Below are 125118 nucleotides of genomic sequence, written 5' to 3'. Positions count from 1 at the left end.
CCAATGTAAGGAACATTCTTCTCACTGATCACCAATGTAAGGAACATTCTTCCTACTAATCATCAATGTAAGGAGCATTCTTCTCACTGATCACCAATGTAAGGAACATTCTTCCCACTGGTTTCACCAATGTAAGGGACATTCTTCTCACTGATCACCAATGTAAGGAACATTCTTCCCACTGATCACCAATGTAAGGAACATTATTCCCACTGATCACCAATGTAAGGAACATTCTTCTCACTGATCACCAATGTAAGGAACATTCTTCTCACTGATCACCAATGTAAGGAGCATTCTTCCCACTGATCACTGGGGCGGTGTGGGCACGCCGGCGGTAAAGCAGTGCTATTGTTAGCGCCACTGCACCGTCGTTTTAGCGGCCGAAAAGGTTAAAACCACCACAAAGCGATGCTGCTGCAGCAGCGCTATGCTGGCGGTATAGCTGTGCTGCCCCATTCATTTCAATGGGCAGGAGCGGTGGTGGAGCGGCACATACACTGCTCCTTCACCGCGCCAAAGATGCTGCTAGCAGGACTTTTTTTAGTGTCCTGCCAGTGCACTGCTCCAGTGTGAAAGGGGGCTTCACACTGGAGTGTGAGGAGCGGCTCTTTCAGGGCACTTTGCACTATTTTTAGTGTTATCGCTCCTGCAGAGCACACCAGTGTGAAAGGGGTCTTAGGGATAAGCACCCAGTGTATACATTTCAGTGATATATATATATATATATATATATATATATATATATATATATATATATATATGGAATAACACTCACTTAGCCCAATTTCAGTTAGGGGTTAGGGGTTAGGGTTAGGGGTTAGGGTTAGGGGTTAGGGTTAAGGTTAGGGTGTTAGGGTTAGAAGGTTAGGGTTAGAGGGTTAGGGTTAGGGGTAGGGTTAGGGGTTAGGGTTAGGGTTAGGGGTTAGGGTTAGGGTTTCCCCGAGAAGAACAAGGTTAGGACTCAGGGATTAGAATAGGGACCTCCTCCAAAGGTCAGGAGGCGTGTCCCCAGAGGTCAAAGGTCAAGTGTCGGGCTGACCCACCCCCAGCAAAGTGTTCCGCCTACCCCAACTAAGTCGGGGCATGAAAAAGTCGGGGCTTGAAACAGTCGGGGTAAGTGCTCAGACCCGCATGTCAGTATGAGTTTGTCAGCGATTTCAAAGACATCTGTGCATGTTGCTGTACAGATGTCTATGGAAATCGCACCCAGAAGTCGCCAAAAGTAGTACAGAAACTACTTTTAGGAATCAGTGTGACGCTGCAAATGCAGCGTCACACTGATTCAGGTAGTGCCATTGCCGGCAATTTGCCATGCAATTTCACATGTTAAATCGCATGCCAAATTGCTACAATGTGAACCAAGGCTAAGTGCTATTCCCTATATATAACACTGATATCTATACACTGAGTGGCATTCAATGTAACAGATATCAGTGTGCACTAATGAATAGCACCTGGTAAATAGGCACATGGCAAGAGGAAAGGAAAAAGAACACACATTCATACACTAACAGCTGTGCTGTCATTATCACACTGACCTGCTGCTGTGCACAAGGCAGGTCAGTGTGGGTGGCTAATTCCACGATGACTCTGTGGGCTCTGTGTGCACTCTGCAGGCTCCAGCTCCATTTCGACTGTCCCGTGTGGCAATCATGTGTGGCCCCGCCCCCTCTGCTGAATTCCTTGGGGGGAGAGGTGGCTAGAGCGCCTGTCTGTGCAATCATCCCCGCAGGGCTGACGGGGCTCCATGATTGCACTAAGATCTATCCCGGCCAGATCGCTCCTCTCCTCTCCTATAGCTGCACGAGCAACTGCCAGCAAGGATTTGTTCACTACTTCCTCGGGGGTATAGTCTCCAATTCTGCATGTTAAGATGCGGGCACCTCAAGGGGCAGACTGAGCCGCCCCCCCCCACCTCGGGGCCCTTGGTCAGCGACCGAGTGACCGAATGGTCAGTCCGCCCCTGGTACTTTTTTTTATGCAGCAGCTGGGGCAAAGAAATTTGCCTGCTATACTATACAGCTGGTGGTGTGCTGCTGGCAGTCGTGTTGCAAGAACTTGTGACATCCTTGCTATATCACCAGCCCTGTCACTGGAGGCTGCTGAGCAGTCATGAGATTTAGCGGGGTAGACATGAAAGGTGAGGAGTGAGGAGGAGAAGAATTGTGTCCCTTTTGTGTAGCTTTCAGGTGCTCTTGCCAATGGGCTGAGTGTTGGGAGGTTAAATGCCTTTGCAAGCATGTGGTACCCAAATGACTGGTGTTTTTGCCACGCTTGATCTGCTTGTGGCAGTGATTGCAAATTGCAACAGTGCGATTAGTTGTACATGTGCTAAAAAAGGCCCATACAGCTGAGCTGTGGGAAGTGGGCTGGGAGATAACAGCTCCACAAACTGATGAAATAGGGTGGCTGCTCTCAACTGTTCCACAATGGCTACCTCTGGAGGACATCCTGCCTCGTTGGTGTTGTGCCTCACCTCACTTTCCTCCTCTTCTCTATCCGGCATTCAAGTTGCATCAGTGACCTTATCATCATTATCCCCTCCATCCTCATCATCACTGGAGCCAACTTGATAATACACTGCGGCTGGGGGACCATGACTGCCAATTTGTTATCAGTATTCTCCCCTTTCTGTAGGCTCATGTTACTCCCTCCCTCAACCTCGGAACCAACATCAGTATCAAGAAATGCCTCTGCATTTTCAAGAAGCAAGTGACTGATGTCACGTTCAAATAATTCAGCTGACTCCTTCATGCATGATGCTAGGGCTGTGGCAGGAGCAGCTGTGGTGCATTATGCTAGGGCTATGTCAGGAGTAGCTGTGGACAAAGAAACAGAATTAGCTGCTCTGGCAGCTGCGGTGGACTGCATAGTAGTCTCAGCTTGGGTGATAGAGGATGAGGAGTATAAGGATGGTCAGACTGGAACAGATTGTGGCGTGCCTGAAGGGCCTGTTAAGAGAGAACATGACAGTCCCTGAGTTGAGGCAGAGGTTCTTTGTCTGGAAACAGCAGGAGGACAAAAGCTTCACTCACTTTGGGGAAGCACTCCAGAATCTCTTGAAACGCATGGAGAAGAGGGATGTGCATGGCTGAGCCGACATTACTGTCTCAGACCATCTACCGAGGGACCAGTTTGTGGTAGGAATACAGGCTGGCCCAGTCAGGAGGACCCTACAGGAGTGAATCAGAGTGCAACCCACCATTTCTTTCCATGATACGGTAGTGAATGCGGATGCACAGAAACAGGAAGATGCAGAAGCAAATGTGGCAGTGGCAAGAAAGTATGACCCATTGCACCTGAAATAGGAGGCCTTGGCTCCTTCACCTATGTCAGCCATACATACAGTGTTAAAGGGTACTTGCCCAGGAAGTGGCCTCCCAGAAACAAGTAATTACCTTGTTCAAATGGGATTCGGCCCCTCCCTTTAAGAGCAAGAATCTGTTACGGACCCTGGAGGAGGACCGGAAGTGCTGGTGGTGTGGCCACTTTGGACATGTAGCAAAGAACTGTGGCCAGCCTGAATTCAAAAGCGTGCACAGGCTGCTGTTAAACCAGTGGCTCCCAGGGCAGAGGGATGACCACAGCTAGCACAAGATCCCAGGAAACCAGAGTCTATGGTCATGCCAAACCCAATAGTGAATGCCCTCATTAATGGACATGAGGTTCCATGCCTGATTGACAAAGGTTCTGAGGTCACTGCCATGGAGTATGACTTCTACGCCCAGCGGTTTGGGTTGCAAGACCACCTGGGTCCCTCTTGGCTATCTCTCAAGGAGGCCATAACTTGCCTATCTTGGTAGAAGGTGTCACCTGGTTGAAGATTCAGATAGACAACCAGGTGAGGGAACAAGTAGTTATAGTGGTGACTTGCGGCCCAATATGTTCAGCGGTACTTATTGTTCTGGTCATGAAAGTGCTGAAGGACTTGGAGTTACTCCATTTGCTGGCCAAATCCGAGCATTTCAGCTGGCATTCATGGGGCTGAAAGCTGTGTGGCTCAACATGATACTGGCCTATGAGGCTCACCAGAGGGTGCCAGTTGTCTGCATGCCTCCCAAACAAAAATTACTGCTGGCACCCCTCCAAGAGGTAGTCTGGTCTCTACCTCTCAGGTCTCACAGGAAGCTTCAAGGGGTCATGTAATGGTGGAACCCCACACGGATTTAGTGGTGCCAGGTTAGTAGCTATTTGCTTGCAGATTATCCAAGGTCCACAAAGAGAAGGTCTTGGTGCAGCTCATCAACCTGAGGACAACCCGATTTCACTCCCAAACCATGCCACCATAGCAGATCTTTACATTGTGTCCCCTCACTGTATCTTGGTGGCCCAACCCGGGGTAAAAGCTGTGTGTGTCATGGCCTGGTTAGACAAGTCACAATACAAGCTACTGCTGGAACAGCAGGGCATCCCCTTCCAGGACTATCCTCTATCACAGCAATGGCTGCTTCACCAACTGCTAGAGAAACATTCACCACCAGCCCGGAAGACTAAGACTACACAGAAGTAATTGACCATCTGATCCATACAAGGGATGCTCCACCCATCCAAGAGCAGTACATCCTCCCAGCTCTATGCGAGGAGTTTAAGGACTTGTTCAGCAACATGCTACAAAAGTCTGCGATTCTGTGTGGACTACCACAAGCTAAATGCCTGTACACACCAGAATGCTTACCTATTACCCCGGGTGGAGGAGTCACTTATGGCACTGGGCCAAGCCAAGTATTTCTCCACCCTTGACTTGGCGGGCAGCTACTGGCAAGTCCCAGTGAGAGACCAAGATCATGAAAAGACTTCCTTTATCACACCCCTGGGACTATTTGAGTTTAACTGCTTTGCCCTTTGGGCTAAGTATTGCCCCCAGCATGCTCCAACACTTAGAGAGATGCCTGGGAGACTTCAACTTTGAGTACTGTCTACTTAGATGATCTCACCATTTTCTCCAAAACTTTCGAGGACCATGTTAAGCTACTGTGTGTTGGTGAAAAATACCAAAAATGAAATGCACAGTAAACTGGAGCCCAAGTGGGAGGGCATACCTTATCAGGTTGAGAAACAGTCCTTTCCTTCCACTGCAGTATACAACATAATCTCAGAGGGACCCATTCCCATCAAGAGATGTCTCCACCAAAATGGTGAGACCCTGTGTGCTAAGTGGCCAATGCTCCTCCAAGCCAGCTAGAGACAGAGAGGTACTCGATCCTTTGCCTATACCACCAGTGCAGGAGGTTCCCAATGAATGGTGCCTGCCGCCTCTTATGCTCGAGCCTCCAGCCTCTACAGACTCAGAAGCAGGAAGTCCCAGTATAGTGTCTGAGAACAGTCCAGCAGCCCCAATGAACATAACAGACTGTCCATACTTGTCTGAATAATCATTCTGAAGAGGGTATGGAGGACCCAGTGGACCGTCATCCATCTGCATCTCTGGACCACAACCAGACTGGTGCACCATGCTGCACCTCCCCACATACACGGTGCCAGAAAGCCCTGGACTTTCCAAATAAGACACATTTGGGAGCTATGAATCAGATCACTTGATCAAAGGATGCATAGAGAAACATCCTCAAACTCTGCATGCTCTGCTTAGTGTAAGAACACAGTGGGGCAATAAAGGAGGATATGAGCCAACCTTATGCTCCCCAGTCACAACTATAACACTGATTCCTATGCCACTGATTTTTACAAGAGGGAAATTGGAGAATTAACTTCTTTACAGCTTAAGTTTAGTGATTTTTTTTTAATTCAGCACCAAGGATAGTATTTACATGAATGACAAGTGTCCCTTGTGCTGGTGGCTGCTATTTTCTTTGAAATCTTTCATCCTCTGCCCCCCAGGAACACGCCTTTGCTGAATAAAGAAGGCGGACCTTTCATCTATCCCTCCGTCCTTCCTTTATACAGCATTTACCATTGTGGGAAGCGATAGTACAGCAGTTATGAATGGAGGAGGGCTCAGAAAGGGCAGGCGAAGTCAGTACTTTTTACTGAGTGTCTGTCACAGGTGAAGGGGTGATTTTAAGGTGCTGCCGGGGTCAATATCGGTGGGGAGGGGGGGATTTCAAAGGAAAGAGCATCTACCAGCACATGAGACCCTGATTATTTATGTATAGTACTGTTTCTGTTGCTGAGAAAATTTTTATTTTTTTTAAAAAAAGCTGCATTTCAATTTCATCCCGTTTTTGCCATTTATTTCTCCTACTTTCCAATTTTTTTTTTATTCCACATCAGTATTACAGTTTTCATAAACAGGATAACAATTTAGAAGCGTAAGGCTGGGTTCACACATGTGCGGCCACGGGTTCATGCCTGGGGTTCGGTGCGTTCCTGTACACTGGTTGAGGTGCGATTTAGGTCTGAATTTTAGCCTGAATTTGTACGTGAACCGGACCCAAAGATGCACCTGACCCTTTTTCAATCCGGACTGCGGCCACCCTGCATATGTGTGAACTGGCTCCATTGAGAGCCAGTCATACTTGTCGGTCATGTGACGGCATCCAATTCGCATATGTGTGATTAAAAAAAAGGGACATACTAATATGAAAATCAGTTATTTACAGTAGGTAATCCCCCCCAAAATAAATACCTGCATGTGCCTACCTTACATTTCCTTCATATATAATTTATTATTATTTCTTTCATAGTAAGGGTGCCCACCCATTACAAATCTAATACCCTCTGCCCTTCTGGTGCCAGTTTAGAGTTGCATTATCAGAGCAAATTAACATGCAGTTTCAGGGTGCGTTACTGCCCCCTACTGCTCCTTCACAAAAAAATACAAGACTTACCTAACAGGAGCATTTGCTATATCTAAGATCTTGTTCAACTTCACATTCTGTCATGTTCTCTTCCAGCAAAGACATGGTTACTAGTTCTTTTTTTTTTCTTCTTTTTTCCTCCTAGCCACTCTCCTCTGTAGTGAAATCTTACAATGGAGCTTATTATGAAAGCAAGCCGGTGTTAGTGTAACAGGAAATCTTTGAGCAGTATGAGGGAAAGAGCATGTTATGAATAGAGGAATATCTGTCTGCTCCCAACAACAGCCTATTCACTGCTCTGTGACTCCTGCTGAGGATGACCACTTGAAACTTGTGCAAAGTCATTTTACATGTCCTGCATTAAACTTTAATTTGTGCGTGTAATAAAAAAATAAAAAAAATAAAATAATGATAAAAAACAGGGAACATTACTTGCTAAGATAATGTTGTCTAACCATTATTATTTTGATGTCTATGATTTACTTGTGTATTTATAAATAAAGATTGATAATGTTAAATAGGCATATACTTTTGTTACAGAAAAGGGGGCCCCTATGTAAATGCCATTGTACAGTACATTTTTTCTTCCTGTCTCTCAAATTATGAATTCATTTTATATTAGGAAGTCAGGAAAGGGCTGTGGGAATTAAATTGTCATACCTGGAATGTTCATTTAAATAGTCAGAAGGAGGTTGGCTCCTGTCTATCCCATCAGCCAATAACATAGACTCTGCGAATGGCAGGTAATTACATATTCATGGCCTCCCCTCCCTTCTCCAACCTTAGCTCAGTCTCAGTGTGTCAGGGAGCTGCATCCCACATCATCCTATATTTGGGGTCTGGTAACACAGGGCTAGCTGGAGCTCTTGCCTTGCTAGCAGGATTTTTGCACAAGCCCTGTGCAGCTTCCCCCTCCCCTCCCTGTAGGTCCTCTGGCAACCAGGACCTGGCACCATGGTCAGCCTGCAGCTCTCTGTGATTCTACAGCTCATCTGCTTGTCCCTGGCACAGTTTGTAAGTCTCTTTTTACTTTCTCGCTTCATTGTTATGTGACTGTATCCAAGGTGTCAAAAGTAAACTTTCAGCAGATGTGTTTTGATGTGTAAATCATTTTCCTGTTGATGTAGTTTTTTTTTTGTGTGTGATGGTTTTGTTTAAAGTGATCTTTTTTTGTTTAACAGGTTGATGTGCTTTTGGATTTATTTAAGGTGTCTATTTTATTAACACTAGGTTTGGTAAAAAGTTTTGTATCCAAGCACTAGAGTGACCCAGGGATAGACTGTTTGTCTTTCAGGAACCACAGGACAGAACTGTGGCCCAGGGTTGTGTACAACATCTTAGGTACAGCTAGTAGATGTGCTGTAGGTAAAAAAACTGTGTGACCCATAGAAACCAGTCTGGCATCTGGGTTACATGGTATATTTCACACCATTCCATTTAATGAATTTAATACGCTTCAGGATCTATCTATCTATCTATCTATCTATCTATCTATCTATCTATCTGTCTGTCTGTCTGTCTGTCTGTCTGTCTGTCTGTCTGTCTGTCTGTCTGTCTATCTGTCTGTCTGTCTGTCTGGATATATATAGATAGATGAGAGATAGAAAGATAGATAGATAGATAGATAGATAGATAGATAGATAGATAGATAGATAGATAGATAGATAGATAGATCTATATAGATAATATACTGTTAATGTGTTCCTAGAATTTAGATAAATATGGTGTGACATGCCGTAATTCATATGTACATATGTATACATAATTAATTTGCTACATTTTATAGGCTTATATATAAAAACTGTGCTAACAAAAAAAATGCTATGTTGCCCATTGCCACCAATCAGAAACCCTTTTTCCCTTTTTAACTCTGCAGTGTAGGAATGACAGTTGGAAGCTGACTATTTGCTATGGGCAACTAGCCTTTTTTCTTTCTTTTTTTTTTTGCTACTATACTATTCAGGCATAAAGCTCACAGTCTTTCCAAAACAAATTCTTTTGGTTCAATTATATGGCTCAAATTTCAACGCACTATGATTCACAAGGTACTATTTTATTTCCAAAATTTGTATCATAAAAAAAAATGGCCTAAATGCCTGGAATTTTATTTCTTTAACACAGGGTAAAACATTTAGCTCCTTTCCATCTTCTATAAATAAAATACTGAATCTATAATACCAAAATAAAAATAGACGAATGAAGCACTAAAGAAGAGATAAACGAATAAGCAAAATGAGTTCTTGTCTTTAGTCAGGATGCAGTAGACATTTTTGGAGTGGAGAGGGAAGGTGTCTGTAGGTGAGGAGGCTGGAGGAATGCAGCGTCCTGAGACATTTGGCATTCATATGTGAGAACAAAGTTTGCCATTCAGGAGTCAGGAGTCTGATCCTGTTCCCCACACACTCACAGAGCCCCCGAACACAAACAAATGAAAGGACACCATGCCTGCGGCTTGTTTAGGCATTTTTTTTTAAAACAATCCTCCAGAGGAGGCCCCATACCATTAATTGTTAGCTTTTCAGACAAACATTGGCTTGTTTATACATTTTTGCTAGTGTTCAAACAACAAACACTGCAAAGAATTTCACTGCATATATTCAATTGGCTAAATTTCAATGCTTCATGTAGCAATCATTTTCTTTAAAAACATATTTAAAGCTGTTTTTGTAAACATTGGACTGCTCACTTTCATTGCACAACTTTCCATTTTCACACAGTGGGATCTATCCACAGTATAATAATATTAATTGTTGCAATATACTGTAAAAACATGGAATATCAGCGATTACCCCTATATACAATGTGACATGCATTTGGGCAGTAATAATGAATATTGTCAATGGCCTAGTCATCAGAGGTCCATGCCCACCCATTGCACAAGGCCTTGGCTATGAATATTCTGCCAAAACAAAGCATGACTATTTGCAACTTGGTAATTATACCATTGTACAATGTGTCATTATTATTACTATTCCCTTTAAATAATATTGGCATATTCAACAGAGGGCACTAAATCATTATTTGGTCACCCTTGCCCCAAAGAAGATGGCAATCTTCCATCATAGAATGATCACCTTATAACAAGCTCCCCTTAGGGCCTACGTTCTCAGAAACAAATCTGTCTATCTTTTGCAAAGAGTATGGTGTGTGAGAGGAAACCAGAACTCCCTGGATTGTAAATACTTTACAAACATGGACAGACTGTGCCAATAGAGTTGCCACCTCATCCTTTTAAACCCGAACACATATGAATTATACAGGTTCTGAGGCTAATTTAAAGATAAGGCACCAAGTGAGTTTAATTACCATCTTAATCAGCCACAGAACCTGTATAATTAATATGTGTTTGGTTTTAAAGGGACGAGGTGGCAACCCTATGTGCCAAGTCTGTGGTATTACCAGAAAACAGGACCAACCAAGGGGCTTTCAGTCTGTAGTATGCACTGATTTCATTCTTTTTGAGTTGCCCTTTGTCTTTATTTTTCCGTACATATTGAATATTATTTAGTGCAATCTTTGGGTCCAGAGAGCAGTGCTTTATCCCTTGCTCTAGGTTAAATAACGTGGGGCCTGTTATGTTCTGCTATGTTCCATGCAGAAACATAGTGGCAATATTGAATAGATATCCAAACAATGTCCATTTATCAAGATTCAATTTAGTAGATGGAAATTGAATATTTGCAAAAGCACATTGTTAGTATATTGACCTACTTTTATAGAGGAGGTCAAGGGGACCCTTTTTGCATGGCTTTGCCTGAACAAGGCCTTAACCTGTGCTGTTTTTTTTACTACAACACAGTGGAGCTTGATTAAAAGAGGTGGAAACTGGTATCTGTATCAATTCTGATAAATTTGTTTCTTATTATTTTTTTATCATAAATGGACTTGCACTTATTTTTTACCATAAATTGACAAAGATGAAAATAAGATGGCAATATCTAGTTTGCTAGTAGATTTCTGCAATCCATAAAGACTATATCAGCCGTTAAATGACCCAATATAGTCCTTGTATGCTGTAGGAGGCTGTTCAAGGTGGTGTTTCTATTTAGTTATTACAGGCATTTATAGAGTGCCAACAATGTATGCATCGCTTTATATACAGTACATTTACATCAGTTTCTGCCCTCAAAGAGCTAAGAATCTAAGGTCGCTATCTCACATGCATACATACACATACTAGGGCCAATTTTGAAAGAAGATGTTTCAGATGTTTTACAATGTTTTAACACCTCCCTTAGAAACCACTTTCCATGCCCAGACAGTCACACGTTGAAGTGTTTTAGCAGAGAAATAGGATCAAGTGCAACAAATATAATATCCATAATTTAGACTACCTTCTTTAGTAGGCTCCATTCCTTTTGTAAGGAAGCCATTGCAAAGTATGCTGTACATGGAGTGCATTGCAAAGCAGCCAATCAAATTTTACCTTTCTGTGTACCCTAAGTTGAATTATGATTGGAAGGCATTGATTACTGTATCATGTATACTGTTCTTTGACATATTATAAACTGGTATTTTTTCTGTCATCTGCTAAATGATAGACTTTTCCAGCAGAGGGAAACCATTTCAGTTAAATGTAAAATGTATTAACAGCCAAATAGTGTTTTGAACACAAAATATTTAAAAACATAAAAAAGATTTTTATTTATAAAGAATTAAGATGACACATACTGTATTACTATAACATGTTACTACATTTTCTATATGGATAAACATTTACTACAAGGCAGGTCTTATTGGTATCAGCCACTTGTGGCATTAGAAGTTTTATTGCAACAACAGCTGCTTCCACCTAGGTTTCCACATGCCACTGTCATGAGAGGGAAGATTATGTATTCATTACATTTTCACTCTGTTTTTCATCTTTGGAAGATGACAGAAACATTATTAAACACCCTAATAAGCTTATGCTGCTACCTATATCTAGCCATTGATTAATATGTTATTTATAAAGTATGTTAATTTAATCAGATTTTCTTTATTTTTTTTTAGAGAGGTCCTCCGGGTCCACCAGGGCCTCCCGGTCCAGCAGGCACACCAGGGATCCCAGGATCAGATGGCATAGATGTGAGTACACAATCCAGAAACAAAGAGGCTCTGTGTGTACCAGACCGAGAGGTTGAGCACTTTTGCTAAAAAAACACTAGATGGCGACCTAATGCAGTATTATAGCATACCTTCTCGCTGTTGCTCACCGCATAGTCTACTTTTTACAAAAAAAGGTTCAGTCTTACAACTTTTTTTTTTTTACAAAAAGTCATATAGCATAAAAGGTCATTATACGACTTACATTTACTCTTTCATTGCATAAGCCATACCTCTTTGGATTTGTTTTAACCACAACTGTACTAGAAATAGCTTATCTTCCTCATGTATAAATACAGTATATTAAGATCTTAACATTTTACACAATATATACTTCCAAAAATGTTCAATTCAACCTAAATCAGGTAGTCAGGTGTTTGAAATTATACATTTAACAGGATATTTTTTTTTTTAGTGCAGTGAACTCTCGAAACAATAAACTTGCAAAAAATTAATTATCATAATTTTTTTCTAAATTAACAGGTATAATTAACATATACACTTAACTATAAGCTAACCAATGACCCTAAAGCCAACCCAATACATAACATCTAAAACATCATTAAGCCACTCTTAAAGTGACACTACCCTTATTCTGCAAAAATAATCCATACACATATATACTACTTAAAGCGGGAGTTCCGCCGTTTTTTTTTTTTTTTTAAAGCCAGCAGCTACAAATACTGCAGCTGCTGACTTTTAAAATAAGGGCATTTACCCGCCCAGCGCGCCCGCGATGTCGGCACCCGAAGCCGATCTCTCGATCGTCTCTCGGGTGCTGCCGCCGCCATCTTGGGTATGGGAATCAGGAAGTGGAGCCTTGCGGCTTCATTTCCCGGTTCCCTACTGCGCATGCGCGAGTCGCGCTGCGCAATAAGGATGGTCCCCGCTGTCTCTGGGATCCGTGTGTTTCCCAGCAGACAGCGGGGGACCTGCGGAAAGGGGTGTAGATTCTGCGGAAAGGGGCGTAGATTCTGCAGATATCTATGCCGAGAGTGGGTGCAGATACCTGTACTGTACAGGTACCTGCACCCCTCCCCCTGAAAGGTGCCAATTGTGGCGCCGGAGGGGGGGAGGGTTCCAATGAGCGGAAGCTCCACTTTAGAGTGGAGCTCCGCTTTAATGGTCCTGTATTCTATTTTTCATGGGATTGTTTCTTACTGTGTTTTTCTACCTCATTGTAACGTTTTCTGTGAGCTCTCCTTTAACCCCTTAACATACTTTTCCATTCACATCAGTCCCTCCCCTAAATGAGCTTACAATCTTAGGTCCCTATCTCACATACACACATATTAGGACCAATTGACCTTTCAGCATGTCTTTGTGGTGTGGGAGGAAACCCATACAAGCACAGGGAGAACATGGAGACACTATACAGATAGTGTTTTGGCTGAGATTTGAACCTAAGAACCCAGTGCTAGCCACTAGGCCACTGTGACAAGTTAAAGTAATATCAAAAATCATTTTCAATATTATTTTAAATCTGCTGCTTTTATTAAAATACTATCCGGTAATCCTGCCATGGAGGTTCTTGTCCAGGCCAGTTGCAATCTGTCCCTGTCTCAAAAATTGTGGTCCTGCACTGTTATTCTGTCATGTGACCTCTTTCAGGTCAGTGGCTAGCATGTCAACAATATGTCTCTGCTTCCTAATTGTGGTCCTGCACTGTCACTCTGTTATACAGCCTTGCAATGGAGGCTTCAACTGGCTGTTTCAACACTTTGCACAACCACGGACCTTGCTGGTCTTGCCATCAGAAAATTTGTTTTCAGAAATGCCATGCAACCAGTGCTACAGTGCATGCATGTAGAGAGATACAGATACTTCTAAGGTTCTACTTTAACCTTAACCTTTTCAGTGCAAGAATTATCACAATGAAAAAAAACGTGGAGAGGAAGGGTGGGGGTGCAAGCCTCTCTACCTTGTCCAATCAGAGAACACTTTGCATTCATTCAGAAAATATAAAACATTCTCTAAATGTTGCCCTTGCTGAGCAGCTGACCACCTGTGTTTACAATACATCAGCCTAGCCATTTAGCATGGGACGTGGAGGCAAGTGTAGATTCCTGGAGTGGTGATGTCTAGTTCAATGATTTCCAGCTTCCAGGAACACTAACCAGGTATAGTATATGCATAATTACTGTACATTTATCCAAGCTAGCCCAATGTACCTATACATTTAATATACCTTGCCTGGAATTTTTAAGGTGAACCCACTGGCAACAAACTAAACTTGCTGAAAATGCCCTTAATCATTCCCCCTCACCACAGCCCACTGACAGAGTACCTTGCTGTCCTGTGTTTTGCCTTAGTTGAATCTTACCCAGGCTAAGCATATTCACCCTATTCCCATGTGATAGCGATTGGGCACTGTGATTGCCTGGGGAGTGGCAAAAACAGGTGACTGGGCTGTGATTCTAGCTGCCCACCGTACTGCTAACATCACAGCCTGACTGGGGGTACAAATGCCATTGCTTTTTTTAACTCAGTCTGTAAAATTTGACAGGTACCATTGAGTTTAGTGGGAATGCACCACAACCACAAGTTCAGCTCACAGTTGTGGTTCAGTTGTTTTTACTAAAAACTCCTCCTTTGGGGATTGAAAAAAAGAAGTTCAGCAGGCAGCAGAATCACCTCCTGAACACCTGCCAACTTCAGCCATATTCTTGTGAGGCAGGATAGATGTCTTGTATTTTCTCGTACCTAGACACCCTGTCCAGTCTCTAGGCGTAGGTCAGTGTGACAGAAAGGCAAGTGAATGGTAAATCTTGAAGATGAATTCCAGGCATGGCTATATTTTACATACACGTATATACACTGTTCCAGCTTAGATGAATGTAACTATGTATATGCCATATATGCCCGATGTCCCTGGAAGCTGGAAATCACTAGAGTAGACACCGCTACGCCAGTAATCTCCTCTTGCTGCCAGGTCCATTGCTGAGTGGCTGGCCTGATGCATTGTAAATACAGGAAGTTGGCTGCTTAGCAGCGGCGCCATTCAAAGAATGCTTTGCATTTTCTGAATGAATGCTATGCATTCTTTTTATTGGATGAGGTGGAGAGCATGATGTCACCTCCCTGCCTCTTCACCTTGTCCAATCAGAGTATGCTTTGCATTTATTCAGAAAATACAAACCATTCTCTGAATGGTGGCGGTGCTGAGCAGCCGATCTCATGTTTTTACAATGCAGTAGGACTGCCGCTAGTCTTAAGATCCAGAAGCAAGTGGAGATCACTGGAGTAGCGGTGTCTACTCCAGTGATTTCCAGCTTCCAGGGACATTGGCCAAGTATGGTATAAACATAATTACATTGGTCAAAGCTAGACCAATGTAACTATGTAAACTGATACCATGACTATAATTCCTCCTACATGTATATTTACCTTCTCCAAAAGAAGGTAAACCCCCTCTTAGATAGCTTTAACTGGAGAAAATCTCCTTCTTAACAGATTTGGTGAAATTAATTTTTAAATTTGAGAGCGTCACGTACGTTTCAAATTCCCGCATCAAATTTGGAAGGGATACCACTGGGTTGGAGATTGAGAACAACAGGTCGTCCGCGTAGGCCGATACTTTGTGATGGGTGTGTTTACTTCTTAACAGATTTACCCTCTAGCGCTGTTCTGGTGGAAACTTACAATTTTAGATTTTTCCCTTATTTTCAGTCCCTGTTGCAGTGGTCATCAGGAATTTACCAAGGATAAATCTCCTCAGTGGCAGCAAAAAAAAATATGACAACCTCCTCAACTTCATCCATAATTGAAAAAAGTTTAATTTGGATACATTTTAATTGTCTCTATATTAAATAAGTAAATTGAACCTTTTAGAGTCCTTTCACATGGGCAATCCAATCAAGTCTGCCTCTCAGTTATCCAGGCGGACCTGATCAAAAGCTCTATGCATTTATATGGACAGATGAGTGTAAATGGACTCCTGCCTACCTCAGGGTCTAAAGCGGTCCTTTGAAAAACACGAAAGTGATCCATTTTCTTCCATTGAGGTGGAATCAGATTGGAGGGGTAGTCTGGTGAAAACAGACAGTGGAGTCCATTTACTCCTGGCTCACCATATAGCTGAGTGGGCTCTGTCCATGTGTAGGCAGACACTGTTTATTTTCTCCACTGCAGGTGGCAATCAGCAGCAGCTTCTCTGCAACTAGAGGGCGAGTCAGGAGGAACCAGGTTCCACTATGGTTTCCTGGGTCACTAGGGAAGTGATCCAGTTGGATGCTGTTGCCCTATGTGACATTGGCAGTCATCTTGGGTCAGCTTGAGCCTATTTAAGGCCCTGACTCCCAGGTTTGCGGCACTTTCATGCAAGTGAAAAGTGCAGGAAAATGAACCCGTCTGTTAGGGACAATGCCAGTGATAGGGAAAGGTTCCTGACAGGGAGAAAAAGCATAGGGGTGCATCATTTTGGACCTCTTCCCTATTGGGCACAAAACAGCCAGGCCTATTCTGTCTTCTTAACAGACACTCTCATTCTGGCTGGAACCCTTTCTGTCCAAGTTGTTGTAACCATGAGTGCACCTGGTTGGGCGGTCTTCCCACCGGGATTGTTGTGAACTGTTGCTGCATTACATTAATACAAGTTTACCACCGCACCTGACTGTGTAAATTATTGTCACCCATCCCCGCTGCACCACACCTACAGGTGTCCACTCTGCAATTGCATCCTCCTGCTCTGCTCCAATCAGCAGGGGATCTGTGAGCTGTTCTGCAGGAATCTGCCCCATGTGAATGGGACCTTATTTTCCCAATCTAGGTGCCACCCCATCACCTATGCATACCCTGTGTTCATTGCAACTCCTACTCCTGACCAGAACAAATGAATGGTACTTTCAAAATACAGTGGTGTGAAAAAGTGTTTGCTCATTTCTCATTTCCTGTTCCTTTGCATGTTTGTCACACTTAAGTGTTTCGGAACATCAAACCAATTTAATCAATAGTCAAGGACAACACAAGTAAACACAAAATGCAATTTGTAAATGAAGGTGTTTATTATTAAAGGTGAAAAAAAATCCAAACCATCATGGCCCTGTGTGAAAAAGTGATTGCCCCCCTTGTTAAAACATACTATAACTGTGGTTGTCCACACCTGAGTTCAGTTTCTCTAGCCACACCCAGACCTGATTATTGCCACACCTGTTCACAATCAAGGCATCACTTAAATAGGAGCTGCTTGACACAGTAAGGTCCACCAGAAGATCCTTAAAAGCTACACATCATGCCGAGACCCAAAGAAATTCAGGAACAATTGAGAAAGAAAGTAATTGAGATCTATCAGTCTGGAAAGGGTTATAAAGTCATTTCCAAAGCTTTGGGAATCCAGCGAACCACAGTGAGAGCCATTATCCACAAATGGCGAAGACATGGAACAGTGGTGAACCTTCCCAGGAGTGGCCGGCCGCCCAAAATTACCCCAAGAGCGCAGCGACGACTCATCCAAGAGGTCACAAAAGACCCCACAACAATGTCCAAGGAACTGCAGGCCTCACTTGCCTCAGTTAAGGTCAGCGTTCATGCCTCCACCATCAGGAAAAGACTGGGCAAAAATGGCCTGCATGGCAGAGTTCCAAGGAGAAAACCACTGCTGAGCAAAAAGAACATCAAAGCTCGTCTCAATTTCTCCACAACACATCTTGATGATCCCCAAGACTTTTGGGACAACATTCTGTGGACCGATGAGACAAAAGTGGAACTCTTTGGAAGGTGTTTGTCTAAGTATATCTGGCGTAGAAGGAACACTGCATTTCATAAAAAGAACATTATACCAACAGTAAAATATGGTGGTGGTAGTGTGATGGTCTGGGGCTGTTTTGCTGCTTCAGGACCTGGAAGACTTGCCGTGATAAAAGGAACTATGAATTCTGCTGTCTACCAAGAGATCCTGAAGGAGAATGTCCGACCATCTGTTCGTGTACTCAAGCTGAAACGAACTTGGGTTCTGCAGCAGGACAATGATCCTAAACACACCAGCAAGTCCACCACCGAATGGCTGAAGAAAAACAAAATGAAGACTTTGGAGTGGCCTAGCCAAAGTCCTGACCTGAATCCTATTGAGATGTTGTGGTATGACCTTAAAAAGGCCGTTCATGCTCGAAAACCCTCTAATGTAACTGAATTAGGACAATTCTGCAAAGATGAGTGGGCCAAAATTCCTCCAGGACGCTGTAAAAGCCTCATTGCACGTTATTGCAAACGCTTGGTTGCAGTTGTTGCTGCTAAGGGTGGCCCAACCAGTTATTAGGTTTAGGGGGCAATCACTTTTTCACACAGGGCCATGATGGTTTGGATTTTTTTTCACCTTTAATAATAAACACCTTCATTTACAAATTGCATTTTGTGTTTACTTGTGTTGTCCTTGACTATTGTTTAAATTGGTTTGATGTTCCGAAACACTTAAGTGCGACAAACATGCAAAGGAACAGGAAATGAGGAAGGGGGCAAACACTTTTTCACACCACTGTAGAATGAAAATAATTTAGATTTAGTTGCTCAAGTAAAGAAGAAAATAATAAGCTGCATTACAAAAAATCACTAACATAATCTCTATTGTCCCAAAGCACATTTTCCGTGATTAACCACATGTGGGTTATTACCCACATGGGGTAAAGTATTTACTATTTGCTACTTTTGTAATCTAAGTTAGTGTTCAACAAAAGCCGAATCCTGTAAGGTCAGCCTTCTAGAGTGGACTTTTATTGTTTTTCGGTACTAGAAACACAGTACTAGAAATACAGATAAAGGTACAGATTTCTTATGAAATCATTGTGTAAAAGATGTTTGCCTTTGGCGAGATCTTGTTGCAAAATACAATTACAATGTAACATAAAGTCACTGAAAAACAATTGCCTCCAGATGGCTAACATGGCCAGGCTTGATACCTAAAATTGCCAAGTCCTCAACTACATACCTAAGAGTGTCAATTCACAAAGACACACCACATGCAGAAATCACGCTACTAAAATTACTAGCAAAAACTCTGTTATTTGCTAGTTTGGCAATCATGTTTTTTTTTGTATTGCACAGCATTCATGTTATATTGTGGTTTTCTGCATTAAAGCTAAACTTAAGGGGTGATATGTTTTGCATACTTATATTGGGCCGGCTTGGCACAATACAAGTATACATATATGATGCCTGATCGGCATCTGTGGAAGCCATAAATCACTGTGGCAACTCAAGTTTCTACTGTAGTAGACTGAGGTCTTCCGGGTGAGTGGCTGCCCTTCAGCATAGTAACCACAGGGGTTAGCTCGCTTGGCATAGTCCTCATTGAGAGAACGCTTTGCATTTTTCTCAATGAATGGAAAGTGAATGGACAAGGTTGAGATCTTGACATCACCATCCCTCCTCTCCTTCTTGACCAATCAGAGAACGCTTTGCATTCATTGAGAAAAATGCAAGGTGTTTTCTGAATGGTAGCCACTCTGAGTAAGTGACCCCCTGAGGTTACTATGGCCGAAGCTGGCCTAATGTAAGAAGGTAAATTTTACTATCCCTGGAGTTCAGCTTTAATCAGTATTTAAAAAGTAAATTCACTTAAATGATTGCACTTGTTTTCTCTGTGTAAAAAATAGCACTGAATTTTGGGGATTGGCAAGAACAAGGTGGGTGATGGTAAGCATGAGGTTCTATGAGGTGTTTAGTGAGCCTGTGGGGAGGTGTAGCGTGGGGTGGTGGTAGTAAACACTCAGAGTCCGGTTGCAGAGTAGGGAACTTGTATTAATGCAGAATCCAGTAGTTAACAACAAACCTGGTGGGAAGACACCAAACAAACACTCACAGCATATAACAGCAGTGGGTAGCAGAACATGTCTCAGATGTGCTGACAGCGCCTGTCTTAAGGGGCAGAATGTGGTCTGGCTGGTCTGTACCCCAATGGGGAAGTTTCTTACAAGGATAGCATGTCCCTATTCTTTCCCTACTCACCTGAAAGCGCTCCCTGCCGCTAATCACTGACCCAGTCAGACAGATGACCTGTCCCTATATTACTTGCATGCAAAATGCACACCAAGTCTGGAAGCTTAAAGAGGATCGCTCGTCTCGCTGCAGCCACCCCCGCCATCCTCTGTCAGGGAATCGGGAAGTGAAGCATGAGGGCTTCACTGCCCGGTTCCCTACTGCGCATGCGCGAGTTGCGCTGCGCTTCTCTTATGGTCCCCCGCTGTGTCTCTGGGAACTGTGTGTTTCCCAGAACACAACGGGGGGGGGGGGCGGAGCCATGCGGGGGTGGGCGGAGCCATGCGGTGGTCTGGACGGAAGTGGGTGCAGATACCTGGATTATACAGGTAATTGCACCCCCCTCCCCCCCGAAAGGTGCCGATTGTGGCACCGGAGGGGGGGAGGGATAATACTAGCGGAACTTCCCCTTTAGGGTGAAGAACCGCTTTAAATAGACTGACCCAAGATGGCTGCCAGAGTCACTTGGGGCAGCAGAATCTAACTGGATAGCCTCCCCAGTGACCCTTTTGGCTTCCTCTCCCCTACAATGCTGCTGCGCTTTAGCGCCATCTGCAGTTGAGAAATAGACTGCACTTGCCTACAAGCCATTCCAGGGGACTATATCCTATCTCAGCAGTTGTTAAAGAGGAACTTTACTCCCTGTTTTTTTTTTCTATTCACCTCTAACCTGGTTTGCAGGTTTAGACTCAGTAATCATACACTCTTAGTGATTTAAGTGGCATTATGTAATGATCTGCTGCTGTCACCCTATCCATATGTATTTCCTGCCTATTTTGCTCTTTAACACCACTGAGAGCTGGCTGTGCATTCCCTGTTCTCACAGCCAGCCCTCTGTTGAGGTTCGTGTCCCACGGCTTATCATTAGAGGGTTGGCCGCAACAACCAGGAAGAGACAGCTAGCCCCAAGCAACAGCAGATGCACACCTTCGATTGCTTACCCGAAGCCCATGGAGATGCATGACATGGGTATCCCAGGTAGCTACATGACCTCAGGGACTACATCCTTCTCACTTCAGCAACAAATGCTGAAGTGTGTTGGCAGCATGGAAAAAAAAGGTATTTAAATCTTTTTTTTTATTTTTTGTTTTGTGAAAGGATTGGGGAAGGATTCATATTAGGGAAAGCAGATGTGGACAGTGAAGGCCTGCTATAACCAAAAAAACAGAGCTATCAAAGTGAAAGACAGAAGTACGGGAATTCTAGAACTTGTGTCAGTTTTTTAGTGTCTGTGTCCCTGTTGCAGATTTTTCTCCACTTCCTGCCTCATAAGAGACTGTCCCCAGAACAGGAAGTGAGGAGGAATCAGATAGCAGTAGAACCAGACATGGATTCTAAACTTTTTAAAGTTAAAGTTTTTATCACTGTCTGTGTGCTTCAGGCCCTGTATTTTTACATTTCTTAGTGTACTCTGACACATCATACATTTTTTGGGGGGCAAATTTTGACACTTAGATTTTTATTTTCTATGTTTTTGTTTTTAGGAAGAAATAGTGAAATATTTGGAAAAAAATGTTTTCCTATAATTCTCAAGTGATTAGCGTAATTCCAGATATGTACCACAAAACATAACCACCAGTCTGCTGATTCAGAATATCTCATGAGTGTGATATTTGTGTAACAGTTATATAAGTTATATATCTTTATTTAATCAATTTTTTCATACTTTTATTTTTGGAGTCATGTTCTAGCCTCCCCATGCAGCTGTGCAGCAACACATCACTTCTAATCACTAGGTCACAATTGGAGTGATGTGATGCTGTGGGGAGGAGCAGGTAAAGAGTGCTTCAGCTCTCCCCCAGCCTTCGTACAAAAGAAAGTTCCATGATGCGTAGGTGGGTGCAATCTACTTTCTCTACTGCAAGTGGTGCTTTCCATAGCACTAGCGATAGGGACATTTTCCTGATGAGGAGGGAAAGTGTAGGGTCACAGCTTTTCTGGATACCTTCAAGATTGTTCACAAGATGGCCTGGCCGCATTCTGCCCCTTTCAATAGATGCTGCCAGTCTGGCCGAATTCTGCTCAGAAAACATAGCTGGAAAAACCGTGAGTGCACCCGGTTGAGTTTTCTGCCCACTGGGTTTGTTGTGAACTGTTGCTGCATTTCTTCAATATCAGTTTTATACTGCACCTGACTGAATGAGCTATTACCGCGGAACCATGCTGCACCCGCCTACAGACGCCATTTTAAATTTTACCTCACTTCAAATGTAAGCACAATGTGTGAACATTGTGCTTACAATGATCTGCCACAAGTGCGCAGCATTATTAATAGTCCAAGAGCTGTTCATTTAATCTCCCAGGCTTAGTGCTGATGGCTGGCTATCACTGATAGCCAGCAGCTTTAGCCTACAGGCTAGCCAGGACCTGTCAGAGCTGCTGAATCCCAATTCTGTTTTAACAGAGCACCTGGGACTCAAGTGGCTAAAGTGTTACTAAACCCACAACAGTAAAATCAGTCTGTATATGCAGTAAAACATGCTTGTTATACTCAATGTGGAACCTAAGGGGTTAATCCTCTGCATTTTCTAAAAAGGCTGTTTGACCCTGTCTTCTCTGAATCTCTCCTTCTTCCACAGTCCCCAAACCATTTCCTGATAAAACAGAGCCTTGGGGGCAAGCTGCACATGCTCAGTTTGGTGTGTATTGCTTTTTTTTTCTTGGGAGAGTGCATATAATCGGCACAGGGTCCGGACAGAGGGTCAGGGGTCCTGCAGCCTTATAAGACAATCATGAGAGAATGAAAACTCCTATAAGCTTTAACCAGACACAGATAGAAGTCACAAGACTGCTCTAACTGCTGATGAGAAAGGGTATTTAGTAGTTTATATTTACTAAAACTATTACATTTCCATGTTCTATGTACTGTGGGAGAAAATGTATAGTGAATGCAGGGTCCTGGGTTTAGTAACACTTTAAGTGATCTTTGCCAGTGAAACATTTCAGTTTGGACAAATGCTCTGGTGACTGCTGTCTAAGAGGGTATTTCCTCCTAATTTTCTTTCACTAGCTGAAAACAGGAAAGTCTGACAGCAGTTTTAGGTTACATTCACACTAGTGATTAAAGCCGGTGCGAAATGTAGCAGCCGTAATCTTATGATTTCTGCAGCAACTCTGAGCACCTAGGTGTCGACTCCACTCACTATAATGATGGGTCGCTAGTGGCCGCAGAAAATCTTGGCTCTCTGCGTAGCCAAGGATTACCTGTGTTGATTGCTGCTGGATGCACTCTAGCTGTGGGGATAGGCGCGAGTACCTGCGGCCTCTAGTGACCCATCATTATAGTGAATAGGAGCGGTGACTGCACTTAGGCACTCAGAGCCGCAGCAGGAATCAGCAGATTCTGCCTCCACAATTAGCACCGGCCTTAATCGCCAGTGTGAATGTAGTCTTAACCATTCCCTACATTGCCCAAAAGGAAAGCAAAAAGTTCATACAGTAACTTGTCTGTATTAGCTTTCACCATTGTAAGCCTGGATGTAAAACAATCTTTCATCCAAGATTTTTCCCACATGTATGCAGTTAGTGAGTTGTGCCTTGTATATCTGCAGCGGACTGCCTTTCTGCAGAATGTCTGCATTTGAAAGACTGACACAGAATGCAGTGGTTTCTCGGGTGGCTAAGAGCTATTGCTTTAACTTTAAAGTGGTATTAAACCCAAAAACATTTATTATATTGCTGCTTACCATTTCTTATATTTCTTCTGGTGATCTGGCCAGAAAGTCTGTTTCTTTTCAAAAGATCAAGACAAACCATTTAACACCATGACAGGGATGCTTACAATCATCAGATGTAATTATTTATGTGCGGCCCCAAGCATAAGTTCAAGCCAAATTTTGGTTGTTCAGATGCTTGGCGAACACCAAAAAATAGCTGCTGGAACACCGTTAAAGTCTATGGGACACTAGCAAGAAAAATCATTTCCTGTGTTTGGAACAATACCACAGCAATATTACATTTCTAAAGGAAAAATTGTCATTTAAAACTCATCACGGCTGTCGGGTCTCGGCAATATAGATAAAACTAATTGAAAAAAATAGCATGGGTCCCCCCCAATCCATTACCAGGTCCTTTGAGTCTGGTATGAATATTAAGGGGAACCCCAAACAAAAGGAAAAATTGCGTGGGGGGTCCCCCAATCCATTACCAGGCTCTTCAGGTCTAGTATGGAAATTAAGGGAAACCCTGCGCCAAATAAAAAAAAATGGTATAGGGACCCCCCCCCAAAATTCATACAAGACCCTCCAGGTCTGATATGCATTTTAAGGGGAACCCTGCACCAAAAATTTAAAGAAAATGGCATGGGGCCCCCCAAAATCCATACCAGACCCTTATCCGAGCACACAACCTGGCAGGCTGCAGGAAAAGAGGGGGGACAAGAGAGCACCTCCCCTGAAACATACCAGGCCACATGCCCTCAACATGGGGAGGGTGATTTGGGGTCTGACCCCAAAGCACCTTGTCCCCATGTTGATAGGGACAAGGGCCTCATCCCCACAACCCTTGCCCGGTTTAAAAAAGGGGACCCCCAGATCCTTGCCCCCCCATGTGCATTGGTAAAAGATAAAATAAAAAAAAATGTCCCCCAATGTAAATCCATGCCACCCGACGGACCGAAAAAAAAAAAAATAATAATATGTGTTGGAGCTGACAGGAGCTTTTCGCTGCACCGCACATGCAGACATGGATACCTGACACAAGTCAGCAGCAGCTTGTTGTATACTTACATTCTTTACCTCCTTTTTTGTTTTGTTTTAAGTGAACTTATCCTTTAAAAGAGTTTGTATTTCGTTTTCAGTGTAATATATTCAGTTTTGTACTTTCGCGGAGTGGAATGTGGCCGATACATCTTTTCATACTTTTGGTGGAGATGGATTATAGTGGCAAGCACCTGGATTTCCATGTATAGGAGGGATGAGTCTTAGGTGGAGCTTTGTGTATGTTTGTGAACTTGTGTCCATCACAAATATCCAATTATATGAAGTGCCTTTAGTTTTACATATTCTCGGCCAGGGGTCAAGTCCTGGGGAAAAAAGTATGGGAACTCCCACCCAAGATCCACTCCCCCACCAAAAAATAAAAAATGATACGCTCATATGCACGAACGCTTCAAAAGTGGTATTTTTCATCCAATTTTCATATTGTGTGTATGAAGCTTAACTGTTAGTACATAAAAAAATAAACAATCCTAAATAAACATAAATACGGTAATTCTCTGAATAATCAGCATTCATTCAATTGTGCTTCCATGCAAATGTGAACATCATGTTCGTATCTTTATTGGGGAATTTTATTTTGTATATAGAGTTTTTATGTGGTGAGTTTACACTTTTCATTGAACAGAGTTTGGATAACACAGGGTTAAACGGAAAGGTCATAAATTAACTGCACATTATCTGGACAGAATGCTTGGGGAGATAGTGATGTGTTCCTGCTTAGGAGATGTATGTTAGCTTGGGGGGCTGCAAACTCTGCAGGGCTGCAACACACACTTGCTGCTATTCCAACCCTTCACATATTTCCACATAATCTTCCCTCCTGGCATTAAACTTTGCCAGGTATTGTGCTCAGCTTACCACCCCAAACTGATGTTCCTCCCTCAGCTCACCTCTCTCCCTGCATGCCCTGTGAGCAGAATAGCTGATCTACCCATCAGCTAGACCTAGACCTGATCTACCCGCCAGCTAGCTTTGATTGACAGGTAGATAGAAGTGGAATCTGTCATGGGGCCCCCTCTTGGCAATGCCTGAATGGTCAGGTGTGTGGCACTTACTATTGCGAGCTGTGTTGGCAGCTGCTGGTGTAGCACCTGCCACACAGCTCACATACTTCAAAGTGTTGCAGGACACGGCTGTTAACGGGAACTTAGTTCCTTTTGTGGAGAAAGTACAGGAACTCCGTTCCCATGCGTTCCCACAGGACTTGAGCCCTGTTCTCTGCACATTATTGGATGTTTAAAATGAATAACAGGTTCATCATTTATACATTTTCTTCAGTTCACTTCCCTTCATATTGACACTACCATCAAAACTGAAAAGTTCAATACATACTGGAGGAATCATCTGTTCAGTACTTGGCATTGCTACGTTTTATAAATCCATTGCAAAACAATGTAAAAAATAATTTCACTATCAATTTGATTCAACCCAATCTCAGACATTTAAGTTTGATGGGTGATATAAAAGCAGGCCAAAGGCAGGGAGAGTATACATAGTACAGGTTTCAGAAAATACACTCCTAGAGACACTGTGCATTTCTCTGTGGTTCTGAGAGCACAGAGAGAACTGAATTGACCTTTAGTACAGGGCTACATTTGCTGGATACCTAATTTAATTGATGTTTGAAAAATGTTCTATAAGTAAATGAGATCCATTGTTTTTAACTAAATCAAAGTGTAGCTGTACAGAGTATGTCTGGAAGCTAGGCACTAAGTTCTGATACCTTTTAAAGCTTGAGTGTATGTCTATCGATTGCAGTGGTGTGCAGAGGGTAGGGCCAAGGGTGCGATGGCCCCGGGCATCCAAAGGGGGGGGGGGGGGGCGGCATCTAGTGTCGGGACAGACACAGCCTGCCACCAGGCAGCCTCTTAGCCACTCTGCCACTCACACAATATACAAGGTTTATAAGTTTTGCCATTACTAATTCTACAAATAACAGTCCTGTTCTCTATATGTTGATGTCAGTCAGACTCAGACCTGATACAGTTTATGGCTACAATTTTATTTCTAACCAACACTGCCAGGTGTCTATGATTTTACCAGGTTTATAGGTTTTGCCCTTAGGCCCCTTTCACACATGCGGACATTATGTCCGTATTTCATCCATCCGTTTGCGGATGAAATACGAACATACATGCATCCGTATGGGATAGCGGGTGTCTGTGGATGGACCCGCTATTGTCCGCCTCCGCAATTCTGCAGACGGAGGAAAATCCTATTTTTCGATCCATCTGCAGAGCGGATCGGATGAACACGGACAGACGGTCCGTGCTCATCCGATCCCCCATAGAGGAAAACGGAGAGCTGACAGGGCGGTCCCTGCACACTGTGCCGGGACCGCCCTGCCCGCCGCCAGCTCAGCGGGGACAATGGAGCGATCCCCGCTGAGCGAGCGGATCATCATGGGGCGGATCATTACTGATCCGTCCCGTGTGAAAGGGGCCTTACTCATTGTGTGGAAATGATGGTCCTGTTCTCTAAATGTTGATGTTTGTCTGACAGTTTGACTTGCATTATCATATGGAGAACAGCACCATAATTTCCACACAATGAGTAAGGGCAAAACTTATAAACCTGGTAAATCCTCTGCCTGGAAATTATAGACCAGGGATCTGCAATTAGCGGACCTCCAGCTGTTGCAAAACTACAAGTCCCATCATGCCTCTGCCTCTGGGTGTCATGCTTGTGGCTGTCAGAGTCTTGCTATGCCTCATGGGACCTGTAGTTCTGCAAAAGCTGGTGGTCCCCTAATTGCATATCCCTGTTATAGACATTGGAACCACACAGGTTAGAAATAAAACTGCATGAACTACTGTAGCTTCCAATACAATTTCTATGCCGATGACACCCAAATCTATCTTTCTACCTCTCAGCTCATCCCATCAGTCACCTCATGTATCACCAATTTAATACGGACATCTCAGTTTAGAGATCACACCACTTCCTTAATCTCAATATGTCCACAACTGAGCTCATAATATTTCCCTCCACACGTGCCCTTTCCCATGACTTCTCTTTTGAGGTTGATCGCACACCTATCAATTCGTCCTCACATGCCACAGTGATAGGTGTAACCCTGGACTCTGAACTCTCCTTTTATCTCCACATCCAATTGCTAATCAAATCTTGCCTCCAGAACCAGCATTTTCAAACTACGCCCCTTCTTAACTAACATCACCACACATCTTCTAAGTCACTCACTGGTTATTTCTCACCTCGACTCCTACAACTCCCTCCTCATTGGCTTTCCTTTACAATCAAGGAGTTTTTCCCTCGGCATCACCAAACTTCTGCATACCACTGGTCGATTCTTACTTCAGCTTGGACCAATGTAAGTATATATGTACCTGTTGAATCCCAATAAAAGCTGGAAATTACTGTAGTAGGCACCACTACTAGCTTCTGATCCCCTTGCCAAATGGTTGTCCTGCCTTGTAAACACAGGAGGTTGCTTGCTCAGCACTTCTATCAATGAATGCAAAACATTCTCTGATTGGACAATGTGGAAAGCCAGAGTGATGATGTCATGATCTACACCTCATCCAGTCAGAGAACACATTGCATTCACAAAAAAAAAAAATACAAAGTGTTCTCTGAATAGTGTCAATGCTGAGTAAATGGTCTCCTTCAATAAGCAGCAGGGCAGCCACAGGGCACAGGACCTGGAAGCTAGCAGCAATCTGCCATGTAGCAATCAATATAGTATTAGTTAGACTTAAAAATGATGCACTTGGTTGCTGTGTTAAAAAGACTGCTGCACCATAAACTTCCTGTTGGGATACTAAAGAATAAAAAAAGTACATAAATTGCGCTGTCAATAAACTTGAGTGCAAAACCTCATGAAGTGAATGTTTGAATACCCTATGTATATAAACAAATGCATACAAAGTGACAAAAAATGTAAACTAACCAGTTGAACAGAGTAATAAATAAAAAACGTTTGATGTAAAAATGTATTATCAAATAAGTTCAAAGGTGTTAGAAAACAAAAGCTATGTGAATAAAATATGTTAGTCCATCCATGAATCAACAGCAGTGAAAAATGACAGTGTCCATCCAAAACTGAAAGGAACAGTGAAATTCCAGGCAACCTTATCCAGCCTTCCTTCACCACCGTGTTTAAAGTAATATATGGCAGCTTCCCCGGATCCTAGGATCTAAATACGTGTGTCTCCACAAAGGGAAAGCAGCAGTAAAGGATTCCTCTCTGACAGTCAAGCTGGACTCCACCCGCAGCTACAGACATCTCAACCAAGTGAACAGACGCGTGTCCCCACCAAGACAAATAGGTTCCTGGTCATCAGTCACTGAGATATAGATAGAGCACCGACTTCATGTGCTCAGTTGATACTGTGTGGAGGAGGTAAAAAAAAAACATAGTACATTAACTCTTTAAAAACAAATTATGTTTTAATATATATTTGCACTTTAATATATATTTGCACTTACAAAAATTGGGTAAAAAAAAGCAAAACAGTATGAGCGCAGCCGCCAGCAGTGCAGTCCATGCTCCAAATGCCACAGTACTAGCTCCTTATCCAACGCGTTTCCCCTGAATAGGCATTGACTGGGAATGGACATTCACTTCATGAGGTTTTAACCTTAAGTTGACTGACAGTGCACTTTATGTATTTTTTTTTATTTATAGTATTAGTGCCTAATACAATGATTTCCAGTTTCCTTGGGGGGGGGGGGGGGGGGGCTACAGGTATAGCACATAAATACTTCTATTAGTCCAAGCTTAAACAACACCATACCTAAACTTCAGCTTTAATGGAGACATTTGCTGAGAAAGATATGCAGATTTCCTGAAATTTCTAGATACCTGGATGTCATGCAGATCCATCAGCATCAAAACTTTTTTAGGCATTAAACAACAAGTATGTTCTGACGTTATTGTGACTTAACTTACTTCATTCATGTTCTGAGTCATTGAATCAAGAAGTAATGAAGACAGACACACAGGCAACCATTTCTTCCTGGACAGGTTTCCTTTAAAACTATTTTGCAATCAGATTGCATTTTGCAGCACATTCTGCACCCCTCACACCATTTTAGAGCCAGTGGGAAATTTTGGGCATCCAAAGAACATATCTTTTTTTAGAAAATAGGAGGCACACAATGCAGCTTAACTTTTTTTTTTTTTTTAATACAGCAACAGTTACTGCTATTGAGTATTCCCGCTAACCCAGATCTTGATGTTCAAATATAATATTTATTCACTGTTAACATGTCACTGTACTATAATATAGATCAGAACTCAGCAAAGAGTTTGAGGCTCTTCAGTTGTGCAAACATGGCTTTTGAAAATAAGTATTGAGCAATCCTGCTGTAAAACACAGTATGGGAGTTTATAATTACACAGTGTGCCAAATTAGTTTAATAGAAAAATTGCACATGCTAATATGACTTAATGATATCCTTAGAACTGTATACAAAATGTATTAGTTACATACCAGTAGTTCTGAAAATCTGTCATAACATAAAGGGCAGTGCATTCAATTCTGAAATAGAAACAATTGCATACAATAATTGTATGGTCTGTTATGATTTCCCAGTCTGTTCAATTGCTTTCAATTGATTTTTTTCTTTGAAAATCAGCAGTACTTTATCTTAATTCCCAATTTTTGGTGACTTGTGCACACTTGTCTACTTTTGGCCCATGTAAAAACACCTACGTGTTTTTAAAATCAATGGAAACATTTCAAAGCGCATATCATGTGTTGTGATGGAAAAGCATCAAAATGCACTTATAACACGTGTCGGCAAGCATGATTTCTCGATCAATGCGTGTTTCAATTGACATGTTCAAAAGTGAAATACAGCTGCCAAAATCAGACAAGTATGAATAGGCCCTAAAGCAAACCTGTGATTTGTCTATTAGCGGTAAAGCAATTGGTTTGCTTGAATACCCCTCCCCACCATATACCTCCTTTTTTTATCCCCTGCACATAAATTCCATAGCCCTGTGTAAGCTACACCAGTGTCTTGCTTAAACAGGGATTTCCTTTGCGCCTCAATGGAGCAGCGTAGGAACAAAATAAATACAAGTACTGTATATGCTGCTATATGGGGAGGGCTAAATTAAGTATACCCATTCATGGGCAAAGCACATGTTCAGTTCAAAATGAACTGCAAGAAACAGTACATGTCAGTGACCTGTCCACAGTGCTGAAAGCAGGATAGACAGGGATAAAACATGTCTTTTGTCCATTACACTCACTATATTAGGTATTATACATAATGTTCTTGCACTCAGTGATGTATGAAGGCAACACATTTTATTTTTAATACATTTTTAAATCTTTAAAATGTTTCTTTCCATACAAACATTATTTGCCAAGTTGGACTATCCAGACTGACTATACTCTAAAATCATCCCATTAGATCCTACTTAGCCTCATTCACTGAGTGTGATTGTGTACAGTTAGAATCACATTATGGAGCCTAATGATGGCACAAGGACACTTGTGCTTCATCAAATATGACATTTTTTTGAGTTCAGCACCATAATTAAAAGTAACCTTAATTTTAAAACAGCCAAACAAATAGTTGTTATTACAGCTTGCTACCATAAACGCATTTCTTGATTAGAGCATCCTTTGCTTTCCAAGGCCCCCTACAGTGTAACAATTGCAATACGTAGGACAGAAATATAAGCACTGATTGGACAGATGGTTCTTCTTTATTAGCTAATGAGATGTAGAATTCTTTGATGTATTTCCTTTAATCTTAGAGTCATAGGGTATACTGTTTATTTCCTTGTTTATATATGCCACCAACCTGACACATGGTGTGTGGACACACAGACATGAAGTATAAACAGAAATCATTCATTCTAATGGCATTCATACTAAGGCCTCGTACACGCAATATGAAAATCAGAAGGGAAAATTTGTAAGACGAGCTGTCTGTGGATTTTCGGATCGTTAGTACGGTTCTTTCGACAGCCGATTTGACTTTTTCATCAGACAAAATCTGGATGTGCAGGCTATAAAATTTTTATTTTATGTGAACTCAACGTCTGATTTTCAGATGGTCAGTACAGAAATCGTCACAAAAAAGTCGAAAGTACTGTCACGCATGCTCGGAATCAAGGAACGACTGGGAAGAGTTTGTAATCTAGAATTAACATTCGTGATGCGGCAATTGATGAAATGTCGAAATGCAGCGCACCTTCTCATCTTCTTTAATGGGATAATAATGAAGCTGCTTTGTCGGCGATACTGATGTAGTTATGCCAAACGTATTTTAAAAGGCATTTGTTTTGTACATTCTGAAAATCGCGAATCAAAGTTCACCAAAATTCAACACGAAATGAGCAGAAGGGGCCCAAAGGGTGGCGCTTGAGAAATTAACTTCCTGTTTATACTCTCATAGTATGTCACTGCGCTCGTGTTTGTCAAACGACAATTTTCAGACAGTTAGTATACTAGACAAAATCCTGCACACGCGCTTTTGACAAAAATCAGACGCTCGGTCGTACAACAATCAAACTGTGTGTACGAGGCCTTAACAAACTGGCAATCCCAAAATCCCAAGGGTAAACCAATCTTTCACTGTATCATCAAGTTGAGAGAACTTTCTAACGATGACAATAATTTACAACAGCTGTCGAAAAATGAAAATGTGTTGCCCTTGAAAATATTGTTTTGATAGACTAAAATAACCCTTTAGGGATATTACAATTGGTTTAAACATCAATCATTATAAAATGTAAATATGACTTTTTTTCGTACAATTTCAAGTTTTGAAATTACTGTTACAATTTGCTACATTTTCTTTATAATTCATAATTTCACAGCAGAAAATATTCATCCCTTTTGGATAAGTAATGATTTTTTTTTTTTCTAACGTGAGAACCATCAGGATGAATTAGTAGATCATTTGTTAATTGAACTCTATTTCTGTTTCTGCAGGGTGACAGAGGGCCTCCAGGAATTGGTCCTGCGGTGAGTACCAATTAAGGGTCTAATCCTTTACTACATAGAAAGGAAATCCATTCATTAAATCCTGTCTGTTCATAAACATTGTCATACCTGAGAATTATTTTATTTTTAACTTTTAATTATTTGCTTAATAGGTAGTCTAGCTAAAATACAAGATACTTTTCAGATCTTGTATTAATAGGAAACCATAATAGATTTAAATCAAATTAAAATAAACATGTTTGCATTGATAGACTTTTTAAATGATGTGTATATGTGTGTGTGTGTGTGTATATATATATATATATATATATATATATATATATATATATATATATATATATATATATATACCCCCCAGACAGATATAACCCCAGACAGATCCATAAAGATGGAGGAGGAGAAGGGATTGAGTGGAGTCATTGCACTGATTCATTAACTTGTATGTGCAAATTGTGGTTTCAACTACTGAGCCATGGAAACAGATATTTTACAAAAGGAGGTATGGAGAGACTAGAAAACATGAACAAGAGTCTGAAGCTCCACCTGCTGGCTGGGTATAAGAATGCATAATATTCATATGTAGTATTTCATACTTACCTGACTACAGTAAAAAAAGGCATTAATAAAAATATTTTGTAGTCCTGACCAAAATAAATGAAAAAAAATGTTTTTAAAATCCAGTGGGGCCCGTCCATTAGGGGAGCAGGGGTGCCACCCCCTAATCTATGCGCCCGGCCCCTAATCTACATGCAGGACGCCAGACGCATGGATTCCAATGGGTTTTATTTTTTGAAGCACATGATTAGAGCCTGAGGCTCTAATTGGCTTCAAAAAAGGGTGGGCTCGGGGCTCAGAACACTGTGCCAGAGTCAACCCAGTTGTCTGACATTAGTGAATTAATATTCGCTAATGTCTTCCTGATTCTCCTCCCGGCCAATCAGGAAGCAGTTCCTGAGACCCGATTGGCCAGGGAGTCTTAGGACAGGTTTCAGTATCCGCCTCCTGTTCAGTCGGAAGGAGAAGCAAAGACTGTAATGGGAGGGAAGAGATGGAGTGATTCAGAGAGCCTGATCAGACGAGCGGGAGCCAGTGCAGAGAGCGGAGAGCTTGAATGGACGAGCAAGAGCCAGTGCGGAGAGCGGGGGAGCAGAGTGAGTACCTACCTGAGCCACCCATTTTGTTTCTGTCATTTTGGATATGACACAATTTGTTTTCTGGATTCAGGAGTGGCGGCAGAATGTCTTGTTTGCCGCCGCCCAAAAATATACAGCACCACCCGCCACTGGTAACAACACTATAGGGTTGATTTACTAAAACTGAAGAGTGCAAAATATGGCACAGCTCTGCAGAGAAACCAATCAGCTTCCAGTTTTTTTTTGTCAAAGCTTAACTGAACAAGCTGGAGTTAGAAATGAAATGGCCACTATGCACAGCTGCACAAGATTTTGCACTCTCCAGTTTTAGTAAATCAACCCCTATATATTCTCTTTAAGGCTGTAGTTGTATCAATTTGAAACAACGGAAGTGCAAAGTTTTGCTTATATATTAGTATAGTTCTACAGTTATGTTTTGAATAATTAGGTAATATAATTACCAGTGAAATTTAGCAACTGAACTACTACAGTACCAGCCACTATGGGACTGATGGGAGTCAAGTGAGGATCCCCAAGCAGATAAACTGACAGTACAGAATATACTGATTACACTGCCTGTTGCATGTTGACTTATATGTGAATCTTGTGTATTTTCTTTACTATGGGTGTGTATTGGTAGTTCAGACCAACACATGTCCATACCTTCATGCCTTCATGACTGCTCCTTTTTTATTGTTTGAGATGAAAGTATAGCGCCAAGGGCTCCGGAAGCTTACAAATATCATAGCAACGCATTTTACCTTAACTAGAGTGTTGCTTTTGTAATAGTTATGTATTTTTTTTTCCTTTAAGAGGCATGTTTTCTGTCCATCTTTTGGATGTTTTGGATATCTTTAAATTGGTATTAAACCCCAAAACAAAAATGTAAAATCTTACAACTTACTAAGTTTTAGATGGATTGGTAAAGAGCTATCTTCAACTTCATTAGTTATTTCTTCTAAGCTTTTTCCCCCTTTACTTTCACCTGGTGATCTGGCCAGTTATGCACTTCCTGTTTTAGGGTGGCTTTACTCTATGAAGTAGCAACAAAATCACTCTTGGAGAGCAGCATTGTCAGTCTAGTGAGAGGGCAGAGTTAGAAATACTAGCTGATTGAAATGGAGTTGTGTTTTTAAGCAGTTTTAGCTACATTTTTCATCTTTTGGGATAACATTTTTACATAAATGAATAAAAGCAAATCATTTTATGCACCCCTGTTAGTGTTAAATGATTTGCCTTAACACTATAACTGCACTTCTGCTGGGCAGCTTGGTCTGTTAAAGGAAGTTAACCACTTCTGGACTGACGCATGCCAATATACGTCCTTATTTTGAACGGGAATATTGTTATGGCAGTAGGTAGCTGCCATAACCCCAGTATTCTTTTCTTCGGCCAGCGGTCCAGTTTCCGAAAAGAGTGGTCTCTTTTATTGGTGGTAGGAGGGCGGCACCCCTCCCACCGCGCTCCAGTGCTCTCTGCAGCTTACCGGAACTGTCGGCAGCGGCAGAGGCGATTAAATGTTTCTCCTTCCTTGGTATGGAGATGAGTGAGGGGAAAATGTCATAACGTCACTTCTGCCCATAGCTCTCAAAGGGCCATTTAAAAAAAATTTTTTAAATGAAAATTTTTTTTTTTTTTTTGCATTGAAGTGTAAATATAAGATCTGAGGTCTTTTTGACCCCAGATCTCATATTTAAGAGGTCCTGTCATGCCATGATGTTTACATTCCTTGCAATAGGAATAAAAGTGACACAATTCTTTTTTTAAAAACAGTGTAAAAATAAAAGGTAAAATAAATACATATTTTTTTAAACGTGCCCCGTCCCGCTGAGCTCACATGCAGAAGCAGTGAAAACAGTGTTCAAAACACACATGCGAGGTATCGCCTTAATACCACTTTAATATTACCTTACTATATAGTACTCATACTTTATTTTTAATTTTTTTGATTTATGTTCCTGGTCTTAACCACTTGCCGACCGCCGCACGCCGATGTACGTCGGCAGAATGGCACGGGCAGGCATAAGCACATACATGTACGTGATTTGCCTCCCGCGGGTCGGGGGCCCGATCGGGCCCCCGCCCGGTGCCTGCGGCGGTCGGTTTTCGTTCGGGAGCGATCCCGGACGAGGGGACGGCCATTCATTCATGGCCACCCCCTCGCGATCGCTCCCGACGAATGGAAATCCCCGGTGACATCACTTCCTCTCCTGTAATGTAAACACAGGAGAGGAAGTGATGTATTCTCTCCTCCGTGTCGGTATTTTTCGTTCCGACACGGAGGAGAGCGGATCAGTGAGTTGCACCAACACATCCCACACACAGTAGAACATGCCAGGCACACTCACACCCCCCCTTTACCCCCCGATCACCCCCCCAATTACCCCTGCCCCCCAGTCACAGTGACACCAATGTCATTTTTTTTTTTTTTTTTTTTTTTTTTGCATTGGTGTCATTTGTGACTGTAATAACTGTTAGGGCAGTTAGGGTTAGCCCCCTTTAGTTCTAATGTACCCCCCTAACCCCCCCAATAAAGGTTTAACCCCGTGATCACCCCCCGTCGCCAGTGTCACTAAGGCTGGGTTCACATTGCAGCGGTTTATGAGAACGAATGTGATTCGCACCGCACTGCAGTGCAAATCACATCCGATCTCTGTGCGATTCGAGTTCAGCCATTCGCCGCACCCGCCGCACCCGCCACACCCGCCGCACCCGCCGCAAATTCGCACGGGACCCTTTTTTTGGCCCGCAGCAGAATCGGATCGCATGGGTGTTCACACCATGCGATCCGAGTTTGCAGATCGCACTGCGATATGCGAACTGATCTGGGGGTGTCAGTAACATTTCACTGACACTCCCAGCAGTTCGCATAGGGCAGTGTGAACTGCCGCCGGGAGGCATGCGATGCGGGAACCCGCCGCGGATTCGCGGCGTTTCCGCATCGCTCCAGTGTGAACCCAGCCTAATAAGCGATCATTTTTCTGATCGCCGTATTAGTGTCACAGGTGACGCTAGTTAGGCAGGTAGGTATTTAGGTTCGCCGCAGCTTTTTATAGCGCTAGGGACCCCCATATACTACCGCATAAAGCCCCCTGATTGCCCCCTAGTTAACCCTTTCACCAGTGATCACCATATAACTGTTACAGGTGACGCTGGTTGGTTAGTTATTTTTTTATAGTTTCAGGGCACCCGCCATTTATTACCTAATAAAGGTTTAACCCCCTGATCACCCGGCAGGTGTCATTTGTGACTAATAACTGTTAGGGCAGTTAGGGTTAGCCCCCTTTAGTTCTAAGGTACCCCCCTAACCCCCCCAATAAAGGTTTAACCCCGTGATCACCCCCCGTCGCCAGTGTCACTAAGGCTGGGTTCACATTGCAGCGGTTTATGAGAACGGATGTGATTCGCACCGCACTGCAGTGCAAATCACATCCGATCTCTGTGCGATTCGAGTTCAGCTATACAGATAGTATGGCTGAATTCGTGTCGCACCCGCCGCACCCGCCGCAAACTCGCACGGGACCCTTTTTTTGGTCCGCAGCAGAATCGGATCGCATGGGTGTTCACACCATGCGATCCAAGTTTGCAGATCGCACTGCGATATGCGAACTGATCTGGGGGTGTCATTAACATTTCACTGACACTCCCAGCAGTTCGCATAGGGCAGTGTGAACTGCCGCCGGGAGGCATGCGATGCGGGAACCCGCCGCGCATTCGTGGCGTTCCCGCATCGCTCCAGTGTGAACCCAGCCTAATAAGCGATCGTTTTTCTGATCGCTGTATTAGTGTCACAGGTGACGCTAGTTAGGCAGGTAGGTATTTAGGTTCGCCGCAGCTTTTTATAGCGCCAGGGACCCCCATATACTACCGCATAAAGCCCCCTGATTGCCCCCTAGTTAACCCTTTCACCAGTGATCACCATATAACTGTTACAGGTGACGCTGGTTGGTTAGTTATTTTTTTATAGTTTCAGGGCACCCGCCATTTATTACCTAGTCTCACTAGTGTACCCCTAAATTTAGGGGTGTCTACTTTCTAAAATGGGGTCATTTGGGGGGGGGGGTTTGTGCCATCTTGGCATTTTATGGCCTTCAAAACTGTAACGCCCTTAGAAAGCCTGAAGGCGGTGCTTGGTTTTTGGGGCCCCGTACGCGGCTAGGCTCCCAAAAAGTCCCACATATGTGGTATCCCCGTACTCAGGAGAAGCAGCAGAATTTATTTTGGGGTGTCATTTCACATATGCCCATGGCATGTGTGAGCAATATATCATTTAGTGACAACTTTGTGAAAAAAAAAAAAAGTTTGTAATTTTCCCGCAACTTGTGGCAAAATATAAAATATTCCATGGACTCAACATGCCTCTCAGCAAATAGCTTGGGGTGTCTACTTTCTAAAATGGGGTCATTTGTGGGGGTTTTGTGCCATCTTGGCATTTTATGGCCTTCAAAACTGTAATAGGTAGTGAGAAGTGAACTCAAAAAATTACGCCCTTAGAAAGCCTGAAGGCGGTGCTTGGTTTTCGGGGCCCCGTACGCGGCTAGGCTCCCAAAAAGTCCCACATATGTGGTATCCCCGTACTCAGGAGAAGCAGCAGAATTTATTTTGGGGTGTCATTTCACATATGCCCATGGCATGCATGAGCAATATATCATTTAGTGACAACTTTGTGAAAAAAAAAAAAAAAAAAAAAAAGTTTGTAATTTTCCCGCAACTTGTGGCAAAATATAAAATATTCCATGGACTCAACATGCCTCTCAGCAAATAGCTTGGGGTGTCTACTTTCTAAAATGGGGTCATTTGTGGGGGTTTTGTGCCATCTTGGCATTTTATGGCCTTCAAAACTGTAATAGGTAGTGAGGCGTGAAATCAAAAATTTACGCCCTTAGAAAGCCTGAAGGCGGTGCTTGGTTTTCGGGGCCCTGTACGCGGCTAGGCTCCCAAAAAGTGTGGTATCCCCGTACTCAGGAGAAGCAGCAGAATTTATTTTGGGGTGTCATTTCACATACGCCCATAGCATGTGTGAGCAATATATCATTTAGTGACAACTTTGTGTAAAAAAAAAAAAAAAATTTTTTTTTTGTCATTATTCAATCGCTTGAGGCAAAAAAATAAAATATTCAATGGGCTCAACATGCCTCTTATCAATTTCCTTAGGGGGTCTACTTTCCAAAATGGGGTCATTTGGGGGGGTTTTGTACTGCCCTGTCATTTTAGCACCTCAAGAAATGAGATAGGCAGTCGTAAACTAAAAGCTGCGTAAATTCCAGAAAACGTACCTTAGTTTGTAGATGTGACAACTTTTGCGCAAACCAATAAATATACAATTATTGACTTTTTTTTTACCAAAGACATGTGGCTGAATACATTTTGGCCTAAATGTATGACTAAAATTGAGTTTATTGGATTTTTCTAATAACAAAAAGTAGAAAATATCATTTTTTTTCAAAATTTGCGGTCTTTTTACGTTTATATCGCAAAAAATAAAAATCGCAGAGGCAATCAAATACCATCAAAAGAAAGCTCTATTTGTGGGAAGAAAAGGACGCAAATTTTGTTTGGGTACAACATTGCATGACCGCGCAATTACCAGTTAAAGCAGCGCAGTGCCAAAGTGTAAAAAGACCTCTGGTCATTTACCAGCAAAATGGTCCGGTCTGAAAGTGGTTAAGTTAATAAATATTTTTATACTTCCCAAGACATTATTCAACTTTTTATCTCCCATATAGACAATACTCTCATGTGAAATTTTCTCAACCTCAATTTCTGCTCTTGTAGTAAATACTACAATGGCAGATTTTTGTGTTATAAATATCAGACTTTAAGATCTATTAAATACTAGTGCATTGTTTTAATATCATGCTGCATATTTGATCATTGTCTTATTCTTTCAGGGTGCAAAAGGAGAACCAGGGCCTCCTGGACCTGATGGTCCTCCTGGTGAATCTGGAATTGATGTGAGTAGATAAAGCTAGGTGATGTCCAAAGCATTTCTAATTATAGAGTTGCCTTTCTCAGTGCAGTATTTATGAATATCTGCTATACAAAGGTAGAGCACTGTTATACAGAAAAAGTAAAACGTGAGAAAAAAAGAACATTCCTTTGTCACTTGTTAATTATATGTAGCGCTGTAGACCCTAAGGCCCCTTTCACATGGGGCAGATCCATCCAAGTGGAATCCGCCTGCTCAGCGGGGGATCTCTCCACTGATGCCCGCTGAGGAGGCCGATGACAAGTCTTGTCCCCGCCACTAGGCAGAGCAGACAAGGACCAAGCCCAATTCCTCCATAGGGCAGTCAGGTGGAAACGGACTGCATGTCCATTTTCATCCGATTGTCATGCGAACTGACCCGCTGGATGGATGGCGAACGTCATACGTCAGTTTTCATTGGATTTTGTCAGATCAGATGCCAGGCGGTCAGCAGACACATGTCCGCTGACATCCGCTTCCCCATAGATGACAATGGGGGACTTGATTGGGTCTGATCATGTATAAGGGCCTAAGGGGTAGATTTTCTATGGCTGGTGTTGATCTGGGTAAAAGATTACTTTTTTTTTTATTTTGCCTTGAAGACAATAAATAAAGAAATAAAATAGAAAACACCATACATTTTCTTTAAATCACTCAGGTGATTTTTTTTAAGTGTAGAAAGGGTCTGTTCTTTGCCTTCACCCCTTTCTGCCCCTAAGGTAAGCTAATCGGATTTAAACACTCCTTTTCTTTTAAGACTTACTATAATGTATGTCTCCTTCTTCACCCTTCAAATTTTGTTGTTTTCAAGGGGGTGGAAACACAGCTCCCGCTATACTCACTAGACTCTAATGCTACAGTTGCATCGCTTCCTCCCTCTCCTCCTTTCCCTTCACAAAACACATACCCCTGGCTTTATTTTGTGAATGGCCAGAAGGATAGGGAAATTGAGATGTGACCATAGCATGGATTTTCTAGAGCAGGCATGGGTGTACATTGGAAGCTCTACTACCACCCACACATAAACAAGAACATTTAAGGGTAAAGAAGGAAATGTATTTTTTTTCAAAGGTGGCTTTAGAGCAGGGGTCAATAGATCACTGATAGGTGACTGGTAGATCGCGGTCTGGGTTTGCTGACCCCACCCCCCCCATTCCGGAGCATTAAACAAAGTGCAATGCAGAGAGACTACTTTTAGAGTTGGAGCTGTAGTAGGCATAAGCCACATAAGCCGATGCCTCTTCTGTAGTGCTGGCTTCTGTCCCATGTGGAGTGATATTCCAGCTAGCGGTCTCCTGAGTGGTGCCAGCAGCAGGAAATAAAAGATCTTCAGGTCAGTGTGAAGCAACACACTGGACATAATAGTATAGGGCTGCTTTCACACTGATGTGCTGTGTTTTACCCACACCGCAGGTGCAATGCAATGTACCAGTATCTTTCCTGTAGGTTTTCTGCGCTTAGCCATAGACATCTATTATATTGTATTTTGCGGGTTAGGTGCACTTTCTGAAAGTGCATTAAAACGACTGAATGCAGAAGTTTTGATACATTTTCAGAACTTGCACAGCATTCACAGGGTATAATAGAAGTCTATGGCAAAGTGCAGCTAACCCAGGAAAGTGGCAGATGCACTGCACTGCACCACATCAGTGTGAAAGCAACCTTATAGTGGGCTCAGAACAGGAAGGGTTCATTTACATTTTCAGTTTGGGGGGTGGTAAATCCCCATAGTTAAGTTGTGTTTTTATTACCCCTACCCTAACCGCACCCCCTTTAGTTGCAGTGTCCAGGGGTATAGACATGTTGCAGCAGAAGTTATACTCCCTGTCATGATATAGTACCTGGCAAGCATGACCCATTCGAGTGAATGGAACCACTCTGCAAGTGCCCTGCAACCTTGTGCAGTACAGCAAACAAGGGGTTAAAGCAGGCAGCGTTGTTTTGCTTTCTCACCACCTGCTTTAATCCCTTGAACCCTGCAGAATCATGCAGATGTGGGGCGCTTGCATAGTGGCCCCATTTACTTGAATGGGTGGCAATTGGCAGGTGGTAGCACACACCAGAAGCAACAGTGGGTTTAATTCCTGCTGTGGCATGTGTACACCTTTAGCTGCTGCCTCGGCAGCTAAACGAGCTTGGGATTGGGGGCAGTAAAAGCACAGCACAACTGCAGGGGTTTCCCCTACCCCCAACTTTACATGTGAAGTGCAGCAAGTACTCTGAAAAGGGATCCCAGTGTTTTTGACAGGTGGTAAAGAGGCGATATGATTGCCGTGCAATGCACATGGTTGGGATGCGGTTGCTGCAATTAGAAGCGACACAGGATGACTTCTCCCATGTTGTTCAGTTAGATCTCTACCTCTTTAAGGTTACCTACCCATGTTTTAGAGGAAACAGAGGATTCAACTAATTCAAAATCATTAGGCTTTCTGTATTGTGCCTGGAATTGGGCTTTAATTATACACAAAATCTAGGCTAACTACCCAATTAAAATCTTAATTATGTACATATTAGAAAATGTGTAACAGTGATTGTAAACTTTAATTGCTATATAAAGTGCAAAGTGTGGGATAATGAAAAGTACTGATTAATGTTTATAAATGTTTTACTGCATAAATATATGTGTGTAAAGGGAAATGCCTGCAGTAGCGTAAGGTCTATTACCCAGTGCATGTAATGACAGAAAAAAACACCCTCTGCCAACCCTTTTAAGCCAGCCATTGAACGATTTTTCCACAGTCAGTGTTGATGGGGAAATGCCTACCATGGAGCAATTGTGTTCTGCCAGGGGGGGGAAAGGTCCATTGCGGGAGAACACAGCTATTACTGCTAGTGGCTATAATAGCTGCTAGCAATAAACACATCTAAAATCCAACAGACTGGTTGTACCCAAGTTGATCGATCAATCAACTTGGATACATTCAGCCTGCCTATACATGGTTAAAATCTTGGACAGTCCCTGCTAAACCAGTGGAGATTTGAACCATCTATGGCTAGCTTTAGCCTGGAGAAACCCCTCCAATGTTCACATGCCAGGAAACAGTCGTTAACATTGTTGATTATTACAGTTCACTAAACAATGAGTTTCAGAAAGTTTTGAATAAAAGGAAACAAATATGGCAAACCTAATAGGTTTTCCACCCACAGCAGATTATTTTACAACACTAATATGTTCTATATGACAGTAATAATCATAACATGACAAATAAAAATAATGCCCAGAAAAAGAAGTGCAGACTGTGTAAATCATAGTGTCCTATACACTGACCACCAATATAAAAGGATATTTTTCCACTTACAACTTATGTTGGGGGGCACTTCTCCAATAATCACCAAGGTTAGGGGGCATTACACTGGCCAGTCCACCAATGTAGAACATTTCTCCATCGAACATCAAAGCAGGGGGCATTTTCAATATATTTATAGTGAAAAAATGTAAAGCACAAAACATAGGCAACTACTAATGTAAAGTGAAGAAACAGTTTTCACTGCCTATATGACTTTTGTGCCCATTATTATTATCATTATTATATGTTTCATGATTTGCATTGACAATAATTTTGTTCTTTAGACCAGAAGGGAGTTGAAAAACGATTCACCCTGGCTGTCAAATTCTTTTTTATTCTACTTATTATTATATCTACAATTTACTTATGATAATGTACTGTAAGTTATGGATAGAATCATTTATAGAAGGCGTTTCCTGAGACCTGAAAATTATTTCATGGACTCCTCCATGGTAAAAATGCTTGAGAAAGGTTGCTTTCGAGACTTGATGTTGAATCACAAACCCAGCAACACGGATGTATGTAAAGAACAAATGTCATCACTTATATGCAATGGTATGTAGAGATTAGAACCCAATTAGTTATCCTGATCAAAGGTCCTAGCATCAGGCTAAACATTTTATATGGAGATGGTACTTTAGTCTCCCTTACAAGAAAGCAAAGCTGGTCACAGCTGTAATCACTGTGACATCACCTCTGACTATGCCACTGAACTCTGACTTATTTAAATATAATTCACCTGTGTCGCTCAGGCATAAAGGAAAAGAAAGATTTAATAAAAACATGATTCAGAAATATACTGTATGTGGGAAGAAACATTGATGCTTAAAATATTTTCTGTAATTACATTTTATGAACTTTAGTTACACAAGCTGGGTGAAAGTAATTTTATTTTGTTCTCTGCTTTCCCAGTCTTGGATGACTGCTTGCTGTGTCCTTTAATAGCCTTGCATTGTTCTGTGTAACAGAAAATCAGGAGTGTGCTGGAATATTGCTTACCTCGCTGAACAAATTCAACTTCAATTATCTTTAGCTCTGGCAAAATCTGGAAATGTTACAAACCAATTTTAGACATAGTTCCATTGCAAGTCTTAACTCAAAATTTCACATTAACAAAAAAAAAGTATACAGTTTAAATGGTTACATATAGTATACATGTATTGAAAAAAGGCTCTTCCAAATAAAAACAATATGGTCCAAAACCATTTAACTATTCAATGTAGGGAGTATGCTTATTTGGAAATTAATTATCATACATTCAATGATTTGCTAATTACCCAACATGCATACAGGCATACCCCACTTTTAAGTACACAATGGGGTGTATGTTTATTTACTAAAGCTGGAAAGTGCATAATCAGGCTCACTTCCACATAGAAACCAATGAGCTTCTAACCTCAGATTGTTCAATTAAGCTTTGGTAATAAAACCTGGAAGCTCATTGGTTTCTATGCAGAAGTGACCCTGATTTTGCCTTTTCCAGCTTTAGTAAATAAACCCCATTGTGTACTTAAAAGTGGGGTATGCCTGTATACACCATTCAGCGCATGTCAAGCTGTCTATAAAGCAATAACTCACAATGCTGGCTTGCCTTTATCACACTCAATGAGACTGATATGAGATTGAATGACAGTGTTTTCTTTGTATGGCCTTCTCTACCCTCCAGGTATTACATTAAGCTGATGTTTAGGCTCCATGCACGCTGGCTTAAAAATTGCTGCTCCTACAGGAGTTTGGTGTTTTTTGCAGAAGCGGCCTAATGTTATCTTATATGTCTATGCAGATTAGAACAATTAGAGGCATAATTTGAGCCCAGCAATTAGAGGCAGGAAAAAAAAGATCCTTCTGGTTTGCGTTTCTGATTGGAGCTTTCTGGAAGAAAAAAAATCTTAACTCTCCTAAACTGTGTACAAAACACTCTATATGAGGTTTTTTTTTCTGCCAAGGGAACTGACGTTTTTTTTTTGCCCAGTGTGCATAGTAATTTTCACTACAAAGCCGTAACATCACCAAAAATTCTCTGTGCTGCTGCTTTGTTAATTGAAGGTAGAGTTGGCTAAACACATTATTAATGAGCAAGTAGTAAAATGCAATGCTTTTCTCCATGTGCCTGGCAGACCCCTGTCTACATTCTCATTTCAGCCCAATCATTAACCTGGCAATACTTCCAAAAACAATTATTTCTAAAAGCAATTTAGGATACTGCAAGCAGCTCTTTTCCAGTTTTTTCTCCCACTTATCCTTATTAAATATTTTCAAAATGGGAGTGGCTGAGCCATAGCCTTAGTCTACATAGGCAGTCATTCAAAAGCTGACAGTGAGCACTTACTCCATCTTTGAAAAATTCAATATTTCACAACATATAAGATAGCTGCCCACATTATCAAAAGGTGCTTTTAGTGGTAAGCCGCTTTTGAAAAGATTTTTTTCAGGTTGGGGATGAGAGCATCTAGTCATAGAGGGAAATCTTTTTTATGACTACTCCAGTCGCAAGGTACAGGTATGATGTGGGGGGGGGGGGGAGGGGGTAATCTCTATTCTAGTGCTAAGCCCATTCCTGCATGGTCTTAAAATGCATCTGTCAGTTTTAAAAGTGAGAAATTTTAAAAGGCAAGTACAAGAGTTGCACTCTTAAGAAGACAGCAAACGAAAAAGAAAAGTATTGTGTACTGACCATAAATTGTCATCTCTTTCCAGGGATTAGAAGGAGCCAAGGGAGATCCTGGACCTCCAGGACGACCAGGTGCCAAAGTAAGTGTCATTAAATTATTTAAATGCTATGTGTTCTCTTTCTTAATGGTACTACTTTACCTCTTACCATCATGCTATGCTAAATATCTTGTTCATCGGGCATTGGACACACAGGGGTAAACTGGATTTCCTATTTTATAGTCATGCCAGTTTCTATACAAGTAGCCCATCCACTATATACTGTATGACATGACAGGATAGGTTTCTGTAGTTGCTATCTATAAAAAGCAAGGATTTAGTAGGATGGGTGAGTTTTTTTTTACTACTGACAGACATTTCAAATACAGGCAGTCCCCAGGTTACGGACAAGGTTCTGTAGGTTTGTTCTTACAGTGGTTGTAAGTCAGAAGATGCATTAAGATAAAAAAAAACCCTCTGTGTGCTGCAGCCCCCCTAATACTTACCCGAGCCCCCTCTCAATCCAGCAATGTTGCACTAAACACTTGGCTGTCCAGGACTCACCTCCTCATTGACTGAGACAGCAGCACGGTGCCATTGGCTCCTGCTGGTGTAAATCAAAATCAGTGAGCCAAAGAGGAGTGGAGGGGGCGGGGCCAGGGCACGGCTCTGTGTTTGAATGAACACAGGGAGCTGCGACTCGGCCCGGATGCCCCCATAGCAAGCTGCTTGCTGTGAGGGCTCTCAACGGGAGGGAGGAGCCAGGAGCACCAAAGAGGGACCCTAGAAGAGGAGGATATGGGCTGTTCTGTGCTAAACCACTGAACAGAGCAGGTAAGTGTGAGATGTTTGTTATTTTTCATAAAAACAAAATGACTTTAGTATCACTTTATGTTGAATTTGCATGGAAGTTGGAACAGGCACATTTTTTAAGTGTAAATCCAGCCAAAAAATATTTTTACGTTTTGGATAAGATAGGGAAGGGTTAACTGGCCATTCAGTGTTCTGTCTTAAGTGTGAGTCAGATGTTTGTAACTCGGGGACTGCTTTTATGCTAAGTAGTGAAGCTCTTTTACGAAAGACTAATGCCATGTAATGCCATGTACACATGGCCGGACTGTTCGAAAGCAAAGGTCCGACGGAACAAATACATTGGACAATTCGACTGTGTGTGGGCTTCATCAGACCTTTCTGATGGACTCGAGTCCAGTCGAAAAATCCGTTCGACTGTATGCTAGTCCGACGGACGAAAACTGGCGCTAGGGCAGCTATTGGCTACTGCCTATGAACTTCCTTATTCTAGTCCAGTCGTAAGTCATCATGGTCGAATCCGTCAGACTTTGGTGTGATTGTGTGTAGACAAGTCCAATTCGACGGAAATCCGTCAAAAGTCCGTTGAAAAGTCAGTTGAAAAGTCCAAGGGAATTCAGTCCATTGAAAAGTCCGGTCGTGTGTGCACGGCATTAGTCATGAAAGTCTAGATCACAAGGCATGGAACAATTATACAGCAGGGATTGGTATTACATTTTTGGCACTGATACAATTCGTGCATCTCTACTTCTATTTTTTCCAAATGCCATATTTCACTTTTCATTAACTGTTAACCATTTCAGCCCCGGAAAAATTTACCCCTTTCCTGACCAGCACTTTTTGCGATTCGGCACTGCGCGGTCGTGTGACGTGGCTCCCAAACAAAATTTCCTTTTTGTCCCACAAATAGAGCTTTTTTTGGTGGTATTTGATCACCTCTGCAGTTTTTATTTTTTGTGCTATAAACAAAAAAATAGCGTAAATTTTGGAAAAAAAAACGCATTATTTTTTAACTTTTTGCTATAATAAATATCCCCCAAAAATATATATAAAAAACATTTTTTTCCTCAGTTTAGGCTGATATGTACTCTTCTACATATTTTTGTTAAAAAATCGAAATAAGCATTTATTAATTGGTTTGCACAAAAGTTATAGCGTCTACAAAATAGAGGATAGTTTTATGGCATTTTTATTGATAATTTTTTTTTACTTGTAATGGCGGCGATCAGCGATTTTTATCATGACTGCGACATTATGATGGACACATCGGACCATTTTGACACATTTTTGGGACCATTGGCATTAATACAGCAATCAAATCTAAAAAATTGGATTGATTACTGTAAAAATGTCACTGGCGGTGAAGGGGTTAACCACTAAGTGGCACTGTGTGTCCTAGAGAGTGATTCTAACTGTGGGGGGGAAGGGCTGTGTGTGACATGTCACTGATCACCACTCCCGATTGCAGGGAGCGCTGATCAGTGACAGTGTCACTAGGCAGAACGGGGAGATGCTTGTTTACATCTGCCCGTTCTTCTTCATCTTGAGACAATCACGGGTATGCCCACGGACATCGAGTCCGTGGGACCCGCGATCCTGGTCACGGAGCCCCGGGCACAAGCCGCCTCTTAAAGGGCAACGTACAGGTACGTTATTCTACTTATACGTGCCCTTCTGCCGCAGTATATCTGCGTGAGGAGGTCGGGAAGCAGTTAAAGACATATTCTACCTTTTGCAAATATTTAATAAATGCACTCAAATACACCCTAAGGGTCCATTCACACATTTGAGACTCAAAGTTGCACAATTTCCAATGCGACTTTGATCCGACTTTACACTCTGTGGCACTAAGTTGCATTAAAGTCACTTTAAAGTAGCACAGGCACCTTTTCAAAGTCTTTGCAACTTTAAGAATTGGTGCAATTTCAATGGACTGTGACTTGGCATGTGTCTTTATGTGTCCAAAGTCACATGACAAGTCAGGCAAATGTGAATGGAGCCTCAATATGGGTATAACATGAAACATGGTCAAAAAGGTGGACTTAGCTTGTAAATAAAGCTTTAAATTACCTAAGTAGAAAACAGAGTGAAGAAATGAGAACAGATGTGCATCAGGCAGCTTTTTTTTTCGTTGGGTCTGCAAGCGTGGGGCATTGTAATCGATGTAGGTCTACATCGCTGGATTGTGTGATTGGTGGTGGATATACATACATCTTGGGGCTCCTTTTGGTTTTTTTTAATAAGGAATTTGTCAAAAAACATTCTTATTGCACTTTTTGTTAATGGTTACAGTATATACCCCTTAATCATTCACATAGGGAAGGGTCAGTATCTGGAAGCCACCTCATTGTTTAAGGGGAATTCCAGATTCCAATATGCACTTGTCTACAGACCACTGGGACAGGGTTGTGAGGAACAAGCTCTTGACCTTGGCCTCCCTGGCAAGGTACCCTCCATGTTGAGGGCATATGACCTGGTATGGTTTGGGGGGGGGGGGGGCGCTAGTTTCTTTCTTTCCTGGTCTGCTAGACTTTATGCTCAAATAAGGGTCTGGTATGAATTCTTCAGGGGGACCTTGTTTTTTTTTCTCTTGATTTTTGCATGGGGGGGGGGGGAGCATTACAATTCATACCAGACCAAAAGGGAAAATGGCCAGAAATATCACTACTCACTTTCTTTCTTAGGGACAAGTTACCAGATGCAATAAAGAGGGTGAATCTCTCTGTCAGGGACACAGACATAAATTTAAATTCTGAGCGGAGTCTTACCTTTTCTTATTTTATCCAAAACTGTGGTGTAGGGTCAGCAATGCAAATTAAAAAGAGATTATCCTGGGACTTTTAATTCATGTTTTATAGAGTTGAACTCTTCAGCCCACCTACTGTAATAAATATGTCTGTTTAGAAAAAGTTTGTTTTGATTTTTTGTATTAATATATAACTGGTTTTATTGTTTTATAGGGTCAGCTGGGGCTGCCAGGGCCTCCAGGAAAGCCAGTGAGTATTATTGGTTTGCATCACTCATCTTTTGTCTGCTTTTTAGTATTATTATAAACATTTGTTTCTTTTTCCTAATAGGGTCCTGGTATTGCTGGACTTCCTGTAAGTGGATTATTGCTTTAACCATATGTGTTCTTCTGTATTTATCTATTATTTGTATATTACAAAATACATAATAAATAAAAAAAATATCTAATTTTCATGCAGGGAAACGCAGGACCAGTTGGACTTCCTGGAGAAATTGGCGCCACAGGAGCAAAGGTAGGGAATTATATGTGGACATTGTTACTTGCACATGCATATGATAATAATTATAACCCCTTTAAAAGGTTAATGCTCGTGGATGCCTATCAGGGAGTGCCCAAGCCCCATTAGAATTGTTCTAGGTATGGATCAGAAAAGTTACCTCCATACAGCAGGACCACAGACTTTCTCCAAAGCTGATCGTAACCTGTTTGAGAATTCTTAAAGTGGTGTGTCTTACTAAGACTGCCAGTCTCGTTAGTTGTATAACCATTCTAACTGTAATGACCTGGGCTAGAGTAGAAAACTTAGAAAGTGATATTAAAGGATTTTTTTTTTTATTTCTGTGCAACATTATTGCACAGAAAGTTCCCTTACCTCCTCTTGTTGAAGTTTCTTGTCAGCACTGTTCACTTCACCCTCCTCCTTAGCAAGCTGGGTGCATGCACTTCCGAGCTGTGCTGTGTGCATCCATAGACACACAGCACCAGTAAGCCAGGCCCCCACTCCTGCCACACAGGAGTTAGTCTGAGTGCCTTATGGCTCCTGCTGTCCTCAGTGTCTCCTGTGAGACCAGGAAGTGAAGGGAGTTGTGTTGCAACAAACACATCGCTGGAGCTGTGACAAAAGTCAAGTAAGTCAAGTGTTTAGAGGTGGGTTTGGATAGGAGAGATGTTAGGATTTTTATTTATTTTTTTACCTTAATGCAAAGAATGCATTAAGGTAAAAGAAAAAAAAAGGTAATTATAGTCAGGTTTTGCTAAATCAGAAGAACATTTTTATTACACCATAGAAAGAGGTTTGACTGGCAAACATGCATTTCAGGACAAACTTGTTATGACCTAATTACATTGGTATATCGGTATGGTGTTTCCCATGCATTATGAATGCTTGAAGGCCACATTATAATTTACCATACATGGAAGCAAATAGTGTAACAGAACATTATTAGTGCAGAGGGGCTTACCACAAAAAGTGAAAAACTTTTTGAAACCTTGTTTAATGAAAACAGCATTCCTATTATATCCCTATCTGTTTCCTAAAGTATAACTAAAGGCAAAACATTTTTTTTTGTATAGAGTGGAGAGGGATTGGAATGCTTGTTCATTTTCATTGTTGTCTATGCCCCCATTAGGGAGATTTACCCTCTTCATCTGTCCTGTTTACCATTATTATTAAAAGTGAAAGTAAAAGAAAACCCCCAAATTTTAGGTTGTCCCCAGAAAAGTAATAGAGCGGAACTTCAATGGGGATACCAGTTCTGGTGATATGGGGGTCCCCAAATAATTCCCTTAATTTGCAGGTATATCTTCTCACTTCCTATTTGGCTATGAGACACAAAGTGAAGGGTCATGGGGTCCCCAAAGAATTCCCTTAATTTGCAGGTATTTCTTCTCACTTCCTGTTTGGCTATGGGACACAAAGTGAAGGGAAATCTCTGCAATGGGATAGAGATGGTGAAAAAAATCTGACAGGGGCTGTAGCCCCCCTCTCCCCGCTCTATCCAAAAGGAAAAGAAACATTTTTGCCTATAATTCTACTTTAACTGCCACCCCAATCTTCATGACATACTCATGAACAGCTCCAAGCAAAATAATATAATGCACTTGGGGACATGGCCATTATTATACAATTGGAGAAAGGAAACTTAATGTATCTTATTCTGTGTTGTAATTTAGTACAGCCACATTTAGCAGGATTTCTGAAAGGATTATGGGGTAGACTTGCAGACTCTCTCACACAATTCTGTGCATGTAACCTCCCTCGTAATCCAATGTAGGGGCACGGTCACAAAGATAGACTATTGTTTAAAAAATAAAACAGACTGTCACATTATAGTGTTGTGATTTCAGAAAACATGGCTAACTAAACGGAATTAACTAACTAGGCAATAGACATGAGCAGAACGAAAAAAATTGTTTTGTTATAGATTTGTTATTTACATAAATTTGTTTAGAGCCGGTTCACACAGGGACGACTCGTCAGACGACTTAGCCGCCTGACAAGTCGCGTCCCGTTCTGTGCAACGGAACCGTTCTAATTGGAGTGACTCAAGTTGCTCCGACTTAGAAAAAGGTTCCTGTACGTTTTGGGGCGACTTGCATTGACTTCTATACAGAAGTCATTTTGCAAGCCGCCGCTAAAGTCGGATCCCGGTCGCCTGAGGCAGTCGTGCTGCAAGTTGTGCCGCCTCAGTGTGAACCGGGTCTTAGTTAAAGTTGTTTAATTTGTTTTTGGATTTGTTTAGTTTATTCATATTTGAATCAATTCAAAGTTTTCGAATCAATTTAGAATAGTTTTCAAATTTGAAACATTTTCGAATTCGAATAGTTTTCAAATTCAAATAGTTTTCCAATTTCTAAAAAGAATAAAACAGAATAGAAAATAAAGGAATAGAATATATATTTTTTTTCTTTCTATTCCTTTATTTTCTATTCTATTTTATTGTCTTTGGAAATTGGAAAACTATTTGAATTTGAATTTTAAAACTATTCGCGTTTGAGAACTATTCGAATTTGAAAACTATTTGAATTCAAATTTTGTCTGAATTTGTATTCATTATTTCGGATTCGTTTAAATTTGTTACTATTCTAATTTAGAAATTCGGATACATCCGAATTTCAGAATAATGAAAATTCATCCGAATTTTAATCCGGAACGTAACGAACCGTACATGTCTACTAGGCAACCTGTTACAGTAGGGGACATGCCAGCATGTAAATGACAACTAGCTAATGGCTCCTTTTAAATGCAGCATTTTTCTGTTTGACTGAAGTAGTAAGTATAATTAAAAATAAGCACATGATCTATAAGCACAGTTGAGCCATTTTAATAGCAATAGTGACCCTTCTGTTTTGCTTTTTTGATAGTTCTTTGTTTGCTGTACAGAGTATTTTGTATTTAATGGCAATGTGCCACTAGAACCTTCTACTGGTTATTGCATAGCATCTCTTCCCACAATTACAATTAACACAGCACAATCCCAGACTAATTAAATTAATGTCATGCACTATATCCCTTACTTTTTTTGTATATGTGAGCAGTGCAACTGTATCCTGATGAGTTAGTCAGTAGGTATTGTAATAATGTGCGACTATGATAACAGTATGGTTTGAAAATACTAACTTGTACCTTGATCTTGGTGCCTAATGTCAACTTTGTTTCCTTTTTTGTTAAGGGTGAGAAAGGACCTGTTGGGCCCTCTGGACCACCAGGACCACCTGGAAAACCTGTATGTATCTTTATCATTTTTTAAATATTTCTGATTAAAAATGATTGTGTATTTACATTCCACAAAAAAACACAGACAATCAGAATGGGAAGTCCTGTAGTTGCATTAACATGATCTTCCCTCTTATGGGTGTTGCTAATTTAACATTTCAACAAATTACTGAGGAGCCCAGATTCAATTTGGGCACATTGTTGAAATTGTACTGCATAACTGTGGTTTTTAAAAAGACTACACAGCACAGTAACTTACCTTGTAGCTCCCTTTGTCTAATAGACATTACACTGGGCTTCTTTCAGCACAGCTGAAAACGAATCATACCAATGATGTTAAAGGAAAGACTATGGCTCCACCTGATGACTAGATGGGAAAACTGCACAAAGTCAATATGCAACATTTTATATTTATCTGGTTTAAAAATAAAATAAAAACATTTGTTAAACTTATTCATGACCATTATAGACAATAAATAAATTTAACCTTATTTATTAAAAAAGTATTTTCACTTTGAAAGCTGATTACTTTGCAGAGTGAAATTTGACTTATCTTGATGAATGGGGTGAAGTAAAGTAAAAATCCACTATGCATTAAAAAAATACTCTATAACATGCAAGGGAAATAAAAAACAAACAAACAAAAACTATTTTTTTCTTGTATATGATTGGATTTTTGAAGTCACTTCATTAACTAAGCTAAGTGCAATGAATGAGGTGAAGTTGTGCTGACTTCAATCATCCCATCCTGCATTTTCTTGCAAATGACTGAGTATTTTTGGTAAAGTGAATTCTCACTTTGTTTTTCTGTAGTCACTAAAGTGTGTGAATATTTGCCTTAAAAATAAATTTTATTTTTTATTGTTAAGACCCTGGATCCGCTACAAATAAAAGAGTGTGTCAAATGTATTATTTGCTCCTGGTGACTTTTGTATAATATTATCTCTTAAGCAGCTGAATCAGGTGGAATTGTTTCCTACTGGTGTATTATGTTTGAATACTGTAGACTTGCACAGATCAGTCCATTATTAAAGATGGAAAAGATACAATATACAGGAGCCTTTGAACATACATCTATACACGTGCCCATTTCAGTACTGACGTGCATTTTTTCTTAAATATGTATTGAGTAAGAATTGTTCCATTTCTTTTGGACCACGGTATCTATTGTAAAGACCCGTGCCAAACACATGCACCTTTATGCCAATGATTAGTGCATTTATGTGCATAGGCAGGCATGGAAGGACTACCATTTGCCTTTTAGGTTGCATTGATGTTGTCAAATAAAAACAGCGTATCTCTGCAATTCTATACACTTTGACAACCACAAAGGCATACCTTTGTCAAGCTTGGAAGCTGTTCTATAATTGTCAGGACACATCACAGCAGAAAGTCTGTACCATTGCATCAAGCTGAATGTATTTGATGATCCTCTATTTGATGCCATTCAAATATTTACAAGTATGATAGAAGAACTCTCCAACCAAAGCTGCAGTCACATGTGGAATAAACTTTTTACTGTCTCCTAAACAGTAGAACTATAATGGTGCTGCGTTTGTAAAATTAAAAATATGGGATTGTTTTGTATATTTTCCACTATCATTTGCAAATAAGCATGGGCTAGCATAAATGTATATTAGTAATAAGGAAATATCGAATATCAGATCATTTTCACAAATATTTATTTATTTTGGCAATTTAACCACTTCAATACCAGTCACTTAGACACCTTCCTGCCCAAGCCAATTTTCAGTGCTGTTGCAATTTGAATGACAATTGCGCGGTCATACTACACTGCACCCAAACACATTTTTTTATAATTTTGTTCCCACAAATAGAGCTTTCTTTTGTTTTTATTGATCACTTCTGTGATTTTTTTATTTTTTGCGCAACAAATAAAAAAGACTGAACATTTCGGGAAAAAAAACAAGTTTTTCTTTGTTTCTGTTAATTTTTTTGTAAATAAGTAAGTTTTCATCTTCGATGATGGGCACTAATATGGCTGCACTGATGGGCACTGATAAAGCAGCATTGATGGGCACTGATGAGTTGGCACCAATGAGGTGGCACTGTTGAGGTGGCACTGGTATGCGGCACTGATGGGCACTCATAGGTGGCACTGATGGGCACTGATAGGTGGCACGGATGGGCACTGATGGGCACAGGTGGGCACTGATAGGTGGCACTGATGGACACTGATGGGTGGCACTTATGACACTGATGGGTGGCATTGCTGGGCATCACTTAATTATTATGTTACATAATTTGCCAGTCAGTGCCCATATGTGGGCACAGATTTGGCATTCATTTGCACATGGGAATGGCCATGGGGGATGTATCTGGTCATCCACATGTGTGCCTCCCCGGTGGTCCTGGTGGCTTCCCTGGTAGTCCAGTGTGGGCATCCGATGGGGGGTTGCGCTGATAAACAATCAGCACAGACCCCCCCTGTCAGGAGAGCCGTCGATCGGCTCTCCTCTACTCGCGTCTGTCAAACGCGAGTGAGGAAAAGCTGATCACCGGCTCTTCCTGTTTACATCATGATCAGCCATGATTGGACATGGCTGATCACGTGGTAAAGAGCCTCTGGATCGCTTCGTAGGAGGCTCTTTACCGAGATCGGTATAGCGGTGTGTCACACTGACACACCACACCACCGATCAAAACCGCGATGCGCGCCCCCACGTGTGTCATCCTGCAGGACATCATATGATGCCCAGTCAGGATAACTCAACCACCGCCCGTCCATCATTCTGCTATAGGCTGGGCGGGAAGTGGTTAAACAGTGGCCACAGTGTTATCCAAAGGATAACCTGATAATAACTCAAATTTAAATGAAATATGAAGCCATCCTGGCTAAAATACATGAATCAAAAATTACACGGTGACATAAATGGGCGACCCCGCCTTCCTCTGATGTCATGTGGCCTCAGAGGGGGGCAGGTCACCCGTTTACGTCACCAGGCGGCCAAGCCTTCCGCTATATAACAGCTGTCACTGTGAATGGGCATCACTCGACGGGAGCCTCCCATGGAGGCTGAGCTTTTGCAGCTTTTTTTTTCTTTTTCGGTTCGTTGGGCAGCGTGAGATGGATCGACATTGTGGGACATTTTAATTTTTTTAATTTTTTTAAAGGTCCCAAAGTGTCTCCTGTATTTTTTACTATTTTTGCCACTTTTTTTGTAAAATGGTAGGGGTACAATTCACATAAAAGGGGAGGCCGGGATCTGGGGGTCCCTTTGTTAAAGGGGGCTTCCAGATTCCGATAAGTCCCCCACCCACAGACCCCCACAACCACCGGGTAAGGGTTGTGGGATAAGGCCCTTGTCCCCATCAACATGGAGACAAGATGCTTTGGGGGGCTACTCCAAAGCAGCCTCCCCATGTTGAAGGCATGTGGCCTGGTATGTTTTTTTGCATTGATACATGTCCCTTGGGGCAGGACCCGGGTCCCCAAACACTTTTTATGACAATAACTTGCACATAAGCCTTTAAAATTAGCACTTTTGATTTTTCATGTTTGTGTCCCATAGATTTTAATGATGTTCGTGTGTTCGTCCAAATTTTTTGCCTGTTCGCAAGTTCTGGTGTGAACCGAACCGGGGGGGTGTTCGGCTCATCCTTAATAGTCATTGCCACATTGTTGAACCATTAAAATTACATAAACAGGCATCTCAAACTTTCAGGTCTTCCTTAATGCTCTTGGAGATACAAATGTGAGACTATGGACTCTTAAGACCCCTGGTTGCCAAAGCAAACCTCCGGGAAAATATCCTAGCTATTGGAATGACCCTGGCTGCGAAAGGAAATAGACCCAATAGAGATTGGGCTTCCTTCAGTAACACCTTTCTTTTCAACAGAAAGACTGAGATCATTGATCTCATCTTTTGCAATTTGTCCAAGGGCAATCTGAATTCCATTAACAAGGATTCGATTGTAATCCCCAAAAATTAGATGGTGGTAGAAGGGAAAACCGTCTTTTCTTGTGCAAGCTGAATCCCAAAGTATTTACATATGCTAAAAAATTGTTGTAAGGATTCAAGACAAGCAGGGGAGCCTGCAGGGCCAACAAATAAAAAGCCATCCAAATAATGCAAAAAACCCCAAAAAAGATATGATACTGACAAAACCCAATGCAAAAACATAGAAAAGGTTTCAAAATAAAAATATGACAAAGAAAACCCTATGGGCATACATTTGTCGAAATACTGTAAAATTGGCCCTGGAATTGAAAACCTAGTGAATCAAAACCCTGTGAGTAACCTGGAAGCAGACAGAAGGCAGATTTGATGTCCGCTTTAGCAAACAACGCACCACATCCATGCTGCCTTAAAATAACAAGAGCTTCATCGAAGGAAGAATAGGATACTGGGGCTTGAAAACTGCCTCGCTCTTTCTTGGGACCGATACCCAAAGGAGAGAGCCTAAAATTTGGAAACAGATAAAGAGAAAAGGGACCAGCTATCCTACCTTCAATAATTTCTTTGGAGATTTTTTCTTGAACCATGGCCGAATGTATATAAGCAGATTTTAAATTCTTACCCATGTTACAGTCTATCCCAATGAAAGAAGGAACCAAAGACCCATCTCTGAAACCATTAATTAGCAGAACTGCCATTCTTCGATCAGGATAGCGATCTAACCAGGGAAGCATTCTTGTTAGGCTCACTGGGGTCAAGGCTTTTCCCACCAGCGTCCCTGGGAAGTAATGTAAAAGAGGTTGCTGCAGATCTATGAAAGCACCTGCTGGCAGAATGGTTACAGCAGGAGCACTAATGCCTATACCTGCAGTTAGAGAGAAACTTGCATTGCCCTTCATTGAAGACAAAACAAAATCCCTTGCAAAATGAAGTTTGCGGATTAGACACTACCCTCAAGGTGAATTGAGGCTTTTGCGCCAACATGATATTTAACCATAAGCCTATGTCTTTAGACTTCCAATACAAAGAGGGGTGAACTGCCAATTTGTCTCGTCATGAGTGTACCAGGCAGTACCACTGAAATAGCGAAAAGCTTCAGCAATTATGTCTAAATGCTGGAATAAACCCGAACATTTCTCAGGGAAGCGTTCTACCATTACAGCCGCATAAATGCAAAAAGCCTGTAACCAGTTCTGGAAAGTTTTGGGAATGGCTCTCCTCCTATGCTCTTCTGTACGTTCCCCTGCCTGCTTGTCAGATTTGGACAGAAATTCCTTGGAAGTTTTAGCTAAATGAAAGCCCAAAGGCGATATTTCCCGTGCACATGCGCCGAATGACAGCGGCGGAGCTGCGAGACCCCACCAACTAGATGGATGCGGCGGACTACAGGGGACAGCGGCGACTTCGCTGGCTCCTGTGTCAGGTAAGTGACACATAATGGGCTACTATGCGATGCATAGTAGTCCATTATGCTTTGCCTTTGCAGGGAATGAAAGAGGAAGTAAACTCATCAGGGTTTATTTCCTCTTTAAAATGTAGGTTTGCACCTTGAGAATGTGCCCCTGTAACATCAGTGTCACTATTAGCAATGCTCATTGCAGTGTCCTGTGCTCCTTCAAACTCAATAGCACTAGCACCAATCGACTGTGCACCTTTAAAGTGCTGTAATACATTAGACAAAGATGTAACCAACATTGACAATTCATAGACATTAGTAGCAAAACAGGTCTCACCGCCAAGATTAGAAGCTGAATGCTCACTGCTGGCTGCCACAGGGGCAAGTGGAATAGCGCTGCTCTGCCTCATCCGAGGTGCACTTTGTTGGCCAGAACTGCCAGCTCCCTCACCGCCTCTCGGCTGTAGAGAAGCAATTGTCTTTTGCTGTTTCTTTTTCCTACCCGGCTGTTGGTGCGTCCTGCTCCTGTCTGCGGCTGCCTCCTCCTCTGCATTAGGGGGTGTGATGGCCACCCCGAAGGGTGTAGCTAAGCCATGCCCTCCTTCTGACAACATAGCAGTCACTCTTCACCCCCTTCACCTTTGGCTTTCTCTAGTAGGCAGCATAGGAGGCTTTCCCATTTGCCTGGAGAATGGTACTTCATCCTGCAGGGCACTGTAGTTGTGGTCCGGTCCAAGTGGTTAGTGAATAACGGCACAGGCTTTACACCCGCCAATTGTGTCCAATCTACCACTTGCTACCGCTGACCAATCCCATGGCTGTTGCTGCCCAGGGATACCTCTGCTGCAACCAATGGCAACCTGTAAATAAAGAACAGGGAGAAGTGATATGCAAACCCCTTTGAGCTATCCCATGAGGGCCCAGCATATTGCTATGAACTGTCATTAGCTAACAATGCTTATACAGTATATTTGGAATGCACCTTATGTCAACTTAATAAAAATACCCTTTATTGCATTTCAATGCAGATTTTTATATATAAATATATTATGTCCTCTGCTTTTTCTTTACTATAATTCCAACATTTTCAAAATATGAACTTCTCCTCTTTAACTATTCATCAGTGTGTTTTGGTTTTGCCTGACTGCCATTGTAATTCACTGCTTGTGTGGGGAAAATTAGTTGCTGAATTTGCCATTAATGAATGACCTCCGTAGAGACTTATTTTAGCTTACTTCTCTGAAGCTGTCACTTTTCTCATTTACCTACAGGGTATGATCAGTTTGTTCCAGAGAATCTTGTTTCCTGTCTGAAGTCTTCCCTACTGTATTTTGCTATTTGCATTGACATACATTATGTGAAATGCATTATCGTGTACTTTCTCTTTTCTCTCTTCTGAGCTGTAACACTGTATTGTCTGTGTAAAATGCTGTCCCTGTACAGTTCTTAAATCTTACAATGAACAGTAAATGCTGGGTCTATCTAATTATGGGAATATATAAGCAGGCTGCAGAGATAGCTGCTAAGCTAGTACTGTGGATTCAGTCAGCAGACAGAGTAAATTAAATTTAGTATAAGGTCTCATTCTTTTGTATTTCAGGGCCCCTCTGGGAACATCCAAGGTCTAGAAGGCAGTGCTGACTTTTTGGTAAGTGCACATGTGGGCCAATTCAATCAACTGTATCTGAATCAGGGTCTCTGTCTATATTTACAGTCCAAGTCAGTCATTGGCTACCTCCATGTGTGTCAACAATCTGCAATTCTTTCTTAGACCCCTTTCACACCAGGGCGTTTTGCAGGCGCTATAGCGTTAAAAATAGCGCCTGCAATCCACCCTAAAGAAGCTGCACCATTGTCTGTAGTGTGAAAGCCCCGAGGGCTTTCACACTACAGCGGTGCGCTGGCAGGACGTCAGAAAAAAGTCCTGCCAGCAGCTTCTTTGGAGCGGTGAAGGAGCGGTGTGTTTACCGCTCCTGCACCGCTGCTCCCCATTGAAATCAATGGGGCAGCGCTGTAATACCACCGGCAAAACGCCGCTGTTGCGGCGCATTGCCAGCGTATTGCCGGCAGTTTTAACCCTTTCGCGGCCGTTAGCGGGGGCAAAAGCGCCCCGCTAGCACCCGAAATATGCTGCAAATCTGCCGCAAATCCGGCGGTAAAACGCCGCTAAAAATAGCGGCGTTTTACCACCGACGCAATGGGCGGTGTGGTGTAAAAGGGGTCTTAAGGTGGTAATAGATCTGTGAACTATGTTTATTGCTTTTAAAATGCATTATTAAAGAATTTGATTGTCTTATCTGGAAAGAAAAGGTTTAAACTCTCTACGTGTAGTTTGCTCTTACCTGTGTCTGCTATATTTTTGCACAAACATTATGGGGGTGATTTTTGCAGAAGACTGTTGGGCCTCAATGCCATTGCTGGCTCTGTATGGAGGAGGTGTTAACTGAGTCTGAAATAAACAGGGTAATGGAGAACTACTGTACTGAAAGACTTTTAGGCCGCGTACACACGGGCGGACTGTTCGCCCAACTTTGTCCGCTGAACAGTGTTTGGGCGGACAGTCCGCTCGTGTGTGGGCTTTCAGCGGACAGTTTCAGCGGACAGTTTGACGGACAAGGTTTTTCGGAATTTCCGAAAAACTGTCCGCTGAAACCTTGTTTCAGCGAACAGTCCGCTCGTGTGTAGGCTTGTTTGTCAAACAAAGTTGCGCGCATGCTCAGAAAGGATTTTCACGCCGAAAGTTATAATGCAGTGTATAGGACGTCGTATTTTTCGTCCCGTCGTACGTGCCGTTCACGTCATCGCGCACGGTTTCAGCAAACTGTTCGTCCGTCGTGTGTGGCCATGTCCGTCCATGCTAATTTTGAGCGGACTGTTTGCCGAAACTGTTTGACGGACAAAGTTGGGCGAACAGTCCGCGCGTGTGTACGCGGCCTTAAGCTGGCCATAAATTATACAACTTACCTTTAGAATTGCCAATACCATATAATATGAGGTCAAACCTAAACACTTTCATTTGTATGTAATCAGTCAGGCCCTTGAACTACATAGTTGAAGGTAAACCTAAAGGAAATTACATAAGAAAATGGTATGGCCAGCCCTATGATACCCATAGATGATAAGTGTAAGGCTGACCTACCCCTCATGGTCGTAGGCGCTCATGTCCCACCCACCCATCCCCTTTTCTTTTTCTTTCATTTTCATTTCATTTCATATTTGGGTATGCCCCCTTTTAGGCATACTGACCACGTGACCCCGGCACACTTCAGGTCAATGTTTTCTGTTGCTCTTTGTTCTTTTCCTATACTATCCACAGATTGACTCCGAGTACAAGTGATACTCTGAAGGTAGACCACTAGATGACCATGGCATAAACAAGCAAACATATGTTGCCCATGCTTTAATGTTTATGCAGACATACAAAACTAACACCAGCCTTATCTGCAAGGAACAGATGCACTCCCCTGGAAAATCCATCTTGGACTTCTGATTCTGATATAGACTATGGGGTTAATTTACTAAAACTGAAGAGTGCAAAATCTGTTGCAGTGTTGCATAGTAACCAGTCAGCTTCCAGGTTTTTCTTGTTGAAGCTTAATTGAACAAGCTAAAGTTAGAAGCTGATTGACTACCATGCACAGCTGCGCCACATTTTGCACTCTCCATTTTTAGTAAAGTATCCCCTTTGCATACCAGCTTATATTTTAATTGAAAAAAAAAGAGTTACACAGGTTTTCTGGTTGAACACATACAGTATATGATCTGATGTATCTAATTAGCCAAATAATTTAATTTAAGTTAGTATTTAACATTGAGCTGGTAAAAATGCCTTAGACAGACATGTAGTATAATAATTTCCCAATCTAGTGGCAACCATGCCATGGACATAAAGTGATTTCCTGATACATATAAATATTATCTTTAATAACCATAAAGTGAATATATGTACATTGCATGAATGCATCAAATTGCTGTATAGTGATTAACAATTGATTATACTCATCATAAATAATAAGAAAATTCAGTCCATGTGTAAATCATAGTTCGTGCGGCAGTCCAAAAATATTTTTTTTCAACAAGAAGCACCATGAAAATTATTTTGTGCCAAAAACCAAACTTTACCTTTTCTTTCAACATTCTCCAAAGGTGACAATAAAGCTCAAACTGTAGCAAGTGCATCAAGATCTCAAAATGCATTACACTGTGTGTAAATAGTATAGGTGTGCCCTCACCTTCATTGATGGACCTCCATTGTTATAAGAGATCAGAAAGTCTTATAACACAGATTTCCTTCCAAAGCATAAGCAGCTTGCTTCTCTCTGGTCTCTCAAGGAGGGATCCCCAGCTACAAATTACTATAATTACAGCTCATGATACATTGGTGTGGTCAGTGGGAATAATTTCCCTTACGCTTGTGGTCATTGGGAAGAATTTCCCCCTTATAGAGAGCTAAAAAGATCAATGGTGTCAGTGAGAACCTATCTTAGTGGCAGAAATTGCTCGTTGCTCAAGGAACCCTAGCAACCTCTGGATGGAACCCAGGTTAATAAAACCCTGGGTTCATGAGTCAACACGGGTGTGAGTAGCTGTTTGTAGCCATAACACCTAGAGGATTAGAGAAGCACAGGGATTTATTTATACTGATTGTATTTCCTGATACAGCTGATCAGTCAATGATCATTTAATGTCCATCTGTATCTTCTTAATCCCTTTGTGCCTAAAAGTAAAACAAATGTTAACCCCTTGGCATCGGTCACATGCAAATATGCCTCTCTGCACCTGGTCCTTGGCGCAGAGGGACTGCATATTTGCGTGAATTTCTGTCAATACAGCTATGATGAGAGCATGTGCGGTGCATGCTCCCAACATAGATACTGGCTCCTAACCAAAATCTTTTTCATGGCAGTCACATGCTCTTAAGCCCTGCCTCACCTCCCGTCATCATAAACCTCTTAAAGGGCCAGGCATTGACTTCTTCAGGGCATAAAGAAGTTAATGACTAAGCACAATTTTGCAAATTTGACATGTGTTAGTAAAACTGTACATATCATCACACCTACTTTGTGCATCCAGGTGGATTATACCTTGTGTTTTTTCAGGACACATTTGGCTTTCATTTGGTGGTAAATAATATTGGATATCTCATGATTTTTTTTTATTATCAAAGGAAAACAGGCCCAAAATAGAAAATAAATAATTTTTTTCTAAATGTAGCTGTATATTTCTTGTTACCACCATAATCTACCACCAAAGAACAACCCAAAATAAATTCTCCTGCTCCTGGGGATCGTAGTGATACCACATATGTTGTGTATGTTATCTGTTGTTTGCACCCGTAGTACAGCCCAGAAACAATAGTGCGCATTTTGCTTTTTTTTATCCTACCTAAAACATACTGACACTAACTGACACTGATAGTAATTATTTTTTTTTTAAATCCTGTCCAAAATATACTGACCATGACTTTTGACTCTGGCCTTGACCTTTGACCCTTACTTGAACCAAACACTAACCCTGGCACTGACCTATATCAAAACTTGATCTAGGTATTTTTTCTTTTTTTTCCCTTAATATTATTATTTTTCGTTTTTTTACACACACGCACACTTGTTTTTCTTTCCTCTCTGCAAGGAGAGAGAAAGATGCAATGTATCTTCCTCTCCATTCACAGAGTGAGAAACACAGGGAAAGGCTTCACAATGATTGATCACTGTGGTAGCCAATCAGTGCTTCACAGCGATCAGGTGAACCAGAATTGTTCAGTGAGAACCTGGTCTCTATACTGGGAGCGCACCGTGCAGCTCCCTCCCAGCGCAAAGACTGATATGCAGATTTTCAGCTGCCCCACAGAAAAAAGCCCAGTCCAGTGAGGCCACATATCTGTGTACTGTTGGCATCAAGAGGTTAAAGTGGTTCTAAAGCCTAAACATTTTTTGCAGGAAATGCATTAAGATAACTTTTTTTAGGTATCAGTATTGCCCCCTCCCCCTATACCTGCCTGAGTCCTCACTTGATCCAATGCTGTGCCTATCTGTAGGGGCTCTCTCTGCTCTCACAGGCTTTGCTGCGACAGCGGGAGTCATTGGCTCCCTCTACTGTCAGTCAAATACTGTGATGAGGGAACGGATGGGTGGGGCCAAGCCATGCTGTCTATGTCTATGAATGCAAGCAGTGCAGCTCAATGCAGCTGTGGAGCAAGCATATAGGTGGTACCTCAAAGGAAGTTGCTTCCTATGAGGTGCCCCCAAGAAGAGGAGGAGCCAGGAGCAATGGTGAGAGACCCAAAAAGTGGAGGTTTGGGTCCACTCTGTGCAAAACCAGTGCACATAGCAGGTAATTATAACTAGTTTGTTATTTAAGAAAAAAAATACATTAGAATCTCCATAAATAAGGTAGTCAGCTACCAGAACTAAGAAAATAATATACCTCTATTCCACAATTTTTTTTCTCAGTGATGGTACATGGTTAATTCTAAATGAGTTGCGAGTGAAAGTCGAGTAAGATCCTAAAGACATTTTAGAAATATTGCAGAACTTCAAAAAGTAATACTTATGTGGAAGTCTAGATGTATTACAGAATAGGCGGCTCTATTAGGCATAATCATGTACCTGTAGACGATTATTTTAATGGATACTGGGTGGTGCACGCGTGTGTCCCACCGGAGCCACGATCGCCACAGGGGGAGCCAATTAGCGGGCTTGGTGGATGATGTGAGTAACCAAGATTTTTTGAGAAAATAAATGTACCCACTGGGTGACCTACGTACTGTACATTGCAAGGACTTTAACAAACTTTGTTGCAGATTCCTACCTTTTTGTTGTTGTTGAAGAAATAGAATATATGATATATCCAGTTTGTGCCATGCAATGGCATCTATTGGCCTTAGGTGACCAAAAATTTTATTTTGTTACGGACCCAAGGATCGATGCTTCCTTCTTCCAGGACCTCAACTGGCCTCTTAACATTGTTCTGTGCTACCTAGCAGAACAGATCCATAACAAAATTACATCATATTTTATAATCTCTCAGCACAACTAAATAGACTTAGAGATTTAATTTAAGAAACCATCTGACAAGCTGCACACCTCTATCAACATGCATCATAAAGTATCCATAGTCTGATTATGATATCATGGTTTGCCTGCAATAGAGCTGTAGGTGAAAATTCATACTGTAGCTTTCCATTCCTTTATAATTGTTGTAGAATATTTATTAAATGTGTGTGGTGCTACTATATAAAAATAACAAAGGGGAGCTCAAAAAGAAAAGGGTTACTCCAGAAGGTACCCTTTGAGCACAAAAGGCAAAGGGGACTATTACGGTACCAAAGTATAATATACAAAAATCATAAAATTTCATTTATATTTATTGAATAAATTTAAAAAGACAGAAACAAATATACAGGTCAACAAGAACACATAGATAATAATCAATCTATACATAATTAGTAGGGTTTACAACCATTGCTAGAAACCCCATATGGGAGGGGGGGGCACATTGATGTAGAGTCAGCGTATTTCTCGACCGGTTTCGTGGCTAAATGCCGATTCCTCAGGAGGCGTCACCTACAGTATCTAGCACAAAAATATTTTTTTTTAAAACATAGAAAACAATAGAACAATAATTTTTCATATTGCATTATATAGCCAAACAATTAATTTGATAACAACTGGAGTATTAACATATAGTCCCGTTGACTCACCCAGAATGTTCTGCCCTCAGCAACAGAGATGGCGAAATATGAGACACCCTCCAATGAGGTGACCCCCTGGGGGTGGAGGGTGGATACGGGGGGGGGGGGGGGGGGGGTAAAGCACGATGAAGCAAGGAATCCACTATAAATAGAGTAAGATAGTAATGCCTAGGTCAATTTAAAAATGTAACCATCTCTATTGGAGTGCCCATAGAAGAAGTCATTTTAAATAGAATAATAAATTAACAGGATATATAGAGGAATTTATACAGAAGTGAATTATGTTTTAATCTGAGCTACAAACTTGAAGGTATTTTTAGGTTCTGCCAAGAGTTAGGTAAATATATACTGTATAACTGTATGCAGATATGTAGCTCAGTATCCTTGGGTTCATTTGAAGATCCTAATTCAAACTGCTGTATCCACAGAGATAGCATTGCAGTTTTTATCCTGCATGACCTAGTGTGTCTTCACTGCAGCAGGGTTCACAATGCTACACCACTGCATTTAGTCCATAAACAACAGGGTAGATTTTAACCATATGCCACTGTTGTGCTTTTTCATCCCTTATTTAGTATAAATTTAGAGCAGTAGTTCTTACTCCTTTATGAGTCATGGACCCCTTTAAGAATCTGAAAGCTTTCCAGAGATATTCAAATAAACACAACTTTGCTTGCAATGATTATATGTACTTTATTTTACTGAAATCTGATTACATACATACAGTATATGACATACACAAATGTGAATAAAGTTGCTATTATGGAGTGGCACAAGATGGCGAATGGGCAGACAACAATGATACAAAGTTCAATGGTAAACATGAGCCAACATTGAGTAAAGGGACGCTTAGTAGTCCATGCTATAAACAGTGACAGGGTGCGCTTTCTTTAAATTCTTTCAATAGGACCATTGGTTGGGACAATTGGGAGGGCTGTATAGTAAAAGTAAATGTTACGAATGTTTAGAAAGATAAAAACCTCACCAAGGCAAAGTTCTGACATCACCATTACCTATTTTGATGTTTCAATTTAGTTGTTATTTTCTACACCATAAATCAGTGCAATGTAATTATATTTTTTAGTGTCCAACAAACTGTCCAGCTGGCCCTAAAGGACCCCAAGGACTGCAGGGAGTAAAGGTGAGTTTTTCTGTAAAAATATAATATTTCTTCATAAAAGTGTACTTGTTTATTGATCTATATGTTTCAGCATTGCATTGTCATAAGTTACATTTACTTCTCTACATGTGCAGTTATGTGAAATCTTTAGCCTTTTATTAATAAAAATTTACAGTGTCCCTAATAGACAGCTCTTTTTGTGTACAATGACAAAATATTGGCACACAGTCAATATGTCTTCTTTGCTTGCCAGTAGTGTTGGGCAAATGCCCGTTCAGGTGTTCAATATGTTAAGGAGCGAGGACAGGAAACAGCCGGCCGCCCACGTCCTTATCAATGGATGAGTCATCAGCTGTCAGCGGTAAAAAAAAAAAAAACGGTGGGGAGTCCCCTTAGAATTCATACCAGGCCCTTATCTGAGCACTCAGCCTGGCAGAGCGAGTGCCAGGCCACATGCCCTCAACATGGGGAGGAGTGGGTGCTTTGGGGCAGGGGGACAAGGTGTCCCCCTTCCCCAAAGCACCTTGTCCCCATGTTGACAGGGACAAGAGCCTCTTCCCGACAACCCTGGGTGGTGGTTGCAGGGGTCTGGGGCTTGGGGCTTTTCGGAATCTGGAAGCTCCCTTTAACATGGGGGGCCCCCAGATCCCATCCCCCCCATCTGAATGGCTATGGGGTACATTGTATCCCTACTTATTTAGCCAAAAAAACTGTCAAAAATAACCTTCTTCTTTCTGCAGTGTTCTTCTTCCTCTGCCGATGCCGACCTGCTGAAAATAAAAAAAACAATCCTCCTCCAACACTGGGTACCACCGATCTGTCCGCTCCGATGTCAGGCATTTCTTATATATCCATGGGGTGTGGTCATCAGATTGCATCATCCAGAGACCCCGCCACCTTGTGAAGCCACGGACCCATCATGCCCCAGGCAGTGGCGTCACAAGGGATGGAGTCTCGGATGATGTCATCCGATAGCAACACCCCATAGTTAAATAAGAAATGTGACATTGGAGAGAACAGATTGGGGGGACCCAGCGTTGGAGGAGGATCGTTTTTTATTTTCAGCGGGGTGGCAGTGGCAGCAGAGGAAGAAGAATACTGGAGGAAGAAGAAGAACACCAGAGAAAGAAGAAGACCAGAGGAAGAAAAAAAAGACCAGAGGAAGAACAAGAAGACCACAGGAAAAACAAGAGGACCAGAGGAAGAAGCAGGAAAGAAGAAGATAGAGGAAGAAGGACTTGTCAAAAACTGTCTCTTGTCTTTTGTCACACTACTTTTTTTTGTTGAATGAGTAGGGCTACAATGTATCCCTACTCATTCACATTTGGGGGGGCAGGAATCTTCCAGATACTGATTAGCCCCCCCCCATCGACCTCCACAACCACTGGCCAGGATTGTTGAGAAAAGGCCCTTGTCCCCATAAGCATCTGGCCTGGTATGGTTCAGAAGAGGGGGGGCACTTTCTCGACCCTCCCCCCTTTCCTGACCTGCCAGACTGCGTGGTCAGATAAAGGTCTGGTATTGATTATGATTGATTTATGTTTTTTCATAAATTCGGTTGTTAAGGACGTGATGGCCGATTTCCCAGCCCGCTCCTTAGCTACTGGCTATATACAGTGAATGTAAATCAAAAAAAAAAGAAAACACGCAAGATGCAAATTGTGGCAAGAACGTGGTATAATCGCAGTAAAAAAATGCAGAAAGCACAGCAAAAAGCACTGCAAAAATGCTCAAAAGCAACATGCATAGATAATGGCCAGTAACTTGCGCATAAGCCTTCAAAATTGGCACTTTTGATTTTTCACATTCGGGTCTCATAGATTTCAATGGGGTTCGATGTTCACCTTGAACTTTTGATATGTTCGGGAGTTCTGGTGTGAACCGAATGAGGGATGTTCAGCCCATCTCTACTTGCCAGCTGTGGCAAGTGAACTCACCAACTAGTGTGCCTGACTGCCAAGAATAAATAAATAAGATGGCAGTTATCAAGACCTGGTCACAGAAGGTGAATTTGCCAGGTAACAGTATTCTCTGCAAATATTTTTGAATAACTCAGGATGGATACACATTAATTTACAGAAACCTTTTGAATAGTGCTGTTTTGTTGTCAAAATTTCTCAATTGAATTTTTATATTCTCATGGATAGATTGATGGTATCTTCTCATGCCTTTGTTTCCTCAAGTAAATGTTTGCTATAATGCATGCTAAACCATAGGAGCTAGGAAGAAATTGGATTATAATACAATATTCTTTTCTTTTAAGGGCCATAAAGGGCGTCCAGGTCCCCTTGGTGAGCCAGGACCACAAGGCAAAACTGTATGTATATCCTAAGACTGATTATGATTTTTTTTTTTAAATAAGTATATATAGTATGAAACAAAGAACCTTCTAAACAGCAATAGGTGTAAGGGAAGTAACTCTCCCATAACATGTATCACACAGATGAAGCAAATAAACACTTGCCATGAAGTCTGTGATTTGCATTTGCACAAAATAACCTATTCCTAAATGAAAGTTCAAATGAAGGACCAGTGTCACTTTTTCTATAAATACAATTGTTGTTAAAGGCACACAGTTACACTACTGTAAGTTCTTACATGACACCATAAGATTGTGTCCAACTTCATGGCTCCAATCCTTTCAACTGAGCACTTTAATATCACCTTACCTAACCTCTACTATGTCAAGATCAGATACACAGGCAGTGTAGCACTAACTAGATGCATCCAAATCGTATTGCACTAGGATGTAGATCTGCTCTAGTTACTGCGTACCATGTATTCTGTGTGTACCTGCACATGCACATACATTCACAACAGTACTTTCATGTAAACTTGCACTAAAGGGTACACACGAATATGCATATAAACATGCATTTTATTGTACTGTATGTAAGTAGCTGTGACCAGAATATTACGGCAGCTAGCAGCTCAACTCAACTAGCAGCTCAAAGTGAAGGGTCTGGGAGCTGAACGTACTGAAGTCTGCCTGGTGATTATAAGCATTTGACTGTAATTAAGTGAATAAGCAGTATTTCCTAAACACCGCTTTCATGGAAGTCAGCCTCCCTCTGTTCCTTTCTGTCAAGGGGCGCAGTCTGCTACATTATGCCAAAACACTTTCAAGCCAACCAAGAAAAAAAATGAAAAGTACAATTATATAAAGCATTGCAATAGGGATCACTAACAAAGGAACAGATCACCCCTGGACGTGTAAAAAAAGTTATTGTTTCTGTGTGCCATAATATTAATTTCTTGTTTTATTTTCTTGTAATTTTGTATCTCAAAATTAAAAAAAAAATTTTTTATCAGTAAAATTAAAGCAACTTTCTATATATCTTGGTTCAGTAGACCTTTTTTCCAATTACAGGGCACAAAGGGAGATGTAGGCATTTCAGGGGAACAAGGAATTCCAGGACCTCCGGTAATGTACAACCACCCATTCTTACAAATAAATGTCAGCATAGTCGATATCACTATAGAGTAGGATACAGGTAATAGTAGCATCTCATTCTTATGGTGTCCCCTCTTTCAGTGTTGTAGCACAAAAGTGGGAAATAGGGAGCGCTGAGACATTTACAAACTGTGAGACCCTCCCACCCCCTTACTATACATAGAGATATCAGTCATAGGCTGTTTGCTGGAGCTCCCTCACCAACACACCTTTTCTATCTTATGGTGTCGGAAAACCTTTCAGAAGTAATACATACTAATAGCAGAGGAACAAGGCAGAAGAGAAAAAAACACACTCACTGCATTAGATAGAGACAAATACACAGTATAGAAGGATGTGCTTTGTTCATATTTCATTTCTGAGGTTTACAACCACTTTAACTAGTAGTCCTGGCTGTAATGGAAACTGCATGCTGCTTACAAAAGCACATCTGATTAGCAGTTCTTACAAAAGTAAGTCCATGACATGACAGGCAGAGCTTTTACAAAAAGAAAGACTTTAGTCACAGAATATATTTTTGTATGCCTTGAATTTCATGTATAGTCCTACATTAGCAATGTGTTTGATGGTCCATTTTATACAAAATGTTGCAATCAAAAAAGTTGTTATAGAAATAGTAACATTTACTTCAAAACGTTTTAATATAATATATATTGTTAAAAATGCATCATTTCCTTCACTGCCATCTGCATTGAAATGAGAACAGCGTGTCATATAACTTTCACTGAACTCACAAAAACAAATTGCTTTCTGCCAAGCAAAAAAAGATGTACTGTGTACTGGATATGCGGAGATATTAGGAATCCTCAAAAATATAGTTTATAAAAGGGATTTAACTTTTTTTTCAAAGTTTTTAGCATTTTAAAGCATTTTACCTGTATCATGCCCTTTCAAATAAATTGAAAGTATTCAGTTTCAGTTTTAGTTGTAAAAATTTACATCTTTGTAAATTATGGGGTAAAGCTTGGTTAAGGTGTAATGCCTTGTACACATGATCGGACATTCTGACAACAAAATCCATTAGATTTTTTTTCCCACGGATGTTGGCTCAATGTCTTGCATACACACGGTCGCAGAAAGTTGTCAGAAATTCCAATCGTCAAGAACGCAGTGACGTACAACGCGTACAACGGTACTATAAAGAGGAAGTTCTATAGCCAGTAGCCAATAGCTTCTGTCTCATAATTTATTCTGAGCATGCGTGGCACTCTGTGCATCGGAATTGTCTACACAGGATCGGAATTTACACGATCGGATTTTGTTGTCGGAAAATCTTATATCCAGATCTCAAACTTTGTGTGTTGGAAATTCAGATAGAAAAAGACGTAAACAAGGTTGGAATTTCCGACAACAAGCTCCAATCGCACATTTTCAGTCGGAAAGTCCGACCGTGTGTACAGGGCATAACACCTAACTTATGAGCAGCAGTTGTGGTCAAAACTTCATTCTTTTACCTGAGAATCATAGCAATAGTTAAGTAGTCTGTTCCCCCAAGGACACTTAACTGCTTTAATTGCATAATTACAAAAATTACCTGCAGCCAATTACAGTTATACAACATGCTACTGCTACACCAGGGGTGGGTAATTATGGGGCCACATGAGAAACTGGGACTGTTTTAGAGGGACGAAGCAATAGGCTGCTCTTAATTATCACAGGTACTGTATATGGGTACACATAACTAGACATGAAATCCCACTTAAAACAAATATAAAATACAAATCAATATAGGATTACCACATACCATTACATATGATAATATTATGTAATATGGTAAGCTAGCACCTGCTTGGACCAAACATGCATAGAGTTAGCAGAGCAGCCTGTCTATGGGAACCCTATGTATTTAGTATTTATATATTCTCTCCATTGTTATATACAGTGCATCCTTGGTGTGTGACATCACTTCCGCATTAAGTAGGAAGTTAAGGCTGACTATCGGGGGTGTAGATTCTGCCTCTTACTTGTAGGCTGAAGAGTGGGCCTTGGTAACACCCTTCCACATGCCCTCCTTTATCATATCATTGTTGCTAACCTCACATGGTCCATCCCAGATGTTTGAGGGGTATTGTGTGCATGATGTACCCTTATTTACATTTGATTTTCTAATTCCAATTAATCTCACGCAGGCCAGCCAAAGGGGGTTGTAAAATGCCCATGTCTGCGCTAGATTAACAATAACTATAGCTATAGCTCCCAAAATCCATCCAGTGGCTGCAAATAAAATGTATAATTAAATGCAATATTAGTCATTGTATTTGTTCTTTAAACCAGAGAAATCTATTAGTTCCTAGAATGTTAAGGTTCCTGGGGCTTCTCTCCAGTCCACAAGATGCCATGCCGGAAAACTTAAAAAACAGACCTTTTGTTTTTTGTAGTTTATAGTATTATTAGACACTGGACACCGGTTAAACAACATTTTTTTTACTTGTACCATTATAATATGCTTTGATAATTGTTCTAAAAAATCTATTATTATTTGTGATACAGGGCCCTCAGGGAATCCGTGGTTACCCAGGGCTCGCTGGACCCAAAGGAGAAACTGTAAGTATCTATAAATGTGGACATTTGAGATAGATCTTTGAAATTTTGTGGTCAGCTTGAAAAATTAGGATTTGTTATTAGTACATAAGATATGATAATTTAATAGGGTGCATGTACAGTATGTGTGCACCATAAGGACAATGCATGCATAAGCATTACAAAAAGATAGTTACCGTTTGCAATTTATATCCCCATTCTAATTCATCATGATTCTTAGCATCTAATGTGCTTAGAGATATATCTAAAAGGCAGGAAAATCCCAGGTAGTACGGTGAGGGATAGGCTGCACCAAGGCTTAGATTTACAAACTGTGATGGCTTTTTTTCTGTAGCTGTTTTCCTCTTCTTGCTACCTCTGGACATTTATGGCTAAATTCAGCAAGAGAACTATAGGGGGGATGGGTACAGGGATTATTGAGAGGATTCCGAAAGCTCTTTATATTTTTAGGAAACATGAAAACCATCTTCTCTTGTTTGGTGGTCTAAGCAGTAGAAAAGTAGTCATATTGCCTCCAATAGCACATTCTAGCAGCCGTTCTCACTAAGATATGCACAACAGGAGAGGATTGTACAGAAGAAAGTATAATGAAATGTTATGATCTTGGGTCACAGAAAGGCCTCTTTTATGCCTTTGGATTTTCCTATTTAGTCATATATCAGCTATGTGTTTGATATCCCTTTATGTTTGATATCAGTAGAGAGAAATAGAGAGTGTGCCTTTGTAAAGATAGTGCATACTTATTACAATAAGCTATTACCTTTTGAAATTCACTTGCTTGTTCTAATCCTGTATTGAGTTGTATTGTAACTGTATTGTCTGCCCTCATGTTGTAAAGTGCTGCGCAAACTGTTGGCACTATATAAATCCTGTATAATAATAATAATCTATCTTGATGCACAGTGTCTACTGTGCATATAGACATATGTAAAAGTAAGGAGGATCCCAGGTAAACCAAGTAAGCAGTGTAACAATATGTACTTTTTCATACTCTTCTTTAACTGTTATTCTAAAAGATGTTGTCTGAATTTCACAGGGACCAACAGGATATAAAGGGATGATTGGATCAGTTGGTGCAGCCGGGAAACCTGTAAGTTAATATAAAACGAAACACTTTGTCATTTTAATAGCATAATCTAAAAGCGTATACAGTATATAGTAGGTTTATGAATGTTTTTTCTTCAATCTGTCTTAAAACCATTACCCCACCTAGTTTTTCAGTCAGTGTTCCACTGTTCATTCTATCTGTCGGAGGAGCACAGTAGTTCTGCAGTGGTAGATTTGGTGTATCAGACTTATGATCCTCTGTAAACAAACTTTTCTTAAAGTGAACTCTGTACTGTGCCAACTCAAATGTAAAATCTATTAAAACTATAAAGAATAGTTATGTATTGCAGCTATATTTTAAACAATGATAACAACATGGAAAAATATGCACATTATAAAAGTAAATTTGTAAAGTCCAAGGTATCTCTATTCACATTAAACCACAAGGAAACAAAAGTAAATGTAAATAAAGTGTTGGTTTTGTGCACAACAATAAAAAAATTCCCGTTGTGTATAAAGGCTTACACTTTATTTACACTTGTTTTAGTTTCTTTTTAGTTTAAAGTAAATAGCACTGTTTTGGACTTTACAAATTAGTTTTGGAGACGTGCACATTTTATTCAACTTTGTGACCCTATTCAGAAGTGAGTTCATTTGCGCAACATTATATTTTGCGCAGTCGGAAGTGACAGAGGTGAAATTCCCCATCGACTTAGTGCAGATTTCTCAGTCCTCATTACAGAATCCCCTAGGGAGCAGGAGCATTTAATTAAACTGCACTTAGGGTGGTTATTATCACTAATGAGCACAGCCTTGTAGAGCTTTCACTTCTCTATGTCTTTTTCAGGGTGAGGAGGGGCCAAAGGGGCCCCCAGGAGAGCCAGGAGAGAAAGGAGATAAGGTGAATAATATTTTTTTCCTATTTAATATTCAAATCAAATGACTAAATGTGACATACATTAAAAGGTATGCTTGCTCTGCATTGTATTCTTTAAATGTGATGTTTGTCTATAGTGAGATTAATTGGAAGAATTCTATTTAAATATAATTCTCATACATGCCAGCGTGTTTGTATACTATATTCTACATATACTGTGTTCCTATACTCACACCCTAATATGTGCTGATAGCAATACTATTTAGTCACTGTTAGTGATTGGACCTCCTTACAGGCTAAATAATCTAAGCCTTTTAAGAGCATTGCATCTAGCTTACATTTTCTTAAAAGACAAATGTCTTTAAGGGCTTTGTCCTTTTGGAAACTTAACTGCAATTATGTCAAAAGATCTCTTTCCCAAGCTAATTTTCGTGACACAAAAAGTTAGTTCATATGAGGGAAGGCAAAGTCGCGTGTTTACACTAAGCTTAGCCCACACCATTAACCAACAGAGCTTCTTATTTCTCAGATCAAGTAGAGGAATAGAAAATTGTCCATTCATATAAAGCAATTTATCTCTTACCCTGTCAAAGAACCAGTATAGAGATGTTGTTATTAACATTATAAATTCAGTTAGTTAGAGCCAAGGTTGTTGGGGCTGATACTTGTGTGGCCCAGACATTAATATTTTTTATCTTTTGCCTTATATTATTTATTAATAGTATTGGTAATATAAATGCCTTTTGCCCTATAAGAATTATCACCAATATTGGTAATATATATGTCTCTAAACAAAGAAATGCATAAAGCTATAAAGGCTTCTTTCATAGATTCTTTTGTAATTAAGTAACCCAACCACTAGGTGCATTCTGGCAACTAGAAGGGAACAAAAGGTAAGAAAACAACATTAATGGTGCTCATAGGGGGTCCCAGGAATCCATTAGTGCCCATTTATGAATGAGGTCTCTGGCATTGCATTATATTGCCATGTCACTGTCAAACAGAACTGTTGCTAATAAAGTCTATTTAAACCTGCAAGAAGAATATCTGTGTTTAAGGCACCAGGAAAAATCCTATTGTCTTTGCTGATTACAAGCACCAATGTACAGAATATTCACAGATTCAATCTCCAAAGGTCTTAATGGGTACCTCTACACATAAGCTCTTCTTGTGCAAATGCTCCAAGCATTCTGATAGAAAGGACCATATATTTATTCATAATGTATGGCAAAAATAACATTTGTTTTTTTTTACGATGTGACATGTGTAAAATATGTATCTCCAGTTGAGCCAACATTATATGTACACTGTGTCATTCATTTTCAATCATCTTATAATTATCTAACCAACAAAATATTGTTTCAGGGGTCCCGAGGTGTCATTGGACAAATGGGAGCAATGGGTCCTAAGGGAAACAATGTAAGTTTTATTTTGGGGTTTTAATTATATATACAAATGAATGTATCAGTTTTGCTACAAAAAAAAATGGTAAGAGGCAAGAAATAGAAATGAAAGCCAAAGTAGGAAAGGGTTAGTGGGTGATGGGAAACGGGAAGACTAATATAGATGCAGTGAAAATAACAATTATGTTTTTTTAACTACGTTAACTTCACTCAACAATGTAATTCTGGGCTAAGGCTCCATGCACACTGGAGCTCATAAACTGCAGTTTATTGGAGTTTGGGTGTTTTTTTTTAAAAGCCCATAAACTCCACTCTATGTTAGCCTATGTGTCCATGCACACATGGACGTTTTTTTAGCTTTAATGATCAGTGAAGTTTATGGGCTTTTTTCTGAATGCCAGAAATTTGCGTTCAAAGTGGCGCTTTTCACCGCCAAAAAACAACAAACGCCGATAAATGCTCATAAACACGTGTTAATTAGTGTTCGGCGTTCTATTTTTTCAATGCTTTGTGGGAGTTTGGAATGCACTGTGGGATTTTTGGGGTGTCCTCTGTGTATTTTTATTAAAAACGCCCATAAACGCTAACGCTCATAAACGTTCATAAACGCTAGTACAAAACGCTGTTAAAAGCAGGTTTTTGAACCAGCGTTTTCTGCCAGCAATCTGGCATCCAGAAAAAGCTTTTTTGAGCTTCAGTGTGCATGGAGCCTTAATGATGAAATCAAGCATCAATTAACTTATCTTGCTTGGAAGCAGGAGGCCCCGAAATATGATAGATGTCTTCTTCTATCTTTTATAGCTCCTCAGATGTATTAACAATTTTATTTATTTTTACATAATAGGTCAACCATAGTCTTTTTTACTTTGTTTATATCCTAATTTCTATGGTGGATTATACATAGCCTTCCATACATTTTGGGCAGTTCCCAATACAGAATTAGTATCAGCTGGCCCTGGAGGGATTGACACATTATCACAGGAATATATTTGTACATCATTTTTCCTGTCTGCCCAATCAGTGAAGCACTTTAAGAAATGTAGCCTCAACTACAGAATTGTGCACAGGCAGAAGCTAGATGGTTTCCATTTCTGCTTTCTATCACTTGATGTGTAAAAGGCTTTCTCTTTATATTATTTGTGTTTCTACAGAGGATTTTAGTACTCGCAGGCTGGTTTTAGTATCCATTTGAACATTGACAATAAATAATCATCACTCTTTCTCGTCTAAATGAATGCCCATTTGTTAGTTTCTATTCAGTGTGAGTAAACTGTTTATATTCTGTTCGGAGCCATCAGTTATTCACCATCGAATAGTTTTCTTGTGTAAATAAGCTTGGCCCACATTCAAAATCATATTTCCAGATTAGAAAATGTATAGACCAATTGATGATATGTAGTACTTTCTACCCATAAACATCTTTATCATAATTTTTAGAATTTTGAATACGTGTAGTTTCCTTTATATAGTCTTACATTTTTTTGTCATTTAGGGTCTACCTGGCATTGATGGCAAAGATGGAACTCCTGGTATTAACGGAGTAAAGGTAAGTACCTCATCTGTTCTCCTATTCTATGCTAACAGCCTGTTTATTTTCATACTTGCATCCTAATTCATGTTTTTGTCTTGTCTAGGGTAGCACTGGGCAAAATGGCATTCCTGGTCCACCTGGTCATCAAGGCTTAGCTGTAAGTATTTAACTGCTAAATAAAAAAATGTGAAAAATAGAAAACTTTTTTCAACATAGAGGTCTTGTCAAGTCAAGCGCTTTCAAATTACTTTAGTTGGAAGAAGTTAACCTGATACTGATTTCTGGTTATGGATGCTAGCGATTTGATAAGCTACCAGTTAACTTTGCATCAACTTTTGAGGCATTATTGATGAGATCGAACCACAGGAGTCAGCTTTGCCCTCAACCTTTCAAGTAAGGTTCTTGCTGGCAGAGCTCATGCAAACAGGCAGAAAAAGCACTGCATTTAGGCACATATTTTCTGCATGAAAGAAAGATCCTGCATAAAGTACACACCGAAAATACTCACATTTATGCACGTTTATTCATGTGTACGAGCGTATGTGAGTGAGATCTTCAGATCTATGTGTGTAAAATCTGCAGCTGTGGCCTACTTTTTTTGTGCGTAACTGAGCACAGTGCACATTTTTGTTTGTAGATGCAGCTGTGTGTATGGACTCATTGATTACTATAGTGCTGCAATTAGATGCGTACAAAACTAACTGCTGTACCCATTTAAAAGCATTTTTTTCTGCCCAAGTGAATGAGCCCTAAGAAAGCCAATGCTTGAATGCTGATCCCCTGGTTAGGATACCCATCCCAGTGATAAGAAAAATGCATGTAGCAAGAAAAGTTAAAATGAAGACAGAACTCTTGAACCGCACGTATAAAAGCCAACTAGCATGTTTCTAAAGGATTTTAGCAGTGGTGATATAGTTTGCCTTTAAGAGCCACAGACAATATGAGAAAGTAGGAACATGACTCCAGATAAGTCCACACTTAAACGCCACAATAAAAAACTGTAATGCGGGCTCAGCTCGCCACTGTGAAGATATAAAGAACAATTGGACAGCTGCACATCCTAAGAATTGCAGATTTATAGCAATTGTTCCATAGCAAAATGTACAATAGTTGACAAACCTCGAAGGATATTACCTAGAGTCTGTTTAATTTATTTACTGTTTTATTTACTGTAGACATTAAAAAAATGCTTACAATATCTTCTATATACAGTAGAATATGCATGCTATTAGATAACTCCTAAGTAAAAATTTATGTTTAGCATCAAATAATTGTTAAAATCCCTAAGTCGATATGTATTCAGTTTAGGTACACAAAAGCTTAGTGGAGTATTACTTTAATCACCTATTTCTGTTGAAAACAGTGTTTGGCCAGTAATGGAATCATTTCCCAGTACTCAGTGATGCATTAATGAGACAGAATGCATTTATTAGCAATCAATTTTAAATGTCATCTACAAATTCTGACTTTCTTGTTTTTTGCAGGGGTTACCTGGACAACCAGGCACCAAAGGAGGTATTGGTCAAAAGGTATATATTTGATAGGATTATTTAACTTCATCATATTGATATAGTAATAATGTATTTTTGTTTGATCATTTTTAATGTAACTCGATGTACTCTCAGAGGTGTTTATAGCTTTTATGCTGCTTGAATGGAAGTGTGAAATTACTTCCAACACAGTTAGAATCAGACTTTGTACATAATAATTAAACAGTGTAAGAAACACAACATTAATCAGCTATGGTTGTAAGAGGGGAATTGCAGGGTTACTTTCCACACAAACAAATATTCCGATTGAGCAGTCCAACTTACTGCTCTAAAAAACATTTTGTACTATCTTCTCACACATATTACAATCTAATGAGCTAATGAAAAAAATCCAGGTAATCTAGACAATTTCATTCACCCTCGTCCAGTTTTTCTTTTTGAATTGGATCTTTTATGACTTCACATATATTGTACTCCAGTGTAACTTGTGTGGCCATCTAAAAAGAAACATACTGAAAGCAGCTACATTGCTATTACTAAACTTTTCTTTTGTAAAGACTGGTTGATTGGCTGTTACTTTAATCTAGAGGGTTCCCGGTTTAGTACATTCTGAAGCCAGTACATTGGCAATGAGATAATGTAATAAGTAAACATGACTAACCACATTTACATATGTATTATTACAAATATTACAAACAAAAATGTTTCTTAACACTGGGCAAACTACACAGGCCCAAAAAATTTCATGGAAATGGAATTGCACAGAGTGGCCTCAAGCCTCCTTTTCTTGGTCCCCCACTGATGCCCCTTGCTTACTTGTCATTGGCTTTAATTGACAGCAGTGGGAACCAATGACTGCCTCAGCAAAGCCTGTGAGACCGTAAAGTGAGGGGAGAGAGGAGCTGCAGATGGCTCGTCTAATGTGGGGTTGTAGTGAAAAATAGGGGGGGGGGAGCAGAGGATGGGATATCATCAGCAGGGCAGTGTACAGGTGGTCATTAGGGCAGAGGATGAGGAGGTTAGCAGTTTATAGGGCAGTGTATGGGGTCATCAGGGCGGAGAACAGAGATCAGTAATAAGTGACATAGAGTTCAAAGGCCAGTAGTAGATGAGGCAGAGTTTTGGGTCATTCAAAAATAAAACATAAAATAGGAAAAAGAACAACCCTGAACATTTGGATAATATTTGGATAACATTTGGATAATATGCATATTGTCGACTTAACTAGATAATAGATTGGGTTCCCAAAGCCAAACAGAGTATGCAGAAAAAAGAAAACAAGCCAAGCAGGTTAGCAAAACGGGCTTCAATATGGAACTCTAGAGATTCTCTAGAGTTCCATATTGAAGCCCCTTTACAAATCTGCTTGGCTTGTTTCCTTTTTTCTGCAGAGTTCGGGTTAGTAGTAAGTGACACAAAGGACAGATTTTCCAGTGGAAGGAGCTTAAAGGGAAATGATTACACAGAATCTGTGACTAGTCACTGTATAGTTTGCACACATATACCACAGTCCTTGTACTCACAAAATACTCCTTACTGTCTCACAAGTGTACCCAGGTTCCCTAAAGCCCCCCTTATACAGGGTCCCCAGAGTTATCCGCCTTACATTAGGGTCCCTAAAACCACCTGCCTTGTATCAAGATCCATAGAGTCGCCCTACTAACATCAGGGTCCCTAGAGTCACCCCCCCCCCCATGTCAGGGTCCCAGAATCACCTTTTCTGACATCCTGGTAACACCTGAGTAAGTAAAGAAAGCATAAGAGTGTCTACTTTCCTTCCTCTGCTTTATGTGTGAGTCACTTCTTACAGTCTATCTAGGCAAGAGGTGTTCAACCTAAGGCTCAAAGGTCGCATGCGCCCCAAGATGGCTATAAATGCATGTCAACACAAAATCGTGAACTTACTTAAAAATGTTCATTTCTGCAGGGATTTTTTTGTAAAAATGCATTTACACTTAATGAACACATGTGACCGAAAAAAAAACATTGACATTGGTTGTTATTTACAAAAGGCAAATTCACTTTGCACTACAAGTGCAAACTACAAGTGCAAAGTGCACTTGAAATTGCACTAAAAGGGCACTTGGTCACTGTAGATCCGAGGGGCACAGGCAAGGAAAATAAAAAAAACAGCATTTTAGCTTGCACATGATTGGATAATAAAATCAGCAGAGCTTCCCCTCATTTCAGATCTACCTTTCAGATTTACAGCAACTGCATTTCCAAGTGCACTTTCAGTGCAATTTCAAGTGCATTTTGCACTTGTAGTTTGCACTTGCAGTGCAAAGCGGATTTGCCTTTTGTAAATAACCCCCAGTGTCTCTTTACTGGACTTTTAGACTGCATTCACATCTGAGAGTATCATTTTCAGGCCTTTTTTTTTGGGGAGTTTTTTAAGCTTTTTTGCAGATTTTGTACAAGCTTTTTCAATGCGTTAATGAAGTATATTACAAGCATTTTCATAGCTTCAAGCGTTTTTGTTTAGCCAATTTAAGCACTAAGGGGAGGAGAGGGAGAGAAAATTAGGGGTGGAGGGATGCTATTTGAGCATTTTTTCAAGCATTTCACGAGCATTTTTCTGCTCAAGTCAGGCATTTCTAGTGAAGTCTATGGAACAAAAAATGCTTGTAATCTGCCAAAAAAGAAGCTCATGTGCTTTTTTGAGCTTCAGGTGTTTTGCTTCAAGTGACATAACGCTCATATGTGAACAGGTGCCATTGAAATTAATGTGATTTTGCTTGTTGAGCGTTTTGAAACTTTTTTTTGTTATTTATGTCATCAGTTTTCAGCAGCACCTATATTTGTGAACAACTATTTTCAAGGATGAAGCACACAAAGGGCAAAATTAGAACCTAAATTTCTGATGAACACCTTTAGAATTAATTGACAATTGCTACTACTTCCATCGAACCAGAAATTGATGCGTTAGTTTATCAAAGTCAGCGTCAAATATCCCACTAATTTTATTTTTCCCTCTTTTACTCTTATATTAAAAAATATTACAAAAAAGTTTTAGTACTCAGATAGGTACATTGTCTATATCATTCATCCTTAACTTGTGATCTGCCAGATTTGCCCATGACAATTCCTCTTCTTCCAATGTGGCCCAGTAAGGCCAAAAGTTTGGACACCCCTGATCTAGGGAATCCCAAGAGATGGCTCCACCCCTATCCAGCACACAGCAGGTCTGAGGTCCAAAGCCTTAGCTCTGCATGTTTCGCTACAAGACTGTAGGGGTGTGTCTTTTATGTCCACTCTGGTCTCATATTACACTTAGCTTTGTGCTCTTTGCTGTGCAGTGTGTGACATCAGATTATCACCCCCTGCCTTCTTGAGTTAAAGAATGCTGTCTAAATTCTGTACTTTGAAAGACTGTAGAAAATAGAGGGCTGCAGATAAACAGGTACAGCTAGGACAGTAGGCTAGTCACTTCAGTGGTTATATGTAAGCCCTTGTACACACGGTCAGAGATTCCGACAGAATGTGTCCTATCGGACCGTTTTGTCGGATATTCCGACTGTGTGTGGTCTCCACCGGACTGTTTCCGTCGGAATATCCGACGGACCAACTTTTCCAACTTGCCGGTAAAATTTTTCCGACAAAATGCTCCGATCGGACATACTTCGATCATGTGTAGCCTACCTCGACGGACAAAGTGCCATGCATGCTCAGATCAAATTCCTAGACCAAAGCTATTGGCTACTAGCCTGAACGTAGTCCCGTCCTAATGAAATAACGTCATCACGTTATGTACAATCGGATTTTCCGACAACTTTGCCCAACCGTGTGTATGCAACAGTTTCGGACAAAATCTGTCGGACAAAATCCAACGGATTTGGTTGTCAGAATGTCCAACCGTGTGTACAAGGGCTTAGAGTTCATCACTTTAATCTTAGAACTGTGACTGTTTGTCAAACTGAGTAGGCAGTTTATACTTGATGTATTCCCGCAATGAAGGTCAAGAATTTTCCTGCATGTAAATGCGATTCAAGAAGCAATTTCACTCTTTCCTAGGTACAGTAGCTGGTTCACATCCATACACTGCACAGGAGAAACTCTATGGGCTCATTCATATCTATGCATGTATAGTACCCACATACACTGCAGCACAGAAAATGAAGGCCTTTAGACACATATTTAAAACACGGGTTAGAAATAACATACTTGCATATATGAACCATCAACATTTTAATAATTATCCAATCATCTTCTTTTAGGGTGAACCAGGTTCACGTGGAGAGCCAGGGTTCTCTGGAGCTCCAGGAAAACAGGTAAGTGTTTCACAAAAAATTAATTTTTTTAAATATTTTTACACCAGTACAGCTTAAAGGCCATTCACATCCAAAATCGACATTTCATGTTTGAAACATGACATGTTACCTTTACAGAGCGAGAAATTTGTATCTTGCTCCTTCAGTGGATTCTTCATAACATAAAATACAATTGTTGGGAATCCATCTTCAATGACAAATTCATTATGGGCTTGTGAGAGGGAGTAAATACACAAACTAACATGAGAAAATCTCATCTTTAGCAACACTAAGTGATATGAGAAGCTAGCCTAGCAGGGTATTCAGCCTATTAAAGTTGAAGATGGAATTGCTTTTTAAAGCAGAACTTAAGTATTTTTTTCACCTTTCCATCTATTAAATCTTCTGCCCTTGTTGTTTTAACTTTGTTTAGTAAAACATTTTTTTTTCTGCCAGTAAATCCCTTATACGGCCCACTTCCTGTTTCTTGACTGTTAAAAAGCCTAAGCTTATGACATCACAGTTCTCTGTCTCACTCTTGTGAGAATTTGCAAAGAGTCATAAGAGGGCCAATGAGAGCTGCAGATCGGGAAGTGTGTCTGTGTAAATCCAGGAAGTGAACAGGCAGCAGCTTCAGCTGCCCACAATTAAAATGGTTGCAGCCAGACTCAGTGGAGGGAGATTTCTGCAGCATATTTGGCAAGTACAGAATCACAGTATATATAAAATAATATGCAAAGTGGTTGGAGGGAAGCTTCAGAATGGCAAAGAAGTTTTTATTACAAATTATGTGAGCAGACTGCAGTTCCTCTTTAAGTAACTTTTGTATTGTTATACTTAGTAAGATAATTCTGAACTTAGGTGACCTTAGTTGCTTTATTTCCACTGATTGTTGAGATGAGACTATAATAATACATACGAGTGCATACAATTATTTTCTATAAAAGCAGAACGTACTTTGTGCTTGAAAAGTGAATCACACTGTGTGCTACTCACTAAGAAAAACACTTCAATGATTAATAGAAAAGAAAAAAAAAGGAACGTGACTATACTCACTGCTTTTATTGGATTTGATTGTCTACAGAATTCAGAATTATATGTATTCCATTATCTGCATTAGTTCTACAACAAATATCATTTCTAGAAAGGGAGAATGTAAAACATACAAGCATGTCCCAATGCTGCTTTCATATGGTATTTTTCTCTTCTAGTAAGTAATATTGTTGTCTTTCAGGGAGAAAGGGGTCCACCAGGAGAAGTTGGCCCCAGGGGTATCGTAGGTATAAAAGTAAGTATGTTTAATATTTGACTCTGTATAACATTCCTAAAAATTAAAGTCAAGAATTTGCATGTTGATTGCTTCCTAGCATTTTACTATGAGTGTATGGAAATAGCTAATACGCTAAGTTTTATACCTTATAATTTTCAGTATTCACTATAATTATTATTCACTATAATTACTGTTACAAAAGGTAATGCCTTTTTTTATTATAGGGGGATCGTGGTGAAAGAGGACAGGTTGGACCAGGTGGTGTTGAAGGAAAAGCGGTAAGTAGAAATAGAACAGCATAAAATTATCAGATCTTTACAAAATTTAAAGATGATCCAGTTTTCCTGTAATACTTATATATGTATTTATTTATAAAAAAAAGCAATAATTTTACTAACAGACAGTACCGTTCAGATTGGATTATTGATGCTGCTGTGGTTTATAGCACTAGAGGGCACATGGCCTTTAAACAGTCTTTATACCAGGGGTAGGCAATCTGGGGCCCTCCAGCTGTTGCAGAACTACAAGTCCCATCGTGCTCCTGGGAGTAATTGTAATTGCCAGCCTTGCAATGCCTCATGGGAAATGTAGTTCCACAACACCTGGAGGGCCCCAGGTTTTCTACCACTGCCTTATACCAACATAAGATGTTAGAAGACCTGTGCAGGATATTTTACTAGTGATTAGTGTACTGGCTTGGTTTCAGTTTGCTGGACATTTACCAAACCCTGTCTCAAATCTGCAACATGGGGCAAAGTACTTTGCAAGGTCAAACCCTAGCAAGGTACCCTCTCCATGTGGCCTGGTATGCTCCAGGAGAGAGTGGGGCTGAACGCTTCATGGCCCTCCCTTTCCAAGTCCAGCCAGGAAACATACTTGGATAAGACCCCTTTCACACCAGGGCATTTTGCAGGCGCTATAGCGTTAGAAATAGCGCCTGCAATCTGCCCTAAAAAAGCTGCACCATTGTCTGTAGTGTGAAACCCCGAGGGCTTTCACACTACAGCGGTGCTCTGGCAGGACATCAGGGAAAAGTCCTGCCAGCAGCTTCTTTGGAGTGGTGAAGGAGCGGTGTGTTTACCGCTGGCAAAACGCAGCTATTGCGGTGTATTGCTGGCGGTTTTAACCCTTTCTCGGCCGCTAGCGGGGGTAAAAGCGCACCACTAGTGACCGAAATGCACCGCAAATCCGGCGGTAAAACGCCACTAAAAATAGCAGCGTTTTATCACCGACGATATGGGCGGTGTGGTGTGAAAGGGGTCTAATGCCACAAACACACGATCAAACAATCCGGTGGAAAAGTCCGGCGGACTTGACGCTCCGGCGGACTTTTTTTAACCAAAAGTCCGGCGGACTAAGATTGGAGTTTTGGACACCAATCTGTCCGCCGGACTCGCATTTCGGCGGACAGTACGGGTGTGTGTGTGCCAGTCCACCGGAACTTTTGAAATAAACTGACTTTTCCCTCCCGGAGAAAAGTCCGCTCATTTTGAGCGTGTCTCCAGGTAGCCGGGACCAGCGAAGGAGGCGTCGCTGGCCCCATCACCTGGTATGGACTTAAAGGGGAATCCCTACGCTGAAAAAACGGCGTGGGGGTCCCCCCCCAGGTCCATATCAGACCCTTATCCGAGCACGCTACCCAGCCGGCCAGGAAAGGGGGTGGGGACGAGTGAGCGCCCCCCCCCCCCCTGAACAGTAACAGGCCGCGTGCCCTCAACATGGGGGATGCCTTGGGGAAGGGGGGGCCGTGCGCCCCCCCATCCCAAAGCACCTTGTCCCCATGTTGATGAGGACAAGGGCCTCTTCCCGACAACCCTGGCCGTTGGATGTCGGGGTCTGCGGGGTCTTATCAGAATCCGTGAGCCCCCTTTAATAAGTGGGCCCCCGGATCCCGGCCCCCCACCCTATATGAATGAGTATGGGGTACAATGTACCCCTACCCATTCACCTGTGAAAAAAATATTAAAAAAAAACATAACACACAAGGATTAAAATAGTTTATTGCACAGCTCTGGGGGTCTTCTTCCATCTTTGGGGGTCTTCTTGCCGGACTCCTCCGCTATCTTCTGCTAGCTCTTTTACTAGCGGAGGAGCCCGGCTTTCTTCTTCGCCACCGCCGCCCTCTTCCTCCGACTTCGGGGGTCTTGTCCCCCTCTTCGGGGGTCTTGTCCCCCTCTTCGGTTCTTCTTGCCGGGCCACCGCGCCTTCTTCTAGCTCTTTTACAAGCGGTGGCCTGATCTTCTGTCGCCGCTGCCACTGTCGCCGTCTTCTGTTCTTCTGTTCTTCTCTTCTGGAGATGTTGCCTCATCGCTGTCTCCGGTCACTATGACAGAACACGCGGCGTGCGGCGACTTATATAAGGACATCACCGGATGATGTCCCCGCCCATTATGATGTCACAGTCCCAGCATCCTCTGGGACATTTTTTTCACAGGTGAACGGGTAGGGGTACATTGTACCCCATACTCATTCACATAGGGTGGGGGGCAGGGATCCGGGGGCCCCCTTATTAAAGGGGGCTCAAAGATTCCGATAAGCCCCCCACCCGCAGACCCTGACAACCAGGGTTGTGGGGAAGAGGCCCTTGTCCTCATCAACATGGGGACAAGGTGCTTTGGGGTGGGGGGGCGCACGGTCCCCCCCTTCCCCAAGGCAACCCCCATGTTGAGGGCACGCGGCCTGGTACGGCTCAAGGGGGGGGCGCTCGCTCGTCCCCACCCCCTTTCCTGGCCGGCCAGGTAGCGTGCTCAGATAAGGGTCTGATATGGACCTGGGGGGGACCCCCACGCCGTTTTTTCGGTGTGGGGATTCCCCTTTAAGTCCATACCAGATGACGGGGCCAGCGACGCCTCCTTCGCTGGTTCCGGCTACCTGGAGCCACGCTCAAAATGAGCGGACTTTCCTCCGTGTGTGTGGGCGAGTCCGTTCATTTCAAAAGTACGGCGGATAGTCTGGCAGACTTAATGCGCCGGACCTAGTCTGCCGAAAAAGTGCCGTGTGTGGGCAGGTAGCTCGTTCGGAAAGTCCGGCGGTTTGTCCGCCAGACTAAGTCCGCCGGATAGTCTGATATGCGGCATAAGGGTTTGGCATGGATTTTAAGGGGGACTCATGTCATTTTTTTTTCTTCTTTAGGACATATGCCTGGTGCTGTTGAGGAGTGCAAAGAGGGCTGAACCCCATGCAAAATGTCTAATACCAGTGCCTAGTATAGATTTTGGGGGGGTTGCCTGGGGTTTCCTACAAATCTATTCTTGACTCTTATTCAAGCATGCAGCTTAGTTGGCCAGAAAAGGAGGGGCAGCGAAGTGTGCCTCCCCATCCTGAAATATATGCCCTTAGAACGTTGTTTCCATGTTAATGGGGACATGGACCTTTTTCCCACATCCCTGGCCTAGTGGATGTGGGGGTCTTTGTGGGGGCTATTAGAATCTCAATGCTCCTTTTATAATAAGGGGGCCTTCAGATATCCAGCTGGTCCATGTAAATGAGTAAGGGATATTTAGTACCCTTAGATACATATTCACAAAAAAAAAAGATACATATTATATATACAGACACACACAATTATCCCCTGATGAAGAAGGCTGCTCTGTGAAATGCTATTGCCCAGAGCAGGTAAGTATAGGCATGTTTTTTTTGTTTTGTTTTGTTTTTTATAAAAAAACTAAGAAAACCCCAAAGGTTTACAACCACTTTAATGTCATCCGCTGATTGTAACTTTTTTTTCTGCAAACTACATTAAAGCTATTATAACATAATAAAAACTACTTACATGGATTGGAAATAGTGTGCTTCATAGGATAATTAAAATCAGTATAACTTATTTGATTTCACATGAAAACTTTTTTCTTTCATACAGGGAGTAAAGGGTGAGCAAGGACCTCCTGGAATACCTGGACCACAGGGTATTCCTGGAATAAAAGGAGACAAGGTAACGTTCTGATAATCTAGTATTATTCAGAATCATATTTTATTGTATTTTTATGTAGTCTATATTTTACTTAAAGGGGAAGTATTGTGTATTTCAGGGAACACATATTTTAAAGTGTATGAAAAATAATACCACTTATTTTATATGCTCCCTTTTGGTCTGTTAAATAAGCTATTTCATTTTTTTTTTAATCTGTTGGATTAGTGGATCAGTGTAAGAAAACATAGTTTTTGATCCTGCCCGAATCTTGTGAGCTAATCGTTTCCTGTGTTCTTTGCTTGTACTGTGCTTTTATTGGCATTATTCCCAGATCCCTCTGTGGACTACAAAACACCTTATTCTTATGTTATGCAGAAAAGAAGAGGGTAAGGTGTTCTGTAATTCTGTCCCAAGGTGGCAACACATATTTGCTATAAATAAAGTACGATGAGTGAGTGTTATCACCATGAGACAGGAAGAATGTTACTATTAGCAGGATCACTAGGTGAAAATAAAGGAAAAAAAGGTCTGCAAAAAAGGAACCCATTGCAGCCACCACATCTTAGAACTGGAAAGCTGCAAAATATTATTATTTTATTTTTGTACTTGGGTTTAGACACCCTTTAAATTATTATACTTATAATACTTAGGTTTATATACCTTTTAAATTATCATTACAGTGTTTAACGTGCTTTTAATATAATTTTTAGCTTTTTTTTAGGTGTTCTTTCATATTTTTGTTTTTGTCATAAATATAGAGGATAGATTAATATCATTCTGCACTAAGTGACAGAACACAATTACTCTACGTCTCTCTTAACAACTACATAAGTAATGCATTATTTTCAATGAGTCATATGACTGAAACTTTTTTTGAGAGTAGGAGCTGTATAAACACACTGAAAAGACTTTTTGTATCTGCTTTTTTTAGCAGCTTTTCCAAATGATAGTACTGGGACCCCAATACAACTATTCTTTTATTTCTCAGTAGACTAAAGTGTGTCCTTAAATATAATGGTATGAATGAAAGTATCATTGCATCCGAAAAGATTGTTCAATCACAAATTTCTTAGCAGGTTGAACAGAAGATGGCTTCTTTAGTCTGAGTTCCTGGCATGGGTAACATGGGTGTTGCCATTTTCAGTTTATGCGCAATTTACAGGGAAACCAGGAATGAAAACATTGATTGGATCTGACCATTGGCTATATCTTCTAGCACACTGCTGTAGCCTCTGTCATCACCTGTAAACTGAATCAATGCATTAATGAAATGATATGTGAATGTAAACCACGCTGAATGTTGCTATAGCTCATAATGTATAGTATTTGCTGAAATTTAAGCTTTTTATCTTATATGGATGCTTTTGTCTCCTACACTAGACTTACTCATATTTCCATCTTCTCTTAACAGGGTTTCCCAGGAAAGGTTGGAGGAAAGGGTGATGTGGTAAGGGGTTTATACCTTTATTAAATCACTATCTCTGTTTTTATCTTTACCTAACCACACCCGCTGAAAATTCATTGTTTCTTTTTCAGGGTGACCCAGGAGTTGAAGGTTTGGCTGGAGAGAAAGGAGAAAAGGTTAGCAGATCTGATCAGTCATCATAGTCTTTATAGAATTTATGTCATTGTCTTGTGGGGTATTGGTGTCATGCTGTTTTGTGCCACATATACAGTGGCATTTTCAGGGATGTTCATTAATGAGTTTTGTTCTTGTTCATTGTCAGTGCATAGTTCCAATCCTGGCAATTTACCTATTCATGAAACCTTACTAGTCCAGGATGGGTCTAGCACAATTGCAAAACATATCTTTCAGCAGGTTCGAGCGCCTTCTTAGTACCAGAAGGCTGAGGCTTCCTTTAATCAGGGCTGAAACTGTTTGAGGAAAAGACACTGTATAGTTTCTCAGCAGTTTCTCGTAGCTGCAGGACTAGTTTTACTTTCAGTTAGGAAGCAGCAAAAGGGAAATGAAGGTGTATATATATGGTTTAGGACCACTTTACTACAATGGTTTCTCTAGTAATTATTGTCACATGTGACCAACAAAAGCTGTATGGTTTTCCACTTCAAAGTGAATCTATGGCCAAGCTATGGATATTCAAGTATTTGCATATCCCTACCAAGCTGTAAATGAGATTTCAAACAAGCCCTTAATGACCTCTGTAACTGCAGGTGCTGTGAATCAATTCATCCTTAGTAGGAATGGGCCAAACACTGCCCCGGTTCGGTTCACACCAAAACTTGCGAAAAGGCAAACAATTTGTGTGAACACCATTGAAGTCTATGGGACATGAACATGAAAAATCAAAAGTGCCCATTTTGAAAGCTTATATGCAAGTTATTGCCATAAAAGGTGTTTGAGGACCTGGGTCTTACCCCATGGGACATGTATCAATGCAAAAAAAGTTTTAAAAATTACTGGGATCTGAGGGTCACCTTGATAAAGGGGGCTTCCAGATTCTGATAAGCCCCCCACCCGCAGACCCCCACAACCACCAGGCAAGGGTTGTGGGTATGAGGCCCCTGGCCCCAAAACACCCTCATGTGGCCTGGTATGGTTCAGGGCGCCATGTACAGCTGACTCACAGGTGTTCAGCTTCGGCTATTTTCGGCGGCTCCGTTGCGGTTCGTACTGTACCTGCGCAGTACAGGGGGGTCATTATGCGCCGGGGGGGGGCCCTTCTCTGCAGAACACCAGGATCCGACAATACATTACAGCCACAAGCAGTTTAAATTATATTTTTTCCTTTAGAAATGTAATTTTGCTGTGGTACTGTGCTAAACATGAGAAAGGTGCGCTAATTTACAAGCAGACTAAGGACACCTCCCAGGCATGATATTTAAAGGAATATTTCATGTTTATTGTTTCACTTTAAGCATTATTAAAATCACTGCTCCTGAATAAATGTCAGTTTCTAAATCTTTTTTTGCAGTGATACATGTCCCATGGGGCAGGACCCAGGTCCACACGCTGTTTTTTTCAATGATTTTTACCTATATTGCCAGGATCCGACAATACATTACAGCCGCAAGTAGTTTTAAATGACATTTTTTCCTTTAGAAATGTAATTTTGCTGTGGTACTGTTCTAAACACAAGAAAGATATGACGCTTTACATACTAAGGAAACCCACAGGCACGATATTTAAAGCAATATTTCATTGTTATTGTTTCACTTTAAAGTGGAAGTGTGGAAGTAAACCCATCGATTTAAAAAGTAAAAAAAAAGGAAGCCGGGAATGCTAACTGCACATTGGCTGTGCTCTCAGCCAAACTATCAAACCATCCAATGGCTGGTGTCATAACAAATCACATGTGCAGCACCATAGCAGTTGAAGATTAAACAGAGGCAAAGATGGCAGCTTCCTTGGCTGAAAACGATAGGGGAGTTTACTTTCACTTTAAGCATTATTAAAATCACTGCTCCTGAAAAAAACTCCCATTTTTAAAACTTTTTTGCATTAATTCATGTTCCCTGGAGCAGGACCCAGGTCCCCATACACTTTTTATGGCAATTACTTGCATATAAGCCTTTAAAATGTTTTTCATGTCCCATAGACTTTAATGGCGTTCCGTGGCTTTTGGATTTGCTGCAAACGCAGCTTAATAATAAAAATCACAGTTTGAGTCGGACTTATGTTTGACTCAAACATCAGGCTCATCCCTAATCCTTAGGTATGAAGTTTTACTGTTATGATGATTTCATGAGGTTTGGTACTTGCACAAAAAGGTAGCATATTCCCCACAAGAAATAAGACACAACCTGTAAAGCAATACTTTGGGGCAAATTTACTAAAACTGGTGCACACTGAATCTGGTGCAGCTATGCATAGTAAACAATCAACTTCTAAAGTCAGCTTGTTAAATTAGGCTTTGACAATGAAACCTAGAAGCTGATTGGTTACTATGCACAGCTGCTCCAGATTCTGTGTACAGTAGTTTTAGTAAATCTCCCCCATTGTCTTTGCTCCAGGTCAGCTGAGTCACAAGAGCAAATCATTTGAATGAATGGATAACCCAACCTCCTTTCTATATAAGGATGGGCTCAGAGCAGCCATATTATCAGCTTGTGTTGGAACTGTTAGGGGGAGCCAAATGTTCTGTGTAGGCAGAGATACTATTTTTTTATTATCATTCTCCCCACCCCCATAAACTGCAGTGGGGTGTGCTGCAAAGTTTGGAAACTTCAATAAAAATTCACAAATGTCTGTGAACCTAATCCAGGCAGACGCAGTCATTTAACCAATTGCCAACCGCGCTATAGCCAAAATATGGCTACAGCAAGGTCGTCCTTTTCTAGGAGGGCATCTATTGATGACTTCCCAGAACCCCGCCCCCCGCATGCCCTTGAGACATACATCAGGTGCGCTCTGTGATCGATGTGTCCTTTGGACATAGCTGATCACAGATTGCAGTAAAGAGCCAATCACAGCGGCCCCATGTAAACAAATGCTGGTTATCAGCTTTTCCTTTCCTCACGCTGGTCCTGTATAAGGAAAGCAAAGTCGATAACCGGCTATCCTGTGACATCAGGACACAGGTCTTTAGTGCCCTGATTATCAGTGCAGCCCCATCAGTGCCAATCAATGTGTCCATCAGTGCAGCATATCAGCTCCACCTACCAATGCCCATCAGTACCCATCAGTGCAGCTTATCAGTGCCCATTAATGCCCATCAGTGCAGCCTCATCAGTGTCCATCAGTGCAGGCTCATCAGTGCCCATTGGTGCAACCTCATTAGCGCACATCAGCGAAGAAGAAAAATTACTTATTTGCAAAATTTTATAACAGAAACAAAGAGAAACTTTTCTTTTTTTTTTTCAAATATTTGGTACTCTTTCATTTGTTTAGCAAAAAATAAAAAACAGTAGTGAATAAATACCACCAAAAGAGAGTTCAATATGTCTCAAAAACATTATAAAAAATGTCATATGTTTATAGTGCTGTATGACTGCGCAATTGTCATTCAAAGTGTGACAGCACTGAAAACTGAAAATTGGCCTAGTCAGGAAGGGGGTGAAAGTGCCCAGTAGGCAAATTGTTAAGCTGGCTCCCTCTGTCCTTAGAGATTATATGGCTGTTGAGTTCCTTCTTGGGAAATCGGGATGAGCTGAGCTGTTGAAATAATGACTTGAACCATTTCAGTGCTTCTGCTGTGAATTTTGAGGATGAATTGATCCACAGTGCCTGTAGCTTCAGAGGTCAATTAGGGCTTGTTTCAAAGCTCACTTAGGCTGCATTCACAGTTCAGGGTTTTGAATCGTGGGCAGACTTGCCACCAATCTACCCACGATTTGAAATCACTGATGTGTGAATGGCGAATCGTGGGACTTGCATTTGACATGCCATTCATTTGAATAACACCTCAAATTGCGGCGTGGGTCTGGTGTGATAAATCGCGCTGCAATCAAGGCTTCATGGGAAGTATGTCACCCAAAAAGTTCAGGAGCTACTTTTGGGTGACATGCTTCCCACGATGCGTGTTTCCACGATTTATTACACAACAATTGTGGTAGATCAGCACCGTGACTCAAAACGCTGAAGTATGAATGCAGCCTTACTGCTTGTTAAGAATATTTGAATATGTTCATAGACTGTGATCCTGACTACAGGTTCACTTTAGGAAAATGCTTCAAGTAAATACTAAGAAACAGAAAATATAAAATCAGTTCCTTACAATTACACAGTCACCAAGTCATCACATACACGTATCTGCCGCATTTTTATAATCAAAGTTCAGATCATGATTTATTTTAGATATGGCTATAGTGGGGAAGGGAGGAAACACTAATAGGCTTATATTGTGGTAGAGGGAAGTTATTTAGTTATGGAAGAGGCCTGGGGCCATCCTAAAATATATTTTTGAAACAAAGTTCTGAATTTAATGTCAGAAATCTGTGTTTAAATATCACAATTCTGAGTTTAAAAGCTAGAATTCTGAGGTTAAAAATCTGAATTCTGAGATCAAAGTCAGAATTCTGAGATTAAATATCTGACTTGGAAACTCATAATTTTCACGGTTAATCTCAAAATTCTAAATTCTGATCACATAATTCTGATTTTTAAACTCAGAATTCTGATTTTTGATCACAGAATTCTGACTTTGAAACTTAAAATTCTGACATTGAAACTTATAATTCTGTCTTTGAATCTCAGAAATTGAATTTGAATCTTAGAATTCTGACCTTGAAACTCAGAATTATAAATTTTTAATCTCTGAATTCTGATTTTAAGAGTCAGGATTTGTTTACATTTTTAGGATTGCCCAAGGGCTCTTCTGTAATTTTTTAGACATTTAGCAATAATATTAATGAAACATGTAATCTTTATTTGAATTGTTTTAAAAAATTACTGAGATCTCAAATGAAGAACCAATACTGATACACTAAAACTTTACAGACAACTTGACCATCACACCTGTATTAATTTGTTAGCTATCCCATTCTAAAATGTTGGCCATTTATATGATTCATATTTGAGTTTGGCACCTCTTACCCTATTAGTTACTGTAGCTGATAAATTTTATGGATGGGCAAAATAATCTCTATTTGGGTTATATGGGTTTTGGTCTCTGTGTTCATTAGAGAAATTTCTTATTACTTTTGGCCACTGTGAAAATGAGAGGAGGCACAAATAGCAACGAAAAGCACATAGTAAAAAAAAAACATGGTAATAATAAGGTTTACACTGTTCCCCATTTTATATAAAAAAAATGTGTTTAGGTTGGGCTTACAGGTTACACAGAAAAGTGCATAATGCTAAAAAAATATATTTTGTATTCTACAGGGGGATTCTGGTGAGCCAGGTCCTAAAGGCCAGGTGAGTATAATATTATTGTATGTGAAGATTCACATACAACATTTTATCTGTATATTTTTTATTAACAAAGCTTCATTTCAGTTTTCTTTTCGTCTTTCCATAGCAAGGTGTATATGGAGAACTGGGCTACACAGGCCCAACTGGAGATCCTGGCCAGCCTGGAGTACAAGGACTAGCAGGACTACCTGGACCAAGAGGTCATAACGGAGAGAGAGGAGTCCCTGGAATGCCAGGACGACCAGGAGTTCCAGTATGTAACATTTGAATTAATTAACAAGTTTACAGAATAAGTTTGAATGATAAAGGAATGCATTTTTACTAGCGTAATGTAATGTACAGTGTGTTCCAAAAAGGGAATTCAGCATTAACCTTAAAGTATTTATGAATCATGCACAGCACCCTACCTGACAATATTTTTTTTATTTGCAGGGCAGAGATGCTGGAGATCAACACATTATTGATGTGGTTCTAAAAATGTTGCAAGGTGAGAAATCTTTTCATTTGCAATGGCCACTTAGTGCCATAAATAAGTGAACAATTTTTGTTGTAGACTCATACAAAGAAATAACAAAGGAATGGTAAAAAACATTCTTAGATTAAATTTATACCATAGAAAGGTTGTATTAGATGTAATGTACCCCCTTCTCATTCAGTTTTGCTGTTTGTTCTCTCCTTTATTTATTGTATTTTTATTACTGCCAGAGACTGTTGGTAACTATTCATTTCCAGAGAATAGAAGCAGTATCATGGTTTTTACCCCTGTCAGTACATGTAGCTTTGGATATTAGACTTCATGCTAAATATGACTTTTAGGAGTCACTAATCACAACATCGCAGCATATTAGACTGAAGGCTATAAAATAACCTGGACATATTATGGGTCACCTGAATATTAGACTTGGAAATATATATATATATATATATATATATATATATATATATATATATAGTACTACTACTGGAAGTATATATATTACCTCATATTTGGCCTTATAATGACAGGTTATGATTCTGCATCTTAAAATGTATACGCACATCAACTCTAGAAAGAAGTGGTTCTATAACAAAGGAAAAAAATGAAAAAAACTCTGAATGGTGCAAACAGTGAAGGCCTCATTTACTAAAGGCAAACAGACTGTGCACTTTGCAAGTGCAGCTGCACTTTAAAAATTGCAGTTGATCCAGAGCTTAGTAAATGAAGGGAAGCTCTGCTGACTTCCATCATCCAATCATGTGTAAACATGTTCTTGCATGTGATTGGGTATTAGGTATTCTTTACAAAATGAAGGTTTGCCTCATTTAGTACGCTCTGGAGCAACCAGGACCAGATTAACATAGGGGCCATTGGAGCTGAAGCTCCAAGCCCCTACTTTAATATAGGCCCAGCAGGGTTGGACTGTCCATTTGGGCACTGCCATTGCCCTACAGATGCTGTCCATTGCCAAAAACCCAGCCCCAAATGCATTTTGAAAAAAAAAAAATTGTAAAAAAATGAAAAAAAAAAATGATGACACCGTCCACTGCACTACTTACACCATCCACTGCCCTACACTGGAAAAAAAATAATAAAAAAGTAAAATTGTAAAAAGAAAACATAAAAAAAAAATATAAGAATGTAAACAATAAAAGATTGCAGCACATGATTAAAAAAAAAAAAATGTAAAAAAAATTATACAGAAAATTTGGGCTCATTTGCATGGGTTCTTTTGCACATAGTGTGAATGAGCAGTTTGTTAAAAATACCTCATTTGTTTTACTAAAATTTTGCATTTTAATTTTATTTATTAACCATAAAAACGACCCTCCAAAGTCCTCAGCACCAGGCCCATGATGCTCTTAATCCGGCCCTGGAAGCCACTGCACTTTGCATAGTGCAACTGCACTTGTAAAGTGCACAGTCTATTTGCCTTAAGTAAATAGGCCGTTAAGTTTTTTTTTTGCACATAATAGCTGTTTCAGCAACATTTAGCGGCATAAATATGTATATACTGTAAAATGCTTCTAGCATATGAACCAGAAATCTGCTGTTCTGGTATACTGGCATGTTCTGTGTAGCGTTAAGAAACATTGAAGCAACTGCTTCTGATCACTTTTGGAAGTAATTTATACTTTATTGCATGATTGCAACAAAAGTGATTACAAAAATGGATATCACTGTAAGGGGGAGTTATTAAAGCTATGTCACATCACAGTGTATGTCGGAATTTAGCATTGCACATAGCTGCAAGTGTCAGCAGTGTGCCCAAATCACTAAAGTGGGAGACTGATGAATACTCTGCTATATAAGAAAGTATCATAAGCAAACAGCCTACATCTATGTATGCTAGCGTATTTCTTCACAATTTTTACTCACTTTCTATTATAAGTAGAATATATTACTGGGTTAGTTTGGTTTATTGTCATATTTCTTTTTCATGTATATCTTCTACATTTTGCTGTTAATTTCTACAAAAGAACAACTAGCGGAGGTGGCCGTCAGCGCTAAGAGAGCTGCCCTAGGAGGAGCCGGCATTGTGGGACCACCTGGACCTCCAGGACCACCAGGACCTCCTGGAGAGCAAGGACCCCATGGACACCATGGACCACGTGGCATCCCTGGAATTATTGGAGTGATGGGACAAATTGGAAACACAGGACCCAAAGGTTGGCAAACTCAAATTTATACAGACCTATCCATTGTCCTTGTATGCAGCTACACATTTAGGTCTTTTTTTGAAAATTGCTATTTAAGAAAACAATTTCAGCTCATTATCCACAGTCAACAGTAAAATAAATGTCAATTCTGACCACACTTATAGTTAAGTCAAAATGGTTGAGACTGAGCTTTATTTTTATATTTTTTATAAACCTTCCACTTTTAGTCCAGTTTGTGTGGTCAGAAGGCAACTACAGACAAAAGTCGATCTTGGTAGATATTATCAGGTCCTGCTAAAAATGTGGGAGCTATTTCTGAGCTTATTCTAAAATGCTAGTTGTCTGGCTGTCTTTGATCTCAATAATTTCTGAATCCCTGATTGATAACAAACATGCAGATGTCAGAACAGAAGTCAGAACATTTTACCTACAACAACTCTATTAGTTATGCAGGGACGTTTTATGAAAATAGTTGACCTGTGTGCAAGAACACAGTGGGCCTCTATTTTTAGCGATATAGCGTCTGTAAAGCGCATCAGTGTGAAATTAGCCTTAGTCAGAGGCGGCTCTAGACTTTGTGAGGCCTTAGGCAAAACTTAGACATGAGACCCCATTCACGCCCATAATGGGAAAAATATTATAAAAATAATAAAAATGAACTGTATAGATGTGCATATATTAACTTAAATCCTATGAACTATGAAATCACAGTTTCTATAAATTTCTCTAACCAATTATTCTTTAATCAAATATCATTAAACATATGGTGGGTTGGTGTGTGTATATCCGCTATCTTCTTGTAGCTCTTTTGCTAGCGGAGGAGTCCGGCTTTCTTCCTCGCCGCCGGCCTCTTCTCCCGACTTCGGGGGTCTTGTCCCCCTCTTCGGTTCTTCTGCCGGGCCACCGCGCCTTCTTATAGCTCTTTTACAGGCGGTGGCCCGGTCTTCTGTAGCCGCTGCCGCCTTCCGTTCTTCTTCTTCTTCTCCTTCTTCTCCAGGAGATGTTGACTCGACGCTCTCTCCGGCCACAATGCCAGGGATGCACTGCGCGGCCACTTATATAGGGACAAGGGGCGGTGTCACATGGCTTTATGTCACATGGGTTGGTGTCACATGGTGACCCCGCCCCCTTACGATGTCACAGTCCCCATGTGACATCAACCCATGTGACCAACCCATGTGACATAAAGCCATGTGACACCGCCCCTTGTCCCTATATAAGCAGCATGTCCCTGGCATTGTGGCCGGAGAGAGCGTTGAGTCAACATCTCCAAGAGAAGAAGGAGAAGAAGAAGAAGAAGAAGAAGAACGGGAGGCGGCAGCGGCGACAGAAGACCGGGCCACCGCCTGTAAAAGAGCTATAAGAAGGCGCGGTGGCCCGGCAGAAGAACCGAAGAGGGGGACAAGACCCCCGAAGTCGGGAGAAGAGGCCGCGGCGAGGAAGAAAGCCGGACTCCTCCGCTAGCAAAAGAGCTACAAGAAGATAGCGGAGGAGTCCGGCGAGAAGACCCCCGAAGACGGAAGACCCCCGGAGCTGTGCAATAAAGTATTTTATCTCGTGTGTTGTGTTTTTTTTTGTACTTTTATTTTACAGGTGAATGGGTAGGGGTACATTGTACCCCATACTCATTCACATAGGGTGGGGGGCCGGTATCCGGGGGCCCCCTTATTAAAGGGGGCTCCCGGATTCCGATAAGCCCCCCGCCCGCAGACCATGGTTGTCGGGAAGAGGCCCTTGTCCTCATCAACATGGGGACAAGGTGCTTTGGGGTGGGGGGGCCGCGCGGCCCCCCCTTCCCCAATGCACCCCCCATGTTGAGGGCACGCGGCCTGGTACGGCTAAGGAGGGGGGGGCGCTCGCTCGCCCCCCTTTCCTGGCCGGCCGGGTAGCGTGCTCAGACAAGGGTCTGTTGTGGACTTGGGGGGGACCCCCACGCCGATTTTTTTCGGTGTTGGGGTTCCCCTTTAAGTCCATACCAGGCGGCGGGGCCAGCGACGTCTCCTTCGCGGGCCTCGCCTACCTGGAGACCCGCTCGAAATGAGCGGACTTTTCTCCGGGCGGGAAAAGTCCACTCATTTTAAAAGTACGGCGGACTGGCGCACACACGGCCGGATTGTCCGCCGAAATGCGAGTACGGCGGGCAGATTGTTGTGCAAACCGAAATTCTAAGTCCTGTCGGGTCAAAAAAGTATGCCGGAGGCTACACACGGGGGGATTGTTTGGCGGACTTGAGTTTGCCGGACTTTTCCACCGGATTGTTTGATCGTGTGTACGCGGCATTAGATGGTAACAGGGACTGATGTAAAAGTGCTGTGAAAATTTGCTCTATAAATATAACTATAATAATAATAATAATACAAGGATAATCTGCAGAGATGGGCAACAAAATATGCTTCATTAAACAACAGAGATCCAATATAAGGCAAACAAAGACAAATATCTGTAGAAGCACAATATTTCAAATCATTAAACAACCAGGGGTTAATGATAAGATATAATATAGCTAGTAAATCGATCAGATATATTGAAGTTAAACAAAAAGAACCTAAGTCATGCTGATATTTCTATATGTTTCCAATACTACTATTTATTTATTTTCCATAAAGATTTTTATTGAAAATAAGGAAATACAGAATAATGGATTATGTTACAAAAACAGGTAGCATCAAATGAATGGAACATAACAAATTTCCTATACAGATCACATTGCAGGAAAATTGAGCATAGTAGAGGTTTAGCGTTATAAATGGAAGAATGTTTGTATCAAGTCTAATAAGAGATGGTTGATTTAAAACAATTTTTGTGAATATGCGGTGGCTGCCAAAAGGAAGCATGTTTAAGGGGGACCAAAAGTGGTTGACTTAGGAGCTGTTTCCGCTGTTTATCAGGCAAGTGCATAGTGTTTGGCAGATGATTTGAAGGTTATTAACTGTATCGTAGGAATGTACTTATTAAGAGTGAGTGTTTTTTCAGTGAGTGAGGTAAGAAGGTTATAGTATAGACTATAGTATCTCCCTGCTAGACTGGTATGTCGAGAGTAGGTTGGAATGTTTACGTTAGGTATGTGTCTGGATAAGGGATACATCTTCTGTTTGTCTGTGGTGTGATTGGGGTTCAGGTGTGGAATGGGGAGAAGAGGGGGGTAGGTGGATAGAAAGAGAGGGGAGGGAAAAGAAGAAGAAGAAAAAAAGGGGGGTAGCCAGAGTAGGGAAGAGAGTGGGTGCTATCCTGCAGGAGTGGGACAGTGAGCATCATGTAGTGGGGGGACAGTCAATGCTGGGTTGTACCAACCTTGATCCATGGTGAGCAATCCTGATTTGGTAATTGTCTTCTTTAGTCAGATAGCCAGGCTCTTCTGTGTGCTGGAGAGGCAGTTGGGCTATAATTTCTTGGCATGCCATGGGCTGGCAAGGGGGGTTTTTGTGGTGCCAGTGAGCAATGGCATCCTGGACCCCAATGCCCGGCCTTGTAAATACCTTCCATTGAAGTAGCATTTTTTGTCGGTTGGAGGCAAAAGTCGCTATACCACACAGGCAAGCCTATCGTGGGGTTCTCCAGAACATTGCAGAAGTGTTCCAGATCCTTGGGGACTTTTAAAGCCACTGTGCGACCTTCATTTGATGCCAGGAGCCAGAAAATGAACTTCTATCTGTAAGCAATGGATCTGAAGTGTAAGAGGTCTCAGTTCTTTTCTTCGTTGCAGTGTGATGTTTGAAAGATCTTTATAGATTTTCAGTTCTGCTTCGTGTGACATTATGCATCCGCTATTGTGTGCTTTTCTTAGGATCTCTTCTTTTTGGGGGAAGCTAACCAGGCAGCAGACTACATCCCAAGGCAGGTCAGTGTCCCTGCCACGAGGTTTGAGGGCTCTGTGCAGGCGTTTGACCTCAATCGGGGCATCCTGGGGCCTTTCCAGAATGTCATTAAATAGGGCTGTTGTGGTCTGGGTGAGCCTATTGGGATCAATATTTTCAGGTAACCCTCTTATTCTCAGATTGTGGCGCATCCCACAGTTGTCCAGGTATTCTATGTGACGGTGAAGATCTGTCAGGTGGATGGCATGGGACTCATGACTTACTGCACCTGACATAGAGAGGGATCATGACGGGCTGTCGTAATCTCCCCTCCTCCACTCTGGTGTTGATTGCCTGGATGTCTCCCCGCAGGTCTGAGATCGCGGCCGACAAGGTATTCCTGATGTCAGCGGTTATCTCCTGCATGTCATGCAGATTGAGAGAAGGTACTTGAGGGAGCGGGGCCGTTGTCTTGTGGTGAGCGTGGACTTCTGCTCAGAGAGCGGGATCTCCTGGAGGCGCCCTGAGAGGCTGACATGGCATCCCTCTGTTGCTGGGAGCGGAATAGCTATGGGATGGTGCTGCTGAGCTGTGTTTGTTGTTCTTTGGGTGATTGGGATTTAGTAGCTGAAGCGCTGCAGAATGTTCTATTCATGTTCCACTGATCAAAGCCTCAGTTATAGGGGATTTGGACCTTGGGTAGACGGAGCTCTGGAACTAATCGGCCATCTCAGATCCGGACCAAACCACACCCCTTACTACTATTTATTGTAAAATAATGAAAGTGTACCTCTATGATATCAGCTACCAATTTCATAAGCGTTATTGAATCGATTCTAGCTTTACTTAGAATTCTATTTAAAGATATACAAAGCTAGCTGGATGCCATCATCCACTAAGCAGGATCAAAGTTGCAATAATCTTTTTGATATTTCAGAGCAAACCAGAAATTGTTTAATTGAACATCATCTGATTTGTACAGGCATTTTCAGCAAACTATATGCGGATTCATTGACAGTTCAGAAGGCATTAACATTACATTACCAATGTATTAGTACCAAAGTGTCCCTTTAAAGGCATAAAGCGGAATTGGGAAATTTCAGGGAACAAAATGGGGTATATTTATAAAAACGTTTGCAGAATTTGTTTTTGGGCAATTCATCCGATATTCAACTGAAATTCTACAACCACATTCACAACCACATTCATTTAGGAATATATGACAGTCGGTAAAGAGCTGGAATATCACATTTACAAACAAAGGTTTAAATATAGCTTATACTCCAGTACCTGCCCTGCACACCAGACATGGGGGCTAGTATCTCCATGGGAAGATGCAGTGGCAAACTTGGAACCTTTGGCTATTCATGACAGGGACAGCGTTTTTGGCCTAAGTAGAGTTTACAATTATGCCTTATTGATTGGTGAGTATGGTGAAAGGTGGATGTTTCTAAAGGACGTAGTTTATTGTGACACCTTTTCACCTTCCATTATCAGCCTCTTTTGCAACTCTCAGCATTCAAACACATATTATCGTAGAGCTACAAAGGAAATTGGTACTGGAAGACTTTCCTCTGCCAGCACTGTGATTGCAGGTCAGAATAAGGTATCTATATAGCGCCTAGCATGTGTTACTGGCTGCAGATACCTCTCTGGTCAATGTCTGAATGGTGAAGTATCTCTATTCAGAGCCACTGGCCTAATATATTTTATTAGTTCTGGCCTGGTGGGCAAAAAACAGAATGCTATAAGTGCTTTCAAGGGAACAAAAGATGCTTTACTATGCAGATTGAAAAGGAGAAAATAAGTTACTTCTTAGGCTGGGAGGCGTTGCACCCCATGTAGACAACACCTTTAAAACATGGTACATTTCAGTCACTTTTTTTAGATGTACACATAAATAGTATTTCTCTATATACTTGAACTCCAGGCAAGAGCTAGATATGCAGATGGAATACTTATAAGATAGCTCTTTTATCTGCCAAAGGATCTGTATTTTTTCATCCATTTCTGAGATTTGCACAGCTCTGCAGCACAGCTGAATTGTGCTACTTATCTCTTTCCTAGTCAAGCTTTTCTGTACAGGGGACTGCGAGAGGATGATTCAGAGTCAAATTGAGCAGCATTAAAAAAAAAAAATTATTGTAATGATGTATTACAAAATACCAAAGTGCAAACATCTGTGTCATTTACAGTAAATCTGCCTGGGGTTCAGCTTTATGGTTTAGAGGAATGGCATTAAACAAAAGCATACTGAGTATTTCTAGTGAACACTTTTATACCGTATGTGATCCTTTCTTATTAACAGGAAGACGAGGAGAAAAGGGAGACCGTGGCGACACAGGACGTGGCCACCAGGGTATGCCTGGACCCCATGGTATTCCAGGTGAGTTTAATAAAAACACTGGGTTATAGTCAAGATATTCTTTTTGTTAATGAAAGTTTCAGTTACTCCTACAACTCTATAAAAAAGCTTTAGATGGCTTGTAGTGTTTACATTTTTTTCCAGATTTCTGTTTGCCTTTGACTTTCAGAGTAATCAAACATCCTGTTAGTGTAATTTTCATTGTTACCCATTCATTAAACTAAACACTTCTCAGCCTGAGCCTATGAGGGAGATTTACTAAAATTGGAGCACTCAGAACCTGGTACAGCTGTGCATAATAGCCAATCAGCTTCTAACTTCAGCTTCTTCAATTAAGCTTTCACAATAAAACCTGGACGCTTATTGGTTTCTATGCAAGGCTGCACCAAATTTTCCATTCTCCAGTTTTAGTAAATCCCCCCCTATGAGTCAATTGTCATACTCATTTTCAAATATACAAATTGTAAAACTAAGAGCGTTTAAGGAAACCATGCCATTATACAGTATGTAATGTCCACTAATATAAGTGTCTTGTCATCAGGTCTCCCTGGTATTCCTGGTCACGCCATTGATGGAAAAGATGGAGAAAGAGGTCCAGAGGGAGCAGCAGGAGACCCTGGCAGACCTGGGTTACCTGGTCCAGCAGGTCTCCCTGGATTTTGTGAGGCAGCAGCATGTTTGGCAGCATCTGCATATGCTCCAGCTTCTCTGACTGAGCCCGGAGTCGTCAAAGGTTAAAAATCCCACTCACCCTATCAAATACTGCTAGGACAAAAAGACTGAATTATGAAAAATAACATCAAAAGGAACCTATTCCTTGCTATAAGGACCCACACCCCAAGTACATCATTCTAAGGGTCCTTCTGATACAAGGGAAGTTATTGGGACTTATATAATTATCAACTTTGGCATGGCAAATGGAGGAACAAAATAGAAATGTTCTTACACTCAGAAAAGCCATCATAAATTGTCGGCAATGTGCAATCAACCACTTTCCTCCTAAACACTGACCTCAGCATCATCCTTTCTCGTATGCTTAATTTTGGCAAAATCACCTGATTGCTCTGGAAGAATATATTGTCCAAAAGTCAGAACCCATGTCTGACATGTGAAGCAATACTCTACTCAGTCTGTTCGGTCAATCTTGCTTTTTGTAAATGCAGGTTTGGGCTCACATAGAGTAATAAAGATCTGTCCTATGATGTATTATGATTCCAGATACTTTGTAGCACATCTTGGCATCTGGATAACCATAATTACTATGCAATATTTGTTGTTGGTGATGACCTTTGTAACAATCATTGACAGTACTAACACACACAGGACATATGCCTTTAATTATTGTAAAAGAAATCGACCAAGGTTTAAAGCTCATTTTAAGGGACCCACAATCTTTAAAAAAGATGACGATAGATATACTTGTTTGCATTTTGCACAGATCCTGAACAAACTAACATGATTTTATATTATCAATATAAAGAGCAGAAGCCACAGCAACCAGACAGAATTCAATTTTCATTTGTTCAAGTACAAAACAATGCTGAAAGACAATTTCTGATTAGTTGCTAAATGTTATTATGCATCATTGCTATTTGTACTACATTTTTGAATAGGATAATTAATGATGGGCATAATGTGTCATCAGTATTATTAGAATTTAGAACAACATGATAAAGAGTTTTTATCCTTCTACAAGTAATTAGAAATTGACATTTTCCTAGTGCAGGTTTGAAAATGAAGCCAATACTTGTCTGATTGGTGGATATACATGTAATTATTTTTCTCTTTCGTGCACTGTCTTTAGCATGGGATGCTTTGTATATATGCCAAAATGTGAATCAAAAAATATATACCTAGAGGAGATTTACGTGTGTCACTATTGCTTTCTATCCTGCTAGTGTTATGTGTGAATTATATCTGTTCTTGATGTCATGTTGTCTTGTCCCTCCTCTATGTGCTTCTTTTCTAGATATGTAAATCTATAACAGACAGGCGATCATATTGCTTTGATTGGTGCTGTCTGGGCTTCTTGTTTGCATCTGCACTTTTCATCCTTAGCTATATAGGCACATTTTAATAGCTTAGTACCTTGTCAAATGTTTCATTTACAGCAAATTAAAATTAATAGACCAAATTAGTAAAGTGAGTTAAAGTACACTGTAGCAAAGAACATATGGGTTCACTTCAAGCATCCACTCGGAGATGCACTATTTTTTTTTTTATAAATCTCATGCACGTGATTGGATGGTTGGCGTGAACACTTTACTTCACACACATTGCCTCCCTTTGTACTTTAGTATATCTGGACTGGCCTAATCTGTTTCAAGCAAGGGATAGGTTAATCCCAAACTATTGGATTTTAAAATTTTCCAATGACCTGCTTTATCAATGATGCTTTATCCATATCCCTGTAATAACATAAACAATTTACTTGTATGCTTTTCTGTTACATGTCCTAAGGGTATGGTAGCAACTTCATGTTTTGTGTTATGTTTGGACCTTTTACTTTTTAGCCAGAGGTTTATGCTTATCCCATTACCATGTAATGTGATATGCATTCATGGCAATGTTACAGTTATGTATTACCTTTTCCTGGCTGATGTGTTCTCTTGGCATCTCCATCTTGAAATATATGTCCTGTTTGTAATGTATGTACTACATGTTTTTGTTACTTAGTTTTTTTATAATTGAGCTTTACAGGTCTATATTTGATAACATAGAGCTATAGTGGGCAGAAACTTAGCAACCAATCAGATATATGTATTTATCAGTATTGTACAGTTCAACTATTGAACGTTAACATCTGGTTGTTTGCTATAGCTTATGTTCTATTATATCCCTTTGCTCTGTATTATTAAAAATGACCTAGTAGTATTGTGCATGCCCTTTATGTTTCTGTGTTGTGTATATCCTGTTAGTAGTAAAGACATCAAAATACTGTCTGCTTATGCTTAAAATAACAGTCTTGTGTGTTTAGGATGTATGTGTTGTCTGTTCTGTTTAATGTGTTATACTGTATGTCACATCACATCCCTGTTAAATGTGTTTTGTGTTTCCCTGTTAAACGTATCTTGTGTGTAGATGATGCAATCAATTTGGTGCAAATACCAGATAATTTATAATTATCCACACACTTTTTATGGTTTGTGCTTTTCGTTTTGTATGCTGTGCTTATAGTTTGTATTGTTCCTGCTTGTATGTTGCCTGTTTCTTGTTTGCCTCTTTGTATCTTTGTATTTTCATCCTGTCCTTTGTGCTGTTATGCATGCCCCAATTATTATTATATTATTATTATTTTTTGCAATTCTGCAGAAATTCAACTTTATGTATTTAGTTTTTATCTTGTGGTGGTTATGTGGTGCCTGAGACAAATGTTGCCCTCATATTGCAGAATTGGTTTTGTGAAAAACTCCACCCAAGAGGCTCAATTTACAAAGCTTTAGCACCAGCCTAAGGAAGACCATACACGACTTCCCCCACCCGATGCTGCCCCCTCCACCGGGAGAAGACAGTTGCTTGGCAGGAGGGATTTCCCTGTCAAAACTGTCTGTGTTGATAGGGGAATGGTGAAAATTTCTTTCCTGCAACCCAGGATTGCAGGAAAGAAATTCACATTGACTATGGCCTGCCTAAGGCCCCTTTTCACATGGATAACAGTGTTAATTGACCGCCCCCCCCGAACATATACATTTTAGGCTGGGTTCACACTATTGCAAAATGGAATGAGGGTTTCCCTGCATCCAATTGGCATATCAGGAGATTGTGACTGGCTCTCTATGGAACTGGTTCACAAATCTCCGGACCGGCTCTGGTGTGAATTGCACAGAAGTCCTGTGTGTCTTCTGGTCTGTTTCAGGTACAAATTCAGACAAAAAATCAGGCTGAAATTGGACCTGAGACGGTGAATAGGGGCACACTGGACCCCTTCTGTGAGCCGATCCATGCTGCGGTGTGAACCCAGCCTGAGAGTGGGCTGTAAAAAGGAACGCAGGCATTCAGTAGACGATACTGCTGCTTCCTGAATGCTTGATTTTTTTTCTTTTTTTTTTACAGCCAAACTGGGATTTTGCATGGTATTACAGGATGACAGCTGTGCGCCAAACGTTTGGCTCATTACTGTGGTGTGGTCCTATTGACTTCAACATGTGAGTTTGACATACAGCAATCTGTGCTGCCTGTCATATTGGACATGCTGAGTTAAATTTGCAGTAGCTGTGAAACATGTATGTGAACCCTTTTGGCTGCCATGTTAGGTTTTAGCTGGGTGGTGAGGGTGCAGTAAAAATGCAGATCAACCACTTATTTTTAATACTCCCTTGCTCCCATGTGAAAGGGATCTAAAGGAATGGCATTTTCAGCCATTTTACTGTAATTTTATGCCTATTCTATGATAACATTCAAGATCTTCATAGTGAAAGGCATAACTGTTTCAACAAAGGCAAACCATCCCTTTTATACGTAAAAAATGCCTTACAAATGCATGTTTAGGCCCTGTGTCCAAAGGCTTTTGTTCACTTCAGACAGGTTTTGAGTACCCATACCAGTCAATAGGAATACAAAACTTGCTAGAAGTAGGTCAAATACAAGTAAAAAAGAGGCCACCTGCAGGTCGAATGTACCTGTCAATGAATTCTGAATGATCTCAGAAGCATCTCAAACTGATGTTAGCATAATGCCATTGACACAAGTCCAAAGCCTGTCGACAAAGGCTCTTAGTCATATAACAAAAACATGAGCCATTTAAAAAAACTATAATCCATTAGTAAACAATCAAAGGTTACTTTCATTTTCTAACCTGCACAAGAAAAAAGTTTGGTTGCTGTGATAACTAATTCAGTTTTCTTGAATTTTTGTAAAGAAACTAAACGATGGACAGTTATTGTATTTAAAACTCTAAACTCTGTATTTGGATCTATTCCTGGAAATGTGTATGTTTTATGCAGTGTTATATTTCACATGTGGAGATAGGATAATGTATATATATACTACATAGAGATCTCTGGCTCCCAATGTTAAAATTAAAGTATCAGGAGGATGTTCAGTGAACTGATGTTTGTGTCTTAGAAAAAGGTAAGAAGTTTTAGTGAGAGATAAATCACCAGATGTCTGTGTTTATGGAGGTTAGAGGTATAGGTTCTTTCTTTATTAGTCTTCAAAAGTTTCAAACATTGTGATTTATTGTTCAATTATAATGCAATTTTTTCCTTAACCTTGCCCATTATTCAAATTTACCTCACATTATTTTTCCTTTTTCTACTTAGTCTAATTAAATTTAAGGTACAATACTTCTGACACATGAGCTTGTAAAACTGTAATTTATGTGTGTGTTTGTATTATTTTTTTTCAATGGAAGATATGCAACTTGTCCTTTGATGGCTGTAAGCAATTAATTGCCTTCATTCAGTCCTGAGATGTCAAATCTCATGTGCCAAGTCTATCACTTTAATGTTCCTCCAAATGTAAATCTGTGTAAATGATTATTTTATAAATAACTGAGAAAATAAGAATTTCTGACGCAAGAGAAGAATAAAGCAAAGTCGGGGTGTAGTTTTTCTTGCGGTTGCTGTGAGTTTTACTTTTACAGAATGAGTAATACTAGATTAAGCTTTCTAATAGGCACTAATCCTGCCAAAATTGTCTGGATCTTGTCATAGCATGATATTTGTGGAATATTGCAAACTTTAACAGACATGTTTGGCAGTGTAATATTTATGGGGCACTTGTAAACTGGGTTGGATTAATGTTACCCCAAAAAGTTTGGGGTAACATTAATTCAAAAATATTTTATCTATGAGTCTGTATGTCCTTGTGAACATTTGAAAATTTAGCTTATTCTCTTTTCATATATTAGTTTAATGAAAATATCTGGTGATTCTGCCAGTCCTAATTCATCCATGTTGTAATTTGGACACGCCAAACATGGAAGCAGATCCATGCTGGTGTGGTCAGCTTGTGCATCAATCTTTCCTTCTTGGATTTACAGGATGCCATGCCAATCCACAGTGTGCCCGTAGCTTCCATAGTCAGCTTCAGCCCTCTCCCCAGCTCTGCTCTGCCTTTCACAGCCTACATAGACAAGGAATGTATTTCTCTGCTGATATCAAGCAATGGAAACACAGCCCCCCGTGTGTATTTTGTGATAATATAAGAAAAAACAAAAAAACAAGGCAAATGTGTTATACGATCACGACTTTTAGTGCACTAAAATATGAGAGTGGTCCTGGAGGTTCAATGAGCCTAATTTTTATCATCTGGGACCCCTGTGAATTCTCCAACTCTTGCACTACCTTAAAACCGTGCCCTAGAGTCTGATTGCTTGTCTAGTTAAGAATTTGCTTTCTTTTACATCTACCGGAAAACTCTTGAAATTTTAGATTCAAATAATTTTAGACTCTTTTACAACTGCTCCATCAGCAATAAATAACAAGAATCCAGCTACAAAGAATCCATACTACAATCTAACAATGGCTTCACCGCATCAAAGACATCCAGTAAATAGAAGACATCTCTAGTCCTGTCAAAGGTACTGATGTCACAGATAACTACAAAACCCATCTATCATCTCAGACTCGCCACCACAGGTTACTCTCTCCCCAGCAACTCCCTTTTCCCCCTAACCCCTTCCTCCTTTACACCCAGCAAACCATAAACCAATCCACACCACACTCCAGAAGCAGTGTTCCTAGCCTTCTTGTTGACTATGCATGCACAAATTTTATACTGATTTCTCATGGTAACTCCACGCCTAGCACCCATCAAGCGCATGCGGGTACTTACCTGTTGTCATTCAATGTTTTCCACTCAGCAAAGCAGGCCACAAAATTATTACTTGTTTACTTTTTTTTAGCTTCATCCAGTTCCCTGTGAGCTGCTACAGTCCTCTAAGAAGTGCACCCTTTCTGTTAAAATCAAGATAAATTCCTGTGGGAGGGGCTACAGTCTTCTCTGGACTCTTATGCTAACAATCTTTCCAGGATCTACCTCATTTCCTTCTTTGTTTGACTGATATAAGCTCTGGGTTGTCTGCCCTCCCCCTCCCTTCTCCTCTCACACGCCACACAGCTAACATTGATTCTCTTACAGACAGCTTCTACCTGCACACTGTGTAGCTGTCTGATATGTTGCAGTTCTAACCTGTGAAGCTCCCAGATAAAAACGGCTGCACAGCATAACAGTTTGCAGATAGAGGCTGTCTGTAAGAGAATATATTTAAGATGTGTGCTGTGTGAGGGGTGGGTAGGAGGGAAAGAGCAACTGTGTTCTGTATGGGATTTGGGAAGGAGCCCAATGGGCACATCTTCCATAGAGGATGAGGGGCACAACTTAAATCCAGGGGGCACAGACCTCCCCAACACCTTCCCCTAAATACAGCCATGTCTGTACCACTATTCACAGAAATAGCACAGTGCCTGAACTTGTTTACTATTCAGGTATGTGCCTGGTCAGTAGATGCAGCCACATCTCCCAGTAGAGGAGGGACAGAAAGAGTGGGTAGATTGCTGAGTTTGTAACCATCCCCTCTAAACCTACAAACAGCAAATGGACCATTACAGGGACCTACATGACAGATGAAGTGCCTCTGCTGGAAAAACAAAAGGAGAGAGAAAAGATAACAGGTGATTTATGATTATAGTCATAGTTATCACTTGTTTAGCCTATCCCATACTTCTCCTTTAAGTCTCAATTTTCCAACCACAAAGGAAGAAGTCTGTTTAGGAACATCAACCTTGCACCCCTTACAGGCATATCTCACACCCCTGGTTTATATCTATGGCACAGTTTGACCCTTCAGTTTCTTATTGAAACAAGAAAACGTGCGTGCCTGCCTGCCTAGGAGAACTTACCATTAGAGCTTCCACCAATGACCCACTAAACAAAGAGATTTATCACACTTAGTGCTACTTCCCTTTATTTGAAATAATGCAGTCCAGCTTTCAAAGTTATTTGTATGTTTTAAGTAGTTTTAACCACTTCAGCCCTGGAGGATTTGGCTGCTCAATGACCAGAGCACTTTTTAAAATTTGGCACTGCGCTGCTTTAACAAAATTTGCATCCTTTTTTTCCCACAAATAGAGCTTTCTTTTGATGGTATTTGATTGCCTCTGTGATTTATATTTTTTGCGATATAAACGGACCGAAAATTTTGAAAAGAAAAAAAAAATATTTTCTACTTTTTGTTATAAAGAAAAATTAATACTCAATTTTAGTCATACATTTAGGCCAAAATGTATTCAGCCACATGTCTTTGGTAAAAAATGTCAATAAGCATATATTTCTTGGTTTGCGCAAAAGTTTCAGCATCTACAAACTAGGGTACATGTGCCATAGTTATATTTGGAATTACACCCCAAAATACATTCTGCTGCTTCTCCTGAGTGCAGAGATACCACATGGGTGAGACTTTTTGGAAGCCTAGCCCCGTACAGGACCCCGAAAACCAAGCACCGCCTTCAGACTTTCTAAGGGCTTAAAATGGTGATTTCCCTTCCTCGCTACCTATGACAGGTTCAGAGGCCATGAAATGACAGGATATCACAAAACCCTCCCCAAATGACACCATTTTGGAAAGAAGACACTTCAAGCTATTTGCTGAGAGGCATGTTGAGTCCATGGAATATTTTATATTTTGCCACAAGTTTTGAGAACAAAATCCCCCCCCCCATGACCCCATTTTGGAAAGTAGACACCCAGAACTATTTGCTGAGAGGCATGTTGAGTATTTTGCAGATCTCACTTTTTGTCACAAAGTTTTGAAATTTGAAAAAAAAATTACATTTTGCTTTTCTTTCTTCACTTTCAAAAATAAATGGGATTTGTAAAATATTCACCATGCCTCTTAGCAAATACCTTGGGGTGTCTACTTTCCAAAATGGGGTCATTTAGGGGGATTTGTGCTATCTGGACATTTCAGGGCCTCCGTAACTGTGATAGGTAGTGAGGAGTAAAATCACAATTTTACGCCTTAAGAAGGTCCGGAAGCGGCGCTTGGCTTTTGGGGTCCTGTACGCTGCTAGGCTCCCAAAAAGTGTGGTAATACTCAGAAGAAGTAGCAGAATGTATTTTGGGGTGTAATTCCATGTATAAACATGCCATGTTTGAACAATATATCATTTAGTGACAACTTTGTGTAAACAAATAAATAAAAAATAAATACAATTTTCCCTAAACTTGTGGCAAAATATCAAATATTCAATGGATACAACATACCTCTGAGCAAAAAGCTTGAAGTGTCTTCTTTCCAAAATGGGATCATTTGTGGGAGTGTTGTGCTATCTTGAATTTCAGGGCCTCCGAAACTGTGATAGGTAGTGAGGGAGTGAAATCACAATTTTACGCCCTTAGAAAGCCTGAAGGCAGCGAATGGTTTTGTAGCAGAATGTATATTGGGGTGTAATTCCACAATTAACCATGTCATGTTTGAACAATATATCATTTAGTGACAACTTTGATCAAAAAAAAAAAAAAGTGTAATTTTCCCGAAAGTATAAAACATTCCATTGACTCAACATGCCTAACAAATAATAGCTTGGGGTGTCTACTTTCCAAAAAGGGGTCATGGGGGGGAGGGGGGGTTTGAACGGTCCTGGCATTTTATGCACAACATTAAGAAGCTTATGTCACACATCACCCACTCTTCTAACCACTTGAAGACAAAGCCCTTCTGACACTTTTTGCTTACATGAAAAAATATTTATTTTTTGCAAGAAACTTTGAACCACCAAACATTATATATTTGTTTACATCAAAGGCCCTACAGATTAAAAAATTTTCGCACAGTATTTGCACAGTGATTTTTCAAACTAAATTTTTGGGGAAAAAAACTCACACTTTTTTTAATTTAATGCACTAAAACACACTATATTGCCCAATTGTTTTATGAAATAAAAAAGATAATTTTATGCTGAGTACATGGATACCAAACACGACATGCTTTGAAATTGCGCACAAATGTGCAGCTGAGACAAACTACATGCATTTTTAAAAGCCTTTACAGGTTACCACTTTAGATTTACAGAGGAGGTCTACTGCTACAATGACTGCACTTGATCTTGATCTGACCTTCGTGGTCATACCTCACATGCATGGTGCAATTGCTGTTTACATATGACACCAGAACGACGCTTGCACAGGGGGACAGGGGTGCTTTTTTTATTATTTTTATTTTGCTTTCTTATTTTATTTTTAAACTGTTCCTTTCATATTTTTTTTAAATCATTTTTATTGTTATCTCAGAGAATGTAAACATCCCCTCTTTTTTTGAAAAAATTGGGGTCAATAAGACCCTAGATCTCTCCTCTGCCTTTAAAGCATCTGACCACACCAAGATCGCTGTGATAAAATGCTTTCCCGATGTTAGGTATAAGTCATGAAATGTTTGTAGCTTCTAGTTTCTTAGGCCATAGAGATTATTGGAGCTGTTCTGGTCTCGGATCAGCTCTATGGTCAGCTGGCAGAACCACTGGCTGCATTCTCGGGTTCCGTGTTTGGACAAGAGAGCCTGAGTAACCAGGGAAGACCGTGGGAGGGGGGGCATTCCCTCTGTCTGCTTGTACAAGCAGTCTAGAGGCTAATTAGCCACTAGGATTGCTTTTACATGAAAGCCGACCGCTGGCTAAAAAGAATGATACCGAAACCTGCAGGCATTATTCTAGTATAACCATTCAAAGTCCAGCAACATACCAGTACGTTGCTGGTCCTTGTTGGGCATACATAGTAATGTTCTTTTTTTCATGCAGCCTGTTGGCTGAACGAAAACAAGAGATTGATCGGTGGGTATGCCCACCATTAGAATACCGCCCTTCATCCACCCACTTCTAATGATGGGCATACATGCACCATTTTCTTTAAACTGTGGTGGTGAAATCACTTCCCACAGTGCTGGAATTGTTGATTTACGTATCGTTGGAGTAAACTCTGTTGCTGTCAAGATAAATAAATCCGTGCTGCAGCTGAATTGCATACCTGCTAAGCAAATTATGGTTAACAGTAAAACAAAGTAACATTACAGTATAATAGTAAGACATACCATACCTGCAAAGCAAATACAATGAAACATTTTTTAAAACAATCTGTGCCTAAAAAAGATTGGGGGAAATCCGCCCCTAATATTATGGACAAATCGCCTCTCCACCCCTGCCCCCATGCTTTGGCATATTTGCTCTTTTTTTGAACTGTGATGGTGAAATCACCTTCTACAGCGCTGGAGTCGCTGATTTATGTATCATGTATCGTGGGAGCAAACGCTGTTGCTGTTAAGATAAATAAATCAGCGCTGCAGCTGAATGGCGTACCCGAAAACAAAAAATGGTTAACAATAAAACACATTAAAAAGTAAAGTATAAAATAATGACATACCTGAAAAGCAAACATGATAAAACATAGTAACAATTAAACATTGCATTGTAGAATACAGTAAAAAAGAGCAGAACAACAGAGAGAGAGAGAGAGAGAGAGAGAGAGAGAGAGAGAGAGAGAGAGAGAACAATAAAACAAAAACTATTTTTGTTTTTTTTATTTTATATATATATATTTTAACTTTTATTTATTTATTTATTTTTACACTTTTTTTGTATCAGTAACAGTTGTAGTAGTTGTAACAGTTCGGTTCCAGGTTCGGGTCTCTAAGAATGTGATGGTATCTTTGGAGACCCTGTGAAAGTGTGTCCTAGTCTGTGCAGTGCTGCGCTATGCTAATACTCCACTAGTGTGTGGTGGCATTCAAAACATTTACCAATGCAAAGATCAGGATGGTTAGGATAGGTGGGACAATAATAGCGGATGTCACACCTATATCCGCGCTTTCTACAGACACAAAATTTTCTTTGGGTTTGCCCGTTGGGTAGGGGTACCCGGGAGGACATATGAAAAATGCCTCTCATGCATCTTACTGCATTTAGATTGGCAAATTGGGCCACAGCACCGTCTAGAAACAAAAGGGCTGTGATGATCTATTCCTAGAATTTAAGGAAGAATCCAGTTCGTCCTGAAGCTTTGTATAGCACATAATCATTCAGCAGAGCCAATTGGAATAAGTATACAGACACTTTTTTGTACCAGCGTCTAGCCTTACGGGCAACTAGGTATGGCGCCAACAACTGGTTGTTGAGGTCCACCCCTGCCATATTAAGGTTGTATTTGTGGACACAGAGGGGTTTCTCCACTACACCAGGCGCCGTAGGAATTTGGACCGGCGTGTCTGCGTGAAGGGAGGACAGAACGAAAACATTCCTATTATCCCTCCACTTCACAGCAAGCAAATTATTACACTTCAAGCAGGCTCTCTCCCTTAGCCTAAGACAGGAATCTACAAGCCGCTGGGGTAAGCCCCAGCAATTAGATTGCACGGACTAAAAAGTGGCACGCTCGTGTGATAATTGTCCACATACTTTCTGAATAAGGGTGACACCAAGTCCCACACAATCTTACCAGTGCTCCCTATGTAATCTGGGCAGTTCTCTGGCTCTAGGTAACTATCTCTTCCCTCGTAAACCATAAAACTATATGTATGGCCTGTGGCCCTGTCACAGAGCTTATACATCTTGACCCCATATCTGGTACACTTGCTAGGAAAATACTATTTGAAAGACAAGCATCCAGAAAACTTAATCAGGGATTCATCAATGCAGACAACTTGATCAGGAGTAAACCAGGCTGCAAACTGTTGATTGAAGTGGTTTATGAGGAGCTGAATTTTGTAGAGCCAATCATATCCAGGGTCACCCTGAAGATGACAGAGTACATTGTCATTGAAGTGCATGAACCGCAAGATCTGCCTGTATTGTGCCCTGTCCATGGAGGCAGAGAACACGGACATATGGTAAATTAGGTCAGTGGACCAATATGACCGCAACGCACTCATTTTAGTTATGGCCATGAGGATAGGTAGGCCTAGAAAGGTCTTAAATTTGGAAACCGTAATAGGTTTCCATTCTCTGGCCAATGGGTATTAGCGGTGATGAATTGACCTGCATACAAATTGCTTTGGTCCACAATAGATCTATAGAGATCTTCTGTGAAAAAGAGCAAATAAAAATCAAGGGAAGTAAAATCAACTGTTTCAGCCTGAATTCCGGGTTGGCCAGTGAATGGGAGAAGTGTGGGTGCTGCAGAAGTATTGGGCTCCCAATTAGGTTTGGAAAATGCAGCAAAAAGGGCACTATGGGCTCGACGGGCCTGTCTTTAACTTCTCGGTGGCTGCGGGACACTAGTTGTGCTAGCCACCTCACCAGCTTGAACTGCACTTATGGGACTTGCCACATCCCCACGTGATACTGCAGTGCTGGTTTGACTACAACCAGGGTGTACTAGGCAGCTGGTGCTTGCAAGTTCACCAGGATGAGCGGCACTAGTATTGGCTCTCTGCTCCGTATGAGAGCCCTGTGGTTCTTGCACCTTAACAACAGCAGAGGAACAGGGTCGGGTATGCCTGATCTTGTCAGGGACCACAACTCCGTCGTCAGAGCTATCTGTCTACAGGATCATATTCTGAGCCTGAATCTGACAGATGAGTGACTTCCTCTTCACTATCTGCCATGCTCAGAAATGTGTAGGCCTCTTCACTAGTGTACCTTCGATTTGACATTTTGGTCTCTAAATTTACTGGTACACTAGTGAAACTCACAGGAAAAAGGGGTCCTGACTGCCAGTGACTGATTAAATTGCTACCAAAAAAAGTGTTAGTGTTCGCAGGGATCAGGCCTGACTCTGTGAACGCTGCAGTTATGTGTGTTGTGTTTTTGTAAGTTACAGTGATTGATTGATACTGCACTTGGGTGGGCTGGGCAGGACAGAGGGGCTAAACGCAGGTGCTAGCAGGTATCTGGGCTGATTACGCTAATGCTGCATTTTTGGGAACCCTAAACTATTGGGGATGCTAATATAGTTCTGATCAGATCAAAGATATTGATCCGTTCAGACACTATACTACTAAGGGAGATGTATGGTGTGTGCGTGGGTGTTTGCGCTACTAATCTGACTCAATCTGCAATTGGTAACACAGTGACAGAGAGTGAAGGGTTTAACTGGGGGGCGATAGGGGGTGATTGTGGGTTTCAAGTGTACCTATGTGTACTGGTGTTAGTGTGCAACTCATGTTTAGATGTTCTCTCTCCTCTCACTGCAATCGAAAAGACTCCACGAGGAGAGATGACATCACTTCCCTTGTCTGCATTTACACTTACACAGGCAAGGGAATGATTTCATTTGTCACGACCAATCAGCAGGTCCAGGCCATAAATCATTGGCCGGGACCTGAGGACTGATCGGTTCCCTAATGAATCCGACCACTGCAGGCACAGTAGGGGTGAGATCACGCCCCGGGATGGACGTACAGGTATGCCTATTTGCCCATCAATGCCATTCTGTTGCCGTAAAATGGGCATGTAGCGGTTGGCAAGTGGTTAATGAGAGTTTTATAAATAATAACAGATTAAGAGAATGCAAAGTATATCAGATTTTAGGATTGCAAGTGGTTAGCTCTAAGATCATAGAACCTAAATTGTAACAAAAAGAACAAAATATAAAAAGAAAATGTATAACTGTATGGAATGTTGAGTTTCTGTCTTTATGACATAATCCATACCTGCTCAGGGCACATAGTGGTTGTATAGTAGCACAGATATACAGTAAGATATAGCAGTATTGCAGACTTGGGTGTTATACATATATGATTTATGAATGTCAAATTCTGTTAAAATGATTCTTCTTATCAGAGCAGATAACATTCTTTTTTACAAAACAAAAAAGAATTAACACTTTTATTTTTTCAGATTTGACAGAATAGGGGACTTTTATTTATGAATCCATGCAGTCATGGCCACATAGTGAAATAACTCATGTGCCAAATTTCAGACACAAAGAAATTTGTTTCCTAACAAGAAAACAGATGGCTGTCTGGTTAAAGTTTATTTGGGAAAATCTATTTCAATAAATTGAGAATCACAGACCAAAAGCTAGATACAAAGGGCATCTACATCAGATGTGGTGTGTGGAGCCCCTTTGAAAACATAAGGGGTAGCAGAACTAACAATAAATATAAATTAGTAAATGTTTTGGAGCCAAGTCCTTTGTAGTAGATCACCCTCAAGAAATGTATTAGGTAGTAGACTTATCAGTAGGAATGAGCCAACGGTTTGGTGTGAACTTTGGCTGTACTTTTGCCTGCTTGGTTCCCTGTTCGGGGGGGGGAGGGGGGGGGAACAAGCATCATTTATTTCTACCACTTCTAAAAATCACAGTTTCCCATTGTGGATGGTTTCATGGTAAAAGGAAGCATCCCTTGCATCCGCTGACGTCACAGGTACATTACTTACATGGCCAAGAATCCCCAGCCACGTAAGCAAAGATGTGGAGATAGTAGTGACATCACTGCTCAAAAATAGTCACCGGTTAATTATGTAATTTCTTTTCCCTCCCTTTTACATTGATTGCCTTTGGCTATGAGTACTATTGGGATTGTTCACGTGTGCCAGGTCCGTTTGGGTTTTAAATTTATGTGAGTTGGTTGGTGGTGGCATTTACCAATGAATTTACAATAAGGAACTTTTTTTTTTTTTTTTTAAATAAAGGACTTGGCAAATGTTTGGGTTTCTTTATTTTTAGGTTACACTTTTTTTGTGAATGAGTAGAGGTACTATGTGTACCCCTTACTCATTAATGTTGATATGCATTTTGATGGAAACTCTACACAAATTTCTGTTTTAATTTTTGCTATAGGATGTGCTATAGCAAAAGTGACATTTACAAAGAATAAAAAAAGGATTTCCATCTAGGAGGAAAATTCTAATTGGACAGTCTGTGAAATTCTAATTAATTTTACAATTATTTTGGGGATATGACTATAGACCAGTATGGAATTGCTTAACATGTATGAAATGCATGACATTCAAAGACATTCTTGGTTGTCTACTAGACCAGATAAGTGTGCTTATGGCAGTTTAACAGAATGGGAAACTAGTTGAATGATCAGATAGACAGTAAACATAACCTGCAGTTAACTAAACAAGTGCAAAATTAGAAGGTAAAATTCAAAACAGATTCAGAATAATAAAAGCTGCACAAAAATGGACTCTTCACAGCAACGTCACTCTGTGACTCAGTCAGGGTGATGTGTGGCTGCTTAGCATAGTCTTTGTAAGACTATAGAACAGCAGAGAGTCAAGCTGAAAATCACTAATTTAGTTAAATAGTACAGAACACAGTTGCTTGTGAATATACACATAGACGGTGACTCTGACAATGAAGTCCAGGGTAGCAATGGTAACACAGGTGAACAGCTGGAGGAGTCCAAGGCCCAATAATAAGATGTCACCACATTAGAACTGAAACTCTATGTCAGCAATGGGAGAGGAGATTCTCACAGTAACTGGGTCTTTTAAAGAAGCCGATTGTTTTTATTATCCAACCCATCTGCCCATATGTTGGTTCTAACAGTGGAGGGCCCACTGTCCTGGCTGCAGACCCCTTGCCAAGTTACCTATGCCTCATCAGGTATTGCTTCTCTGAGCTGTTAAGAGAGGGAAGCAGAGAAACGTACCTTCCCTGGGCATATCCAGGAACCAAGGGAGTTGTGGTAAAAGTAGTTTAAGGGGCCTGCACCTACATCAGAGCATGGGGACTAAATTGGCACTCCACTACAACAGTTTGAAGAGTCTTAAGATTAGTTATGGTTAGGGATGAGCCGAACACCCCCCCGGTTCGGTTCGCACCAGAACTTTCGAACGGACCCCACGTTCGTTACGAACGTTAGAACCCCATTGAAGTCTATGGGACTCGAACGTTCGAAATGAAAAGTGCTAATTTTAACAGCTAATATGCAAGATACTGTCCTAAAAAGGGTTTGGGGACCTGGCTCCTGCTCCAGGGGACATGGGTCAATGCCTAAAATGTTTTTAAAAATGGCCGTTTTGGCGGGAGCACTGATTTTAATGACGATTAAAGTGAAAAAAAAGTGAAATATTCCTGTAAATATGGTGCCTGGGGGGTGTCTGTAGTATGCCTGTGAAGTGCCACGTGTTTCCCGTGTTTAGAACAGTCCCTGCACAAAATGACATTTAACGGAAATAACACCATTTAAAACTGCTTGCGGTTTTAATGTTATATCTGGTTCCTGCAATATGGTTGAAAATCATTCAGAAAAATGGCATGGGTAGCCCTCCCTGCCCATTACCAGCCTATTTGGGTCTTGTACGCATATTAAGGGGAACCCTGTACCCATATTAAAAAAAGGAAATGCGTGTGGCCCCCAGGCCCTATATACTCAGAGCAGCAGTATACAGGCGGTGCAAACAAGACAGGGACTGTGTAGGTTTGTTGTGTTAAGTTGAATCTGTTTGTAATTTTCAAATGGTACATTTTGAAAGTGTAGCTCCAGTCAAAAAAACGATTTTTAAGCTTTTTGGAAAACATAGGGAAGGGTTATCACCCCTGTATAATTAGTTTTGTCGTCCTTTTTTTTCATCTCACTTGCTGTTGTCTCCTTCCGTTTGCAAGTAGGAGATGTTTGTAAGTTGGATGTTTGAAAGTAGGGGCCTGCCCTATATGCTCTGCAGAAATGGCGGAACAAGGTGTTGGTTTTGCCACAACATTGTAAGCCCTCAAAGTGACTCTTGGTGGGCGCTGGAGCGCCTGCTGTGAACGATTGTATCAAGAATTGTAATTACATGCCATTGTTGAACAGTGGTAGAAAAATTGACCTTTGGTGGTTGTGGTGCTGGTGCCACAACACTATAAGTCCTCACCGTTACTCTGGGTGGGCACAGGAAGGGGCCCTCCTGTGAAATATTATATCAAGAATTGTAATTACATGTCCCTGTTAAACAGGGGCAGAAAAATTGGGCCTTAGGCACTGCTGCTGGTGCCACCACACTGCAACCTCTTCCATATACTCTAGTTTTTTTGCTGGAATTAGCCCTGCTGCAAAGCATTGCATCAAAAATTGTACTTAAACGCCCCTGTTAAACAGGGGCAGAAAAATTGGGCCTTAGGCACTGCTGCTGGTGCCACCACACTGCAACCTCTGCCATATACTCTAGTTTTATTGCAGGAATTAGCCCTGCTGCAAAGCATTGCATCAAAAATTGTAATTAAACGCCCCTGTTAAACAGGGGCAGAAAAATTGGGCTGCTGGCATCACCCAGAACCAAAAATGTTCTTCCAACATATCAGCGGAGGAGGAAGAGGATAGACAATCAACATAACAGGACAGTCACTCAGCATCAGCATAGGCAGTCTTGAAGGGATGTGGTATTTCAAAAAAAATGATTCGGTTACATCAGCTTCAGGTGCTTGGTAGCTGTGGGTGATCCAAGACTGATTCATCTTGATGAAGGTCAGTCGATCAACTGATTCGGTGGACAGGCGCACCCTGTGATCGGTAACAAAGCCACCAGCAGCACTGAAGATGCGTTCCGAAAGAACGCTGGATGCAGGACAGGCCAGTAGCTCAATTGCATACTGTGCAAGCTCTGGCCAGTGATCCATCCTCAAGACCCAGTAAGCCAGAGGATTTTCGGTGGGAAAGGTGTCCAAGTCTGACCTTGCCCCTAGGTATTCCTGCACCATGTAAATCAGACGCTGGCGATGGGTGCTGGAACCAATCATACCTTGGGGCTGCGGACTAAAACATTGTCTGAAAGCATCAGTCAGACGGCCACCTTCTCCACTGCTCCTTCTGACCGATGCCTCAGCAACACGTTGTCCAGGACCATGAGTTTGTAACCTCCCAGTCTCTGGAAACGCGTTGCACAGAGATTTCTGCAAGGCCTCCCGGAGATGTCTCATCCTCTGCTCCCTCTGCGATGGCAAGATAAGGTCGGCAACCTTACCCTTGTACCGTGGATCAAGGAGAGTGGCCAGCCAGTAATGGTCCCTCTCCTTGATCCGAAGAATATGAGGATCCTTCCGCAGGCTTTGCAGGATCAGGGAGGCCATGCAGCGTAGGTTAGCTGAGGCATTCGGTCCGGAGTCCTCTGGGTCACTAAGGACAACATGATCCACAGCTACCTCCTCCCAGCCACGTACAAGTCCACGTGTTTCTTGGGACTGTAAATCATCCCTATAAGACTGCTGCTGCTGCTGCTGATGCTGATGCTGAGTGCCAGCCTCCACCTCCATGCTGACACAATCATCCTCCTCCTCCTCTTCCTGCTCCTCATCCTCTTCCTGTGTGATGGGTGGCACAGCAGGAACACTGTCTGGATAAAGGGGGCCTTGAGAGGCAAGGAAGTCCTCCTCTTCCTGCCTCTGTTCTGCCTCAAGTGCCCTGTCCATTATTCCACGCAGCGTATGCTCCAAGAGGTGGACAAGAGGTACAGTGTCACTGATGCATGCACTGTCACTGCTCACCATCCTTGTGGCCTCACAGACAATAACCACTACACAACAGCAAGATAGGAAATCAGCCAAAAATGATCGGTGTGTACTGTGTTGAAGGTACACAGAACACCCACTGCTTCAGATGCCAACATACTACACGAGGCCGCCTCAATGGCGGCCTTATATAGTGTGGGGCGTGCACTATACAGCCTGAGCTAAGATTGGCAACAGGCATACTGCCTGTGGCCAATCATGGCTCTCCTCGCTGCTGGCGCTGAGATTGGCCAAGCATGCGGGGTCACAGTGCATGCTTGGCCAATCATGAGCCAGCAATGCACTGCGCCATCGCAGTGCATTGTGGGCCGTGAGCGCCATGGGAATTTTGACGCGAACGGACCAAGTGTTCGGATTTCGCCGTACGGACAATGTTCGAGTCGAACGTACGTTCGACTCGAACACGAAGCTCATCCCTAGTTATGGTAATAGAGAGTAATGGAGCCCTAAGCAATAAAGTATTTTTTGTTGTTTAATATGCGCTATGTCCGCATCAGACACAGAAACTGCAAGTTAAATTTCCTTAATTTTTCCATTTGATTGTTGATAATTGGTTTATAGGTTTATTTACAGAGGACTACAAGATATCTACTCAGTCTACAGACCTTTTTTCCTTTATTATTCTGTATTGGAGTTTTAGGAAGAGATTATACACAGACCAATTGACTTAGCCCACACAGGGCCATGCCACCTGATTGTTCAACAAGATGCATACAAATTAAATAAAAATAAAATAAAACATACAAAAAATGCAATAAAGTGTGTGTGACTCCTGTTATGAAATGGATAATTACAGGAGTAAGATAACTTGCCCATTTATGATCCAGTCCCCATTAGGAGAAAGTAGAAGGAAAGGGCAGAAGTTCCCTTATTTTCACAGCAGCTGACCATCAGTTAGGGATTAGACATCACTGCCTTAGAGGCCTCCCTAAGCCACCTTGCCTAAACTTTAGTGAACTTCTTGGGCTGTTTCTATTGGTATCTATCTAGATTTGAGACCCCCAGTTGCTTTCAAAATGAGATATAAGGAGGAGCTGACTTTTTCCATCTCATAGTCATGGCCATCCTGGCATAGAACAGCAATAATATAGGAATATTATACATGATATGAAGTAACAATAAGGAAAAATAAGTGATAATATGATGAAATAAGTGTTTACACCAAAGTGAAACACATAATAGGTGATGCTAACCTAATATACCTTTGTAAGTATTAGAAGTAAATTTGCAAATAATCTGTGGCTAATTCGAACAGGAAATACATCTTAATGACAAAGTATGTGTGAATCAATCCAGAGATTTTAGATTTCAGGAAATAATGCATGCAAGCATTCCTGTTTGAGCTATGTTTGGCCCTGACAGCACCACCTGCCTCCTCAAATTTAGACTGAAAAATTAAAGGAACCTGGTGGAACACTATCGGTTAAAAAGTGACTGCATCCAATCAAGATGCAAATATTGCAGCTG

At 41.0% G+C, this 125118-nt stretch overlaps 1 protein-coding gene across 1 annotated transcript; it reads left to right on the top strand.

The window, feature by feature from the left end:
- Window positions 1-7541: 7541 nt before the first annotated feature.
- COL9A2 (collagen type IX alpha 2 chain) lies at window positions 7542-109835 on the top strand. Its single transcript, XM_077481925.1, has 32 exons — window positions 7542-7772; window positions 11751-11825; window positions 32449-32481; window positions 39485-39547; window positions 45546-45599; window positions 49268-49303; window positions 49385-49408; window positions 49514-49567; window positions 52728-52781; window positions 59688-59735; window positions 66865-66921; window positions 69164-69217; window positions 70271-70324; window positions 72845-72898; window positions 73932-73985; window positions 74790-74843; window positions 76185-76238; window positions 77715-77768; window positions 77857-77910; window positions 79238-79282; window positions 83461-83514; window positions 84728-84781; window positions 84988-85041; window positions 88623-88694; window positions 90085-90120; window positions 90210-90254; window positions 95458-95490; window positions 95594-95740; window positions 95920-95974; window positions 97945-98133; window positions 104227-104304; window positions 104825-109835. Exons 1-32 carry the CDS (start codon window positions 7713-7715, stop codon window positions 105019-105021), a joined length of 2049 nt encoding a protein of 682 aa, XP_077338051.1. The 5' UTR covers window positions 7542-7712; the 3' UTR covers window positions 105022-109835.
- The last annotated feature ends 15283 nt before the right edge of the window (window positions 109836-125118 follow it).

The sequence above is a fragment of the Lithobates pipiens genome, unplaced genomic scaffold, assembly GCF_037356315.1.
Source record: "Lithobates pipiens isolate NorthernLeopardFrog02 unplaced genomic scaffold, aLitPip1_a1.2 Scaffold_16, whole genome shotgun sequence".
Lineage (NCBI taxonomy): Eukaryota > Metazoa > Chordata > Amphibia > Anura > Ranidae > Lithobates > Lithobates pipiens.
This window is presented reverse-complemented; position numbering and strand designations above follow the sequence as displayed.

Coding starts and splice junctions, on each gene's coding strand:
- COL9A2 (XM_077481925.1), top strand. CDS start 7,713: ATGGTCAGCCTGCAGCTCTCTGTGATTCTACAGCTCATCTGCTTGTCC. Junction 52,782..59,687: donor CAGGACCACCTGGAAAACCT/GTATGTATCTTT, acceptor TTTGTATTTCAG/GGCCCCTCTGGGAACATCCA. Junction 83,515..84,727: donor CTGGAGCTCCAGGAAAACAG/GTAAGTGTTTCA, acceptor GTTGTCTTTCAG/GGAGAAAGGGGTCCACCAGG.